The 138,020-nt window shown below is 40.2% G+C and overlaps 2 protein-coding genes across 2 annotated transcripts in view; both read left to right on the top strand.

Moving 5' to 3' along the window:
• The first annotated feature begins 17,176 nt into the window (after nucleotides 1-17,176).
• sipa1l1 (signal-induced proliferation-associated 1 like 1) lies at nucleotides 17,177-99,250 on the top strand. The gene is made up of 26 exons (XM_072450329.1): nucleotides 17,177-17,328; nucleotides 39,682-39,742; nucleotides 60,051-60,132; nucleotides 60,433-61,970; nucleotides 62,750-62,969; nucleotides 63,440-63,570; nucleotides 66,840-67,028; nucleotides 69,450-69,624; nucleotides 71,024-71,127; nucleotides 71,219-71,376; nucleotides 78,962-79,541; nucleotides 81,985-82,083; nucleotides 82,579-82,754; nucleotides 83,459-83,746; nucleotides 85,303-85,452; nucleotides 86,004-86,011; nucleotides 86,660-86,729; nucleotides 88,776-88,998; nucleotides 89,328-89,824; nucleotides 92,316-92,510; nucleotides 93,551-93,722; nucleotides 94,729-94,963; nucleotides 95,652-95,837; nucleotides 95,912-96,023; nucleotides 96,731-96,809; nucleotides 98,138-99,250. Exons 4-26 carry the CDS (start codon nucleotides 60,546-60,548, stop codon nucleotides 98,279-98,281), a joined length of 5,616 nt encoding a protein of 1,871 aa, XP_072306430.1. The 5' UTR covers nucleotides 17,177-17,328; nucleotides 39,682-39,742; nucleotides 60,051-60,132; nucleotides 60,433-60,545; the 3' UTR covers nucleotides 98,282-99,250.
• Nucleotides 99,251-115,415: 16,165 nt separating this feature from the next.
• Nucleotides 115,416-138,020, top strand: part of LOC140360329 (regulator of G-protein signaling 6-like) — a 91,910-nt gene continuing 69,305 nt past the window's right edge. The window contains exons 1-2 of the mRNA XM_072445545.1: nucleotides 115,416-115,499; nucleotides 122,167-122,484. Coding sequence (XP_072301646.1) covers nucleotides 122,251-122,484 — 234 coding nt within the window. The 5' untranslated portion in view covers nucleotides 115,416-115,499; nucleotides 122,167-122,250. The remainder of the gene's footprint in view (nucleotides 115,500-122,166; nucleotides 122,485-138,020) is intronic.

Raw genomic sequence — 138,020 nt, 5'->3', positions numbered from 1 at the left:
TCCACTGTTGCAGATGTCGTCACCTCAATGATGTCCTCCATTTATTGTCCTGAATTATCTTTCTTGAAGGTAGATTGACCCTTAAAACCTTTTCATCAGTCTTCCAGCCATCAGTAACTACCAATACTTATAAGATTTGCTGTTTAATATTGATATAATACTAGTTTTAATATGTTGCTTCTCTACACAGTCATGAAGTGAAGGAAACGGTTCAAATATATTTTTCATTTTTAATAACATTAACCCCCGGATCGAATCGAAATCGAATCGGAAATCAGATCGAAATCGGAGCGAATCGGATGGAATCTGAGCAAATCGGGAAAAAAACGATTTTGAAACCTAAAAATCGGAATCGAAACCCAGCTCTAGTCTTACAATAATATTGTGAACTGTCACAAAAATATATATTGAATTCAATACACTTCTTTGCTTAAATGCTTTGTTGGGGAGGGAGAATGGTGCTGCCCAGTGGTCGAGTGGTTAAGGCACAACACACATATGCCACTCTCCTAGTGCAGCCGGTCGCAGCGTTGTGAATTCGACGATTTACTGCATGTCCTCCCCTCTCTCATTCCTCATTTCCCCATGTCCTCTCCTGTCTAATAAAGCCAACGGGCCACAAAATCTAAAAAAAAAAAAGAAGAGAATGAGAGTGAAAAGTTACAAATGTAACTCTGGTTCTATGAGTCCAAGCTGTGCATTAGTGCTGAGTGATTGCGCCAAGGGGATTGAAGTAGGGATTGAAATAGAACTACATAGACCATGCGCCTTTGTCGTTATTTCAGGGGTTACAAGTGTTGAGCTGACATACTTGGCAAAACAAAGCTACAGCACTTATATAGCGCAGTTATTCTTGTGTTTTTTGTGTTTATTCTTGTGTTTATTGATGCATTGATGTCACTCACATTAAGATACACTATATATTTCCAGGACTGACTGCATCATGCATTGGCAAAAATGTTAAAATGTGATGCAGAGGTGCATAGGCGTAGAAAAGTGATTTAAGTGCAGAAAAAGCTGACAATAAACTGAATTACTACTGTATTTTGTGAACTGCTGAGATCAACCTTGTGAATAAAAAGTATAATTCAGGTGAAATCAAGATTTTGTTAAGAAACAAGAACATGGGAATGCCTATTTCCATTATCGCAAAGCAAGGCTAAGAATCCGAGAGGGCTGTGTTGCATTTTATAATATCAAGCCAGCCAATTCATTGAAATGGAGTGTGTGGGAGGCAGTGTATGTGCTGTTATACACAGAGCTTTGAATTAGAAAAGCGCAAAGGGAGAGAAGAGGAAAGGGAGCAGAGCGAGGGTTACTGTCAAGGTTACCGATAAAGCACATCAAAGTGTTTTATTTAAGATAAAATTTTGTGGATGTCTTCACACAGATTAAACGAGGGAAAGAGGATGACAACATGTCTTTTAAATGCGTTTAAATCCTTGGGTTTGGTAGCAAGTTCAACAAACTCAGGTTGATGAAGGCTGTTTTGACATTGCGAAACTAAACTGACTAAACTTTCAATGCTTTTTAAAATATATCTAATTTGCTATGTTCAATAGGTTCAGTAGTTACGTCGGAAAGTACACGTTGAAAGCGATGTAGGAAGTGTGTAGGCTGCAGTTCAAATTAATTTGAACCATAAAAACCACTGAGCTGGAAACAAGAATTTGGTGCATCTCAGTGGCCATAATTGCAAAAGAGTTGTTCTGCTGTTTATTGAAATCGTCACTATTGTGCTTACAATTATACTCTACTAAAATATGATTTCAGTTTTTTCTTAGGTTCTGAAATGAATAATTTCTTGTTAGGAATAAAACAAATCTTCTGGGGTCAGTCGGTGCCACCTGCTTCGAAGTAGGCTGTTTGATATGGTAATTACCTTTACTTGTGGAGTTAACAGCAGGAAATGGGCAAATGTGGTTAGGTGACTGGTTGTTGCTCCAGATTCTTACCTCAGCAATGAAGGATTAGTCTTTAGTTCATGCAAAGGGACATTTGGAGCTAAGAAAACATATTTTTACAACCATAGGAGGGCAGATCATAATATCAACAACACTTTGAGATTTTTTTGGAAAGTACAAGACAAACAATAGAAAATAGAAGATAAACACGTTGCAAAAATGTTATTCACCCTTACGCCCAGCCCTATCTCTTATCCGATAATGCATGCATAAATGGTGGATCCTCCTGTAACTGCAAAAGGTAAGCAAGTGACGTAATCATAGTATGCTGCTTAATGTGCATAAGACAGGTTTTCATGTTTTTCTCGTTATTTGTTTGGTGGGATAATCAGTAGTCAGCAGGTAACAGTTGTGGAATTGCCTTCATGTAGTATTTCTACATTCATGTGGTCCTTGAACTCTGGAAATTATTCCACGTTTGAAAAATTAACATGAAAATTTGCTCAAGTTGAAGAACAAAGTAGCTGATTTGTTAAGTAATCTTGAAATTCATACGGGAAACGATTTGCCCAAGATGGACCTACACTATTGTTTAATTACTGATGCAATAGCTGTCTGCTAGCTGTCTAAAGAAAAAATGGTACAATATTTAAAAAAAACGTTTAGGTTTTGATAAGGTTAACAAATCTGAGCAATACAATTACTATTTTATTGCCTCGATTTGTTTGATTTACATATTTAATTAAAACTGCATGAATCTGTGGCATGTGGAACTACTTGTTTCACATGGCGCTTGTTTCCGCTTGGTGCCTTCAGCAGCAGAAACACAATGAAGGAGAAAGCGGCCTGTTATAAACGGCGGAAAAATCTGTTTTTAAACTGAAGTGGGGTTTTGTTATGTGTAGAGCATTGAGGACTACGACGAAGATGACGAGGGGCGAAGACACAGAGGCTAAAGTGAACGGCACACGAAGATGTTTATTATCTTAAATGTATTCATTGTATTACTGTTCAGATTTAATCTGGCCTGTTTACAATACTGTCTGGTAATTAGACATTTAGATTCTAACAGAAAACTTTATGCAATGTTTTCTTTCTTTTCTTGCGGTGTCAATTTAATTTGAAAGGAATAATAGAGGATTTCTGGCACCAGATCTGAGTCTCATTTCCTAGTACTTAGACATGTCAATCATTCCCTTAGTGCTACTGCACACCTGCAGGCTCGTTCCCGGGATCACAGCACGTTTCCCTTGCTGTGCATGCATGGTTGATATGCCGGTGCGTGTTTAGCGAGTACCTTCAGTGAACAGTACAAAATGACTTCAGAGAAAGACTGTGTTCGAGCTCAGAAGAGACGGAAATCTGCAGAGACGAGAGATGTGATGCGATCCGTCGCGCTAATAAGCAAACACACTTGTAGCAGCGAGGCTGTTGTGTGCTTCCGCACCAGGTTTGATGGTAGGCGGCGTCTTGGAGGGTGGGAGTGGATGTGCAAAAAAAATAACTAACAGTCTCTTGAGTTTATTTTTTATTTAAGAACATAGCATTTACATTGGACGAAACCAGATGCAATGTTTTAAGTGTATGTAGCACAATATGCTAATTTTCAACACCTGTCCATTGGGCAAATTTAGAGTTGCCAATTTACCAAACACATGCATGTCTTTGGATGGTGGGAGGAAGCCGGAGAGAACCCACAGTAACACGGGGAGGACATGCAGACTCCACCCAGAGAGATCACGTGATGTTGGTCTGGTCCGGGAATCGAACCCATGATCTCCTTCTTGGGAGGCAAGAGCACTAACCGCCTTTGCCACATTTCAAGAAAATGCATTGACATTATATATGAAATGTTAAAACATCATGGGGTAATTACTGAAACAATCAATAGCTGCAGACCTAGTTAACTAAATGCTGTAAAAAAGCATACTCGTATTTCATTATAGCGACATCAAAATCCAGACCTTTTGCGGAAAATAAAAGCACATACAAACTTCAGATACTGGACTTCTCATCTTCCCGTAGCATTGTCACATTGGCTGCCCATGGCCTACCAGGAACTACCAGGAAAGGGATATTTTGGCCATGTCACCTGGGCCCAAAATCTCCGCGCCCATAAATGGAATATCGGTGGCAAGAGGATGAGTGCGAGACGGTGGACATGATGGAGCGATGACTGGACCAAAGGATTTGTTGAAGGGCACAGCCTCGAACAGGCCATGGAGTCTGTGCAGGAAGCTGATGGATACATCCATGATAGTCGACCCTCAGGAACTGTATCAGGCAAGCTTTATGAGAGACCATTCACCCCTCTATTAGAAGATGTCAGGCTGTGATTTACATTGGGCCAGTAGGCACCTAATGTTTATATTTTATAATGAGATCAGCCTCTGACCATTTGTCCATTATGTCTAGATCCCTGGCTTGAGCAAGTTGAATACTTGTGGTTGCAATGGGAGCTACTTTAATCTGAGTAATATCCAGTCCCTCCATTTCGTACCCGATTTGATTATTGTTATAATTTCTGACTCTTGATGACCACAATGAGTCATGCCGTTACCATGGTAATTTGGCCTGGTTAATAGTGAATTGACCTTGTTTAAATGACCACCCGAGGTCAACCTTGGCATTCCCCAGTCATAGTCAGACTCCTGCTCCTGCTATTGTGATCATTTTTCAAAACAACAAGAGCTGAATGGGATGGTGTATATGTTGGTATTATGGGTGTACTATACAAAGTAGACCTTTTGATTATTTCTGTCGGCCCATCAATTTGTTGTTTCGAGATTAGGCTCATTTAAAAAGTTTGTCATATTTGTAATGTAGTGGTACATTAGTGATGTGCGATCATTACAAGCCAGTAAAATATAAAATAACTGTGGCAAAACTAAATTAAATTGTTTTAAAATATATCCAAATAAGCTAGTTTCCCCTCCAAATCTGCCTTTTGAAGCTTGGCTGGAAGTCACAGTGTCCTTTAGTCCTCCCTGCTGGACATGCTTGCCCTTCAATGGTCGCCTCTCTGCCGTGTGCTTTTACAACCTGAGCGGACAGCAGCTTGTTTTAGAGTTCTGCGTTGCGCATATGTACTGAGGACAATGCAGCCTCAAATCACGCTGAATAAACTTATGTTGCAATCTTGGATGCTTGCAGATTGTGGCTGCTCATATGCCGAGGAGACACAAATCAACAGGTAGTTTGTGTAATGAAGAATATAGATAGAATAGCATTGAACTGACACTGTTTGGTCCATTCAGCACATGATCTAAAGTATGTTCGTTTAGCTCAATAAGAAGAGTGTCAGCTGCGTGGGAAACCTGGATTCAAGACCCACATTTTGGTGATTAATTTTTAATTGTCTGCATGTTTGCGTGTACAGACTACTGATTTGAAGTTCAGTGTTTTTTTAATTGCAAACGTTATTGACTAATATTGATGACCAATCCAAGTCTGCTTGCCCATCCATAAAAGTCACTGTGGTAGATAAATAGTAGTCATTACCAGTAACAGAAGAAAAAGGTCAATTAAACCTCAAAACCCTGCATAAGTCCTGGTAAATTCCCTGGACTAATGCAGGGAAGATATTGTTGTGACTAGCCAGAAAATTGTAAGTGCCACTGCTTGTTTTTTTGGTTACGAGCTTGATATGAAAGCATAAACGGATTGTTGACTCGAGAATATGAATAAAACACTTACAGAAAAATATTTTTGCTGACTTTTTTTTCACACGCCAGAGTCACATGACCCACGGTGAAGATAAATTAGTAAACCGAGTGTGCAGGACTATGTAGTGTTTATAATTGTACTTGGTTAAAGGTGATTCCACAACTGTTACCTAGCAACCATACTGAAAACAAGAGCCAAAATTAAATTACACAATGGTTATGATTTGAGAAACAATAATTCCATAAAGCACCTTTATTTTGTTGAATGGCTGTTTTAAACTGGCTTAAAAGTGTGTCAGTTAAGTGTAAATTTTCGCATATTGACTATAGGGATTCTGTTTCAGAACTCTGCACTAAACTCTAAGTCATTAAGTAAATTATTTTTCGTCTGTTACAGGGTTAAATCGGTCAAGATGGGAAGGGCTCAGCAGCCATAGTGGGCATGTTTTTTTTAGTTTTTTTTTAACCAGTTGGACAGTGCAGGATAGAAACCTGTATGTTTGCCGAGTACAATAAACTCTGCTTGTAATGCATCTTTGTTATATTTGATTATTTTACTGCTTAGAGCCTAACCCTGGACAAGGCCTCAGTGGCCTTTTTAATTTATTTTGTTTAAGTTGGTTTAAATTTGTTCTCTGGACACATCACAATGACTGGTACATAGAATTTAAACTTAATATTTCAACAGTTTGGAATAAAACGGACCCAAAATTTGGATTCCCAGGGGAATTATGGTGCTGAAGGGCAATATATCTAAGACACTTTACTGAATAATTCACATGGTTGTTCAGGTTTAAGCATTTGTGTACTTCACTTAACATAAAGTTGTTTTATTTTGGGGGCTGTTGTATTAATGTCAGATTAATATAGTGTATTTAAAAAAAAAAAAAAAATCTCTAGTCTTTACTTTTGCATTATTCATTCAATCGATACTCTGGGCTTCTGTAGCTACAGCTGCCCTGAGGTGAACTGGGTTAGACATTCAGCAGCATTATCTGAAAACCGCAAATCACTCCTTTAAAGGCGGTATGGACGATTTTTCGGCGATTTGAGAACGCAGGTGCGCACTTCCCCGTGCGGACTGATACAACACACACGTGCGTTTGTTTATTAGCGCGACGGATCACATCGCATCTCTCGTCTCCCGTAGATTTCAGTCCACTTCTGCGTCAGCTCGAACTGTCTTTGTCCGTCTTCATTTTGCCCCGTACACTGAGGGAACTATATTATGATAGATCCATGTGCTTAGGCACGCGGAAACGTGGGGACGAGCCTGACGCGGCTGCAGGTGAGCGGTAGGTGCGTTTTATGATTTATACGTGGCAGGACAAATGATTTATCCACGCCACGAGGAAATATGATAAAAAATTTGCTGAAAAAAATCTTCCATACCACCTTTTAAGCACCACATTCATACACAGGCAAGATGGGTGAAGTGTGTTGCCCAGGGACACAACTGTAGTACGCACTTGTCCGAGCTGGAAGTAATTCTGTGTAATATGAAGATTATTGGTTGATTAGTTCAGTTATTCCCAACTTTTTCTTTTTTTTAAATGAATGAATGGCATGTTAATATCTTTAAAGTATTTTATAATCATTACTGTTCTACAACATCTATAATTAATCAGAAAATAATTAATTTTTTCTTCTAAGACCATAGCATTACAGGTACGAGAAGGACGTTTAAAGGTCCCCAGTGTATCCACAGATAAGATATGTGTCAGGTTGGGAATCACAGGATTAGTAGATTTGTATGCACAGTGGTAGTCATGCAACATCTTCACTGTCTATGCTCATTATGTGTGATCGTTAATGGAATTATTAATATGCAACATACAAACCTTTCAATATGGCATTTGTGAACCGTTTCTCCAGAACAACCTCATCAAATGCTTTAAAAGTGCCTGCTCTCCCTCTGAGATGTGCCTTTGTCCCGTGTAGCAGCCCTGCCCGTCCTTCTGTCATTGCTCCCATCTTCCACACCTCCCACGACTCTTCCGCTCTTCTCTCAGTTCTGACGGAGTTGCCTCTCTCCCTTCGTCCAGCTTCCTCTGCTCCGCCAAATCGAACACCAGGACTCCGACTGTCTCATCATTCCCGACCTGAGCGCGTCACTGCTTCAAAACTTTCTTGCCTTTTTTGTCATTTTGTTGCAATTTGTAACTCTCTATACAGCAAGTTATAAAACCCTTATATGTCGCACAGTTGCAAATACTTAATGCCTCTTGCCAGCAATTGGTAAACAATCTACTAAAATGTGTGTTTGGATTCTGTATATTCTCATTTTGGCTGAAAGATGCCTTAAAATGCAACTGAAATCAAATTTTGAGGTTTAGTAGTTATTTTGATGTCTTTAAGAAAAAAAATCACAAAACATTTCTCAAATCATTCCCTACTTTTTTTATCCTGCAAGAGTAAAATGTAGGGGTAAAAAGTTTTTATTCAGATCCGGTTCTACCCCCCAAAATTAAACAATTTTAACATTTCCAACAACAATGTAGCATTACCGTCTAGCCAAATGAATCCTAGTTTTAGGCCTAAGTTGAAAAACCCTCTTACAAGGACACGTTAAATGTCTGAGAACAGGTGGTAATTGCGACGGCGCACTGACTGCAGCGGCGCTGCCAGTGAGACAAGAAAGCAGCGGGCTAATTAGCACCGCCTAAGAATGGACATAATTAATTTACACTATAAGGCCAGGCAAGTTTATTTGTAGAGCCCAATTCGTACACAAGGCAATTCAAAGTGCTTCATACAACAGGAAAAACGTATTAAAATCACATGACGGAAATCACAAAACGGTTTAAGACATAAAAGAGATGAGTGCAAATATATTCATTTCAGTCATATGCGCAGCTAAACAAAACGAGTTTAAGCCTAGATTTGAACATTGTCAGAGTAGAGGCCCGTCTACATGTCTTAAAGGCGTAATGGACGATGTTTTTGCCGATTTGAGAACTCAATCGGAAGTGCGCATGCGCACTCCCCCGTGCGGAGGCACACAAAAGCCTCACGGCTACACGTGCGTTTGTTAGCGCGACAGATTTCATCGTATCTCTCGTCTCTGTAGATTTCCGTCTCTCTGCGTCCAAATTTGTGCTGGACACCCGAGTTGGACAGCTGTACATTTGAAGGCAGACGCCCTAGGCCTAGACGCGAGTTCAGGACGCATGTCCAAAAAAACAACAACTCACCAGCAGACGCACGTCTGAGATGTCGGCGCACATGCACGGTGGAGGAGTAGTTGTGTTCACCGGTGATGCTGTCCTCTTGGTCCGATGACAGATCAGTTTGAGAGAGTGGCTTTGGTGTATTTTCTTTGCGAAGTCCAAAAAACTGAGGCGATTGGCTCCGGGAGTTTAGTAAATATCATAATTTGATCCAAAAGCTGCGTCTGGATGATTTTTTACTGGTGCAGGGTTTATTTTGGTCCCTCCGGATAGTGAAATGCGTTGGTACATCACTAGAGCGTAAACTCTGATTGGTTGCTGCTCCGTGCCGGCCACTAAAAACTTCAGTTCTGAAAAAGTTCGGGACGCTTTGACGCTGCGTTCTGAATGCCCCTTTATGTGAACATCCAACATTTTGGAACCAGACAGCAAGTGTGAATAACTGTGCAGAGGATTAGGAATAGGAATGTTAATTATAATGAATAAAGTATTATATTGAAAGACTGGTAGAAGGATAGGGATATAACCTGGCTCACGCCACATGAATTCTTGTAATATTGAGAGTATCCATCTTGTCAGGCTCTCACTTTTCTGTTTGAGCCCGGCCTCTGTGTGTTGGACCAATCACAGCGCAGTATTGTAGTTCGGGGCGGAAGTCAAAAGGACAAACCTGGCGACGCCGACAGACGTGCTTTAATCTATTTGAGCAGTTTTAAGGAATATTTTGTATTATAAAAACCTACACATAGAAGCACTTTGTATTTAAGGACCGAGAAGACGTCTGTGCATTTCTCTGACTGGATTTATCAACAGTTTGATTTCTCGCCTTGTTCTCTGTTGTTGTGACGCTATGATCACTATTCATCATAACGTTATGCCTTTTCCTGACTGCTCTCAGTGAGAGCCTGTCCAGACTCATTTCAGAGTGATAAACATCAATCTGGCAGAGCCAGGATAATAGGGATAAACTGGTGCTAATATTGTAAATATAGAGGCATCACTAAGTGGATGCTGATAATGCAATTGATATTTTCATTTTGAGTACCTCCAAAATAAGTGTATCCTATAATTAAACCCTTTCAGAGATTAAGAGATTAAAGTGATATATAACCTCAAACCAGGTGATGGTTTGGTGAGGAGATTGTAATTTGATGCTCTCATCTCTAAATGACAAGAGAATGAAGAGTCGCCGCACAGATACACAGCGTGCTCAGCTGACTGCCAGGACGTGGCTGTGGTAAGGTTTTAATGTTGATTTTCAGAACCCATCTCTCACTTTCGCACAGACACATGATGCATTTCATGACATATGACACAATAATCGCGATGCATCGTGGCGTGTGAATCATTACACCTCTAGTCACAACAAAGGCTGGCTCTTTGGACTTTCTACTGGCACTTTATAATGCAATTGTGTCCAAGGATATGTTCACCCTGCAGAGTATGATGCCCTAATCATATTTTTAAAAATGTAGTCATTCACAAAAAAATCTGATTTGCGCTGTTCACACTGATACATCTGATACAGGTCACATAGGGTCACAAAAATCAGATTTGACCTGCAGCCTAAGACAGTACCTCACGATACAATACGTATCCCTATACAGGGTCCACGATACGATACGAATCTCGTTCCAGCAAACTTGACAATACTCGTCCTGATTCATGATAAAACTGGTGTTAAAAGTTTACTAAAATTATGTTTTGGTTAAGTAGAATAACATTCACAGTGTGAATTTTCATGTTCACACTCTTCTCAATATCAGAATATAACTGTCCTATGGTAAAGTCACATTTTCAGCTCCTAAGATTCAAACTTGATGCTGCAGTCTGTAGGTTCAGAAGTGTAGAATGTGACAATTTATAATGACTTGATGTTGTATAGTATCATCTCTGTATCGATATGTTGCCAAGAACTTTGTCACGATATAGCATGACATCGATAAATTGAGCACAGCCCTAATACACAGAGGGTTCTTCTCTTCACTTGGGCTCGATCGATGTATCTGTTGGTTGAGAGATATTTGCTCAAATCTGGTCAATGTGATTAATGCTCCAATATTTAGCGCAGCATCAATATTTTTCTATGCAAGAGTTTGTGTCTCAGACGCTGTAGTCTGAGAGTGACGTTCCTGTTTGTGTGCGCTCAGACTGTTCAATGGCTCTGACTGAGGCTGCACAGGATTTAAATAAACCCGGGAATAAAAGAAAACCAGTGGTTAATGTGAGTTGGCGCTTACAACATTGCCTATTTTTTATTTTTCTGTTTTACATTTTTATCCCTATTATATATCTTCTTATAATATTTATTGTTTTTCACTAGAAAATCTCAGGAGAAACGGGTAGAAACCACTATGTAACCTCTCTATGAAATGAACATGGAACACAACACGAAACTTGTTTGTGCATGAGACGTGAGGACAGCGGAGAAATCTGTGGATATTTGTGCTGCAAACAAGTGATTCACTTTACGTTCCTCATTGTGTATTATTCGTGTCATTGAAGCCAGAGTAAGTAAGAGGACATTTACAGCAAGTGGATTATATAAAAGAAAACCCTCTTATTGTTTTGTATGTCACACGTTGTACATTGGGACATTTTTCAACTGCCTTTTAACACCCCAGCACCACTAGCAGTTTTACAGTACATCAGTCCTACATGGTTATTGCAGCCCAAGTAGTGCCCTATCAAAAATCTACCTTGATTACAAACTTCCAGCCGATGGCCAATATACAAAAAACTTCATAAATTGATGGTTCTCTAGAATTTGCGTGCCACATACTAATTCTCATGGCACTCACACATATTAATTAGGGAATTCACTTCGAAAATGCAGCAAACGTGTTGCAAACCTTAATAAACCCAATTTAGTGGTGCACTTATATGGGCACTTTACCGATGTTATGGGAAAAGCTTGGACCATTTTTTTTAACAAAGAAATATTGCTGTAAACTAAAGGAATTGTTTTTTTTATTCTAAAAATAAGGATCAAATCCATATGAAAATGTATAAATCTAGTTGGAATACATAATACCCCTGGCTTGTGGACATTTTCTCAAACTAGACCTCGGTGAAAGTTCATTAGTGACCTCTGCTTTAAGGACGTGCAGCAAACTGACAGCGCTGCAGCCACATGGAGCACACGTGTGCTATTCACTCGGCCACCGTGCAGCACCCCTGATCATTTTTGGGATGTCCTCCTCCAGTGCCCCCTCCGCAATGACACTGCACTAACAGTCCAAGAACTATAAATCTTATCCTCACACATGTACGGGAACCTATCCCAAACTCCCACATACTGCTCGTCCATCTGTTTCCAAGTAGACTACTCTCTTACACTCCTCTCCCGATGAGTCAAGGGTAGCTCTGCTGTCAGCCGCCATGACGGTTTCAAGGCCAATATTGCCCTGGGTTAATGTGGAAATAACTCTTTAGCTGAGTTATCTACACAATCATGGTGAAATTTTACTTAGCTGTCTGATTGGATTCCAAAGTAAAACATTGGTTCACGTGACTTTAAATGGACTTTGCTCCAACTAGTGGAACGTACAATTATTAAAATAGTTAAAAAAATATAATGATACTGAAAAAAATAAAGGACAAAGTTGGAACTTTCCTGAGTTTTAGAATCGTTAAATTTAGGTAAAACACCACTTGACATATATTATATATTAGACACATTATATAGTGTGTGTTGAAAATCACATTATTTTGTACTATATAAAGAAGGAGCGTCTTTAGTAATATTTGTGATCATCATTGTGGTCTTTCAGCCAAAAATGATAACTTGAAATGGGGATTAAACCAAAACAAAGTATTTGCATAATATTTGTGATTTTATTTGGAACAAAATATGTATGGACGTCTGCTCCACTCATGCCATACTTCTATACTAGGTCATGTTCTCAGTCAGCATACTTATCAAGCGTAACTTTTTAAGATGTGTTGTCAAAACAGTGAGCTGTTAATAATGCATAAGAGATTGTGGGGCCATTACCCAACATGCTGTAGTCACTCACAGTTGCTCATTGCCCTGACAAAGGCTAATCTCCAACACGGCAGGAACACCCCACAGGATGTCATTAGACTTGACTTCATTTTGTACAGTTGTTTAATGGGGCTTCGCGTTTGAAACGTAAGACTATTCTTATTCTATTCTAAGGTCTAGTTCTGTCCTGTTTTGTGTTTGTGTGTGTTTTAGGGGATACCTGTTCAAATTTATATTAATTAAAACAATTGTTTTGCATTGATTTGACTTTTGAAAACCATCATTTGTGGAGTACTATTATTTTATTGAGTAAACATTGGGCCACTTTTGCCACTTGCTGTGTCTGCAGGAAACCCTTGCAGACACAAGGAGAACATGCACACTTTGCACAGAAAAGACCCGACCTGGCCCAGGAGTCTCTTACAGTGAGACCAGTAGCCACTGTGCTGCAAACCTGCTGATTGCTGATTTACCAAAGCTCATTCGATTCACAGCCATGTTATTTTCTAGATGCTGCCTACTGCCTAGGAACACCTGAAGAGCTGCAATTTTGAACATTTTGCACGTCCTCAAACGTCACTGTTATGGCTTTAGCAAATATGTTTTATTTTTGCTCTACATTCCAAACGCGTATGGACATGCACAGAGGCTTCTATTCGTCCTACATTGTTCTGTTTGTTATTTGGTCCTTATGTGGTCTCCTGCGTAGCAACAGAGCTGTACATGTGCTGACCGCTGGGGATAATGGAGATCACAGCTCAACAGTGGAAGCTCAATCTAAAAGGTGACTAAACAAGCCACAATACAAATAAGTGCATCTCAATGTTGTTTTCTTGGCTGTTTTCCAGCAAATTTATTCTTAAAACTGGACCTGGACAAAATCAAATCAAATCAAATCAATTTATTTTTGTAAGGCCCAAAATCACAACAACAGTTGCCTCTGAGGGCCACAGGGAGAAATGAATCAACAATGTCTGTGGTGGCGATGAAGTCAGACAATGTCTGTGGTGGCGATGGAGTCAGACAATGTCTGTGGTGGCGATGAAGTCAGACAATGTCTGTGGTGGCGAGGGACGATGTCCCAGGGTCCTCTGTCCTTAGACTCTCCTTCTCGGCCAGGAAAAACTACAAAAAAAAACCTCTTTGGGAAAAAAGCGTAGAAACCTGGAGGAGTTCCAGTGAAGGAGAGATCCGACTCTCACAGACGGACAGACGGACACGAGGAGACTGGAGCTGGACCCACTCTTCAGGCAGATGAGGGACTGACTGAGGCGAACTGGACCCACTCTTCAGGCAGATGAGGGACCGTCGGAGTCGAGCAGGACCCACTCTTCAGGCAGATGAGGGACCGTCGGAGGCGAACTGGACCCACTCCTCAGGCAGATGAGGGACCGTGGGAGGCGAGCTGGACCCACTCTTCAGGTAGATGAGGCACCGTCGGAGGCGAGCTGGACCCACTCTTCAGGCAGATGAGGGACCGACTGAGGCGAACTGGAGCCACTCTTCAGGCAGATGAGGGACCGTCCACATGGGGCAGGGACCACTTCACCAGGAGAGGGACATCTGGGTCCACAGGTCCTCAGGAGTGAGAGAAAGAAAAAGAAGGCGGTGAACAGTTTGCAAAATGCTCTGTAAACCTGTCTATTACAAAGCACAACAAAGGGAAATTCTATTTATCACTTCTTGGTCATTATACCCAATTGTCTTTTTGAAGCAGCCACAGTTTGATCCTGTAATGCTGAACAACATTTATTGCTTTGATAGTCGTTAAGTGCACATCTGGAGGTCGCCACACAGGAGCAGTTATCCACAAGGTTACAGAGGACACAGTACACACAGGCATGAAGAAAGTGGAAAAGATTATGGATTTTAAAGCATTTTTACTTAAGGACACTTCAGGACATTCAGATTTCACCTCCTCTGCTGTGTTTTAGAGACCATCTGTATCCAAAGTCCAGTTTTTCAATTCCAATCCTAAACAGACAGACAGACTGCTTTTGAGGAATAACATGGGAGAGTTGCTTTTTATAAGAACTATTTAACATATTTAATGGAATGCAACACTTTTTTTTTGTTTTGTTTTGAAGAAGGTAAAATGTGCTAGTTTTTAAGTAGGGTTCTGCAGTTAATGAAAAACGAATGATTATAACATAATGGTTTGAATTATTGCCCCATTTGATTTTTAACCTTGCAACGAGCTGGCCCCTGTCCAGGGTGTTCCCCGCCTAAGGCCCAAAGTCACTGGGATAGGTTCCAGTCACCCGCAACCCATAATGGGAACAAGAGGTAGAAAATTAATTTATGAATTTAAAAATAATATAAATGGAATTAAATTCTGCTCCGTCCAACAAAATCTGGACCAAACACTGGTTTAATGTATCTACATTAGCTAGACGTAAATCACAAAACACTACTATAATGTTTTCTGCCTCTATTCCTCTCCTATCCAAAATCATTCTCCGTATTTGAACAGCCCTTTAAGTTTGGAACATTGTCATACTAGGCCTCTCTAACGGCTTCATGACGAGACAGACCATGATTTCACCAATAGCTTATGCAAACAGCTGTAAGAGTTGTGTGTGTAGGAAGTCTCAATTGTTACCCATTGTCTCCTACTGGCAAACAGTGATGTTTTGTTTTCAAGAGTTCAGAAGCTGAAACAAACAATTTAGTAGAACAAAAAACCTGAGCTTTGTGGACACTTTAAATGGGCACAAAAGGGAAAAAGAGACGACATACAATGCCTTTTGACGGACTACAAATTGCCTTGTATTGTTTTGAAGTAATAACTGCAGTGTGAACAAATTGGAAAGATTTTTTTATACGAGTGAGCATAGACTTTGTGATACATTTTGATCAAATGAAATCATCTCAATTTGCTGCAAAATTTGGAGCATGTTAATTTGAAACAGTAGTTTGTATTGTCAATACATTTAGCTGTTGTGTTTTAAGGGCGCTTGCTTTTCCCCACTTTTATCATTCACAATGAAATGTTATAGTTTGCCCAATTACTAGAGCCATAATTACATCGCAATAAACATTTGATTAACTGCTGAGACCTATTGAGACCTTTTCTGGATATTTGCAAATATTATTATTACTACAAAATTCAGCAGCCCATGTCCTGATCAAGACCAGATGGCCCACATTATACAGGTTTTAAAATCAAAGCATTTTAAATATCTTAATTGTCTTGGACTTTATCTGTTTGAGCTGCTTTTTATCCGACAAACCCTCACGGCCCCTGCGCTCCCCTGGCAGAGGGCTCCTAGTCATCCGCAAAGTCAAGACACACACTCATGGCTTTACTGTCCGATGGCCACAGAACCTTCATGATTTTAAGAGCAGGCGCAAGACCCACTTTATTAGTTTAGCTTTGAATTAATATTTTAATTTAGAATCAGAATCAGAAAAACGTATTGCCATTGTCATTGAACAAAGTTCGCAAACATAGGAAATTGTTTCGGTGCAACATAAAACAATAAATAATAAAATGACAATAGCAACATCTATAAAATCAAATAAGGCATGCATAAATTAAGAATTTACTAATAAAATCAAGTTAAGAAAACTAATAATAATAATTTATACACATTTACACAAAATATTACAGATGGTCAGAAATAATGCAGAAAGTGAACAGTTAATTTAATTAATGTCTTTGTCGAGAGACTTGTACATGTGTTTGTCTCCAGTAGATTAGACTGCTGTAACGGCCGCTCACTGGCCTCTCCAAACGAGCTGTAAAACAGCTGCAGTTCATCCAGAACGCTGCTGCTCGGGTCCTGACTAGAACCAGGAAGTTTATCACATTAGTGTTTTTAATTAATGTTAAAAACACATACATTAATGTTCAAATCTAAGCTAAAAACTGTTTTGTTTAGCTGTGCTAAACAAAACCGACTGAAATGATTTTCTTTATGTATTTCATTTTTTTTGATGGATTTTAATGCATTCTTTCCTGTGTGAAGCACTTAGCGTTGCCTTGTGTACCAATTGTGCTCTGCAAATAAGCTTGCCTTGCTTTCTCAACTGGTTCATCTGTATTCAGCCTATTGTCTATACATTTAGTGTGTGTGACTGTTACCTCTGGGGTCAGTCAGTTGTGGGGGGGTTGTATGGGAGGGTATTTGTGATTGTTTTTAATAGTCTGTAAAGCACTTTGTTATAAACTTTTATTTTAAAAGTGTTATAAATCAAGTTTGATTTTTTTTTTTGTATTTCTTTTCTTGAGGTTATGGTTTCTAAATGGTTCATAAACATAAGTGCTTTCTGTCTATATCTCAGTCACTATAAGGGTGTTGCTGCCTTAGGCCCATAGTAGCACCAATAAGCTTCAAAAGCAAGATAAATATTTCTCTAAAACTAATTTACACTATGCCCTATAGTATCCATCCTGAAACGCAAACGTTGCATTACAGTATCCATCTCTCTTGTCTCTACAGGGGACCAGCCTTGCCAACAGTTCCAGCCCAAAGGAGAACCAGGAAACGGGATTAAAGGGACATCCTGGTCATTGTTCTACTCTGCAGGAGAAAGCCCCTGTTCTGATCCCTGGAAGCCCACTTTGCCACCCATCACTAAACTGCCATCTACCTTCAGTAAGCCTTATTCACTTGTTTATTATGTGCCTGTCCCAAAAAAAGCTGCCACTTGGATTGAAATAGGCAAATATAGTCGATATGGTGTGTTAAGAATTGCTGCAACACACCAACTGATGCAGTCAGTGGCTTTTAAATTCTAAAACAACCATGTGAAAAGACAAATCCTTTTTATTTCTGTGGTAACTTTTCATTTGATCAGGCAGTGTGTCTATATTTATTGATATGCTCTGCAAAGAAATAAATGGTTGCAATAGTAAACATAAACATGCATTGAATTGAGTCATTCAGTTGAGAAATTATAGATATATTTACCTTTCAATACTTGGATTATTTGTTTTTACTCTTAAATATGTGACAAACGATCTATTGATACCTTTCGCGTGCCGTAATTACCATTAGCCGGGCGTGTGAAACTAACTGAAGGCACTGCTCTGTCTGATGCTCTATTACTCAAATTAGACTTTAATCTGAGCTTTGTTTTAACACAATATGACCATTAAAGCACACATATATTATGTGAAGCGACAACGGGTGACCTGACTTGTGCTGTTTAAAAAACCCTAATTCAACTAACATTAAAACATAAATGAAAGCTGTGGGCTACTAAGGATCAGAATCTTTATTGGCCACACAAACAATTTGGCAGGATTTGCTTTCGTACAGCATTTAAAAAGGAGCTCACATCAACTGTGTCCTCACAAACAGAACAGAAAAACAAAGTAATAAATAGGATTCTGTTCACATTTAAACTTAAATTGACAAAAAGACTAAAAGAGGCCTAAGAACTGACAACTTACGAAAGCCAATTTTAGAGCATGTTTGTATGGATCTAAACTAGTTAGCAGTTTTTAATGCAGAATTTGACTGGATATTTAGTTTTTGTAGAGGAAATTATGGCACTTAAAAAATTGCAGCCCTTGTGATTTGCTGAGATTTTGCGTCAAATTGCGATTGCTATGCCGATTAATCTTGTAGCCCTTGTGTGCATTTGTAACTGTTCGTGATATTCATTAATTTTATTTATACAGGGAAAAGCTAATGAGAAAAGTTCTTTTTCATGGGTTCCCTGTTAAAACACAACACAAAATAAACAACAAACAAACATAGGACACTAAAACACAAATAAAACCAATAAAATTAACCAATACATAAAACTGGGGGTAGTCCAGAGGTTTTAACACTGTTGCTGTAGAATGCGTATATATAATGTTACCATAATCTAGAACTGAAAGAAATGTAGCCTGGATCTACAATTAAGAGGAAAACATGTTTTATTTCTAAAGAAGAATGACAATCTGGCTTTAAGATTATTGGTCAGCTCTTATGTGTTTGTTGAAGGAGAGTTTCTCATCGATCCAGATGCCCAAGTATTTGTAATGGGTACTTGTTCAATCATATTACCATCAAGCAGAAGAATAGATATATTTTTTGGGTAAATATCACTGCAAAGTATCCGTGGTTGAGTTTCCACCCATATAAAATGACCACATTTCCAAAATTTGCATTAGAAAAGCTCAAAACAAATGTGTGTTTCGCTTTGTTTCCGTCAAAGTATTTGAGGGCGAAACTGGGTGTTGGTTACTGTATTTTCCGGACTATAAGTCGCACCGGAGTTTAAGTTGCACCAGCCAAAAAATGCATAATAGAGAAGAAAAAAAACATGTATAAGTCGCACTGGAGTATGAAATGCGGTTGCAAGTGTGAAAATAACAAATGATATCGCATATAAGTCGCTCCGGAGTATAAGTATAAGTTGCACCCTGGCCAAAACTATTAAAAAAGGTGCGACTTATAGTCCGGAAAATACGGTACTTCTTTCTTCTGTGTTGTGACGTCCTTGGCTTTGCTACATATACACTTTGTTATTCAGTCGATTGCAGATACAATTTTTGTCTCATCCAAAATGTTGCTATAATGATACTATAGATGGCACCAAGCAAAAGGTTGCTGCCTCTGCCAAAGTACGACTGATGTTGAAAAGGTTCTAAGGTAAATGTGATGTGGACTTTTCTCTTCTTTGTTCATGTATTAAGTCATGAACACTGGGAGAAGAGGATGATTTGAAGTGTGCTTCAATCATCAGTCTCCGCCCTTTTCCTGTCTGAAGTTGTGCACTTTGGGTTGCTACGCTCCATTGAATCTCAACAAACCAGAGATAATCTTGTGGTAAAATTGTGAAGTAAAATATTGCATCGGTGGTTAGATTAAAGTACTGGAACCCAGCAAGGGCTCAGTGCCTCAAACAGAAGTTCATAAAAGAGGATGTGGTGGTGTCTGTGGTTGGATTTGACAATGAAATCGGATACAATTTTCCATCACACACTGAAGTGGATATTTAATATAAATTATGGTAGAAATGTTGGTGATATGACATGATGATATGATGAAACCAAATATGCAGCAAGTAAAATGCAAAACATACAAAAATATTATCTACTGATATGGGCAGTTGGAGAAATATTGGCTATTGGCCAAAACATTTAGCTGATGTGGCCGATATTCCACCTAGCATGTTGTACAAAATTGTATGCATGCCCTTTTTGATGTATTTTGCTACTATTATTCATTGTATTATTTGTTGTATGTTGCTCCTTAATGCAAAATAAAGTTCTTAGTTTGTGAATTCTGTTCACTGACAATGACAATAAATCCCTCTCTGAATCTGATTCCTTGTTTTAAAGCTTACACTCTCTAAAACATATTGTTCAGGCCAGCACCCCCAAAACAACTCTGCAACTGATTTTTGGCTCCCTTCTGCTAATTGAGATTGCTGTCTGTAATAATTTAAAGTTGCATAATATTAAAAAAAAATATGCTTGCTTGTGGATTTATTAGTTAATTTACCTAATTTCACACAAAAAAAAATCCACCTTCCAATTCATCTCACAACCCCCAGCTCATGCCTCCCGACCCCCACTGTAGGAACCACTGCTCTAGAATACAATTTAATCCAATTAATATTCATATCGGTGCCCTAAAATGTAGCGCAACATCAATATTTATCTATGGAGTAGTTTCTGTGTGTTTCTGATGCCGCAGTGCACCTGAATGCAGCTACATAGTGCTCCTGTTTGCATCAGTTGGCTCTGCTCGTTCATGGCTCTGACTGAGGCAGAACTGGATTTAAATGCGCTGAGCTAAGATACCGAGTCAAGAATAAAAGTTAAATTCAGCACAGATCACCCCAGTAACAAAATGGGGATAATTTTTTTTTTTTTTTACTGAAAGTGTGTGGTGAAGACAGTATATTGTAGCCATTGAATGCACACACACTGCTGCTGTCGCCATAGATCATATCCTTACTACGGACGCTTGGAGTCAGGCCCCCAGAAATCTGTATTGGTCCGGCCTAAATTAGCAGCACAATTTACATGTTGCTGCTATAAACAAATTATATGCAGTTTATCCTAACAAGGTAGCGCAAATTTGGCTAAAAGAAGTTTAAAATAAAACCCAGTCTTCTAAGTCTCAGTCTGCCTCTAAATCTGACACAAATTCCCTTCGAGCTGATGAACCAAAAGAATTGTCCATTGTGGAAGGTCACCCAGAATACCCCAAACTACCCGCCTAAGGTTCTAACATGATTTTATATCTCCGGTAAACACACATTTGTCTCTGTGTTAAATTAAGCTGTCCTCATGCCACTTGGCTTCTGCGTCTCTGGTCTGCTTCTTTGTGCCAACGTCAAAATAGATGTTGTATGTTTCTTATAAAACAAATTGCTTGTGTTTCAAAAGAAGGTTGTGCATAGAGCCTGAGCCGGCAAACACAAAAATACAGCTGAAGCTAACGGAACAACAAGAAGCTTTATCGCTTACGCCTACTTGGCTACTAAAATGAACTAGACATGTTAAGATTTGAGTTCAGGTTGACTCTTTACCTCTTTACCATTGCAATATGGTGTGAAGTCCGGGTGGAGATCTTATAACATGGCCACAGGTATGACTTTAAAATTAGAATGATAAAGTTTACAATTTCAGCACTATTTTCAATCATTTCTTTCCACTGGACTGACTTGAAAATGACTTAAATTTCTCTTAAATGTGCACATATGTAACTTTTTTTGTTGAGGGGTCTGCCACGTCTCCACAGATCTGGCATGTCTGCATACCACAGTACTCAATAGAGATAAGCATGTGGCAGACGGTTACATAGTGCACTTTTAATTAACTTCAGATTGTGACTGCCCAGCTCCACATCTGGAATCTGCACCAGAAAATGACATGTCAAGATCCAGTCTCTACCTCGTGTGTTTGCTCAGAGTCAAGTTTCCATTGGTTCTAATAGACTTGAGGTTCATGGCCCCTGGATGCCATATGTTCGGTTGAAATATAGGTTTCGCACAATGCACAGTTTATGCTGGAATGTTAGACACAGAAATGGGTGATGTCATCTTCTGGAATCATTACTAAACATGACCTAAACAAAGGGCACGTTTGCCTTTTCCCGACATGTAGTTTTCATCCCATTTAGCCGTGTATTTGACTAGGTATTGACCCCGACTTGGACTTGTTAATGGTTGTTTGGACAAGCGGCGCTGGAAGGGTTCAGCTGTACACGACCTTCGCTGGTAGAATCTAACCTCAACAATCCTTTGAAGTGACTTAACAACGCCAAAAGCAAACATTTCCTTTTTGAGTGGAAATGTGGTCAGTGCCTCTCCTGCCACATTGCAAGGAGGTTGTACATTCAATCCCCGAGCCGTGCAATTTCAAAAGTAATTCAGAAAAAAAAAAGTTTCCCGATTCCCACAATGAAATGAATGCACGTGTGCTGTCCACTCAACCACCAAGTGGGATTGACCACAATTTTAATTAACAAGATAAGCTCTGCTCTCTTTTCTTCCATGCGCCCCGTTCTGTGAAGAAATACTCCTATATAATGTTATCTAGCTTTTGTCAAAACATTGCTTTAATTTTTTGTTTGACTGAATGAATTGAGTGAATGAAATTGGTGTGATATACTGCACCATCTCCCTGATCTGTAAAGGTAGCACTAGCATATGTTCTTCCCTGTGTTTTGAGCTACGTGCTACTTGCTAATCACACACTTGTAGCGAGCTGTGGTATTTTGCACAATGACCACAGGCTAATTTATAACGATGTTCTTAGTCCAAAAAGATTCGTGGTAAAGCATTTTTGGAAAACCACAATAAAACACAAAATAGCCCGACTATATTTTGCAATTTAGAAGATTCTGGTTTTCGTAAAGCCAGTCTTCCAAGGTCTAACTGTCATTTGTCAGTTTCAGTGTGTGTGTATAAGTGGTGCACCGATGGACATTTTGGACCGATACCGATTTGTTGGAAAAGCTTTGGCCGATAACCGAAATTGGGCTTATATTTTCTCAATATTCTTGTTATTTTAAACGCTTGTATTTTTATTTTTTCATCAAAGAAATATACTGGCTATTAAGTACTTTTTATTCTATAAGGATCAAATCTATTTTAAAATGCGTAAAACCTGTTAGAACACATAATAACCCTCTTTGGGGGGATAAAAGGAAACATTTTGATATGGCATATGTAGCACTGGTTAGATTTAGTTATTTAGTTTATTAGAGTAAAATCAGCCTTCACACTTTTCCATTCTGTGAATTTCCTGTTTTATTTACTAAAGTCTGTGGTTCATCCTCATGTTGCTCCCCCTGTAGCAGCAGCAGTGACAGTCTCTCCTCCTCAGACTCTGTCTCTCGGCACACACTCATTTTCCTCCTTCTTAAAACCTCTCACACTAAAGTTACTTACAGTAAACAAGTCTAAACTGATCGTTTAGGAGGAAAACTAGTCAAACATTACAACCAGATGGGACTGGACTTGATTTTTAAAGTTTATTTATAACTGATAAAAATGGCTTTCTATATTTTTACTGCTTCAAACCGCGCGGCCTGTCTGAAAGAGGATTGGCTGTGCTGAGCATAGGGGATTTGAAATGATAAAGTACAATTAATAGCAGAGCCCTCTACACTTCCCATCATTGTATAAAGTTTAGTGCATTACTGCTATTGATTAATTCAAGCTCTATTAAAGCTGTTGTTCTTGCCTGTTTGATCTGTCATTGATTGTGCAGGGCTCGGGTGTGACTGTAGAGGGACACCACAGGCTGTACCTGTGAACAGCGAGTCTCAGGGCTACCGCAGCGCTACACTGCTTCCATACCAGCTCTAATAAGCCAATGTTTCCTAGCAACCACAGCTCTTCCACTTTTGGAAGAACTGCTTAGTAACAAAAACGAGTATCTGAGAAGTAGCCACATACTGGCATTCCACTGTAGGTTTTAGGAGTGAGAGTTATGACAATATTCAGGAAAGAATGTGTACTTTGTATAATGGGTGTGCGTGATTTCTGCTCACTGCTACTAACTCTCTGACTGGTGTCCAAGATGTAGCTCGCCATTTGTTTTTTTGCCATTTGTTTAATGTCTAGCCATGACCGAAGTATCAATAGAATCTGAAAAGTTTGATTGCCTTGGAAAAGTGCTTTGGCAATACGGTGCAACTCCTCACTGGAATAATGAAGATGAACAAATTGACAAGTTTTTCTGCAATAATAATGCCAAATCCTGCTATTCTATGGATCAGTAATGTAACATCCCTTTACGTTATTTTCCTGTTAAAAAAAAATATATTTCTGTATTTGTTTATCACTTACTGTATCCCAGCATTATGAAGCACCGGAAGTAAATTCCTAATTAACGGACCACACTGTAAAGCTTTACAGTTTATAAGAGTAAAACCAGCCTTCAGACAGTAGACTGTATTTGCAATATGACCTATATTTCAAATAAGTGTTACTTTTATTATTTCTCTTTTTATTGAATGTAAACTCCGAATGATTTAATATTTATATTGTTTGTAAATTATCTGAGGCAGGTTCTCCTAACATGCTCTTAGCCCTTCTCCTTGTCCCCTCTCCATGTTGCTGCTCCGTGCTGCTGATCGCCATTGTTCTTGCTGATCTCCATTGTTGTTGTTGTGCTGAGGGTTGTGAGTGGATAGAGCACTTACGTAAGGCTACCCACGTCTACCCAGCTGTGGTGTGTGGTTCGGCCCAGGAGGGTGAGAGGGGTGCTCATGCTCCCTACAAATGCACTTGGCTGGGTCAGGGAACACACAGACTCAAATGTGCAAAAATATGAACCATTTATTCAAGGCTTTTTCCAACAATATGTAGTTCATTCTGTTCTGGTTCATTTACCACATTTTTGATGACAATACAATTTATTTTCCTTATGGATATTCAATGTTTGTCTTACTGTTGTGGCTGAACGCTGATATTTTCCCATATCTTTATCAAGAGGGGGGCATATAACGACGATGGGCGATATGACGACGAAGCAAATCACGGTCTCATTCCTGTAACGAGCGGCTGCTTTTGTCATAACGTGATTCAGTATTTCTATATTTAATGCAGCCGTCGGCTCCACTACAAACAGTTTATCCCACACACTTCTCTAATTGGTCAGCCACTGTAAGGCTTTGAGTGAGTGACGGGTGGATTTGACTAATCACAGAAAAGGGTTTCAGAAGAAGCAGATAAGAAGCAGGAAATGGCAGTAAATAAAGTGTGCATGAATTGTGATCAAATCGAAATCACGATCTGCCTCCAAGAAAATCGTGGTGATATTTTTTTGCCGCATCACCCACCCCAAGGACTTATACAATATTGAGCTTTTAACCATAGTGCAGTTCCGTCATCATTAGCTGAGTAGTATTTATTAGTATTTTTGAAATCCTGTATTGCCCTGTGCTCGTGGTTAGGTTGTCACTGCTCTGTATTTATTTGCAATTATTTAAACATGTAGGGTCAAAAATGATATGCAGTCATTTTTTTAACAATAAAGACCCAAAAATGTATATCCGCAACTTAATTTGTGAATTGTTTTGATGTATATAGTTGCCTATAATGACAAAAATGTATCTATTATCTTAGTTTAATAGTAACTTATCTGGTTGAAGCATAATATTCATTCTTTAAAATCTATTGCAAAGCCCATTCATTGAAGTGAAGCTCTTGTAAAGTTCACCAATTTACACAATTTTTAGGATATAATATATTTTTGCACCATTTATCATGATTTTGTAAACATATGGCAACATCTTTAATTTTATCTGATGCACTGCGGACAATATATTGGCACTGATAGATTGTCAACCCCTAATTTATGTTCTATATAATCTTTTCTGGAAGGATCAGACATTGACCCACAACCCACAAATCTCTCCACACAAATATTGCATTGCCAAGCCAGCTTGTGTTGGTGTTACCATGGCAGTTGTGTAAGAAAGCTCAGAGTGTAGCGCTAATACAGGGTTGCCATTATCGTAATTTGCATCTTTTTCTTCAAAGTGTTTCATCTGCTGGGTCTTGTCCTCCTTTTTATCATCAACGTGTTACAAAAGCTTTTATAGTCTCTTCTAAAAGTGTTAATTGTTGTAGAATAATTGTAGGAAGCTTCATATCATATAATTAATGAACTAATCTTCTATTCTTGGCACTCAAACCATTATCCGTCCAGTTCTAGTGTCACTTCTGTTCACACTGTTGCCTGTACTGGAATCAGCTGGTGTTTGAGGGGCTTCTTTTTTGCCTTAGGCTTTATTCGACAGGACATTACGGCATGAAATGGGGATGAGACTGAGGAAGGACATTGCAGCAAATTGTAGAGAGCCGGAATTGAACTGGCAGCGCTGCAGGTTGGCCACATGGAGCGCACATGTGCCACTTGACCACAGAGCGACGTGAAGTAAAATGAATCTACATTTTTGTACTCCTTTGGGACAATCTTTGTTTGTAGCATAGGATTATCATGTAGTCGTATATTAGACCTTAGCAGTGGAATAGTCCTGTTATATTCCTGCTGACACTTGACACTATGATAAAACCCAGTGTTTAATACATTACCATTCCTCAAGTTTGGGACCAGATTTATGAAATCAATCCCTAATAAAGATATATTAGAAAACTGCCAGATATAAAGCACTTTACATTCTGGTTTAATTTTTTGGACATTGAATTAAAATGGCTTAATTTTGCTTCTAAAATGGTTATTAATGTTTTGATTAGTTTTAGTTGCCATTATAGTTTGATCTGAATAATTATAATCCTCTATATACCAAAGAATCTTGACATTCATGTTAATTAATTTTGGTGCCCACATATTTTCGGCTCACAAGCTACTTTTATATTCAACAAAGCCAGAAGATCTACCCATAGATCTAGATTATTGTATAATTTAGTATTATATTTATTGTCAGTATTAAACATTTTTTTTATTTTTGTTTAACCATAATTAGGCTATATAAACACAATGTAGGCCTTCATTAATAGCCCAGAGACAATCTGCTATTTAACAAGACCATTTAATACAGCTGAGTATTTCGAAAATAAAATATTATGGCCACAACGACGCTAAATGATAGAAGGTTGAGCTTAACCAGAACTTCCCCTCTCCTCCTTCCTTTGCGTTACACAGCTCGCGCTTGCTTTGGCGCTTTTCGGCGGGATCTCACTGCCTATGAGATTGACCGGTAGATCGCGATCGAGGTATTGGGCAATCTAAATGAGGATCACAGTACCCAGATGAATACAACTATGAATGCAACTGATTTGTTTTCTACAATGGATCACTCCTGGACAAATGAGGGACATCTATGATACAAAATGTTGCATCTAAGATTGGATTTGCACTCGTGCTTCATGCAAGAGGGCTTTGGGTTCCATTCACAGACTCACTGATTACGTCCTCTCAAATAGCTTTCACTACATCTCTGTCTAATAACCAATTTCACAGTATAGCAGATATTGTTTCTGGCCTCATTCAAACTGCTTTAAAAATTCAAATTTTTTGCCATAACGTACTGGCAGAATGAAAAGCAGCAGTCTCTTTGTCAGGAGTGATTGATTGAAGATGTTCAGTGTGGTGTGTCTGAAAAGAACAGCAGAACTCTCTCCATGCTCTGGCTCCCTTCGTCTAAGTACAGAAATACAGTGTCTACAGAGTCTCAAAATATCTTTGAAAAAAAAAACATCAGATAGGATAAGTTGTTGGGCAAACTGGTGCGCACACATTTTAAAACATATATGCCGTTTATGTGTATATAATATTTTTTTTAAAGACACAGTGACTTTTGTTAAAATGATAGTGGTGTGTATTGTTATATCCTTATTCAGTGCTTCTGTTTGATGCAGTTCTGCTGACACACAAGGACTTTTACACACCCCTCCTCCTCTTGGTCAGTCTCAGTCATGCTGAGTCTGAGTGATGGGACCATTATCCAATCGAAGTTATTGAGAATTCTCTAAGCAACCGGCAGCTTTATCTCCAAAGATATCAAGTGTCATTGTGTGAGCATTAAAGTTGTGATCTATTCTAGAGTCTAGGCGTTATGAATATCCTGGTATAGTTTTATTCCACCCATCGTAGTGTAATATTAATCTAATAGTTTAATATTTATCTCTAGAATAAATCACAACTCTCTCGCACCTTCATCCTTCTGTTTCTGCTCCTCCGCACATTTCTCCACATTTGATTCCAACAATCACCTTCCTCAGCCTCTCCTTCTCTTTCACTCCACTAGTAGTTCACGAGAGAAGAATACTGTTTTCCATAACAAACGCACCATTCTTCATGGCACTGTCAGTGCCTTAACCGGGTATAATAAGTGCTGCCTCGTTCATTTAACAAAGACACATTATGTTAAAGTGAACTTAACATTTAACAAGTGTTTCATTTTTAGCCATCAGGTTCGCTAAACAATAACTTGCAGACACGTGAAATTGGAATAGAAACAGTGGTAGGAAATGCACATTTACGAAATAAACTCAAAAAAGAATAATAAACCAAACTTGCAGAGTAATCTTGCAAAAGGGTATAATGAGAGGTCTAAATAGTTTTTGTCAATATTGTCCACTCCTTTATAAAAGCCTGATTCAAAGTGAAAATGGCATGGAGGGGGTAGTTAAATCCTCTGCAGATCAACCCTTGTGCTTAAATGTTTTGTATTTTCAGGAAACGTTTCAGATGTCATCGTCAGGGGCAACGCCTGACCCTTGCTTTAGTCGCCCTGCAGGTCTGAAGCCTCTAAAGCTTAGCCCTGGCCTTTTCCTTGCTTCACTTGTCTTCGTGATGCCCCTTTGGGAGGCTCTGGTCCCACATCTGTCAAACTGTCACTGAGCCGGTGTCTCCTGCCCGCCCTTCTGCCCCCGCTGTCCATACAACCGCCCCGACCCACAATCCCCTGCTCTGTGTTCTCACGCCTGCTAAACATGCACTTGTGGAGCTTGATGTCACCAAATTGCTGCCTGCATTTTACAGGTCATACTTTAGATTACAAGGAGCTTAAATATATTTAGTTTCGATAATGAAGCTGCATCTGTCTTTTGGCTTCATTGCACTTCCCCTGGCAGCGACACAGAGACACAATCAGGAGCTATTTTGTGAATTTTGCCACAGCTTTGATTTGAACTTTGTAGTACTTGCTATTTTCAAATATTGATATTGACATCACCAAATATTGGTTATTGGCCACAAAAGTAAATAATATATTTCTGCTTTTGTACCTTCTACCAGAGGCTGTATTCCTGTAGCAAAACCTGATGTGTTTTCTTTGGGGAAAATAGGCATTTAAGAATCCACATATTCAGGTCCGTGATTACCTTAATAGAAATACATTTAATAAATAAAATTTATTGCTGCTCAGCTGACAGGCACCATCAAATCTATCAAGGTGAATTAATGTTGTCATGTTTATCTCCTCATCTACAGTATAATGCATAAACTAAAGCTGTTTTGTCAGATCTTTATGGGTGTGAGAAAAGTGAAAGAAGCCCTAGAGTCTCTGATGCTGCAAATGCATGTTTATGTCTCCTGGTGTAAATATTAAAGATGTTGACTCACAGCGACGCCTTTTGTCATTACCAATCCTGCTACCTTGAAATGTTTGTAATGAGGACTATGGAGTCCTACATTGTTACACTGCGAGGCAAACGCTACATCACCTAATTGCAAATAATAACTTTGCCTCAGGGCAGCGGCCAATACAGTACCAGTCAGATACCTCGTAATTTGGATAAAATACTCACCCTTAGAGTACAGGGCTAAAGATACAAGATAAACAAAGCCCGCTGTTGTCAGGCAATCTCTGAGCAGTCTCTGTGGTTCAGCTGACCAAAACTCTGCCTCTAAAGTAGCAAAATTAAGTGATTTCAGCTCAATCTATATTGGAAAAAAAAGAATCAAACCTAAATGTAAAGTTCCAAAGCTCCAAACCGCATGCTTTTATTTACAGAGGATTCTTAAATTAAAAAGACCAAACCTGCATGGACTATTAGAAATGACTAATCAAATTGTAATCAAATTCAAGATTCAATCGATCTAAACTTTACCTTCATTCAGAAAGTTTGAACTCATAAAGTGTGTTATATACTAGAGGAATTATGCTCTATTAGACTAGAATTAAAGTGAATAAAGGATTGAACTGTTAGGTTGTAAAATTGTGATGATTCCGCTCAATAATTGTGAGACCAAAACAATAGGGCTGGGCGATATAACAATACAAATTGGACTCTACTGACAGTCTCTGCTATTTTGGTGAGATCAACATATCTTCAATCAACTCAAAGAGATATACTTTTTGCCACGCAATCCTCCTATTGGTCATTTGCAGGTGGATTACTACCTGACAACCCTACGCTGGGTTTACCTGCAGAACTAGCCACAACACTGTAAACTCCTGTGACTAACTAAGGGTTCCAGATTACATTGCTATAGGTTCTATACATTACTTATTGAGTGTCTGCTTATGATGTTATAAAGCAGACACTATTATGTTCTTGTATTTTAGGATTGTAGGATTTTTGACGCGTTTCCACTCCTTAAAGGTGCAATGGACGATTTTTCGGTGGTTTGAGAACGCAGGCTGAAGTGCGCATGCGCACCCCCCCGTGCGGACTGATACAACACACACGTGCGTTTGTTTATTAGCGCGACAGATCGCATCACATCTCTCGTCTCCCGTAGATTTCCGTCTTCTTCTGAGCCAACTCGAACTGTCTTTCTCCGTCTTCATTTTGTCCCGTACACTGAGGGAACTATATTATGATAGATCCATCCGCTTAGACACGCGGAAACGTGCTGCTCATGAGCCACAAGAGGCTGCAGGTGCGTTTTATGATTGATATGTGGCAGGACTACGGCAGTCCACGCCACGAGGAAATAAGACATTCAACCTTTAACACTTTCACCGATTTCAACAAGTTATACCTCTTTACGATTGCTTTCACCGCGTCTTAGGGGGGCTATTGCTTTTGACATTTTTACATACTGTACTTTTTTTCAGTATTTGCAAAAGTAAATTGCTAATGCTAACGCTAATGCTATGTGCTATGGCGTCAGGCCACATGTTCCCCCACCCCTGCGTTGCTTTAAGTGCCAGCGCTTTGGGCATATTGCAGTGGTCTGCAGAGGGAAACAAAGATGTGGTAAATGTGCTGGAGATCACGAGTATGGGAAGTGTGACGAAGGAGCAAAACTGAAGAACATAGCTCTGCCTACAGGGGATGCAGGTTTAGCAAAAGAGCTGCTGAGGTGCAGAAAATTAAGGTCTCAAGGTATATCCTATGAAGTCAAAGTGTCAAGTAACTAGGTAAAAGTAAATACAGAGAGAGGAACCAGCGCTGCTCACAGCCAGAGCGAAGTGAGGGAAGCCAGCGGGTGGAGGTTCCAAGCGTGGAGGTGTTCCAAGCGTGGAGGTGTTCCAAGCGTGGAGGTGTTCCAAGCGTGGAGGTGTTCCAAGCGTGGAGGTGTTCCAAGCGTGGAGGTGTTCCAAGCGTGGAGGTGTTCCAAGCGTGGAGGTGTTCCAAGCGTGGAGGTGTTCCAAGCGTGGAGGTGTTCCAAGCGTGGAGGTGTTCCAAGCGTGGAGGTTCCAAGCTTAATAAGAATACCTTGGTTGTGGATAGAGAGGATTTTGTTCTCTTTATGGTAGATGTTGTAAACTGTGCTGCTCAAACTCAAAAGAGAACTGAAAGGATCAGGATCATTGCTAAAGCTGCAGGAAGATTCCTTGGAACAAAAGAGCTTGAATGGGTAGAAATAGAAAACAGGCTAAAGGTGCTAAATGGGAGTCAGAGTGACGGTCTACTTTTAGGGAATCCGTGATCAGAGTGAAGAACTAGAGGTGGGGGTGGTCTCCTGTCCTGGCCCAGTCTAGTAGATGCACAGCTGCCAAGCAACGACATCGGTGGAAATATCAAAGCCTAAAGAATAAAGCCTAAAGAATAAAGCTGTACGGCGGAAGCACCGAACATCAAAGGAGAGGAAGATGAAGAGTCAGCCGGAATTAAGCCGGCCGGACTCTGAAAAATGAACAGCTCATTTTGGTTATAATCTGACCTCAGCTGTTGGTGTGCAGTGATGTGCCCTCAGTAACAAATCCAGTTGATGAACAAGTGAATTCTGTCAGATTTGAGCACAGAACTTTTCCATGGATGGATCAAGGCCAATCATGTTTACATGAGGAGGTTCCAGTGAAAGCTGTGAGTAATCGTACAAAGAATCAGACTGAATCTGTCTGTGAAGCACAGCTTGTGTTACTTTGCACTAGTCTGAATCAACCTAATGAACATCTAACAGAAAACGTGGTTCCTGAAAATTGTGTAAGACTACTAACAAGAATAAAGTCTTTCCTACACACATGTAGTACTTTTACGCAAGAATGCAGACACTCGCAATGGCTTCAGCCATTGCACATTATCTAGTTGTAGATTTAAAAGATGGTAATTGTAAAAATAGGAAAACACTCTCCTACACCAAGTAATTGCCCAAAACATTTCATGATCCGTCTTTAAAGTTGGCCTGTTGAAATTCCTTAAAGTAATTTAGGCTGAAGTTTTTGGAGTTTGCAGGTTATCCCATGACTACCACCGCCTCTGCTGCCCTTTATAGTCCATCGCACGTACAAAACCGAGGGCACCCAAAGAGGTGAGCGCCATGTTTTTGCTGTCCAGCTTTTGTGGTGTGCAGTTTTATGAGCTCTGTGGTCAGGGATGTGCTACAGGAGATTTATAGCTTTCATTATTGAGGTTATACCACACCGTTAGATCTCTGTAGAATTCCCCGCCAACACCGGACCAGCACAAAAACGGATTACTGCCAGAGTCGTATCTTTGTAAACGAAGGTGTTAGTCTTTAGAGTCTGCTAACATATTGTTTTTGAATTTTTTAAAGTAGATTGTAATTTATTTTTCTTTCATGTGATATTGTTATTTAAAGAAATTGGTACGGTATCGGTTTGACAATTACTCTTGACCAAAGAAGAGATAAACATTTAGACTTTAAAATTGAGAAACAAGTTAGTTTAGAGTTAATTTTAATTTAACTATAACTATTCTACTATTTTTTTAGATGGCACTGAACATTAATTTGTTGCTTCACAATTACATATGCCACACTTGACCCACCGAGCCGACCACCACCAATCACACACCCCACATTCATGCAGGACAGGGTCATCCCTTATCCATTTCACTCTGCATCGTGTCTTATTGTCTTTGCCCCTCGCTGTACTGCAGACTCTTCCATTTGAAGCATGATTATCTGTTGAAGCACGACAGTTTTCAGTTACTTTGAAAAGGTTCAGCCCACCGACTTCCTTAAAATGCTTTCAGAGGAGTGTGAATCCTGACGGTTATTTTGGAGACTCACAAAGACACAGACCGAGTGCAGCGCTCCTGGCTCGGCGCTAGCTCAATCTGATATATTTGATGCTTTTTCCGGCAAAGTCTGGAGCTGGGGAACTCTTTCAGCTTTTCCCGATGAACTTTTGAACCTGAAACTTCATTCTCACTCCCTTTCTCTCTCCTTTTTTTTTTCAATTTCTGTCACTCCTCCGCTCTCCCTCTCCTCTCGTTCATTCATTCTGTCATTTTCCTCACTCTTTCCTTACCCACGGTTTCCTTTTCTCTCCCTTCCTCTGTCTCTTTCTCTCTCGCTCTCTCACAGATATGCTTACTTTCTCCTCTAAATCTACCTCTTCTTTGTCCGTCTGTGACACACATTTGGTCTTGGGCCCTTTGAATACTCAGATGTTCCCCTTTCCCCCCCTCACTCCCCCTTCTCTCACACACCTCTCCCTCACCTCTCTCCCTCCATTGGCTCATTTTTTCCTCATGGTGATTTACAGACTTTGGACATGCTCCTCGTCCAACACATTTTTCTAATTCTTTTCTCGATTCCGCACACAGATGATTCCCACGTCCATATTTCTACTTTGTGATATAACTTTATTTCTATTGCAGCTGTGACAGTGTTATTAACTCAACATTTTCTCATATTGAAAAACTTTTTTAAAGTGAGCTACATAGCATTTATCCATCCATCCATCCATCCATTTTCTACCGCTTGTTCCCTTTCGGGGTCGCGGGTGACTGGAGCTTATCCCAGTGACTTCGGGCCTTAGGCGGGGTACACCCTGGACAGTGGCCAACACAGAGACATGGACATTACAGACGGTTCACGCTCACATTCATTCACTAGGGCCAATTTAGAGTCACCAATTTCTGCCTAACACATGCATGTCTTTGGACGGTGGGAGGAAGCCGGAGAACCCGGAGAGAACCCACGGTAACACGGGGAGAACATGCAGACTCCACCCAGAGAGATCATGTGATGTTGGTCTGGTCCGGGAATCGAACCCACGATCTCCTTTTTGGGAGGCAAGAGCGCTAACCGCCTTTGCCACCGTGCACCCCAATGCGTGCGCCTTTGCCATGCGTGCACGCATTTATCTTTCATTTAATATATTATAGAGAGCATTCACGTGACGTCACACGGCCGCCCCCCACGCTCCCCCAGGCTCCTCCAGGGTCTTGGCCGTCATCAGTGCGTGTCCCCCTATACAAGCCCATTCTATACCGGAGTTTTTCTGCTTCGATTTACGACGAAACACGGTTCAAAGAGGCCCAAAACTTCATTAATGATATCGCACGCTTTACTATAATCACAATGGTGAAGGTTTATGTGGCAGTTGAGTGCAGCAACCGGGAAGCTCATCCAAGGAGTTTGTGGACTCTGAAAGCTCTGGGGGCTCCATAATGTATGTTTTGAGATCACTTTCCGCGCTCTATCAGTGCAAAGGAACGCAACAAGGGGCGGCAACGTATGACAAGGGGGCGGCAACGTATGCGTATCACGTGGTTTTGTGACGTTGGTGAATGCTCTCTATAGGTGTTTTTGTTGCCAACAAATTAATCACGATAATATATTAAAAAACAATAGTATTTTTTATTCATCTGTAGACTCATTCAGACGGCCAATAACTTAAACATTTTACCCTGACCTACAAAACTGTACTGTCTTTATTCCCACTGATTACATTCCCACTGCCATGTTACTCATCCACACAGCAGCTTCAGAGTCCTTGTCGTAAGCCCTCTCTTGGCCAGTCCGATCCCTGCAAATATCTTGGCCTGACAAAACCCACCATTTAACATGGGCCTAATCCACGTGGTGCTCCTCAGACAGATTTTATACAGGGGCCATGCCAGGACTTGGATGCATTCCTGTATTTCTGAAGGCTTGAGTGTGGGAGAGGAAAACTAAAGCTTGCACTCCAGATGCAAGAATGTTTCAAAGCAGGACAACACAGATTCAGACCATAAAGATGGATTTAGGATGGCACACAATGTAAGGATTGGTGGCAAAGGGACAAGAAACTTACATGGAAAATGTGTGTGTTTTATGCTTTTTTTTATTGGAAATGTCTTTATGAAAGGTATTCAGGTGTAACATTTAGAGCCTGGCCTAAACAAACTCAAGGTCTCATACAGAGAATCTAAGACTGCTCATCCTGCCCTCCACCACACCTGAGCCAAGTCAAACAAACTTGTGCAAAGCAGGTTATTTTATTTTATTTATTTTATTTATTTTATTTATTTTATTTATTTTATTTATTTTATTTATTTTATTTATTTTATTTATTTTATTTATTATGTATTATGTATTTTATTTAATTCATTTATTTCATTTATTTTATTATTTATTTATTTGTTTTTAGTCTAAAATATTATTATTATCATTATTATTATTTTGTTAGACTTCAATGCCACAATGAGAATAAAAATATTCTGTATTAGACAACAGAGTGTAATTGCAACACAAAACAAGAAATTGTACTTTCTAAAGCAAAATTTTACCCCGACGTCAACTTTAAAACGGTCCTGATCTACAACAGAACTAGGCTATTACACTATTCACCTGATTCTGCCTCGCACACTTCTGGCTCTTTTTGCTCTTCTGGTCGAGCCGGAACTCCTTTCACTAAGCAGTGAACGAGGGAAGTCTCCCCGCTAAAATATGCTATAAAGTAGATTGATTTGTATAAAATGTTCATGTGACCAACAAGTCAACACTGCACTGATTCGCTGTGCACCCTAAAAACAACTTTTTAGTCCGTGTAGAACTTATTGACTGTTCAGATCGACAGCCCTGTGTTAACTCGTACAACTGGAAGAAGGATGGCAATGAGATGGGGATGCCTCAGGGCAAGTTCTGTAATAAGTTGGATTCATATAAAAAGGTCTTATGTCCTTTTTTATGTTTAGTACACTATGTTTTCAGTATCAATATTAGTTTGGATAATAGATTTAGGGGTTTATTAGATTGTTGATACTTCATTAGTCATGTTTCTGTCTGTCTCATCCTTGAACACCACTCCTCATGATCAGTGACCACAGTCCAACCCCCGAGACCCTTCTCTAGATCTTGAGCCAGAATAAGGAGCATAGACACCTTGCAGGGGAAATGTTCTGATGTGCATTATTATGGGGGCCATCGACATTTGCTGGTACGGCTGATTGGGCTTAGACTAACTTGAGCTGTAACTGTTATGACATTATGTTGTTTTTATTCCATTGCTGCAAGCTTTTCTCTTCTCAGTCTAGCTGTAAAGTATCAAAGCACAGCGTGGTCCAGTTACATAAGGAGTACAAAAGGTGGCTATTCTTACTATTATTCTATTCTGAGCAGAATGATCCATGGATTGAAGCTAGAGTGGTGTGTATGGCAAATTGTTTTCTTAGTTCCTTTAGTTTGGTTCTTTTAGTTTAGTTATTTTAGTATAGTAGCATGTCACATTATAGCACATGTGTAACCGCAAGAGATCAAAAATAATGATGGTGAGACTTTCTGAAGCAAAAATTATTTAATCTATACCGTCAAAAAGTCAAGTTAAACGTATATTGCTGTGTAGTTTGCCGTTTGTCATTACAAAAGCTTGATTTCATAAAGTGTATAAAGAATTTGGAAGTGGGTTGTCATGGTGTCAATTGGAAAAAAAGATGATTGATTATTCTTCCGACAATCGCAATACTAAAATTGTATATTGTGACTTAATTAAACACAGATGGAATAGCTTAGATATCATGTCCACTGTCAATGTTTTAGCAACTCTACCTACTAAACAAATACACTGATCTATTGTACATTATTTGGCTCATGAGCTACTCTTTGAAAGGAAATGCTATCAAAAATACTTGAATTAATAAAACAGACAAAAACACCATAGGCCCAGTGGACTGAACTTGAACATTTTATGCAAATTCAGTCCAGCTTGGTCCTGTATAATATGCCATTTTCTCAATAGAAGATGTATACGCGTATCATATTAAGCTTTTATGGTCAAACTGTTTTCATACAAGGAACTTTCAAATCTGGAACACATTCTAAACATCTCATCTCAAATTTCGAGTGCAATCTTGGCTTTGTTCTGTTTTTTACTTGTCATTAATTATCGGTTGCTGACAGTGGAAATGATACTCTTGTGCCTCCTCCCAGTCGGGCCAAACATCTGGACTCTGTCTGTTTTATGTCCTGCAACCGGAGCCCTTTCTTGGCCTGAGTGCACTGTACCCCCAGCACCACAGCAGGATTTGTATTGTTCCTCCTAAAATATGCTAAAATGTACATTATCCATATGTTACTGCTAATAAAGCAAAACTAGCCCCACGTGTCAGTCTTCCGTAGCCTTATGCTTGGGTCCTGACTTCTTCGCTGCAGTGAAAGTAATGGGTATTGAGCGCGTGCCTAACTGTGCTTATGCTGTAGTTTGCTCCCAGACACTTTCCAGTAGATTAACATGGACGCCCCATTAGCAAGCCTCATTAGACCCGATGACGGTAAGCTACAACAGAGGTCCAAGGTCCAAGTAATGATGTACGCCAACTGACACATACTTAAACAAATGAAGAGTTGTCCTAGCAATGATGGGACGGCTGGAAACTGACATATTTCACAGAAAAACATAAACCCTTAACCAAGCATTGAATAAGACATTGATGCAAAACGTTGTATTTTAGGTGATATTTTTAATTTTGTTAAAATTGAATTAGAATATACAGCAGCTTTTCTCTCTTTAACAGTTAAGATGTCTTTAATATTGGACCTAGGAAAAAGTACACTGCAAATAAGGACTGTCTAGGGCTGAATTTGTAATAAAACAAATTGTCTGCTTTGTTCCATTATCACCGTTATTGCTTTCAAATTGGGGATGCACTGTGGGTGAACTTCCCCTTTCAGCCACTGCTTCCTGTTGTAGTGAATCTGAGAATCTGATTACCGGTACAATACAGCTCCACAACTCATTCGAATCCAGTCAATTTAGATGAATTTGCCCATGCAAACAGATGGATCCTCACTAGCTCCAGTCTCTCACACAGCAGGCAGAGCTGGCAGCTGCTCCACACCCTTTCCCTCCAGAAAGTCCATCCAGTCTGCGCAAAGAGGAAATAACGTGTAATTTAGTTTGCGATTTTTGTTTGGAGCTGTTGCCGACTGGTTAGTGCTCAACAAAATCGATTTATATCTGTCGTGCCCTTGTTGTTGTTTTGTTAATGAAGAGAAAGGTGTTTATAAAATAAAAAAGAGCTTAAGACTTCCTATAAGTGATCTGTTCTTCTGGATCTACCTCTGTATCTACCTGCGTTGCACCAATGAAATTTCCCCATGTGGGACAATAAAGGAATATCTTATCTTATCTTAAATCATTAAGCCACCAATTTTTTCTTTAAGATATTTTTGTGACATCTGCAAAATGTTGGTTCCTCAGATAGAAGTTTTTGGAACCAATCAGCCGCTGATCATTATCCGCTGATCATGGCTAAAATAACAAGATTGTGATCGGCAACATCAGGCAACTTCCACGCTAGTAAGCATCTACTTTGCTTCAGTTTAGATAACGAGTTATAGCTTTGCTTGTACATCCACTATGTGCTGCTGCCTGACGTGGACTTGAACTGAACTTGTAGAAGTTTTACAATTACAATACAATTACCATAATTTTCTGGCTATACAGCGCTCCTGAATAAAAGCCACTCCAACAAAATTTACAAAGAAAAAAATAAATTGTACATGAATTGTACAACCTGTCAATAAGCCGAAGGTGCCTAAGTTGTAACATGAGATATTTACACATAAATATACGGGGTGTGGTGCCCGGTTGTCTTTTGAACAGTCTCCCAGTGGATCTAATTGGACTTATTTCTCATTTTGCATGCATTGCTCCCTCGCCGCTCAGGTAGTGCATCCGCGTCTTTTTGGCGTGCTCACGACCCCCTCCTTTGACCATCCAAAACCACACGTGCTTGTATCTTTGTGTGTGAACAGGGCCAATCCTGCATGTATTGCGTCAAGAGTCTGAAGCACAACGAGAAAACAACTATAGCTGACAAAAATGTAACCTGCTTAAGTAGGGCACTTGGTGATGTGTAGGCTACTAAAACACAACTCCCTCAATAGCTCTGGGGCAACCTGTATTTAAGCCTTTGATGTGACTTCCTGCGTGTTTCGGTCAAACCCACTGATTATCGGCTCATGTAAAGTTAAGTTTCATTCATAAGTCACATGGCCTTTTTATGGCGTTTTGCAGGTGTGGAGAGGATGTGACGTGATGTCACGTAGGCAGATTCCAGCTGCAGGTGGAGTCTATAAAGCACACATTTCATGATGGAGAGTGCACCGAGGGCTTTATAAATCTGGAGTTTGGGTGGCGTAAGTGTCTAGAGGCCACTTGGAGTACAGTCAGAGAAAGGTCTGTGTAAACCATCATAGATGAGGCCACAGACCTGAAACTTGTCTTTGTTGCGTTGTCTGCTTGACTCTATAAATGCCATACTGTGGAGCATTCCAGGCAAAGCAATAACATCCCCATGGAAACAAACAGGTGGCAGACCCTCGACCAAAAGAGTTACATATTTCACCTTTAAATCTTTGACTTTTGTAGTGAACTATGAAAATCTGGTACCACCAGATTGTATTTGAGGATGTTGTTCTCATGAGCCTAACTTTTTCTCTTTTCCAGGTTTTACCATTGGAGGCTGTATCTGCAAATGATTGACTTGGACAAGATGGCAAGTTTACCAGTGAGTATTCTATCAAGTCTGCCTATTTTGTTATACATTTACCAGTAACTTATTTTCAAATCTTTTTATTTTTGGCCTACTTACAGTTTTCTATTTTGGTATACTCTCTAAAGCACAGACATCTCACTCTTGACACTGTTATTGTTGTGTAACATTTACGATCATTAAAGAGGCATTATGTCGGATTATGGAATTTTCAACCTCTACACTTTTGACTATGGAAACCACTCTCATGGTCCTGCATCTGGTCAAAGGCCGGTGCACGGGCGACTCGAGTGTTAAACCAATTCGCCTTCAATCGGAGCTTCTATTTTTTTGTTCACCGTCTGTGGGAGCTTGAGACTTAACGTTTGTGTTTAGGTTATTTAATATGGGGCAGTGCATAATAATGTGTTTATCCAACATGTGAATGTGCCGGAGTTAGCCATGCAGGCTAATTTTAATCTGTAGTCTCAATAATGGATGCAGTTGTCTGCAGGATCCATCTTTATATATACATACATATACATACTATGTCTATGAGTACAGGTTTTCGGGGGCTCCTGCAGTGCATCAAGCTATGGCAGGTGCAAGCATGGTGGCAATGTTTAACTGACTAATGATAATAATCATGGTCAATATTATTATCTGGACCATACAGACTCAAAATTATATTTTTTTACAACAAAGAAAGCAGCATCATCAAATCAAAATGTCACAATATGATAAACAGTTTCTGATTTTCATCAATGATGGACTTTATTTGTAAATATTCTTTATCTATTTGGTTGATAATACATTTTAAAAAAGAGAAGAAATAATCAGTTTAATCCAAATCGGTTTAATCTAAATTGCCTTCACTTCGGTGTCTCTTTCAAACCCCACTACACCCCTTCATCCCTGCTGCTGTCGGCTGCTCACAAGCTGATGTGAAACTTGAAGCGGGTGCTAAAAATGAGCCTTAATCTGCACATAAGAGTGGTGTGTAGGCGGTCCTCATCGGGCTTGAAACGGCATGTTGTGTTCCAATAAATGCTTCCCTCTCGCTCTCTGTATCGCTCTCTCTCTCGCGCCGTCTCTTTCTCTTTCTGTATATCTCACCACCTCCTCTAGCCAGCTCCGTCGCTCTCCGCACTCCCACACAGCGCATAGACACTCACTTTGTTGGAGAGCCCTATAAGCACCAGAATGAGACGAGAAGATGGAGAGGAGGAATGATGGATAGCAGAGGGATGGAAAACAGACTTACAGACGCAATTGAAAATTATCATACGGAGAGAGTGATATACTTTCACAATTTAAAAACCGCTGAAGGACATAGTTGAATAGGGCTGTCAAAAACTAAAGAGAAAAAGGGATGCATTGATGCAAAGAGATTGAGGCATGTTTCAGTAATTCTCTATCGCCTTTCATTTGAGGCTTAAGTCTCAGAAATGTCGGTTTTCACCTACCTTTTATGTTTGCCAACTGCTCACTTCGAGTCTTTTCAAAAATAAACAACAAAAAATGAAAATCTGTTGGTTTGCTATGATGAAATGCCGCTATGAAGAGGCGGGGTCTATCAGCTCTGCAGTCAAGTAAAAGGTCCCATTTCTATTATTAAGTTGTTCTGGATCAATATTGTGTTTTACAATGAATAAAACATGTAAAATGCTGATCTACTTGTGTTATGGTTCAATTTGTAGTAAACTGGACAAAACAAGCTTGATGTGTCTTTATTGCTTCCCCGCCAGGAAACATTTGCCCTCGGCTTTTGACTCTGGGACGACCTGTAGAGAGCAGTGGGCGCCAGATCTCGAGCGTTCAGGACTACCTTAGCTGAAGGAGTCTGCATGTTTTACCTTGATTGGTGAAACGAGAGTACCCACCCAGGCACGGGGGTAAGAGACGATAAGGGTTTATGCTGAAAGGACCACACTAGACCCTCTCACAAACTGCAGTAGACTTCCCCCCCCCCCCCCCCATTTTACATTCAATCTGTGCAAAATAATGACGCGCTTGGCCACATTTCTTGTGCTTTCTAAACTTCCTTCTAAAAAAGACGTCCTGCAGACTCACTGCAGGTGCTCAGGTTGTATTATAATGGAAGGTTCTCACGGTGTGACCCACTCCCAGCTGGACGGCTTTCATCCATCTGCCTGGACTGAGGTAGAAACATACAGTGACCTATACTAATGCTGGGACTCTTGACAAATGTGAGCTCCTAAGGCTGTTCTTATGGTTGTAACACTTACAGATTAAGTGTTGCATAAGTCTGCATATCTTTGAACCACAGCATATTGTCTGTCTAGGCGTGTAAACATTCAGACATGTCATGATTCAATTCATCACAATTCTTTCACTAAATTATTATAATCAACATTAACATTATGGCATCTTTGGTTATAAAAATATACTGAAAAATGTACAATGAACAGTGCCAAACATACAGATATTTTAAAATTAGGTGTATTACTTTTTGGAGCCTTGAGTGACATTAAATGATCTTCGTAACAATGGTCAGTTATTTATTTTTTTTACTTAAAATTATATTTTCAACTTAATAATCTTTATTTATTAACCAACGTTATCTTGACATCCCTAGCTAGATCTAAGATTCAGAGTCTTTAAAACCGCAGTGGACAGTTCAATTGACTCCCACCTCTTCTCCTCCCACATCCTCTCACCTGAAGTACCGGCTCAGTCCATCTGCCTCGTCATTCTTACATACCACAAACTAGCATGTCGCTCTCCTGGCCCTCCGCGTTCACACCATGGCCTCATTAGACCTGTTCTGTGACCCACCTCAGTCAGCAATGTCCTTTCTCACCGTGTAATTGGCCACTCCTGCCAGGTTTAAAGTCCAGTGCCAATTATGATTCATTTTCTTTTTCTAAGAAGTGCTCAATGTTGGTGTTAAGTCGGTGGGGTTAATGAATGGCAATCTCGTGATGTTTCAGAGTCAAAAGTTCCAAGTTATTGTGAATATTTTTAACACATCAAATTATTAACCTCTGGGGTCAAAAAGATATTGTTTAGTTGATTCACTTTAGTCTCTTTACATCAGCAATTAATTAAATAAATAATGTTGAGGTCATGCATGTTGCCACAGAAACTCATGAACTAGAACATTTGATGTCCTATCCCTTCAGTCTAAGATAAGAATAAACTTCTACATGTGTTTTATGTGAGGCCAGTGTTGGTTTACTTTGTGTTCTGTGCGCTACAGTTTCACACGGCTTTACTTTTTGATACTTTACTTTTTTATTTTTAATATGTTGTTATGGGTAGGCAATGTGGTTAAGAAAAAAGAAAGATCACATTGGCTTTCTGTAGAGTCCATGGACATTTAACAAGAAATACTTTCAATCACTGCCATTCAAAGCAGTCTAAATTGAGTTACTCCATTGTTTTTTTTCATGCTCCTTTCCTTCAAAGAGACCATCTTAAGCTTTTCAGGTTGTTTTGTTCTGCAAATCCAAGATTTGAGTTAGACATTACTCAAAACTTTTTATTTTCAAGTTTCTGTAGCTTACAAAGAACATCCTTCAACAAATTAATTGGCCTCCAAATTATGAATGGTTTGAATTGCATATGCTTGAAGTGCATATTTGATCAAGCTCACATACTCATTGAAATTAAGCTTAAAAGACAAATTATAACTGCATTTTTATTACAGATTTTGTAGCAAAAAGATGATGCACACTTTTTCGTATGCACCGTTTATAGCTCTTTTCATTTGTCGCCCGTCTTGAGTGAGCTATGGGCCACGGCGTCTCAATTCTCTGCTTGTAGACTCATTGCAGAATAATTACGCTGCTCGTAATGAGTTATACATTAGACTGCTGTTTTGGAATCAAGGAATAGAGGACAGGAAGAAAGAGAATTGCGACCATGCGGACATAGACTTCCTCAGGGGAAACAGGAAGTGGCTGAGATCTGTTTCCTGACTGCACATGATTGGCTGAAACTCTGTGGAAAAGGCGTGGGACGCACATACAAGAAAACAGGATTTCCTCACTCACTGATCTGTGGGTCACTTGCAAGACTCAGTTTTGCTGCATGTATTTTTTGGTTTTGGATGTTATCTGCTGTCAATATGTTTTGGACTTTTCAGCTTATATTTTTATGCTTTTCGAGGAAATGGCATTGTTTTATTGCAGATCAAGATGTTGAATCTAGTGTAAATGGCATTTCAGCTCATAATAATTGTCACAATAATTACTATATTGACTTTGATATGTGAAAATATGCACAATGACATTTTGAGACCGAAGAGGTGCGTGTTTTGCTGCTCAAGTGATTGCTTTCACAGAGCAAAGGCACAGCCACAGCTTGCTGTGACAACGGCGAGGCAGCAGTGAACTAACATTTGTCACCCAAGCGCCATCCCGTCCGGACCCAAGCCGAAGACTCTGATATTAATCTTTGGACTTGATCGCGGGACATTCACCAGTTTCGCACATTAAGCGGGAGATCAGGAGTGTGCTCTGTCTGACTAAATAAGAACTAAACCGGTGTGCAGACTGAGGAGACGACAGGACGTGCTCGTGTGTTTTAAGCATGCTACATGCAGCTGTCTGTGTGCTGCAGCTTTTCCTCCTCTGCATAAAGATGGAAAGGGTTTTTGCATGCAAAGCGACACTCACATTACTGTAGTTTGAAGTGTGAAGTTTTGGCCAGATGAGTGTCACACAGTCCAGCCTTATATACTCATGTACTATATGTACTTCAAATGTTATCATGAAAAAAATATGGATTATAATATAAAGGCTTGAGGAAGATTTGAAACTGTTTTTTAAAGCTCTTTTAGATACATGTAGAGATTATTGCGTAGAATTTTTACATTATTTATAAAACGCTGTGTTTAACATTATTTTTTTTGAGATATTCGCAGGCAGTATATTGCCTGTTTTAAAAAGATAAAATCATTCTTTCTATTGTTGCACATTGGCACAGTGGGTTTTTAGAGGGCTTGTGATCGAACTATAAAAGTCTGAAATGACTAGATGGTCCCGATTGGGCTGTACTGCTGTCAAGACAGTCAGTAGATACACCATACAGCCTGACCAGCCTACATACATATTTAAGGTGTGCTTTGCGTTTTCATTAGATTTGTTTTGTTCATGTACAAGAAAATGCCGAATTAAGATTAAGTTTCTGTTTTTGTGTTATTGCCCTTCCCTTTGCAGAATGTAAACACAGGTGCTCGTTCATTTGGCGATGCACATCCTTTTGTCATGGAAGCGTTCACCAGCTGTGGCCCTCGAGTTTTGACAAGAAGTCCCCTTGCACACTTAACCAATTTGTTCCACTTATTACATTCACAAATAACATAACATTATTTCAAAACTCTGATTTTTTTTTCTTCAACCTGACAAATGATCGTCAGCCCCTTGAAACTAATTGTGATGCATTCACCTGGATTAGTTGTTACCCATGCCAAGACTTTTCTCTGATGTGCACCGCTTGTTGTTCATAAACTACAGTTGTGGAGTTGTAAGGCAAAACAGAGTATGTAAATAAGACCAAAAGGAGTCTCCAGGTCACAACTAACTAATCATAATTCTTTTAGCCGTAATTAGTAATTAAAGCCATCTACTGCTTCATAAAGTCCACACCTTAACGTGGTTGGATGACTTTACTTGTCACTCATTCATAGGGTTTTATGTTTGCAGCTATAATGGCAACAAAAAAACGCTATCAAAGTTTAATTGCTAATGCCAACTTATTAGATGCTCCTCAATGTCTCATATCCCCAGTTTTGATAATTGGTTCTTTGCCATGGATGAAGACTGATCTAAGATAAGATAAGATAAGCCTTTATTTGTCCACACATGGTGGAATTTCGGTGTTGCAACACAAGTAGATACAGAAGAAAGGAACAGATAACACTTTTAATAGAAAAAAAAAACTCTTATAAACAAAACTCCAATGTACAGAACCTGGTAAAGTAAACACTCTGACTCGTTCTCTGGAGAAGAGAGACAAACATGACAAGAGCATTCTCTGTGTTACCTGTGCATGTAGCAACTGCCAGTTTTATCCAGCCATTCACACATTGTTCACCCAAACAATTTTTTATGCACAGTTGCTACTCTAGACTCACTGAGCACTCCTGCGATTCATTATTTTGACTCAAATCCATCGTACTAATATTTACCCTCACTGTTTTCCATGCTGCTCAGCTGTTGCTCCTCTAAACTACTGAGAGCTGCTTTCTCTCTTCACTGCAGTGCTGTTGTTGCCCACGCAAAAACTAACGCCATTTTGGAAAATCCTGCGCTTCTCCCTGATGGATGTCATCTTATCCCTGGCTTTCCTTTCCTCCATTCATGCCGCTTATGGAGTAACCCGCTAATGTGTGGTTATAAAAGTACATTGTAATACAGCAGACGGGATGTTGGATAAATGTACAGTGACTCATTATATGCAGAGTTGTCAGTCAATAGCATTACTCATCTTGGACACATTGGTAACTTTGAGCTGCAGTATTTTATGTGCGGTTATAGGATATTTATAGGATATGATATGTAGGTCATTTTTTGTACTAATGGTGTGTATTGAAAACTCTGCTCCAAGTGTTTCTTTCATACGTGGAAGTGCGTGTGTGCTCGTCTGTGTATGTTGGTTTACGTTGTGAGGACAAAAATCTGTCTCATCGTGGGGACAAACCTCAGGTCCCTACGATGTAAATATCTTATTAGATTAACACATGTTCAAATATGTTTTACCGTATTTAGATTGAGGTCATGCTTTAGGTTAATAGTAGGCAATAGTGACTATGGTTAAGGTTAGGATCAGTCTCCAGTGAAATGTCTCAGAGAAGAATCGTCATTTATAATTAAGCTCCATTCCAGATGCAGTAAATCAAATGATGTGGTGGTTTGGCAACTGTTTCTTAATATTTGTGCTTTTTTTATTTTTATTGAGTACTTGATGTTTATTCACCATTTCACAGACTGTGTACACTTTGAAAATATCCCTAGTTGTACCAATTTAAAGAACTGTCATGAAAACAAGGTGCAAACGGATGATGCCCTGGCATAAGGATGGAGGCCTGAAGGTCCTAGACCACATGGCTCAGATTGAACTGTTCACTTCTTTCTCATTCTTAATATGAATCATAATAGACAAACAACCTCCTGGGTCATCACATCACATCAACTGCTTCCACATTGTTCTCATCTTAAAAAAGTTTAAGAGGATCATTTTTCTTTACAAGTCAACACACTGCGTAGAGTAAAGCGCATTTTCCTGAACAAGAGGAATAATAAAGATATATATATTTTTTTCTTTTCTGTATTATCTGACTTTTTTGCTCTTGTGTGCATAAGGCTATCAATGTCTATCTTCCACACATACAAGTTTGCATTCATGCTCCTTGTTTCTTTGTTTTGTGTTGCGTTTTGATCCATTTTGCAGCATGTCTCTTCCGTCTGCATGCCCTCTCCTCTCTATCTCTCCGCACTGCTCCAGCCCCTGGGCCTCTATGTTAATTACAGCTCTCTTCTCTCTCTTCTCTCTCTCTTTCTCGCTCTCTCGCTCTCTGATTCACTCTTCTATTTCCGTCGCCCGTTTTGCTGCGACGCTAGTGGGGTACCCGCAGTCTCCAGCGCCAGCATCGGTTGAAGTGAGGGAATGGGGGCGTTCACTGCGATGCCCGGCTCAACAACAAATGGCTGTTTCACGTCATCTGATTGGCACAGATTAGAGGGGGTTTAAAGCTTGCACTGCGGAGGTGGCACTTGCAGTGGAAAGATCAGACTGGGTTATAGAAGCGCTTGACTGCACTGTGGTTGTTTTATGTCATGAAAAAAGACAATGCTTAGGCCCTGTTCTCTGCAAACAACAAATGCTTTTTTTTTCCTAGGAAAGTTGTTCTTTGGTCTTTTTCTTGACTTCTTCTGAATGTTCAAAAAATAAATATATACCTAATATTATATCAAAGCTAGTATCAAAACTAGATACACAATCTAACAAGTATCGGTTCTGAAAAATAAAAATCCTGAAGAGAAAACGTTACCTTACCTGAATCATTTTTGCTGGGTTATGATCTGTATCGGAACTAATATAAGACACCCTGTTAACATTATGGAAACACATTTTAGCACGTTCTGGTGCCGTGTGCACAGATGGGCATCCTTGTGTTCCAACCTGATGTTCATTTTGAACAAACTGTAACTAGATGTCCAAAAACTTCTTCCCTCCCTATCACCTCTCTCCATGTGTCACTGTCATTGTTAACGTAGAATAACTGAGTGTCCGGTCAGAGCACTCTCCAGGGAAGGCCGGGTATTTGCAGTTTGAAAGATCTGTCCCTGACCTGAAGGCGCTGGTACGTGTGGCGGCTGAGCTGTGGGGCTATAAGCACCAACACACCAGCCCGCTGCCTCACCCAATTTAAACAGGTATTGTATAAAGAATCTTTTCCTTGAAACAGAGTTTCAAAAGTGTAACTTTTCTGGTGTTCCATGGAAATAACTGTTCCACTGTATGGCATTAAGCTATCAGTCTACATGGAGACAAGCAGGTGCGGCAGTGTTGCCGGGTCAGATCTGTGGCGAGGCGACCATAAGAATGTTTTTTTAATTGAATGCAAATTTGACACGTTTAATGGCATTCATATTCGTCAAATCCAGTCAATTTATTTTGTATTGCCCAAAATCCCTTCAAGGCAACTGCTGTTGTGATTAGTATGACATGAATGAGTGACATGGTGTTCGTAGCTGCATGTTCTTAACTTTGGCACGACTCTCATTTGAGAATAAATTCGGCTTCTTAAGAGCGTGTCAAAAGTCTGGAGCAGAGTTCTCTCAGCATCTTCTTAGAAAACAATCTTGAATGATCTGTATTGTCACTGTAGTGTACAAGCTGTATATATGGTTACTGATTCTATTGTTTACTTATTTCTCCTAAGAAAAAGTGAGGGTTGAAAAGTACATATATTTCTACAGTAAATGTCAGCATGTCCCGCATTGATGGAAACAATTGTCACTGACATTTCACACTGAGCCAAGTTTTCATATAGATCTGGTTCACCTCTGCGCCGGCTTCTTGGTCCTCATGAATAAAGGTTGTGGCACTTCAGGAGGTGGGTGGACAGTGGAGTGCAAACATGGATTGCTTTTATATAGTCATAAGGGCTACATGGATGCATGTGGCACTGTATTGTTAAATAGTTGTTGACATTTTCTCTTCTGGTACTGTTGAATTGACCAGAATAGATCCTCTCCATGTTCTAGAAATGTATATCATGAGAGTGACAATTATTAATACTAAAACATATCCAAAATGTGAAATGGCTGCTACACTTTATTAACAAATATAAAAATCTAAAACGTAAAAGTAATTTAGTTTGTACCTGACATCTAAAAAATAAAAGAAAAAAAACACATAAACCGTAGTAGTAAAACCAAATGTACAACAGGTACATAGCATATGCTCACATTAGGGATGCGTACCGGTACGACGGACCGGTCCGGACTTGTAAAAACGTTTCGGTCTGCGGGCGTGGCCGCGTGTTAACGGGGCGGGGTCAGCGTGGTCTTGTCTGGGTCTTTGGTCTGGGTGTAAATATGAATGAAATAGCTTGTTGTGGTGCAATGTATTTGGCATTAAGTAAATACAAAGTAAAGTCAAAGTAATATTGCTTAATTGCTGCAATCATTAATTGGAGTTTATATTTTGGAGTATTGTAGTAATAGTATTTTGTATTTGTATTCTACAGTTGTTAAATATGGTCTGGTGTTTAATGCTGCTAATGTGATGTATTATCTTGATGTGTTGCGTAAAATATTTTCATATTCTACTTTTGATACTGCTAAGTTGATGCTTTATAGTGGTTCTAGTTGACTTTCATGCTAGTTTTTGTAACAGTTATTACTTAAAGATGGAATGGACAATTTTTTTCAGCAAATTTTTTATCATATTTCCTCGTGGCATGGATAAATCATTTGTCCTGCCACGTATCAATCATAAAACGCACCTACCGCTCACCTGCAGCCGCGTGCGGTTCGTCCCCACGTTTCCGCGTGCCTAAGCGCATGGATCTATCATAATATAGCTCCCTCAGTGTACGGGGCAAAATGAAGATGGAGAAAGACAGTTCGAGCTGACGCAGAAGTGGACCGAAATAAGATAAGATATTCCTTTATTGTCCCACATGGGGAAATTTCATTGGTGCAACGCAGGTAGATGCAGAGGTAGATACAGAAGAACAGATCACTTATAGGAAGTCTGAAAAACACTTTCAGTAGAAGATCTCCTATAAATAAATAAAAACTCCCATAGACAAATGAATAAATAAATACATAAATACCATTGCATGTGATCACGACAGCAATTGCACATGAATATATGTCACGACAGCACATAGATTGCACATGAATTTCACAGTAATTGCACATGAATTCCAACAGCAATTGCACATATGACAGAATTGCACATGGTTAGGTCAGTATTGCGAGTGTTCAGTACTAACAGTTTTTGTTATAAAGTCTGACAGCAGCAGGAAGGAAAGACCTACGGAACCTTTCCTTCACACATCGAGGGTGGATCAGTCTCTCACTGAAGCTGCTCTCCAGAGCGGACAGAGTGTCCTGCAGGGGGTGACACTCATGGTCCAGCATAGATGTGAATCTAGCCAGGACCCTCCTGTCCCCCACCTCCTGCACCGAGTCCAGAGCACAGCCCAGGACGGAGCTGGACTTCTTGATGACTCTGTCCAGCCTCTTCCTCTCCCTCTCTGTGATGCTGCTGCTCCAGCAGGCCACACCGTACAGGAGGGCTGATGCCACCACAGAGTCGTAGAAGGTCTTCAGGAGTGGCCCTGTCACTCCAAAAGACCTGAGTCTCCTCAGGAGGTAGAGCCGACTCTGGCTCTTCCTGTACAGTGCGTCTGTGTTATGAGTCCAGTCCAGTTTGTGGTTCAGATGAACACCCAGGTACTTGTATGAGTCCACTCTCTCAATGTCCCGTCCCTGGATGTTCACTGGTGAGGGGGCAGTGGGGTGGCGTCTGCGGAAATCCACCACCATCTCCTCGGTCTTTCCCGCGTTGATGAGGAGGTGGTTCCGCTGACACCAGTCCACAAAGTCCTGCGCCAGTCCTCTGTACTCCGTGTCATCGTCGTCCGTGATGAGTCCGATGATGGCAGAGTCGTCAGAGAACTTCTGCAGGACACAGCTGTCCGTGTCATGTCTGAAGTCTGCAGTGTTAAGGGTGAAGAGAAAGGGCGCGAGGACAGTGCCCTGGGGCGCCCCCACACTGCAGGTCCGAGTGTCAGACAGTCCCGGGCTCTCACAAACTGGGGTCGGTCTGTGAGGTAGTCCAGGATCCACTCTGCCAGGTCATACTCCACACCAGCAGTCTCCAGCTTGTCCCTCAGGAGCAGTGGCTGGATGGTGTTGAAGGCGCTGGAAAGATCGAAGAACAGAATCCTCACAGAGCTGCCAGGCTTCTCCAGGTGAGAGAAATCTACGGGAGACGAGAGATGTGATGCGCTCCGTTGCGCTAATAAACAAACGCACGTGTGTGTTGTATCAGTCCACACGGGGGAGTGCGCATGCGCACTTCCGCCTGCGTTCTCAAATCGCCGAAAAATCGTCCATTGCGCCTTCAATTATTTACACTGGTGTATTGTCTGTTTGAAGGTTTTTACCTGACTTTTGATGCCACTGGATCTGTAACATTAAAGAGTGGAAATGTGTCTAAAGGCAAAACATTGTATCAGATGAAACGGCTGCTTTGACCCTTGACTCAGACTGACTCTGTCAACAATACTCAACATGCTCTTGTTACTCAAGTAAAACACATGAATGTGTGTTAACTGTTAAGCTATAGTTTAGCAGCTAGCTAGTAGCTTGTGATTTTTAAGTTGTCATTTCTGTTAAAAACAGTGAATAAAGCAGACAAGTTGAGTTTATTTCAGTCTGCAGTTAAGCCTTGTGTTTAACTGTTTATGTGATAGTCGTCCTTGTTCATGTGTCTTCAACTTAATTGAGCCAAGTAGCTTGTGTTACGCTGTTATAACATTATGCAAATATGGCATGGTTCAGGTCCGGGCTCATTAGGTCCGGACCTAAACCTCTGGATTTGAATCTGGACCTGAACCTGAATGTGGGTTTAGGTCTGCATCCCTAGCTCACATACTGCTTTTCTCTGCTTAAATATGCTGTTCCTGAGTCCGTGTGTTGAGGAAATAAATTGTTGTGGACAAGTTGAAGTGTCTCTCCCTAATATTTTCAGTTTCTATTTTACAGCATAAAGTTAATTCAAACAAAACCATGTGACTACAACCTGAGGTGGTTGTCTACTAAAATGTTGCAAACAGCAGAAACTTGTCAAAACATTTATTTTAATTTGTATTCATAGTGTAGCGCAGTTAATAAAATTCTTCCTGTGAGTCATGTTTATTTTTGAGCAACGCACTCGGCGCTCATCCTGTTCTTTCCTCCTTCACTTTTGTCTGTGCGGCACAAACACGGGGAAACTTTATCCCCTGTGACTGCACTGGACAGTGGGAAGCGCCTCTTGTTTGTTTAGCGAGATCTCCCGTAATCTTGTCTAGGGCTGGGTATCGCGATACGATACGTATCCCGATACTTGCATATTTCAATACAATTCTCTCATTACGATACGTATCAAGATGTTTATCCACAAAGCACTTATTAATAAATCCCTTTATGCTCTAATAATTTCATACATCCAACCAACTGATCCAAATAGAAATATAAGGAACACATTCTAGTAAAGTATTGCATGTATCTTGCCAAATAATTGGCCTGGTCTGAACATGCTGCAGCAGCATCTTCTGCACAGATCAGCTTCTGATCAGGTCCACAGCTCCTTCTCACCTCGACCCAGAGGAGCGCAGCACAGACTGCGGATCAAAAGTACTATTCCACCTCGTTTAAAGCCTACAGACTTTAATTAAAAAAAATATCGATACTGTGACTCAATATCGATATACGTATCTATACGGAGTCCGTGACGATATATCGCCGTATTGATATTTTGAACACAACCCTAATCTTGTCCCAGTCCGGGCTCACTTTTCTGATTCTCGTTTGTGTTACAACAGTTATCCAGTAGGAGGCTCGTACATACTGTATTTGCTTACCGGTTGTTGAATCCAAGTTGCGTCCTTTTTTTTTGGACTGGCTTCGCAGAAAGATAATGGCATCAGTGAGAATGCCATAGTTGGATGCAAAATTTGTTGTATGCATTGTTTTCAAATATGTTAAGCTGATTTTGCAACTATTCTCACTGATAATGTCCAGTTTGCCAACAGTTTAGTTCTGGGAGTAAACCTGTTATCATACTCTGTTCACAGCAGTCCCTACTTTCCCAAAAGCTGCATGTCCATGAATAATAGATCCTCTGAGTCCACTCTATGGACTGTTCTCGGTGAGGCCTGTGTGACCCAGATACCACTGTCCACGGAACTCCTGACGCTGGCTCCACTCTGTCACACTCTCAGGATATGGGGTGTTCACAGGCTTAATCAAGCTAAATACTTCAGGTATGTTTTTGACTGTTAAAAGCTCAAAAAAGTAAATTTAGCATAATTTGTGTCTGAATTATTATCACCGTTTCATTAAAAGTCTTCACTCGGCTATTGGAAGATTCTCAAAACTGAAGTGTAGATATTGGGACTGAAAAAGCTTAATTGGTTCAATTGTCAAGGCTTTGGGAGAGCAAAGTCACAATGGTTTACTTTTACATTCCAACTTGGAACAAAATAATTATCATAATACAAGTGAGTATAATGTATTCAGTCTGGTTCATGTGTCTGAGATGCTTTCTGTGACTCAGCCCTTTAATGAAAGTGGGAAGCACACTGCGAGCAAAAGACAGAAAATACAGTTGAGTGGGTAGAAGTGTAGTAAAATCACATTCTTTGGTCCAGCTATGCTTTAAATTATAAAAAGTGTTTTGAACACGGGTGGATTTAAATTAAGGCTGTGCAATTAATCAAATTTAAAGTAAGATTCAATCATTTCTAAATTCTAAAAGATGCTATTCTTGGGTTTTGTAATAGATGGGTCTACTGCTCTTGTGTCAGTGAAAGTATTTGATTCTGAGCAGAGTTCAAACTTTAGAGGAAGAATGTTGATTTTTTTAAGCAATAATACAGATCCACATCAAAAATTAATTTTGCATAGCAAACTGGCATTAACCAAACCAGTAGAAATGTATACTAACCCTTTTTGATAAAAGTTAGAACATCGTCAACTCAAAAAACATATCCAGGTGACTTTAATGATGACATTTATGACAAACATTTTGTAATATGCTGTTTGTCCAGAAAAAATGAGGGGTTGCATTTGAGCCAAACTATAACCTAAAGCTCTGTTGGTATTTACCAGATTTCTAAACGGAAGTCTAAGTAGTTACAATTTAGGTAATTCTCCAGGCACTTAAACCTAAATTAAAGTTCTACAAATGAATGACAAAAGCCTTACCCATTCTGACAGTCCACTAATAGTCCTGTTATTTATAGCTGAGTTTGTTGCTTTTATCTGCAGTGAGCGCTGGAGACAGGAGAGGACACACTGCTGTCAGATTTAGCAATTTCACACCTGAAGCAGGTAAAAACACTCGAGACATAGTGAGGAGCGCCCAAACACACACCACAGACCCCCTCCTCTCTCTCCACGCCCCCTCTCCCTCTGTCTCTCCCCCATCGCACGGCTCTTTGGAGAGAGGAAGAGACCATTTATATTTCCACACAATTACCATTTCACTTTGAGAGGACGCAAGCTGTAACACATCACTTCCTCTTATCTCCCCTGTGACGAGCTCAGTTCATTGTGATTTGAATACATGATCTTTACGGGGATTATTATGTCACAAGTTCATCACATGCAAGATTTTCTGGTTCACTTTTAAGTCGAAATGAGATTCTAGTCATGATTTACAGTATTGCGACGTCATTCCCTGTGTAGCAACTCTCCATTCACAATAAACATCTATTTTTGTCCCCCATGGTGTAAATGGCTGTGATCACACTGTGCTCTGCCTGAACATGACCAACCTTTCAATGAAGTCATGAATGGTGTCACCTGCACTGAAAATAAGACGATGTTAACAACAGGATGCTAACAAAAAACAATTTTCACTTCAATTTAAGCGTTGAATTGGTCCATACTCTGGATTAGGGTGTGTGTTATTGACAAAAAAAATGTTATGTCTTTGGAGTATTTCAAAAAGAAAAGTCAGTCCATCAGTAATGTGTTAGAACATGTCTTTAAAGGAGCTGAGGTATTGGACAAATGTGAAAATGCTCATTACCTACAGTAAGTGCAGAAATAACCCCTAACCCTTGTGAGTTTACAGCATTCAGGGTTTAATGTTTTTTGAAACATGTTCACAATAGCCTGTCTCCTTTTTAAATTATGTTTCCATTACAATACGGTAATTCTAACCGGCTTACGTTGATTTATAGCCCATTATACACTGCCTGTCCAAAAAGGTCCACCAATAGCTTTGATTACAGCACTGGCATTGTCACAATAAGCTTGTGCATTGTTAAACGATTTATATTATTCAAGTGTTGCTGTATTGATCACCTGTTGATCTTGTATTGATGATGTGAGAGAATGACCACTGCACAAAGTCTTCTCCAGCTCAAACACTCTCACTGGGGTTCAGATCTGGAGTACATTCGTTTCTGCTTCTCCTTTAAAAGTTTTCGCTGCTTGATGCCAATGATTTGACTCTTCTCAAACACATGCCATCTTTTCTATGACCACAGGATTTTTCTTTCCACACTGTTATTTCTGAAATGAGAATCCACTCACTACATCAGTTGGGTTTAAATACATCTGAAAGATAATCACCTGCAGCAGTTCTCAAGTAGGAGGCTCATACTATATTTGCTTAATTGGATCAAAGTGGCAAATTATTCCTGAGTCCTTTCTTGTTTATGTTATGGCCCTAGTCAGGAAATGAAATATGAATAAATAACAGTAATGTCTAAAAAACGACAACAAATGATAATGTAGTGTCAATAGGGGGTGGGCATTATTTGATATTCAGGAGTACAATACATCAGCAATGTGCTAATATAATACATTAATGCCTGTTACACTGTCAACACTGAATGAACAAAACAAAAAATACCACAATAGGGCAGCCTATACTCTTTGTACGATTATGCTAGACATTTCTGTCTCTTTTTGAGGCAATCTTTAACAGTTTTAATTATAGATTATATAATCTATTTTTTTTTAGCATATTTCTGGGGGGAAAAAAACTCTTGCACAGTTTTGATATATCTCTCTTCTCGGTGTCAACAAGCCTCATCTTAGTGCAATTGAGAAAAGCAATTTGTATAAAATATCATGGCTTTGTTTTGTGTGCCTGTTTGCCATTGGGACACTGATGTGGACTTTAGAGTACAAGACGGGACTTGTCAGGTTTGTCTTGTTTTACAGGTGTGGGATGTTTCACTTGATGTCTGTCTCCGTAATATTGTATTCTTTTTGCAACAAGAAGAGACTCTTATAAGACCGTAAGCTCATATCTCTTGAACTGTCTGCGCCCTCTAATACCAAGTCATCTGCGTCTCTCGTGGCTTTGTCACAGATGCTGTTCTGACATTCTGCACATCTCTGTAATTTGGATGACTCATGGGCCATTGAGGCTGATTTAAAAGTCACACTGTGCCCATACCGTCCACCTGTGCAGCAGCCTCTATGGCAACAGCGAGACTGGAATAACAGCTCGTTCAAGGCCAGTGAAGCAATAGAGTCGCATGTGTAGATTAAGTCTTGTGTCAAGATTGAACGAGTTTGGAAATGTACAGAGTAGAGCCTGCACAGTACATGGCAACGTGTTTTATATTATATTATATCAAACACCAGGTTTCAGGCTTTACAGTTGTGTTTCTGTTTTTGTCCTTGTTTAGTCTGTTTTTATTATGACGCAATGTGATCAGCTAATGAAGTGTTACGGCAGTTTCCTGTAAACAATGATCAAGTAAAGGGTAACCAGGCAATAACTTGAAGCAGAAACAGAGTTTGGTCTCTCTCAAAAGGTGGAAGTTTATTCACGTGCACAGTGGATAAACACCCTCTCTCTCCCTAAGACAAGTTCGTTCTGTCCCTACCTAACTTTACAATTACAAAGTACACCTTTTATATGTGGTAACAAACATAACATAATCACAACCCAAATCAGCTCAAAAAGAGAGACCAGACTATCACGTCTGTGACGGTTCCAGCTCTCTCTTCAGAGGTTTTATCAAAGACCATTTCCACACCGAATCAGGTCCTGACGCATAAATTGATGATTAAGAGGCGCCGGACAGTAGATATTCAGTATAATCAGGACCCCATATTCTTATCCCATTTGCACACAGGAGAACAACACATATATTAATTCCGTGACATGTCATGGCCTAAAACAACATCAGAATGACATGACATGACCCATTTTCTCCCATTACAGAAGGCGTTTGCAATTATTTTTAATTTAAAGGTGCTTAACATTATCCATCTAGAACTTACTTCATAATGGGGGTTTGTATTGCATCTTTACTATGAGCAGGGTCCCCTCTCCACAGATCCGACCTGTAACTATACCTGGTTGTCTCCATCAAAGATATTTAGAATATTGTGCAACATTCCAGGCAAAGCAATAATGTATCCATGGAGACAAGCAGGTGGTGGACCCTCCTTCAGAATATCACGCCTTTAACTGAATGTGTCAAATATTGCAATCATCTAGTTAGCGCAATATTAAACATTTATTGAATATCTTAACATTTGATATCTGAAAATGGAAGGAGGAATGGTGTATAGGTGAAACATTTGAGTGAAACATCTGCAGGAAATACATGCCGTTGGTTAGATGACGGGATCTTTGTTAATAATGAGAGAACAAATTGTTATTGCAGCCATTTCTTTTCCAGAACAGCTTGCAACCTTCCAGTAATTCAGAAGGTTGGATAATCATATAATAATAATCATTCCAAATTGGTTAGTTTGAGAACGTTTATTAGTACCGTAAAATCTAAATTAAATGATAAAATAACTGCTTCATGGCAACACATTTTTTCCTATCATATACTGCCTTGTTACTAATTACTTCCTCTTTACTGAATATTTATCTTTGATCTTTATTTGTCCAATATTTGATAACATGATGTCAAAAACAGCTCTGTTGGCGAAGTCTAGCCTTTACCTGCTCTTTTTGTCTCACTTCTCACTGTTGCTAATAGGTCCCTCTGCTTCCGCCCCAGTGAGTGCTCCCATGCCCTGCTCTGCGTGCTCTGCTGTGGTGTTGCTCTGGACTGTATTTACTGCAGGATTTGGCCTCATTTAGACTGGGCTAAAGGTTATCTGCGCTGGAATTGGTCTGCCCGGCGACTCGGGAGCCTGCTGTGTTTCAGTCATTTGTACAAGCCACTTTCCCCACCAGTCCACTAACAACATCTGTGGAGAGGAAATGGCGCTCGGTGTTGTGATAATATTTGGATCGTCTTTGGGTAAATTAACTAACAATATTCAATTGGAATATTACATTATTGTAGAAGTTACAAATGATCAGTAATCATTTTATTTTTATAGATTTATGAAGGAAAGGACTTGCTCAAAAATACTAAAAAATAATCTTACAAACGCGAGTAAAAAAAAAAGCAAGTGGAATTGTTATAAGATATGATTAATAATATTTATATTATGTGACTGTAAAACATGCTGCGTTATGAATTAATTAAATGTAACACAGGGTTAGGTTGGTAGTTCAATCTCAGCTCAAACTAGTGATTCTTTTTCTCTTTTTTTTTCAAACTTAAAAAAAAAAAGAAGAAAAAAGATCTTGGCCCGCAGGCTTTACTAGACAGGACAGACAAGTGAGAAATGGGGGATGAAAGGGAAGGAAGGACATGCAGCAATTTGTGTGAGTCGGGATCCGAACCCATGACACCGCAGCCGGTCGCACAACTGCGCCCCAACCACTCCACCACCGGACAACACTGGAGGCCTGTTTCATGGTTTTGTTTTCCATCAGCCTGTCACACTGTAGTAAATGGCCTGGCTCCTGTTTTTTAAGCTTTTAGTTGATATTGAGTTATGTAAATGGAATTGACAGATTTTTTTCCGTGTTGTTATTCACATAGTCTGGTTTGAACACTTGCCATCCACAAACGTCATAATCTCTATATCAAAACAAATGTGGCAAATGAAAACCTCCTTCGGACACAGATCACCCACAAACACCTGGCTGTAGCGCTGTGCGCCTGGAGAAAAACAAAGCACTGACGAGATGTATCTAAAAGCCTTCTCCGAACACTTCATGAATAAATAATACAGCCTTGAAGCATAGCCATAGTGATGATGCTACCATAAGTGTTCTGTGCATCTCCCGGCCACCTTTAGAAAACAACATTGCAAGTATGTCGTCTAACAAAACTGTTGGATCTGCAAAATTTGTTGATTTCTTAATCAAGGCATTTACCTGTGTAAAGTGCATCTCTATTCCATTTACCTTTAGTGCACCTCTAATCCATTATTTCATTCTGCCATGGATTGCCTGCTTCATTAACAACACTTAACTATTATCTCATCAGTAAAACTAGGGCTGCATAGTGTATATTGCAATTGAAATGAAATTGCAATTTGAGTTGAGGTTATCAAATTGTTAAATGCCATTACGTCCCTACAAAGAACAAATATTGATAAACAAATATTTCTTATTGAAAAATCTCATTGTACTAGTTCTGAAATGAATGAGATTCTTGAATATTCTTGTGTTTTAGTTGTATCTGTCTCCTCTCAAATGTGAATGTGCAGTCTGAACAGAATTCTTCTCTGTAAATGTATTTCAAATCTAATCACAATGTTACCAATTGTATTCTTCTCATGGTTTATGTTGACTGTTTTTGTTATTCATTTTTATAAAGGTCTGCACTTATTTTATTTTGTCTTTCTTTTTTATTGTGTTGTGTCTGCGTGTGTCTGTCTGCAATACATGGACAAAGACACATTTCCCTCTGGAACAATGTCACTTTTGTGGCATGAAACCAAATGGATTATGCCTGTATTTGAGGTCCAAGTATAGGACATGTTTCTGATGCCTTCATAGCACATAGTCATAGTTTTAATAGTGACAGTTCATCTAACCTGGGGATTTTAAAAGCATCTCTTCTCTCCCACTCTTGCTCGTTCAATCTCATCTCCATGGAGATGTGAGCGTGGTCTGAATGAAGGTTGAGCTGCTACCGATTATCTCACCACTGGGCTTTTCTTTTGAAATCATGCAGCCCTCTAACCATTGTAACATCAAAGTGACATTCCTTTTGTTTAAGTGCTAAAAGGGCTTTATTTTCTATATTTTTCAGATGCAGTGTTGAGATGATCAGCTTTACAACTCTGACAAGCAACGACTCAAGTTGATCATAAGTCCCTCAAAGTCTGGTTAAGGTGAATTATTGTTTGTAATTATAGAGAAATGTGGAACGTGGACTGCTTCTTTCTAAATATCCTACAATTAGAATAAGGGTGTGAGATATTTACAATAGAGATAACATTCAATTCATTTTTGTAAAACCCCAAATCACAGCAGCTGTGGCCTGAAAGAGCAACAGCGAAATATAGAAGCAGCATAAACTATGTTCATAAGAAATAAGCAAATGGATAAATGTCCCAGTATCCGCAGATAGCATGCGTGTGATAGTATATGCATTGATAACCCAATTTGTATTTTGCTTTTGTGTTTTGCAGCTCCAAATGAGGGCACCCCATCACTGCATGTTGTGGGAAATATGATGACCTTATTTTGAAACCCTCCACCCTCGCCCTTTGTCCCTCCTTGGTCCCCCTCCTGTCCCACCACCATGACTAGCCTCAAGCGCTCCCAGACGGAGCGCTCGGTCGGGGGCTCAGTGCCGGCCTCCGATGAGTTTTACACACGACGCTTGCGCCTGCCCAACGGCGGAGCTCCCCCACCCCGCAGCGAGAGCGCCCACATTACCTCGTCCAACACTGGGACCAACCCTGGAGTACCTAAAATGGGGGTACGGGCTCGGGTCGCTGACTGGCCGCCCAGAAAAGACGGAGGGACCGGAGGAGTTTGGCATATCACAGTAGAAACCGATTCTCCGAGTTCAACCACAACTTCTTCCTCTGGTTCTGGTAGTGGGGATCGAGAGAGGATTCTGGGAGTAGAGCGGAGCGAGCGATCGGAGAGAGGAGGCGGCAGTGGGGGCAGTAGTGGTAGCGGAGGTGGTGGTAGTAGTGGTGGTGGTGGTAGTGTATCAGCAGTTACAGCACATACTAACTTATCAGCCAAGTTAGGGCATCTAATCAGCCCACAAGACTCCTCCATGCTACGCAACATCCAAAACACGCTCAAGAACAAGATGCAAAGCAAGGGCAAAGACAACCGCTTCCTGTCTCCGGATGGCTACCAGGGCTCACCCCGGAAGGGCATGCGGCGGATCCGACAGCGCAGCAACAGCGACATCACCATAAGCGAGTTGGACGGGGATAACGAAGGCTGGTCATTTTCAGGCTGGACTTCGATGCATCGCGAATATGGAAGCACGTCGTCCATAGACAAACATGGGGTGTCCGGAGAGAGCTTTTTCGACATGCTCAAAGGGTATCAGTCCGCGGAGGCACCCGATCAAAGAAGTCAAGCGCCAGAAAGACTCGCGGAGTTGCTAACAGTGGCACCAATCAAGCAAGCTGCTCTAGATCTACCCGATGGACCACTGATCAAAGGAAGTCCGGCAAGTCGACTGAAAGATAGGGAAAAACAGTTGAAAAGAAGGTCTAAATCGGAGGCGGGGAGTGAGTCTATATTTCGTAAACTGCGTAGTGTTAAAGTGGAAGGCGACACGTCCAGAGCAGGATCAGATGTCGAGGATGGCGGCAAAGCGGACGAGAACGCGCCTGCGCCCAAACCGTGGGCGTGCCAGAAAGGGTTCGCCCATTTCGATGTCCAGTCTTTGCTCTTCGACCTAAACGAAGCCATACAAAGCCGGCAGTGCGGGTCCAAACGCAAAAACACCACCACGGGGGCGTCGGCCGCTGCTGCTGCATCCGCCACTTCCTCCCTCTCGTCCAATCAGAGCGGAGCATACGGGTCCCCATGTGGGTCGCAGGAAGAGCTCAGTATGAAGGAGGGAACAGGACACGGAATTAACCCAGCATTGGACCCGGGAGACGACAAGAGCAACGAGCAGGTCCTGAGCTGCCCCTGTTTTCGGAATGAGATCGGGGGAGAAGGAGAGAGGAATATTGCACCTGCCAAGCAGGTAACTACTGCATTAACTACTGTCTGTACTAACAACATATGGCTTTGGTTTTGACTCTGTGATATTTCTTATTATGAGCTCTTCGGGTTTATAGAGAAATTAAATTGCAAATATTGCTCTTTAGTTACTTTGTTAAAAGACTGCTCAGTCACCACTAATGGGAAGATTAAATTAATTTACAGCATATGGTCATGTCTTTGGGCATGACACTTCACCCAAGTATGCTGTATGACTTATAATTATATACATAACTCTTATTTTAGTTCAAGAAAGTACCATATACGCCATGCATTGCACAGTTTGAATACAAAAAATGCTATTGCTTATGCCTTTTAATGAACATTTTATTGGATGAGAACCATATTGTGTCTACCTATTTTGCACAATTAGGCATGTTTTTGGATGAGCACCAAGTGGAAGCAACAGCCTGTAACTATCCCAGACTTGAACAGCCAGTTGATTCTGTCATGGTGCCACATTACAGGAAGGGACTGGACTGATCCACATATTTGTGGTTAATGGTCTGGCAGCTGTGACCGTAGTTGTAGATTATCAGCAACAAGTTTGACTTATAAGCCATTATTATTACTATTACTACCATTACTACCATTACTACCATTACTACTATTACTGGTAGTAGAAATAGTATTTGTATTGTCCTGTTGTACTTTGTTCTCAATAATTTAGGTTCCCATTCACAAACAAGCTCATTTGTTAATATTTCATATGGACATAAAGTGAAATACTGTACTAGTTTTACACCTGTGTCCTCTCAGCAGGGCAGCATTGGCAGTGGGGGCAGTGGCAGCAGTTCTTCAGGCAGCACTGAGGAGGGACCCCTGGACTCCACACTCTCCTCCAACTTCACCAATGCTGGCGTGGCTGTGCTGGAGGCCCCTAAGGACGGGCCCGGCCTGCACACGGACCGCTCCAAGAGATACATCGTGGAGCATGTGGACCAGGGAGCATACTACTACAGGAAGTACTTTTATCTTCGAGGTGAGCAGAGTGACATGTTTTGAAGTTGACATTCTGGTGTAATATTGAATTGATATATACATTAAACTGAATAGCAAGGTACTTATAATACTTGTAAGGTAACTGTAGTAAATATACTCGCTTTCAGCATTGTTACCATTTGTTTTGAGTGTTAAGTCAAAGTGCGTAAGACAGGTTTTTATGATTTGGTCATTTGGACTTTATTTGGTGTATTTATACCTGCTGATTGAATGCCATTCACCGGGATAAGCCAGCAACAATGAATGTTAATAATTGTCACTAATCGATGAAACGTGTGCTTACCACTTTTTGCACAATAAATGAAAAAAGATGCTTTATACCAACGATAAACCTGTTATTGAATCAAAATGGCACATGGATAATATTGATCTGGTCAAACTAATCTATTCAAAAAGGTCAAAGGAAACATTTTAACAGTAGTTTTTTGATCTTATTTTTCTTCTTTCTAGAGCACTGGAACTACCTGGGTGTGGATGAGAACTTGGGGCCGGTGGCAGTGAGTCTTCGCAGAGAGAAGTTGGATGAGCACAAGGACCACGGGCAGCAGTACAACTACAGGGTCATCTTCAGGACCAGCGAGGTACTCCTCCATCCCCAATGAGCTACTCTTATGCTATTATATAAGGCAGACATTTGTGTTGATCTCGTGGGAGTTCACAATGTGTCAATACAGAGTGCACGCTGTACTGACTGATGCTACAGTGAGCTGTGAGGAGTTGGGTCTGTGTGGGAGGGAAACCTTTACCACAGGCTCTGCTCCTGGCTCAGCTGATTATAAAAACTGTTCATGTAAAGATATTCTTTGAGGTGCTTAAAGAACTAAAAGGGTGTCTACACAAAAGGCGGTCTTTGCTGAAGCGATCTCATGGATTCAAGCTTTCTGTGTGCGTGTCACGAAAAATGTTGAAAAGATTTCAGTCAATTATAATAAATTGAGAGAGAAATTGGACTAAATGCTTGTTAAATTACTGTAATAAATTCACATTAGCTCCTCTGAACCAGAGAAAAGGATCATGATCTACATATGTAGTTCTCCATGTACTTGTACTACTTGCAGTTAGCTGCAACAAAAAATGGGTTTCAAGGCACATGGCCCTACCATTCAACATGACTTTATCTGATATAACAGTTTAACACTGTATAGTAGGGGTGTAACTAATGTGATTCTTAAATGTCAACAGACGGTGGTCAACAGCATGTTAGTGTTTCCAACAAGTAAATATGGCTAAACCAAATCAAACTGCTGTGAAGAAGCTCACACATGAAATATGATAAGCACAGGCCACATGCATCAGCATCAGCTCACCTCATATGAAGATGTGGCCTGAATGTTTGTAAAATATAAGAGAGCCTGTATTAAGCCCTATACGAAATTAAACCACATACCATAAACTAATTTAAGCTACAGTTGTGCAATTTACAAATTATTTACAATAACAATAATTAAAAGACAACATTTGTTTGCGGTCTTTTCTCACCAATGATGACACAAACATTTTAATTATTTTAAGAATTGTGACAGAATCAAAGTCCTGAATGTTGAATGGAGCTGTGTCGTGACTCCCCTACTGTAAAGCCACTCATAAGCAGATCTTTTTCCTCATCTCCATTAGCAGTAATCTTGGAGTCAGTGGGCAGGTCTAAAATAGTGCCTTGAGTATTTGAGTGGATAAGCCGAGAAAATGAAGCACACCGTTCGTGATGGTCCGTAAAGATGACGCACAACCTGCCGTCTCTACTTTTAACGGCTATTTTGAGAGATGGCCAAACAGATCTATAGCATTATATTATATTATGGTTATTAAAGGGTACTGCCACAGCTAGCTAATACTTTATTATGTACTGTGTCTTCAGAGTTGTCCGAGATGTCAGTGGGATCTGCAGTAAATTTATCCGAGTTCTAGTACGGTCCGGGTTATATTTTACATATATTTTTACAATAAGGTAGTTGATAACAACAGAATTGGATCACATTTCATATTTGGCTGCACCAAAATAAAACTGAAGGAATTTAGGCCTGTGTTCCTAACTCCACCAACATGCACAATATAAGTATAAGAAATGCACTTTTAGGTGAAATTTTAAATGGCACTCTACCACTCACAAATGTCATCGGTCTATTAGCTGCTGGACAATATTGAGGTCACGATATATTTGTCTTAATTATTAATCATGCATTTTAACCCCGTCAGTGGCATCTTCAGCATCTTCTGTGTTACTTGTTTTGTGTGCAAGCAGAAGCAAGAGTACTTTGATAAGTCTATTCTATGGCTTGAACATAATTGGGACTTTCATAATTGATATTGAGCCCATTCTGCTGCTAATTACACCAAGAGCCACTGGAGAGGTGACTCAAACACCAAACTAACGCAAATATGTTATGCCTCATAATCCTTTACATTTGAAGATGGAAAACAATTATTTTGAGTGTGTAGTTAGTTCACTTTCTTCAATTTATAAAAAAAAAAACAATACAAATGGAATCAAATAGTAGATCCACAAGGAAAATAACTTTGACACTGTTTCTCCTGCTGTCTGAACGTGCTCGTGCCGCTCAGCTTCTGCAGTCAGAAATGCACAGTTATGCTAACCTCGACACAAAGCTGATAAACAAAAGCAAACATTTACTTTCAAACATTGTTTTATAAAATGGAAATATAATAACAATGTCTGATAATAAATGAACTTAAATGGACCTGCATTTTGGCTGATTTGAGTGCTTTGCTAGTTTTCGTAGCTTGAGTCATTACCGTTATATACTGGCAATTGTTTTTCTGACTGGAACATACTCAACATACAGCATGGTCCGAGTTCCGAATTAAAAAACAAAAAAAAATCCAAACAATAATAGGTCAAAAATATTTGTAATATATCAAAAAAACTATCTTTTGCATATGTAAATGTAGTGCATAAAGTATTGGTTCTCAAACTTTTCAGCTCTGGGGCACCCCATATTTACTTTTCATAAGCCAAGGCGCCCCTATGTTTTATTTATGCTCCCCTTTTACGGTTTATCAAATTATAAAGCAGGCATGAAGGTTATTTTGAATTGCATGATGAATAAACTTGCCCAGCTCTTTTTAAATATATTTAAATTTTAAGTTGTAAATTACATTTCCAGATTTTCAAAGCAATTGCCTCAATTCACTAGTTTAGAATTTTGCCAACCAAGCAATTTTTTAATTTGGCGAAGATTTAAAAATATATTGGCATTAATAACCTAAAGACAGTATTTGTTTTGCTAAATGCTGATAAAACTGTAAAGCAGAAAGACTGGTCTGATCTGCTCCAAACAGGACTGTGTCTGTCCTCCTCTTTCAGGACTATCATAGTTGTGGGAAGCAGGATTTGTTTCTACTTCTGTTTATATTTCAAAACAAATACAACCCTAACATTCATTTAAAACCTTGCAAGTTGCTGTTGCTTGATCGCGATTATCCGCGCAGCGTGGACTTATTAATTAAAGCTCCCTCTGAGATTAAGAATACAGTGGGGCGTATTTCCGTGGTTTCTGGGTTGTTTTACGTTAAATGAAAGTATAAAAAAAAGCCTGGCATAAAGGACAATGGTAACATAAAAATGTAATATATATAGAATAACCATAATTTAATATGCATCATTATTAATCTGACATTCCTCTTAGAACAGCTAATGAGTTACTTAACTATTAACGATTGATTAATCAACAAAGTCAAGAAAAAGGTTTTTTGCAAATAGGATGTTAATGATTCACTGAGTTTGCACAGGGCTCACAATAGAAAGATGTTTGTACCTATGTACCATATGTTTTGTGTATTTGTATTGTCTTGCTAAGTAAAAAAACATTTTAACATGTTTTCTTTCTCTTAGTTGAATACCTTGCGAGGTTCTATCCTGGAAGACGCAATCCCCTCTACGTCCAAGCATGGTCTGGCTCGAGGGCTCCCCCTAAAGGAAGTTTTGGAGTATCTGGTGCCAGAACTCAACGCGCACTGCCTTCGCCTGGCTTTGAACACACCCAAGGTCACCGATCAGCTCATGAAGCTGGACGAACAGGGGGTAAGGTCTACACAGCCACATATAAGCACATGTAAGGTCTGACTCCAAACTAATTAGCTATTTGGAAATTAAAAGGGAAAAGTCTGGCTTTATTTTTTTAATTGTATTGTTTTTGTTCAAGTTTTCACTGATCGCACTGGATAGTACTTTTTCCTTTGCTTTTCACATTTGAAAGTTTGGATTGGGGGGTCTTGTGGCCTGACAACAACGGAGAAAAAGAAAGCTTGTCAAAATGACAGATTGACAGCAGGGTTATTATCGACATGAAACTAATAAGAGGTGACTTGAATGCAGTTTAAGTGCTGCATGAGGAGAGTTAAGAGTAGTATCTCCCAGAGCACATCCTGGTTTATGTGGACTGTTGAAATGGAGCACTTTCGTCTGTTCATTAGATGCAAACGACATTATAACAAGGTTGAAAATCAAAATGAGGATTTTAGCAAACTTGCTCTATCCAGATATTAATTGTTTTTTTAAATAAAATATTATTGTTAACATATCAAACCCTGTGGTCACATATTCCTTGTCATTATTTATGACCACTCCTCCACAAATATGAAGTTGTTGTATTTTGTAAAATGAGGGGGAGTGATTAAAAGCTCTGACCTATTCTCCATGATCTGTCTCTGTATGAGTTGGACTTGTGTTTTTCTAACAAGCACGTCTTATAACAGGACGAGATGAAAATGTTCTGTCTCAGGTTTCAGGTCAAATTCATTAAAAGTACATTTTTGTTTAACTTTCCCATCAAACAACCTGTGTCACCATCTCTTCTCGACTCGGACTATAATAAAACCTTATGTTCCTGATGTCATCATTCAGAGCTGAACTCTGAAGGTCAACATGCTAGCTCTGGAAAACTGTAACATAGTGATTACTGCAGAACGACCTAAGTGCCCATTCTTAAAATGCCAACAGGAGTCTTGTATAAAATGTCAACATCCTCTCCAGCTACTCCGGCTACAAGAATATTCACAGACATTGGAATAAATTCTTTCTACGCTCTTTGTCTCTACACTCTGAGTAGGACGACTGTTCTTCCAACAACTGGACCAACAAAGATGGGGACAAATCAGCATTTGATCTGAATGAGACGGTTCTTGTGGGACTAAACTCTGCCCACAATAACATTGTACAAATAGCTGCAAATTTACCAAGATTGCACTAAAGTTACAATAACAAAAATGACTGTGAACAGTAGAAAATGCTATAAACTACAAAGTTTAGACAAAAAACTAACAAAATATAATCATGTTGAAAATGTATAGATGCATTGAGATTATTTAAGTGCATTTGCAGTTTCCTCTTGTGTATTTGCTAATTTCTGCCATTTCTAGAGTTGTAGTCAACCAAAGCATGCCTTTGGCCTTTGGCAATGACTAGTAGACAAAAAAAAAAAAAATTCTTTACTAGTCTGCATGTAGGCAAAAAAAAAGGTTCTTCCAAAAACAAATAGTACTAGGCCAATTATCTTTTGATACCAATATGTAAGTTAAGAAACCAAACACTAACACACGCGTTATTCTCATTGTTTATCATTTTCAACACAATAACCAGATATTTGTGGAAAAATATCTTGCTATTACATTATGCAATATTTAAATATTATGCAACTTTAATTTGAGTACATCTGCCATTGCGAATTCACATTACATATATTTGAGAAGAAAGGAGCCTAAATAATACGTTTTTGTTTAGTCCTGCCATCGCACTCTGTTGCACTTGAACATTATAGGCATAAAACATTTAGCAGTTTAACATGTAGAGAACACGTGTGTGTGGTCATCACTCTCCCTGATCTCTGTGCGAGCTGATTTACCTGTGTCTGCCTCCTCCACGTCTGGCTCTGCTCCTGCTGCACTGAGAGCGAGCGAGTGGGAGAGAGAGAAGGAAGGAAAGACGTAAACTCCCAGTTCATGTAAAATTATTCTTAGTTTAACAAATGAATCTGCCGACTACAACTGTCTCATTGCTCGGGTGCAGATTCTACATGTTGTCACCAAATGCTTCTTCACACTGACTCAAACTGTTGTCCAAATTGAGCTACATTCATTTAAGTATGCAACGCGAGACGTATCAAGTAGCAAGGCGAGTGGTGCGGGGAAGGTCAGAGATCGCCAAATTGTGGGACCCGCGGGTTGGAACAAACCCCGACCCATGCATTAACGTTACTACTCACCACGAGTGACGCAGCATTAATAGATGACGTAATGTAAGAAAAGTAGGCATTAAAACACTACTCACTGAACTAATATATACTGAAATATATAGAATACAACCTTTGAATGGGAAAGTCCCTCAATCTTGGCCTAGTTGACCAATGACAATTTTGGTCGAGAAAGACGTCACCGACTAATTAGCCAACTAAGCGACCAAAAGCTGTCCCGTACTAACTGCCCTGTCCTGTTGTGCTTTGTGCAGCTGAGCTTCCAGAGGAAAGTGGGGGTCATGTACTGCATGGCAGGGCAGAGCGGAGAGGAGGAGATGTACAACAACGAGTCGTCTGGGCCTGCGCTGGAGGAGTTCTTGCACCTGCTCGGAGAGAGGGTCCGCCTGAAGGGATTCACCAAGTACAGAGCACAGCTGGACACCAAGAGTATGTACCGTACTCCATCTTGTACTATCACTGTTTAAGGCCAATGGACACAGGGATGCTCTGCCGTGTGCCAGATTAGGCACATTATGTTCTAGGAGTGTTGTGAGAACTTGACGCGCGTCACATGACACGCCCGTGTGCGTGTGCCCTTACACTTATCAATGGAACATGTGTGGAATGTAAAGATGTTAAACAGCTCCTATTGAGCTGCTCACACACCGCAAAGTGGCACATTTGGCTGAACTTGGATGGTACTTTGGCTTTAGCTGACGTCAGTGTTTGAAGTTATCCCACAGTAACAAGCCTTTTGTTTTTTTCCACTAGTTCAGACTGGTTTAAAAGTGTTGAAGTGCAGCTCTGTCCTCGTTTATTTTAACTTGTGTGCGTAATGCAAATCTATGCCCACACTCGAATCAAATGGCACTGTCGTTAGCGCTCCCTGAGGAACTGGTGTAATGAATTGCTGTAATTGAGCTGGGTTAAGTATGGCCTTTGAAACACCTTGTGACTGCTTTGTTGCCTGAACAGAAGCATCAATAGCCGGCTGCAGCGGAGGAGGAGGCTGTTAGGAGGCTGTGCAGTGGCTCTTCAGAAATACAGCATCTCATCACATGCTTGCAATTAGAGTTTATCATTAGAGGAAATGGATTGTATTTTGAACAATACTTTAAAGAGGTCATTGTATATTGTACACACTTTTTTGTGGTACATTAACAAAAGATTATTTATATTTTCATCACCGCATATTGTGTTTTCTTTTTACCATTTGTTTACTGCTGCTCATATTTATAAGTACAGTATGGAAGAGTTTGGGTTTGTTTGCTGTAGGCTTAAAATATCAGTGGCAAGTGTTCTTATATTATACTATTATATTTTATGTAATTATCTATTGTGATAGGCACTAATACATTATTAGTACAACCGAAAGACAAATCAAACTTAAATGTGATTACAAATTGCATGGCAATTATTTAACTAATTACAGAACACCAATGCCCTCTTCAGAGATCACAATATCTCGTCTCCATAGAAACTCCAAGAGTGAACAAACTTATTTCAAAATGGACAAATTTGTTGCGATTAGTTAACCAGTTAAAATTAAACTTGTAACATGAACATGATTTCAACAAGCAGGAAACCCAGGCTTTGTGAATTACTCCATAAAATAATGTCCTTAAACTGTTTTTACTCTGAGATTTCTTAGTTGTTCATTGTGCTATGAATCTGTTTGATGCTCCTGATACTTGTAGCTCCTGAAAATGTAATTAGCGGTAGAATTAAGGGGCATAATGAATTATTATGAAATTGTAAACTTAAATGAAGCAATACGCTCCCAATTTAACATAGATATGGTTCTGAAAAAATACATCTAGAAAATCTAAAATCTTCTCTCCCACAGCCGATTCAACTGGGACCCACTCCATGTACACGACCTACAAGGACTATGAAATTATGTTCCACGTGTCAACTATGCTCCCCTACACCCCCAATAACAAACAGCAGGTACCACTGTTACTGATGCCATATGATTTTGTCTCTGATGAACAATGCACTCATATTAATCTGCCTTTTCTTTCATCTTATGGCTTTGCAGTTACTGAGGAAGCGCCACATCGGGAACGACATAGTGACCATAGTGTTCCAGGAACCAGGCGCTCTTCCTTTCACGCCCAAAAACATTCGCTCGCACTTTCAACACGTCTTTGTTGTGGTCCGGGTCCACAGCCCCTGCTCGGAAAACACCTCCTACAGGTAAGACGCGGTACAGCGCCTCAACCCGGGAGACTGGGACACCGCAATGTTTAGTTTATGAATAGATAAAAGTTGGTGCTGAGATCTTGGGAGGTTTGAGATCATGATATTACTACAAGAAGGTCCTGGGTTTACGTACAATAGGCTCCGCAGTACGTCATTACTTTTCATGTCTCCTTTGAGGCCGTCAGTCAGAACGTTGCAGAGCTATTTTAGAGGAATAATGCATTTCAACAAATTCAACATGCTAAAGTTGTTACATCAAGGAAGAGCAATGACATCTCCAACAAGGAAGGAACAGAGCGGACCCCCCGCCGGAAAGGTTACAATCTGGCAAAAAGCTGATTTCTGTAAAAACTAACTTCTAAAATGTAGCTTTATTACTCTCTAAAACTTACCTGGCAAATCAAAGTAGTTGCACAATTATATAACCCTCATTCTTTTTTTTTTATTGCAGTTCAACTAAAACAATATTGTTCCCTCAAGAGTCCATCTCTCACATCCTCTGTGCGTTCTCACTTTTGGCATTCGAGTAGCTTCATGGCGTTGAAAGCCTCTCTTGCTGCTTACAAATGATTACCACATTGTCACACAAACAAATGCCAGCCTACGAACGTAACTAATAACGATCAGTGGTATCGGTGGTTTATTCCTCCTTGTGCTTGTTAGCTGCTTAACTGTCAAGAGTGTTGGCTTGTCCATTACCGGAGGCTTTACTCGCCTTCTGGGTAAACTGTGCGAGGTCCATAATTATGCCCCTCGAGGCTTCATTACGGGCCATCAATGCACAAACTATTTACTCGGCATAGGGTTTAAATAAGGGCATTAGCTGTTATGAGTTGTGAGTGCTAATAGGTAGTCTTGGTTTTTATGGGTGTGGTTTGTTCGCAACCAATGTTTCTCAAACTCTGGTACGAGGGCTTCTTTTGGTGGAACCTGGGATCATCTGCCGTTCTACGATGTTTGACTTAAAATCAATTGCTGTCCCATTTTTAGTGTAGAACGCCATGTAGAACTGAATCTATCCATAGCTTTCAGTTGAGAATCTAGGGCCGTTGCCATAGTAATTTAAAACTAAAGGCCACACATTTTTAATTGACAGAAGTCCTCAAATGGTTGCATATAACAGAAAGGTTGAAACAGCTGAATACCTAATTAAATGAAAACAATAAAGCGATTTTATAGCTTTTAACTAAAACAGTTGCTTAAAGTTGCATGTTTTTGTAATCTTGTATTGGTGTGCATTTGTTTTCACCTACTCCTTATCTCCGCCCACTGCATTGCACAAATTCAGACTTTGAATCGTGGGGTTAAAAAAGGTGAGTTCTGCAGTTTTGAAGACGTTCATAATCTTTTATTAACTATTATTATTAAATCCTTTTAGATCAACATTGTCCAACAAACAAAATGTAAAATAATGAGATGTGTATGCTATAGAAAATGATCATATGTTTTCTGTAAGTAATCTTTTAGTCCTATTTGAAGCTTAATTTAGCTCAAATTTAGACCTGGCTTGGTCCCGTTCTCGACCTAGTTGGTCTGGTGGTACTGGGACTGTTCAGGTACATTTTTATTACTTTGCCATTATTATTTATTGAGGAGATAAGACGACGGCACGGCAGATTAAACGTTTACCCATCCGCCAGTGTTGTTGGTCCACATTTCATCTAAAGACATACCGGTACTGCCATTGTGTCCTTGGGCAATTGGGAGTTTGACTGGTTAAAATCCTGCTAAATCTCTGCTTGTGACAGTTTGTTTTGGCAACCGCAATTGGAAAAAGGGATGTACTGTACGACTGCTGGTGTATTTATTGATAAAATAGAGTAATGGCTAAAGATGTGGTGCAATGTGGCATAATTCATAGATCCTATTTATTGTGAAACTTGAATAATGCAAATGTTTCTTTGTGTGACCTCACTTTGGCACTGCAGCAGGTATTGACGTTCTCTATTCTTTCTCTCGGCTTGGGCCTTGGTGGGCAGTAGGGCGCAGATACTGGAAGAGCTCCACTGCCCACACACTAGTTATTTATAAGACCTTAAATCAACCCAAGCCACGGGAACGCGCTCTCCGTACCGCAGTACTTTTATTTCCCTCGTTAACTGGATACTAGAAGGGCTTAAAGATTGTACTATCAAATACTACATGCTTAAATCTATGAATGGAGGAGGACGACTCACTAAAGATGGCAATTTATCGTTCCTGTGAAAGGCGGACAGAGTCCTCATTTTGCTTATATTACTACTTTAGTCATAAGTGTTACTCCAACTTACCCAGGAATTATTGGTTCTGATTATAATTGTCAGTAAAAATAGCTAATAATAGCTGTATGATTTTGAGTCCTTGTTTGTTCCTGGTTTGAGCCCAGTTTAGTTCAGATGTTGACTTAATTCACAATGCACATCTGGTGTGTGAATGGGTGACTGGTTCCTTGATGTAAAGCGCTTTGAGTGCCTTGACGGTAGAAAAGCGCTATATAAATGTGACCATTTAACATGGAGACACTAGATTTAAAGCTTGGCTACATGACAACAAAACTAGATTATATGTGTATGAAATGCAAATAGTCTAAAATAAAAACTAAATGACTACACATTTGTTTTAATAGTTTAATTATTTACATTAAATCTTTCAAATAAAGCTATAAAGTCGTATTTCTGTACTTTTATAGTTATTTTATAGGACCATCACTCTTTGTGTGACCTCAACATAGACATTTTTACACCGGTTCTGATGGATTGTCATACCATTGTCTGGATGTCGTCAACAGGACATTCCAAAAAAAGTATCTGTAAAAGTTCAGTGAATGTTGAGAAAGACTCTTGGATAAGGCTGAGCAAAATAATATGTCTGCCTTAACCCGACCGACCCGCTATGAAACTAGCCGACTGAAAAATAAATATCAGCATTTTGCTGAATAAAAATCTAAATCTTTTATTCAATTATTTCGCCGACTCACCGACCGGTCTGTCCTGAACCACCGTGTCAAATATTTGTATCACGCTTGTTAACTTGACTTTCATTTCAAAGGACTGATAACGCACCACGCAACACATGGGTGTCATCATTTTCAGTCCTCCACATGTGTCTAACAAAATAGGGCGTGCGCTAAAGTCGTCATATTGCCTTTATCTAGTTGGTTTAACCTTGTCGGCGCCACTGGCATGGCCAGAGTAATGCCAGGCTCAGGGTGTGAAATTTGACTTGCGCAAATGCATTCTGGGATTTAAACACGCCCAGTAGCGTCATCACAACAAACATGGCGGCGCCCGTGTCCCCCGCATGTTCCCCCCGCTCGCCTTAGCTACCAAAACAAAGGATAGCGGCGTACAAAAGGTCGATTTGAAATATCTTAAAATCGTCAGATTTTGTCTCCCGATCGGGTTGTTAGAGGCGTTTTCCGTCATTGACTGAAGCCCGACCCCTGGTGGTCACTCCGACTCAAAAAATGACAAAATTTGGATCTTTTTTTTTTTTTGCCTTCAAAGTGAAAAAAATAAGAATTTGCCTACCGACCGAGCCAGATGAAAAATGTTGACTCGGGTTACAGCAAACAGACAATTTATTTGGGGTAGCCTAATTGCAAAATACATGACTACCTAATGACTACTTAATCTTCACAAATCTATGGGTTCTAAATAGATATTGGTTGTACTGTCGTCATTACTACTGCACTTTGCTGTTGCTGGAAACAGTTATTTTTGATCAAATGTTCTTGTTAAAATCCTCATACCTTTCATTGCTCTTTTGAGTCACTGATGGTGTGTCTGACTCATGGTGTTGGAGATTGGTACAAGTGCTTTTAGTGGCGGCTTGTAATGTATTGAGTGATGTTTCAGCGCTGAAAAGAGAAGAGGGATAAAAAGGTCACATTTTATCCAAATCATTCATTTGTTCTCCGCACTCACTTTAGACGGTCCTCTCTAACACGGCCGCATGATTCATTTTGTGTCCGTAGATTAGTGTTTGCATTGTACTGCTGCTGCTGCGGGTACATCGTGTGCTTTTTATAGTCTTACTGTAAATGAGCACCATGTTGTCTAGTTTGACGGAGCAGTTAACTGATATTTATTTAATGCCTTCTTTAGCAGTTAAGGATGGGAAAGACGTGCCACAAAATCTCACAAGAATAAATTGGCCCAAGTTTGTGCATGTGTGGAAAATGATCTGTTATTAGGCCCGAGCGCCACAAGCTGGCGAGAGGCCTATTAATCTCGTAAGGCCGTGCAAAGCACGGCTGCGAAAGTGCGCACGTAGTGCGCACAAAATCGAGCGCGAAGCGCTCGCCCACTTCCAAACACTCACTAACGCACTCCTTCACTCACGCACGCCCCGTGCATACTAATTAGTAGTAGGAAAATGGAACATTACCGTTGTAAACGGGCGAGGCCCGTGCAAAAGTGCGCACTAAACGAGCACTTTACATTGGGATGATATAAAGCACTCATTTGCGCTAAGTAGCTCACGAATACGTTCCCCATCTCTTGCATGTTCCGTGCACATAAGCATGTAATGCAAAAAATGAACATTATTACCGTGTAGAGGGCCAAAAACACCCACTCAAAATTAACGAAAGTACCCGTCAGTGACCAGGGACCCACACCATGAGGTAGGAAAGCGCGAGCGCTTTCCGAAAATGTATAGTTTATGATATTTGAAAAATGGGAAACATTGTTTTCGCATCGGAATATTATTCTTTCTTCTTTCTTTCTTTCTTCTCGAGACCAACCCCCCTATTTTTCACCCAGTGAACATTGACGAAAAGTCACAAAAATTTGCACACCTCTAAAAATCGTGCTTCTCTACATTCTGATCGTGCCTCTCTACATTCTGGCTATTTCCCTTTTCTAAAATAAAAAAAGTTGGCGCGTCAGCGCCCCCAAATGTACCAAAAATGCATTGAGAGATAGGAAATGACCCAAAAAAAATCTGATCGTAGAATCATGAAATTTGGCGCAGAGGTAGATGGTGACAAGAGAAGTAAAAAATATTATAACGGTAACGCCGTCCGCCCAACCAAATGTCGGCCATATTGTTTCAAAAATGGCTAAGCATGACTCGGGAGTTTTTCCAAACGTCGTACTTTTACGAACTCCTCCCAGGGCGTTGGCCCTTAAAAGCTGAAATTTGGTGAAAATGCTACTGAGGAGTGGGACATCAAAAGTTATTCAAATTACATTGATACCTGTACATGCAAACAGTAGCTAGAATTTCAGAAATCTCCCAAATTTAACATTTCTGCCGTTTGCGCAGATAAAGTCCGAATTGCGTCAAATTAGAATCAGTTGTTAAACTCTTTGCCCTAAACGTACTTGAAGTGAAATAAATTAATTTGGCACCACAGCGCCCCCTACAGATTTTATATGGAGCTTAAATGTTTAGTTTTGCGAAATTTTATGAAATTTGACACACAACTCAATTTTGGCATCAAAAAAGTCAATGAGACCCATGTCATAATTGTTATGGCTTTGCTGTAGCGATGACCAAAACCTCCCATGTTATTCCAATGGGGAAATCGCCAGAACATGTTTACACTTTATACTTTCACCAACTCCTCCCCCTCAGGGCGTTTGCCCTATTAACCTGAAATTTGGTGAGACTCATTTTCAGGGGTGGACCATCAAAAGTTATCCACATTTTTATTCAAAGAGTCACGGTGTCTGTGCGGCAAAGCCGCACATTTTGCCAAGAATTCAAAATAAAATTGCTTTTTGATGGTAAAACAAAGGGGAGAAGATGTGACAGCGTCACAGATTCAGCAGTAGATGTAATAAAAGGACAATTGGGGCGCGTTAGCGCCCCCTCCTCTTGCGGCGTGGCGGCGGCGTGGTGAGGGCCGATCATTGCTGCTTGCAATGTATTTACTTTTGTCCAAGAAGCTGTAGTTATAAAAGACAACGTTCTTCAAGGACAGCAAGAATATTAAAAAAATAAATGTGAACTGAACTATCAACAGAGTATTATCAGGATTTTCCCCAACCATAACAAGATATCCATTTTTAACAATATTACGCTCCACTATTTCTAGCCCTATGCATCATTTTGTTCCTTTTCAAATGCATAATGTAAAATAAATAAATAATGCAATTTAACTCCACAAGTGATTCTTTGGTCTGTGATGTACGTGTTTAGAGAGCTGTGGGTGCCATATTGACTGGAGTTGCTTATTAAAAATGTGACTAATTTGGCTGTCAGCATGTATACTGGGACGTGCCAGCGGGGAGCGTGTGGGACGAGTATGCCCCTTTTTAGCTCTCCTCCTGTCAACCAGCAATTTTCACCTGTAATAGAGTTCATTAGAACACCACAGGCGACTCATGGGGCTCCTGTGTTTACATTCAGGATTTAGGTGTTCGCATGCATCGGGCTATTTTGGATTTTAGACATAGATCATACAAGGTCATGGATTGACTATGAATATCGCTCTCTATTTTGTTTATGGAGATCAAATTATTGTGCAGTGGTTTGGTAGTGTTTCTGCCAGATGCCCTTCCTGTGACTTGTGACTCTGGTAAGTGAACAGTGTGTGGTTGGGTTTGAATTAACTACTCCCTGCATCACCACCATTCCTTTTTTTTACTTATTTTTTTAAGATTTTACAACTTTACAAATCTCTTATTGTTTTTATGCAGTTAATTTCCCCAAACATGACATAATTTACATGATTGTATTTGCTGTAAATTGAGAACATGCTCTTGAGTACCTCTGCTTTGGCATCTTATGTTTCATGTTTTAATTTAAAGCAAATCAAAGATGTATAAGACTCTCCAGTTATCTTTTTAATGAGGGAAAAGAATGTTAAAATCTCAAATGTCAATTTGTATTCCTTTAATGCACTAGGCATATAACTCACAATTTATACTGATTTAACAGTATTTAAATGCATTTCAATACAGATCCTTGTATTGTACCTTTTTATTTAAACCATTTACAGGATCTTTCCCACACTGAGATTCCCTATGTATTGGATTCTTGGACCGGCATTCCCCTCTCTCTCCTCTGCTTCCTCTGCTTCCTCTTCCCTCTGCTCTATGGAGTTCCTCACATACCAGACGCATAACATTGGTCTACTCAGAGTTTAGTCAGAGGGAGTGACCTTAACAGTTGGATACCTTCAAATAGATTCTGAAATTATTTAGTAAAGAGCATTTTATTTTAAGTAACTGTCCAGTCCTTTTTGTGGCTTTAGAACACTTTTACAACATAAGAGTATTTGATGGAATTGGGTTTCGTTGGTTATAGTTGGTGTTTTTGTATCATGAATGAAATAATAAAAATACTACCATAATATGTATAAAAATGTACAATATATGCAGTAGGGCTGGGTGTTTCCTTGTACCTCGCAATACTCTAATACTCTAAGCTTGAACATCCCTTAAAACTGATGTTAAAAGTTTACTAAAATGATTATTTGCTTGTGTAATATAACTTGCCAAGTAATATATGAACAATAGTGCAAAACCAAGCGACACCAACAAATTGAAACATGAAACAAATGTAGTTTTTGTATGACACAAATACATTTTAATCTTGTGAACTTTATATTCTCATGTACTTGATTTCCTTTCTGTTTCTTCCCCAGTGTGGCAGTGACCCGCTCCAAAGACATGCCGTCTTTTGGCCCGCCCATCCCCGAAAACGTCACTTTCCCCAAGTCCTCTGTGTTCCGGGACTTCCTGTTGGCGAAGGTCGTCAACGCCGAAAACGCAGCGCACAAATCCAACAAGTTCTGCGCCATGGCCACCCGCACCAGGCAGGAGTACCTACGTGACCTAGCCGAGCGCCACACCACGAGCACCCCGATCGACCCCTCGGGCAAGTTCCCATTCATCTCACTGGCTCATAAGAAGAAGGAGAAGACCAAACCGTATCAAGGAGCAGAGCTGAGGAGCTTGGGGGCAGTGACTTGGCAGGTTCATGTAGAAGACCTCAGCACAGGAGGAGAACTGGACTCGCTCCTGGCCGTATCCAATGATTTTATTATAGTGCTGGACCAAGAGGCAAAGGAGGTGGCGTTTAACTGTGCGGCAAAGGATGTAATTGGTTGGACACTGAGTAACCCCGCCTCCCTGAAGATATTTTACGAGAGAGGAGAGTGTCTGTCCCTGCGCAGTGTCACTAACAACACCGAGGATTTCAAGGAAGTTATCAAGCGACTTGAGGTTAGCACTCAAACTATATTATTAAAATAATACTAAATCATGACATTAAGAGATAAAGTGAAGAACAGGAAATCTCCATCATGCCAAATATTATGGTACTACTTCAACATAGTCCAAATCTGTTGTGTTTCTGAGTCTGAGGAAATGGCCACATATGTTTTTAGATGGTCTAAAATCTCAAGAATATATACAAAATATAATAAACAAATGCAAATATTCTAGAGCTTGTGATCCATACCACCACCAGACTGATGTATGTTGTACCATCAGAGCTTTTCGACTTCCGCTCAAACTAAAACGCTGCGCTGAGATTGGTCAGGCCCACAGCAGCCGGGCTCAAACCGAACAAAGAGTTTGTGAAACGAATACTGTGAGGATTTTAGTTTTTTCTGACTTTTTGTATTAAAATGATACGCAGATTCGCATACTAACTTGGACAGAAACTTTTTAAATGGTTCTGAATTATAAGACACAGTGTTATATAATACATCTTTAACAACATTATCAGGTGACTCAATACTCAATCAGAGCTCTTTCTCCTTTTTTCTGTATTCGCTAAATGGCTTTTCAATGGGATAATAACTTAATGCATACGTAATGGAGGCATTCTTCAACCAAACTCGGTGAAGTTCATTTACCTTGCTCTTTTCCTCCTGCTGCAGTTATTGTCTGCGAGCTGGTCTCATCACTCATTCACATACTCGAGAGTTTTCAGAGTTTTTATTTTTTTGTGTGTGGAGGACATGCTCACATACACCTACACACGCCGGGCGGAAGGCTGCTAGCTTTTTCTTTTTCCTTAGCTGTTTCCATGGCAGCGACTTAGAAGGGAAAAAAAGGTGTTTTCTTATGTAATGATTTCTACTTTAAAACATTTCCCTGGCGTGCCTCTTCAAAGCGTCAGTCTGTATATGCTATATGCCTCCAAGATGATTCTGTTATGTTTATGTAACCTTGATGGCCCACATACATTCAAATGAGGCCTGCATGAGAGGAGCAACACACACTAGTCACAACTGTTTGATAATACTGTATTCACACAGATTTCTTTGACGTACTGGAGGTTTTCTGGTTGAAGGTTGGGTCTCCATCTGCTCGTCGTCATTGACACGTTACAGCTTTGTCTGGAAGTTTCCACAGTAAAGAACTAAGCTTGTGTATCTTGCTTTTTTGATTACTGATGGAGACGAGCAGATGGCGGAACAGTCACAATCTTTAAATCGGGAAGTACTAATACATGCGTTTCAATTAAAGTGCACATGGCAGGTTAGACCACACATTTAGCGTACTGAACATGGTTATGTTTATGATTTTACTTGCATACTTCTCTATTTTATAAGAATGATTTATTCACTAAAGACGGTGTACAGAGGAAGCCTTGGTTTGATCTGTTTGAAGAGACAAATTGTTCCACGTTAGAATCAGAAGAATCTGGATTAAACTGAACTAAATTAGGATGTGGGTCTGGTTGGACAAGGGCAGTAGATGTGGCAGAGGAAATTCCAATATAACGTAAACTTCAAGTACAGTACACAATGTTATGATTTGACAAAATATTCCCCATAACACCTTTACTCAGTTTTTTTCAGAATATTCTGGCCGTACCTGTGAATTGTCACTGTATTTTCAATGGGACGTTTCTTATTTCTTCTAACCCTAACCCGATATTGATAAAGTTTTAGAACTCTGCGCTTCTGCCTAAACTATGATACGAGTGTGGTATTTACTGCTATTTAACTAAACATTATTATTATTACAATTTGCACTCAGCAGTTTGATTAAACAAATTAGAATTTCTCAATTTGACCAATTAATCAGAAATTCTTATAAGATATAAATATTTTAATTTAAATGTCATGGATAAAGTAATCTTTTTCTCCCATCAAACTGCCTTATGACTGTCCGTTCTTTTATTAAGCGTGCAATTATACAAGAACTACAACAAGGCTAACTGAGAAAATCAAATAGTTTCTCTAGTTTTTGGATTTTCTTAACGAATGTTTTGGCTCAGCAAAAACTCTATTTCAATTATTTTTATTGATTATATCTAACTAAGCTGGCGTGTCCAAATACATTGGAGCAAAATGTGTTTTTCTGATCATTATCTTCAATCATTCCGAGGAGCCGGTTGCCAATGACAGCGGTTCTGTGGCCTTGGGCTGTTGTGAACTTTTCTCTGTAGTGTTTTCTTGTTTGTACTTTATCCTCGCTGCTGTGTGTTGTGAAGGCCACAACAACATAGCAATTCAAATCAAGTGCCAAACTGCAGCCAAGGTGATGGTGTCCTTTTGGATTTTCAGTTTTTACAATTTGCTCAAAAGAAAAAAGGTTCAAAACAAATTCTTATGTTTTTCCTTGTTGAATCTCTCCACTGATTAATAAACATGCTATCTTATATTGTTTCCAGTTGAATTGATGTTCATTTTGCCTTTTCCTCGCGCAGTATTTGACAAAGGGATGCGAGACGACAGAGATGACACTGCGGAGGAATGGCCTGGGACAACTCGGGTTCCATGTGAACTATGAAGGCATCGTTGCAGAGGTAACTGCTGTATATGAGTGCTAGTAACGTGGTCAAGTACATTTAAATTATGACCAAATATACACTTCTGACGCTGTTGGTAATGGTCATAAAATGTTGTATAATATATATTTTTTACTATATTGCAATAGGTGGCCAAACTCAAATAATTGACTGAGGCGGAGTGATTTTTACACCGCATTGTAACTAATTAGAACTTAATAACTTGACAAAAAATAGAAATATGAGGACGATATACTATCCAAACCACACAAAAATTGCCCCATCATCATTCAGAAATGTTGCTATACGATTTGAAAACTGGTGACTGGAGGCTTCTATTATTGTCTATTCTTTTTTATATTATATCTTGTTATAAATCATATTTTCACCTTTTTATAGTGCAGTTATCAATAACAAAAATTATATTCTGATTATTCCATGTGATGGAAGTTTTGATCTGGCACAACTCCCCAGTCGTCATCTTTTCCCTATTAAACTGTGTGTGTTTTGCAGGTGGAGCCGTACGGTTATGCGTGGCAGGCTGGTCTCAGACAAGGCAGCCGGTTGGTGGAGATCTGTAAGGTCTCCGTGGCCACGCTGACCCACGAGCAGATGATCGACCTGCTCCGGACGTCTGTGGCTGTCCGCGTTGTCATCATCCCGCCACACGATGACGCCACTCCGCGCAGGTCGGTGCTTATTTAGACCGCTCAATCTGCCGTGCTGAATCACAACACGGTATAAGGCAGAGTAGTCGGCGCTCTTGTTTCTCCATCGCCAGCTGCTGTGCTTCCAAACGGAGTCTGTCCTTTTCCTTTTGGGGTTTGACTTCCTGTGCCGTCCAGATGTAAAGCATGTGTCTGAGAGCTATTGCTGACAAAAGTGTTTTCAGCGAACCTCAGGAAGAATAGCCATTGTCTTTGTTTATTAGGATCTCCATTGTCCATTCCAAACTTAATAAATCCCCAGATAGTTTAAAAGGACTGCAATCTGTGACGAGCGTCCGTGGTTCACCAAAAGGTCTTCAGTTCAATCTGAGCTCCATAAGCCGTGCATCCTGTCGTGTCCTTGGACAAGACACTTTATCCTGTTGTCTATATATGAATGTAGTGTGGGAGTGAATGAATTTGGCTGGTGCAGATTTGTTTCCATCAGGCTAGAGATACTTCATACCACCATCGTGAGGAATAATGAATAGTCACTACAGTCTTGTGCTTGCTACGCTTGTAAAACCCAATACACTTGCAAGACATGATGCCCAAACATGTGTTTAAACAAAGATCTTCAAATGAATTATACAAAATAACCCCTAGTAAATGACCGTAACAAAGCGTAGTTGCTTGGACAGGTTGCAACAGTTTCAAAGTAAGACCGATATCACTCCCTTCTACAGGGGCTGCTCAGAGCTCTGCCGGTTGCCCATGAGCGAATACAAAAGCAGCAGTAGCGACAGCGGATCCTTCGAGTACAAGTTCCCCTTCCGCAGCAACAACAACAAGTGGCAGCGGACGTCCAGCAGCCCCCAGCAGTCCCTCACCGCCTCCCCCCAGCCCCACACTCCAAATCGAGCCATTAGTCTGGGCAGCTCCGTGGGTAAGACCCTGTCAGCGGAGAGGCTGGAGAGGGGAGCAGCGATCCCACGCAGTGTCAGCAGTGATGGACGGCCCCTGGACTCCAAGAGGTAATGGTTAGAGGACAGTGTTACACAAGCATCCTGGAATAAAGGGGGAAATGGATTTAAACCATGCTTCAACAATACTGGGTGTTGCTTTAAGATGTATATGATAAAATGGATGGAAATGATGCCAGGTAGAGTAAAGGTACAGTAACATTTATGTAGACACATTTATGTATCACTCACTCCACCCAAGCATGTTGGATTATTATTATTCATAGATTTAAACATTACAAAATTCATCATGTTACATTGTGAACCTTGCAGAGTGCTGAATTTATTGGCACTCAAATGTATTTTTCACCATTGTAAATGTTGTTACATACATTTTTCAGCAGTATCAGATTTGCCCATGCCTGGGGCTAATCCGCTATGTGGTAGCTAACCATCGCAAGCTCTATCATTTCATTTAAAACCCTTTAAACTAAACACACCAGTGTAGAAAAAGCTTCAGTTGTAGTCATCTGGACTCAGTTAGAAAAATTAGACAATCCGACTCTCATCCAAGAGTCATTGTCAATAAAAGAATTTAGGTCGAGAACTCAGATATTTGTACTATTCTGTGGTAAGTCCAGCCCATTGGGTGGAGCCTTCCTGAAGTGGAAAGAGTTGTTTGTTTCAACAGAAACTCCCCCCCTTGTATCTACCGAGCTAGCCTATTCAGACTTTTAATGTGCTATTAGTATCCTCTTTGTCTTTGTGAGACCCTGGCTCACCCACCCTGAGTACCTGATTAGCATCTAAATGTCCTGGTCCTGGTCCTCTACCTCTCCAGGGGTTCAGTATACCATTATAGATACCAGGAAGATTGAATCTTAGCCCTCCATTCCTGTTTAAAGAAGGTCTTTCTTTTTTAACAAAAATAGCTTCCTCCAAACCATCTTTTCTCCCTGTTTAAAATCTTCACCTCACCGTCTTCAAACGAGGGGGGGAGTTTCTGTTGAAACAAACAACTCTTTCCACTTCAGGAAGGCTCCGCCCAATGGGCTGGACTTACCACAGAATAGTATAAATATCTGAGTTCTCGACCTAAATTCTTTTATTGACATTGACTCTTGGATGAGAGTCAAAACGTCTAATTTTTCTAACAGAGTCCAGATGACTACAACTGAAGCTTTTTCTACGATGGAACACGCCTGGACGAATGAGGGATTACACCTACATAAACACACCAGTAAAAACATTTAGTTGACATAAACATGGTTTTGGACTGAACTAATAAGTTATGGACATTAGTTACCAAACAGCCCCACTTGTGCCTATAAACTCTTAATATTAGAATAGTTCAAATGGGGAGAATTTACTTCCAAAACCGTGGCAGATTTTGAAGTGGGCAGGACTATTGAGCTCTATCGAGGTGCTATTACTGCCCGTATCGCCTCAAAGGCCCCCTGCAAAGTGCTCAAATGTAATCAGAGGCTTCTCCAGACGGTGAGAACCTGAGCTGTTCGGTTTAATCGATGGCATTTCCTCCTGAAGCAAAAACTTTCCTCTGCTGTCAATTATCGTGGAGTTAGCCCTTCTGGTTGGTACCTGACTGCTGTCCCTGTGTTCTCTTCCAGGATGTCCCCAGGCAGTGAGAGCTACAGCCTGGCCTCCTCCCTCGCTCTGGGCCGCTCCCCACACAACCGCAGCTCCCCCAGCAACCTGTCCTGCTCCAGCGAGGCCTCGGGAAGCTCCGCACACTGGAGGCAGAAGTCCATGCCCGAGCAGTGAGTACAGGCCACTGGATCGATGCCAACAACATTATCTGCTGCATTTATTCATAGCAGCACTCGGGTTTTGGTCTGCACTTTCAAGAAGAGTGATTTATAGGTGTCTTTAATTGGCAAGATAGCTCAGGTTGGACACATCAGACATGGGGTTTCAGTATATTGGGTGAAGCAAGAACGATTGAGAGAAGTATGTTAGAACGAGTAACATAACAGCGGTCTATAAGTTGAATGTAGAAAGATCTGCACGTGCTTTTAAAATGTTTTTAAATGATGGTTTAGCCCAGTTAATCAAATACATTTTTAACTTTTATTGCGTTTATTGAAGAATAATACCTTCAACATTGATCAACTAGACAAAAACTTCCTTTTGTACTTTTCTTAACGAGCCAACATAGTCACACCAGCATTTGAGAATGGAGAGTTCAAACTGCATAAACTAAAATGATTTTCCTGGTCAAGCTGTTCAGTACACAAACGTTAGCTGTTAATATTTGTAGACAAAGTATTCTTAACTAACCAAATGTTTTTCTTTTTGTTCTTTCTTTCAGGTTTACAGGTAACAATTACTCTCCATTGCCCTCAGTGAGACCGGTAGTAAGGAAGATACAGTATGTGTCCACCCCTGATTGGTAAAGAGCCGAGGGCGTGGGTGTTAAGGAGGATCACCAGGCTCCTCAGTATACGCCTGTGAGGGGGAAATACACTTTTTGGGATGACACTACAAAAGACTGGAGCTGCGTTAGTTGTGCGTATGGTGACAGATTCTGCAGCAGTGGATTTCATCATAATGCTGCACCGCTGGCACAGCCTCCCCAACACGAGGAGGACTCTCTCAAGTATTGAGTTTTTTACTTCATATTTGAAGTTTTAGCATCATGTCAACACTAGTGTACTTTTTACCAAATGTATCTAATTGGATTCACTTTGTATCTTTCCTATAGAGGCCATTTTAACTACCGTATCATAAAAGCCAAGGCAGTGACTTACTAAATGACTTTGGATTCTTGTGAGACTCGAGATTTGCGTACAGAATTTCTATTATAAACTTCAAATCCCTTTAATTCCATTTTCTTTTTACGGCTTAGGTCTAATTACAAGTCCCCATCCGCACATGATGAAGGGACTTTTCTTCATTTCTATAGTTTGCTCTGACTTCCACCACAAAATCAACATGCCCCACTCGCGTCCCCCTTTGTCCCAGCAGGATGTGTCTTTGCTGGGCAGTCGTGCAGCCAACTTCCACTCACCCTGTTCCTGTCCGCTCTGATCACAGGGTCAGAGCTTTTTGTGGTTGCTTTTAATTGGTTGGTTTTGGAACAATGCGCCTTCAGTACTGGAGTCCAGCACTGTTCGATTTGACTGCTCTGTGGTTGTACTGTCCACTTCCTGCTCCTCCCAGTTTGACCCTTTGACCTCTGAGTGTTGATGACCGTTTAAGTCCAGGAAATACACAGGGCATTTAAAGGGCAGGGTCATTCCATTCATTCATTGTGCATCTTTTCCCAAAATGAATGAGTCATAAATGGTCTCGTAATGATTTCTACATCTACGTGATACGTATCGCAGTATTGAAGGGAGGTTTTCTGTGTTACTTTATACTCTGGCAGGCCATTTGTGCAATCTTTATAGTCCGTGTAATACCTCATTTGTCAAGGAGTGATCCATTGTAGAAAAAGATTCAATTGCCGTCGTCTTGACATTGTTTTAGAAAAACAAGACATTTCAACTTTCATCCAAGAGTCATTCTGAATCTGTGGCTCTAGTCTGAGAACTGCTATTTATCCATCTCAGATTTGTCCACCGGGCAGAACCGCTATTATCAGAATGTTCCATCATGTGAGGACTAAATGCTTCTTTTATAATAATTTATGCTCTGCTGCACTGAAACTAACCCAAGAATTATGTTCTTTCTAAGTAGTTCCTTCTTGTTTTACTTTGGTATTGCTTTTTTGGTTTAGATTTAGAACAGGCCCCTCTCCAGATGTCGATCTAGGTTTGGTCAGGTTATAGGTTGTTAATCATTTTTAACCTCCAAATCAACTCTATAGAACAAATTATTTAATTATCTTTAAGAGAATTGTTAGTCTCAATTATATTGCTAGTCTCGATTATTTATTTGCCTGGAATGTTCCACAATATGGCATTCAACTTGTCTTGTGCATTTATTACACTGCAGGTGTTTTTGTTGCTCTTTACAACTAGTGTTTCAAACTCTATTTTTTTTTTTTAATTAAAATTTAATTTAAAGACTCTATACAAATTTCTATACCACAATGATGACTAAAACCCACTCAGAAAAATTACATTCTACTATAAACACTATGTAAAATAATAGTAGTTTCTTTGCGGTTCTGATATGTTAATTTCTGATTAAGCTCAAGACAATTCTAGTTTTAAACCATTCTAAAACCAGGAAATACCAACGTTTGTAGTGATATTTTCAGGATTGATACTTTTGACAACCCTACACAGGATTATCAGGATGAAACATTAACATTCCAGCACTTTCTTTTTACATTTAATATTTATCAAGAAGTCACAGTCTACCTTCATTTCATTCTTGTAAACATCCACATGAATAATCGTCTCTAATTAGCGGGAACAGCCTTTTGAGCCTTAGTGCTGAGAAAACCAAGTCACAAGTCATGCAAATATGGGGATTCCCAGCACATGATTTGTTATTTCTCCTTAGCAGATGTTACACTCATCCTCTTTGCACTGAGGACAATCTCTGCCGACTCTCTCGCTCCCTCCATCTTGCATAACGTGTAGACAATTACACAACAGTACGTTTTTGGAGTTTTGCTTTGGGACATGCGCGCACACATGCTCCCGCTGTCATCCTCTCGCACTGCACAACTCGCCCAGAACAAACACTGGTGATGAGCCAGAAGGGACCGACTAGGAACACGCGCTCGTTTGATGTGGAAGTCGTTTGATGGCAAATGATGCAGGTTTTTGTTTCATGGTGGCCATTAGAGGAGAGCAGAAAGACTGAGTGTGATGTAGCTTCCCGTGATAGCAGCAGTGTGATGAAGTATTGAATCAAACAGGTAGAGGTGGGAAAGGTGGTCAAAAATGAACTAAAATGAAAGAAGTAGTGCTAGTATTTGGTGATAAAACAACTCAAATATAGCGTACTCTGGCAATAATTGTCTGAAGTAAAACGTTTAACTAGGCAAAACTCATAAATAACTTATTACAGAATCAAAATAATTTCACTTCAAGCTCAATCAAGTTGAATACATGTCCTTGGGTGGACTATTTTGAGTATTATACTTCTAATAATTTATCTAAAGTTTATTAAATGTGACTACCAGTGGAGGAGGGTGGGCTCAGTGCTGCAGAATTGCTCTTCTGAGTCAGATGGATGTCATTCATTTGGGCTGCAGGCTTTTGGTGCATATTTATGTCACTAATAAACGTTCTCTGTTTATTAATGCAGATTCCCCATCCACTAAATCTGGCCAAGGATTCTCTGGGGGTCCACGCATTCAGAGGCAGGAGCAGGTTATCCACCTCTCACCCAAGAAGAGCAGCCAGGTCGGGAATCGGTTCCTCCACAACAATAACATAACATAATAATCTCTCAGCAGTAAAATCATCTGTCGTCCTGATCACTGGTTGTACAGTGGTAAAACAACATTCTATAGGCTTGTAATGTTTAAATTAGATGGGACACTGTTTAAATTAATAAGGTAGTGCTAAAGAATATGTGGTGTGGAACAGTGTTACTAATACGTAACACTTTTTATTTTCCTTGTTTCTCATCAAAATACCACACTCGATACACTGTCCGATGTAGTGAAAAATATGAAAAATTAAGTTAACATTTTCTTTACATTTTTTTATATTTGTATCCCTCTTGACAGTCCGACAGCCCCTATTCCGGACACTCCAGCAGTAACACGCTCTCCAGCACCGCCTCGAGCGGGGGCCACAGCGACAGTGACAAGTGGTACGAGCTGGGGCCCGGCGGCGGGTCCAGCAGTGAACCGGGTGAACCCGAGCCCAACGGCCTGGGAGGAGGGGGCTACCTGCAGGGCTCCTCTGCAGACAGCGGCATTGACACCAGCTCCTTCGCACCCACGCACCACACCCACCCGCCACACTCGCACCACGGCAGCACCACCTCCCTGCTCGCCCCCAGCGGAGGCAGGGACGGCAGGGACGGCAGGGACAGGGAGAGGACCGCGTCTCCCTGGCACAGTCCCACCGAGGGGGGCCGGAGGATGCTGGAGAGGTCCGCTGCCACCGCCGAGTCTCCGGGACCCCCAGCGGAGAGCAGAGAGGGCCGCACCCCACCCACACACCTGCTGGTCCGAGACGCCAGCACCTACAGCCTGAGCGACCTCGGATCTCACTCCAGGTTGGGTTTTTGTGTCACTGTTGTTAAAGGGTTTATTTCTGATTCTGGTGCTTGGTATTTGGCCTTAAAGGTGCCATAACATGCTTTTTTTCATGTTTCGTAGTCTCTATCCTAAGTGTATAATTGATAATAATAAGGGTTGTGCAACACCCTTAACATAATAGTTAAGAAATATCACCCAGACCTTGGACCCCCTCACCAACCCGGAAATGCAAACGGCTTGGTTTGATATTCGCCCCCACCCTTGAGAAGAGCGATCTGGCTCCCCCGCCCAACCCGTGACGTAGTCTCAGAGCGCGTGTGTGCCCCGCCCACCCGTGACGTAGTGTGTCCCCCACAGCTGTCTGCTCCGCGCTGTGCCGCTCTGCGCGAGTGAGTGAGAAACAATAGAACTTCAGATCAACACTACTTTGAGACTAAATAAATCTGGTGGGAGGGGGGGAGAGGAGGGTGAGGGGGGATGATGACGCGTGCCTGTGGTTATGACGCGGTCTTGTAGACACCCCCCGTCAGTTTGGAGATTCGAGGAAAGGAGATAGTCTGTAATATAGCTAAACACTGCGGGAATCAATCAAAAAAAACACTCTGGGTACATATATGAAGCACAAATAGCAATGTAAGAAGGTTAAAAGCTCTGAAAAGTCGATTTTGCATGTAATGGGACCTTTAAAAATAGTCAAAATCCATAATACCAATATTACTACGTAGCACCAGAAAATCAAATGCATACATTATAAAATCTTTGGACTACCACGAAGAATACTTTCTATTAGATTTACGGAAAAATCAATCAACAACTGTAGTGTTCCTGTAGTAACTTGCTCAAATTCTTCTTTTTATTTTTTTTTTAATTATTTTTAAGTATTTTTGGCCCGTTGGCTTTATTAGAAAGGACAGCCCTGCATGAAATGGGAATGAGAGAAAAGGGAGGACATGCAGTCAATTAAATACATATTTGGAGCTTGGATTTTAACTCCCGATACTGCGGCCTGCTGCACATGTGCGGCCACACTAACCACTCAACCACCGGGTAGCACTCTTCTTTTACTTTTCAAATGTTTTTGTCTTGACACTTGGAAAATGGAAAATATCCTTCCATGAGTTACTTCGTATTGCACTGTTACAACCTATTTCTAAGGGAAAAATAAAACTTGTGATGCAAGACGGATCAACTTGATGTTATGACATATTTTAACAATTTAAGACAAAGGACATGGGGTTTCTTTTTGGCTTTCTTTTTCCAATTTACTAAAACATGTTTTTTTGGACCAAGTTTGACGTTGAAACAACTTTCACAATACATCAGATATACGCTTACATACTTCTCATATACATTTACCTGAGCTCTGCGGTCTGCCGCATGCTTCCTCTTTTCATTACTCTAATCTTTATTGCTTATAAGGTCCGCTTCACTCAATTAGATCCTCAAAGAAAATAACTAGCCATTTGAACCCGCTTTTATCTTTCCACATTAGACAGGAAATGCAGGCCCCGTGTCCCAGGCCCTGTAATGTCATGTATAATGTAGTGTAATGTCATGTCCAGAGCAGCTGACGTCACGTTCTCTGACCAGGACATCACTCACACAGACGGAGGGCGCGGTCGTGACCGGGGCATGATGTGGTTTAGGTCCAATTGCACTTTTGCACTGTCAAATTACCTCGATATTGCCCTGGAAAATTAAAGCGTTATGTTACTGCGCTACTTTGTTATAAAAGTAATGCGTTAGAGTACTCTTGCGTTACCAATAATTAACATTATTTAACCTTTATCATTTGCCGACAATCCCTTTGCGTTGCTGAACACAGTAACATGAAAACATCACTAAAACACTCACATTTTATTTTATATTTTAATGGGGATTGTCTGCAAACGATATAGGTTGAGCAATAGTGTTAATGATTGGTAACGCAGCAGTACTCTTAACGCGTTCCCCCCAACTCTGTTTATTTATAGGAGCAGTAGTTATTGATGTAAAATACAACAAATACAGTAAATATGCCAGATTTTGTCAAAAGTAATGCTTTCTATCCAAGCAAGTAACAAAGTGTCCATGTGGAATTAATATTGTGATATCTTTATATAAATGTATTTTTATTCCCTTATTCAGTAACTCAAAAGCCTGTAATTTAAAGCCCTATTTCTAGTAATAAATGTAGTAAATATTCTTTCAAAATTGTAGTGTTTCTGGCTCACCAACTGCACAATTCTGATTGCAATTCTGATCACCAATAAATCATCTAGTTAAATTATGATCTACAGCTTGATTGTGAGTTTGATTGTTTTTTTTTCAATTCTATTGCTGTCGCCAATCTGTATCCTCCTGACGCATATTACATGATTCATTATTTGAGTTATTTCATTCATAAACACAATCAAATCTCTTGAATCAAATCTTTAGATCAATATTCACTAAATGACCGTAATGTTCTTAATTCCTTAATTTCTTTAGACTGTAAATGATAATCTTCCCTCTTCTTCCTGTCCACAGCTCCAGGCACTCGGCTCACAGCTCGCCCAGAGACGAGTCGTCCTCGTCCTCGTCCTCGTCTCCCTCTCAGTCTTCCGTGTCGCCGGCCGGACCCAAGAGCTTCTACCCCAGACAGGGAGCTCAGTCCAAGTACCTGATCGGCTGGAGGAAGCCCGGATCGACCATCAACTCTGTGGACTTTGGAGACACGCGCAAGTAAGGACCCAGTTCAGTGCTGCACAAGGTTTTAAGTGACGGCTTAGACGCACAAACTTTTCACTGAAACGCAGCTGACATCATTAAGTGTAAGAATATACTATAGAGCTTGTCTAGTTTTCTATAGTTTTGTGGAAGTTTATCATTTTACTTCCTGGTTTGGACATAAGCAGCAGATGCGAATGAACATAAAGGTAATTTCATAAATATTTCAACCTGGAGAGGCTCGAATAAAGATGATGTGTGTCGGAAGTAATTCATGAAATACAACATATATTATATAATTCTTGGCGCTTAGGAGGTTCAGAGCAGAATATGATGGGAATCTATCATGGGAGCCTAGACACTGATGGTGGTGAAAATAAAAACCTGAAAGACAGACTGTAAATATGACTCTGGGGTGCTGAATGCAGAGGCGGAGGGTTGAGATCAGCTCTGTTTATCGAGCAGAGCGTTATAGATGAAGGTGGCACAGGTGAGGCAGCAGAGGTCATCTTTCAGGCTGAAACTTCAATATATATCAATATATAATATGCACTTTAAAATATAAGGATGTTATTTTTTGTTTTTAGATGTAATATAAAATACAAATGCTATAAATCCCTTTAAATGTACTACTTGTTTCTACTAGTTATATTACTACTGCCAGTATTAACTGTAGCATAGCAACTGTTTTCCATTTCATTACTATTGCCACGCTGAGGCATTAATGGTGGTTTAGTTCGTCTCATGTTGCATTATTGCCCTCTTGTGGTTCAGAAAATTAATACAAACGAATGACACTTATTTACAAAGAAATGGACCTGATTCATGCTTCTATAATCTTTCTGTTGTCATGGTATGTTTTGTTGTATACACATCATAATATATAATTTTATATATATGTATATATCAAATTCCAATATGGGATATACAATTATGTAATACTTTGTGGATTCACACCTGACTTTTAAAACACTTACTCCTCTTTAGGAATTTACTATTGTATGACAATTATGTCAATGTATGACAAGTGTGCTTCCTTCTTTGTGGTGCTCCAGGAAGTCTCCAGGTGAGAGCAGCGTGGACGTGATCCCGACCCCAGCCACACGCCCCTCTCTGCGGGACATGCACTCTCCTCTGCCCCACGCCAAGTCCACCCTGGAGGAGGACGTGAAGAGGCACAGCGCTGCAGACAGTCCGCCGCCGCCTCCGCGCAGGCACAAGGAGAAGGTAACCACAAAGCACACAATATTTTAGAGTATGAGTATGATAAACGGTCACTTTTCAGCTGATATTCGTTAACAATTAGCTACTACTTTAGTACTCTGTATTAGTTAGCACAGTAGTTTGAAGACATAAGTTTAGACTTCTGAACTGGAAAATATGTTAATAGTAATTGTGTAGTAATTACAAGCTGTCTTTAATTTTTTTTTAATTTATATACTGCTGCTGCTGCTGCTGCTGCTGCTGCTGCTGCTGCTGCTGCTGCTGCTGCTGCTGCTGCTGCTGCTGCTGCTCGTACTACTGCTAGTACTACTACTACTGCTGCTAGTACTACTACTACTGCTGCTAGTACTACTACTACTGCTGCTAGTACTACTACTACTGCTGCTAGTACTACTACTACTACTAGTACTACTACTAGTACTACTACTAGTACTACTAATAGTACTAGTACTAGTACTAGTACTAGTACTACTACTAGTAGTAGTACTAGTACTAGTAATAATGAATCATGTAATATGCGTCAGGAGGATACAGATTGGCGACAGCAATAGAATTGGAAAAAAAAACAACTCACAATCAAGCTGTAGATCATAATTTAACTAGATGATTTATTGGTACTAGTACTAGTAGTAGTACTAGTAGTACTAGTAGTGGTAGTAGTGGTGGTAGTGGTGGTAGTGGTAGTGGTGGTAGTGGTAGTAGTACCTTGTTTGCAGCTGCCATGTGTACTAGTTTCCATAGAGATGCATTAGCCAAAAATATATAAAAGTAAATAAAAGCACAGTGTAAAGATAAAGTACTGTCACTTCTGGTAAAAACATTTACAATTCAGAATACTTTTGAATGAAAGTTTGATGTTAAGCATCTAACTGAAAGTTCTAAGCGATGAAACGAGACAATCCGTCAGTTTCTTCTGATTGATACAGAACTAACCTAATCTCATAGTGCGTCGTAATCATATTCCACAGTCTGAAAACGAGCCGTTCCGTTATGCCCGCTCTTCCTGCAGCACTCTCAGAAGTCTTCTCCGGAGCAGCCCCTGACGCGGCGCCGCTCGCTCCACAGGACTCTGTCTGACGAGAGCATCTACCGGGGCCAGCGCCTGCCCACTCTGTCCGACACTGTGAACGAGCCGACACTGGGCAGTGACGTGCTCTTCAGCTGCTCCACTCTCCCGCGCTCACCCACCACTCGAGGTGTCCCACTGAGGAGGCCCTCCTACAAGCTGGGGGTCAAACTGCACGGTACAGACAAAACAAAACAAGATCCGCACGGTTCATGTTCAGTCACGCCAAGTCTCAGTGTTTGTTGTACTTTTAAAGACGCTTGTACTTGAGGAAATGCAGGCGCAAACTATCAACTAACTTTCTGTGTGGTAACAAATGGTATTGACTTTCATAAGACCATATTTAAGCCTTGAAAAGTATTCTACAAAAAAAGTATACAAGTCAAATATACTGGTATTTGTTGTAGATCTGTTATAATTTTGTCAGATTGTTTCATATTGTATGTTTTATGGTCACGTCAGATGTCTTCACATCAGTACAGTTCTAATATAGCATTAAAATCCATAAAATGTTGCAGGACTATATATTAATGTTTATATATTTATTAAGATTACAGTTGATGTCTTTATAAATATATTTTGAATCCAACACACAATTTGTAAATAATAGTGCTTTATCTCTTTTCTTTTAAGTTTGAATTATGTTCTACAGCTAAAAATAATAATTGTCTCCCCTGCGATGGTGGCATTACATTTTAGTTTAAAAAGTCCTAGATTTCACTTGACTGAAACATGGAACTACGCTAGACCAGAACACGCAATAATAATCAATCCAGAACTATGTTTAAAACAAAAGGCTCAGGAATATTATTTCAAATTAAAGTTTCCCCATTTGAGTGGATGTTTCACTTCTTTCTCGTGTCCAGGAGATCTCTCAGCGTCTGACACTTCTCTGGTGGATTTGGTGGAGCGCCATCGCGGGCCCCTCCCCCCAGATCTGATGCCCCTCCCCTCAGGCCGCGACAGCCCCCTGGAGTGGACCCACCTGGTGGACGTGGCTAGTACCTTTGACAGTGAGAGGGGGCCTCACTATGGTAACACACATAAAAAGCGTATGTTCATGTGCTTGATTGTCTGCAGTTTGCCAGCCTTGAATTGGCCTCTAAACGTTGCTGCTCTTCTGCAGTTCAGAGGAGTTATGTGTTTGGTGATCCAAACCACAGGAGCAGTGGAGCGTCCAGTCCTCAGCAGCCCCACATCGAGCTGCAGCCGGCCCCCCTGTCCCGCCCCGCCTCCAGGTACCTCTGTGTTTCTGAAGGAAGTTCAGACGTTCTACCAAGCTTTTAATAAAACTTTATTGTCGGTGTAATCCCTCATTCGTCCAGGCGTGTTCCATAGTAGAAAAAGCTTCAGTTGTAGTCATCTGGACTCAGTTAGAAAAAATAGACGTTTCGACTCTCATCCAAGAGTCATTGTCAATAAAAGAATTTAGATCGAGAACTCCGATATTAATACTGTTCTGTGGTAAGACCCGCCCATTGGGCGGAGCCTTTCTGAAGTAGAAAGAGTTGTTTGTTTCAACAGAAAGTCCCCCCTTGTATCTACCGAGGTAGCCTAGGCCATTAAAATTCTGAATAGGTTAGCTCGGTAGATACAAGGGGGAGTTTCTGTTGAAACAAACAACTCTTTCTACTTCAGGAAGGCTCCGCCCAATGGGCGGGTCTTACCACAGAACAGTATTAATATCGGAGTTCTCGATCTAAATTCTTTTATTGACAATGACTCTTGGATGAGAGTCGAAACGTCTATTTTTTCTAACTGAGTCCAGATGACTACAACTGAAGCTTTTTCTACTATAAAACTTGATTGTGTTCTTTGTTGGGAGGCTCAAGATTATGTCACGGTGTATTTCATATTGATTGGCAGATGTTAATAGGTTTTTGGGTATTTTGATTGAATTATTGTTATCTCGGATAATACGATTGTCTTTGTATTTGCCTTTCAGTGAGGGCCACATTGGTTTAGAGAGGAAGGTGACCAAACTTGAAGCCATGGTGAAGATGCTCCAGGAGGACTTGAAGAAGGTGAGGAAAGTTATCTAACAACGTATATGATAGAATATAAATCTGGCACAGAAATATGAATTTACTCTCCCTTTCAGCTTAGTTGAAGAGTTTTCATTTTCACTATAACTGTAAGGAGATGAAAAGTAAAATCTATCATTTCAGCGCCCGGCATGGATGAACTAGAACAATACTTGATCACACATTATGTTATGTTGTAAGTATTCTTTTCTCCAAAGCTGTCATATAATGCATAGTAGTGAGCAGAGTTGTGCGTTTCTCTTTTGTGTGCTTTGTGCATCAGATACAATCGTGCTTAAACAGACTTCATTTAGTTTGGCAGCAGCGCCTCTCTAAACATTCATTATCCCTGTTTGGATTTCTCTCTAAAGAAAACTTTTACAGTAAATGTGACTAAAGCAAAATGACTATTAGGTGTGTCCTAACTTACTGACGAGAAGTCTTTTGTGAGGGGTGCGATAATGATGAGATCATACTTTGTAATCACAAGATGTTGAGTTGAGTTATTGCACTAAAAGTGAATGACGTTGTCATGTTTCTCTAGTCGTGCTGCTAATTTATCTTTTAACACTAGAACTCCCAGAGCAGTCATTCAATTAAATTCTATTTATTTTTGTAACGCCCAAAATCACAACAACGGTTTCCTCTGAGGCCTCAGTAAAAAACAAATTAAGCAATGTTGACTACTGCTAGATTCTGAAGTATTTTTACTCTGCTTAGGTAGATTTTTGGTGTTCCTCACTTTGACTTTTACTGTGTCTGTATATATTTAATTTCAATGTTATAATTTTGAGAAAATGTTCAAATTTAAGTGAGATTTGAGAAGTTCTACCTTTATTTCCAGAGAGTCATTTTGACTCCTCCAATGTCATTTTTAAATATAACAGTTTTCCATTGCCAAGGCAACAAACATTCATTTCTATTATTTTTTTTATTTATTCCTTTAAAGAGTTTTTGGCCCGTAGGCTTCATTAGACAGGAAGGTTTAGTGTGAAATGGGTCGACAGATGCAGTAAATTGTCAGAGCCAGGAATCGAACTCATAACACTGTGGCCGGCTGCACATGGAGCCTGGCATATGTGCTGCCACCTTAACCACTCAACCACAGGGCAGCACAACAAACGGTTTATAGCAGTTTGAGTCCCTTCAGAATTGGTTAGAATGGGAGCAGTGAAAATGACTGCTCTGGGAGTTCTAGTAGTTTCAAAACTCTGCGAGTCCTGGTGTTGAACATGTGTCACTCCCCAGTGTCGCCTGCAGAGGGCGCCAGACACTAATGCGCATGCTCAAAGTGAATGTGCTCTTACTTCATGACATGTGTGTTGTAGGAGCGGGAGGAGAAGTTGCGGATGCAGGCTCAGATCAAGCGTCTGTGGGAGGAGAACCAGCGCCTGCAGGAGGAGTCCCAGACCTCTGCAGCCAAACTCAAGAAGTTCACCGAGTGGGTCTTCAACACCATCGACATGAACTGACGCGTCCCGCCAGGAACACTTCAAACGCTCAATGTCAGACAGACCAGACGCCACGTGAAGAAAGTCAATACAATCACGTCATCAAGGATTTTATTGATTTTTTTTTTTGATTTTTTTTTGTCGTCTTGCTCAACATAAAGGGATTTTATGGTCTTTATTACTGAAGATTTAAGTTTGCCAAATTTTGCAAGATTAATCAAGACTTTTTTTTTATTCAACAAGAAAACCAAGTCTCTTTTTCCTCCGTTTTTTTCCCTGAAATCTTAAAATGCAATATTAACACAATCCTACTTTTACTGACTTTCTCAAAACAATTTAAATGTCAGGTTTTACTTTGTTAAATGCTTTGAAAAATCTTAAGAAAAATCTTCAAAGGTACAGCATATTTCTGATTTACTCAACGTCGAAGTAAAGCTACTGCACTAATAGCCTCAGTCCGTAAACGACTTTAACCACTCTTTTTTTGTGGCGAAGGATTTTTTTTCACCACTTCAAGTCGGACGTCTGGATTTGTAAATAATTTCCCATTTCTGCATCTTTCAGAACGTGGTGGAAATACTTAGTTCGGCATCAACAGCACAAGCCAGAGATCCTTATTCAAAAGCCATCGGTGACTCTCGCCATTCAGTGTGTTTTTACCCAGAGTGCTTTGCGTCCATCTCCTCTATACTGTAGGTGTTTTCTTATAAGCAATAGGAAGGACAAGATTGGGACTGTTTTTGCCTTCGCAATTAAAGGAGGAACGAGGGAAGACTGAAAAGTGGAATTTTTAAAACTAAACTTACGTCACTGGAGACGCACAAAACGCCAGTGTCATGAAAACGTACAGAAGAGACAAAATGCCACTAAACGAAAGCAGGATTTTATCGAAAGAAGGACTAAATATCTGTATTGAAGTCGTTTTTACCCAATTTAATTTATTTCCTTGTATTATAATTCAAATAAATAAGTTGTTCTATTGGTACAGTACAGCTCACATCAGTGTTTAGTTTCTCAACTAAATTGTGGATATTATTCAAATGGCTTTCTTTCCTTTCCGGCCTGAATATTATGCTTTTTCTTCTTGAGTATTCCTGTAATGTGGCCTGCTGTTGTGTTGCTTACAGTGCCCTCTAGTGATGACCAGTGCAAAATGTCATGTTATTAATTTCCCCTTTTATCCCCAATCTGCTGTCAGTGTGCGTTCACTTTTTCCTGTCGAAACGAGAGCAGCGGGGGTCACGTGATCAGCCAGGACCAATCAGGAGCCAGCTTTGAATGACAATCGAAGCAGAGTAGTTCTACTGTACACACGCTTTGGTCATAGTTTTTCCTCAGGTCGTTCACAAAGTAATATTTCGTATTCAAAGATGATTTTATTTAGGTTGAAAATACGTTAAGTGGATAAATGTGTCACAGTTTGTAATAAGCCATTGTGTGAATGTACCAGAGTCTATCCAGTCGTGCCTACTGTGATTGTAGTGGTCTTTAACTCGCTGATGGGACGGGGGCGTGCCGTGGAGACAACTATATTCGGGAAAGGGAGAGTGAAATGTCAGTTGAAATGGTCCAATGTGACAAGAAAAGCAGGCCTTGTCTAACGTGACATGACTTTACACGACGCTGTGGACGTGTGATGAGTAATTCATGGTTTCAGCCAAAATAAAGGACCTTGTCACAAAAATAGAAGATGAGATCAAACTTTGGTGGACAGATGAGACCTGTCAAAGGGTAAACGGGTCAAGATGTTGCTAATGAGCAATACATTTTTGACATTCCAAGAAAACTAATATATGGAAAGTGGGAAACCATCAAAACAACATGCACAGTATTGTCGAAACAATAATAGGCCGATACAGAGTTATATTAAACCATTTCTTGGTCAGTCATAATTACATTTATGTGAATTTTTGGACCAGTTTTTACGCCGAGACCAGGGACTTGGCTACAATGCTGCTTATCAACGTGTTAAAATCGATATGGACAAAAAAAAAAGCATTAGTATTGCAACATATTTGAGCTTTTCAGGGCAGGAGCAGTGAAAGGAGGAGAACATATATTATAGATGTGTCTTTCTGTGTGTGCCTTTTGAATGTTATGTTTTCTCTCTCAAAAAAAAACAAACTGCCACTGACCATTCCTGTTTTTGTCCACTGCCAAATACCATGTGTTAATGAGCCTTAAAAGTATATCTATTATATGCCAAACAAAAAAGATTTATTTAGCCAATTTCCACACAAACTTGACAAATTTAACCAAAACATTCAACAAAAATCTTCTAAATTAAGTAAAACTGCACAATCTTATCCATTTTCACTTATCAATTTACACGTATTTTATTGCGAACTTGAAAAACATGCAATCCTGCCCGTCTCCATGGAGATGGATACGCTGAATGCCATACTGTGGAGCATTCCGGGCAAAGCAAGAACTCCACCTTTTGATTGACTTCATCAATCGATTCATTTGTTGAGCTTGTGCCAGTGGAAGTCGTTACAGCGTCAATGACATCATCACATCGTTTAAACCACTGAAAAACGTACATTCCACTAAAGTCAACTTCATGTGAATATCTATGGAAATGCTGCTTTTATTTTTGTTTTTTAAAAGAAAAATTCTATTACAAGATTTTAAAAACATTCCAAAATAAATATAAGAGCAATTTAACGTTGGTGGCACAGATGTTTGACTTGGTTCTGTTTTAAGAATCGCCGGCCGACGCCTATGGAAACTCCCACTATTGAAATGTCTAATTTTTCATGATATTGATAATGATATTTTATGAAGCTACGAAAAGCACACCTCTTTTTAAATGGATCTATATTTCAGCCGTTTGCATTGAACACTGGTCTCCTGTCCATAGCTCTGTCCGAGTGTAAATGATGAGATGTAATGTTTGATATTGTAAATGAAAGTGCTCTAGATTTTGTATTGGAGATGAACCGTGTGACCCGACTGTGCTGTGCAGACGTGGCACGTGTTGGATAAACGTGTACAAAGCCACTCCAACAAGCCACTCGGGAGCATTTTATGTTGTGCTTTTTTAAATGTGCATACAAGACGGTACGTGGGGTGTGGTCAGACTCTATCAAATTGGTCTAAATGAAACCAGATCTTTACCGTTTGTTTTTTAAACTTCAAACTAGTTCATTTTAAACTGTTTGCGGCGCTCAGCATCTTCATGATTCACCGCGATGAGTTTTGTAATGACTTTCAGAGGCCAGAGCGACGTCACGGCAAAGCTAACGATCGCTAGCATGCTAACACATGCTGGTTCATAGAGGATTAACCACTTTATGATGAGATGCAGACGGCACACAGCGGTGTCATTTTGACCCTAAAAGAGCTGCTTTTACAATGCATCTGGAGCAACACGAGCTTAAAGGTTGAATGGACGATCTTCTTTTTGGCATAAATTTGAGTCTTATTTCCTCGTGGCGTGGTCTGCCGATTAGTCCTGCCAGTATCAATCATAAAACGCACCTACCGCTCACCTGCAGCCGCGTGTGGCTCGTCCCACTTTTCCGCGTGTCTAAGCGCATTGATCTATCATAATATAGTTCCCTCAGTGTACGGGGCAAAATGAAGACGGAGAAAGACTGTTCGAGCTGACTCAGAAGTGGACGGAAATCTACGGGAGACGAGAGATGGGATGTGATCCCTCGCTCTAATAAACAAACGCACGTGTGTGTTGTATCGGTCCGCACGGGGGAGTGCGCATGCGCACTTCCGCCTGCGTTCTCAAATCGCCGAAAAATCGTCCATTGCGCCTTTAACTTAATTACATTTGAAAATATATTAAAAAAACAGCCTATTTTAAAGGAGTTATTTTATTTTGATGTTTTTAAACAAAACATTTTACACTTTTTACATACTGTAATTTAAATATGACTTGTTTCCATATTAAACAAATCATTATATAAATCTGTGAAAAACTGAGGCAGCGTGAACACACAAACACAATTCAACATTTAAACAACCACCGACACATTCAAACAAACTGTCTCACTCCATTCTCGACTCATCTCTTCACTCGTAACATTGTTCTTTCCACATGTTCACACTGTGGGAGTGTTGGGCTCCTTCCACAGGTCCAGCACTTATCGCCTTAGACACAGTGGGACAGGGACCTGCCGCTCGCCCCCCGCTGTCCACATCAAGTGTGTGTTTATGTCGGTCCAGACACTGTCCAGTCTGTTCACATCACGTCCACAATAGCAACACAATAACAAAGTTGCACGTTCCAAAATCGGACTCACGGATTGTTGCGTTTAAGTGAAGGACCATTACTTAATTCAAAGATGTAAAACAAAGTATTTGGGACCCTGTGTGATCCCTCCGCTGTGGATCTATCGCCAAAGAAAGCTATGTTAATTCAACCATTTCTGAAATAGATTTCTTTCTAAAACTTTGTCCAGATGATTTCATAACACACAACGTTCTCCTTTAAAGATGCTCATTCTGTAACTTTTCCTGGTGGAATGGATCTGCCTCTGTGTAGGTGCCGTTGTGCTTGGATTGTTCCACAGTACGGCATTAAACGCATCCATTTTGCATTTATCGAAGCTGGTTTTACTGCTCGTGAAAACAAAACGTGCTGTGAGCGGGCGTCGCCTCCTCACAGATCTGACCTGTAACCGGGCCCGGTGGCGTCGCCTCCTTGTCTCCGTGGAGAGGTTTAATGCTGTACTGTGGAACATTTTGGGCAAAGTGATGGCATCTGCAAACGTTACGTAGTGCACCATTTGACAATACTTTAAAGTTTTATCAGTTCATTTAGTTTTTCACATCTCAAAAGCAGGTTGTATTTTCATTTTTCGAGCGATGGTTTCAATCATTTCTGACCACATCTCATTGTTCCTGTGGCTGAAGGATTTGATCCATGTGAACTGTATATTTTTGTTGATTTTAGAGCACAAAGGGACACGTTTGCTGCTCTCCTTAGACGCTTGGACCAATTCATTCTTATGGAAATCTTGTCTGTGTATTTACTCCATACTGTTTAGAGAAAGGTGCTTGTGTTTTTAAAATCTGACCCCATATTCTACACGGACGTGACGTGACGGGTGAGGACACTGTAGTCTTTGTTTTACCAGTGGAACAGAAAGACGTGGGGCGTTCCCCGATGGACAGTGACGTTTGTGGACCACAGGTTTTGCCCGGTCCTGTTTACACCCAGGTCCATTGTCTTTGTAAAGTGTAAAGTTATGAAAACATTTGCGGTGATGACAGTATTTAAGTTTCTGAAATAAATTAATGACATATCTGTGTTTGTGTCATTCTCTTTTGTTGGAAAAAGTATTTTGTGGGGGTATCAAGTAATGACTTCAAAACATTATTCCTTACCAAGTTACATGCCGCACCTTTAAATTAATGATTGGATAATATTAATTCTATAACCTGCAGAAACATGTACATTTTTCAGTTTAAATGTTTGTGAATAAATCCATATTTGAAAAGATTGTTCAAAACTATTCTGGTGCCATCTAGTGGTGTAAACGGGTTTGATGACAGGGAAAGGCAACATTGACAGACAATAGATGCTTCTTGATGTAAAATGTCAATTGTAATATGCATTATGGTTGTAATTTACATAATTTAAGTTTAAAAATCCTGTAGGAGGTATAGGTAAAGGTTGTACTATTTTGCATAACCCAAATCTGCCTCGAGTCCAACCTGTTCTGCCTTTGATCATCTGTTTTAAGCTGTTATTATATTCTAGAGCTTTCATTGACACAGTCATCTGCATATATTAAAAAGTGATATACAACCTATGTATGAATCAAAAGAAGATCACATTTCACATTTTAAAATGTCAACATCAAACAGCAGAGAATCATCAGAGTATGTAAATCAGTTGGATCACTTCCCAGAACAGCAAACAAGCCTTTTCACTGACTCAAAAATAGCTAGTTTTGAATATTTGTTTTTTACAATGAGCTAAAAGGCAAAAACTTGTCAAATGTGTGTAAAGAAACACAGGCACACTCAAAACATATTAATACATAAACATTCCAAATGTCAGTTTAAATTTGTTAGAGGACTTAAGTTACTGTAGAAACACTTGTGCCGGTCCACACTGGTCAGTCACTGGTCACTCACTGGTCACTCACTGGTCACTCACTGGTCACTCACTGGTCACTCACTGGTCAGTCACTGGTCACTCACTGGTCACCTCCACCTTTGACTCTTCTGTTGCGACACTGGACTCAGGTGCTGGTGGTGGAGGCATCTCTTCAACCGTGTCCTCTTGATCCAAAGGAAAACCTCCTCGATTTCCTCAGCAGTGTGCTTCTTTTGCTTCTTTTGCTTCTTTTGCTTCTGATTTCTGTTGTTTGTCTTTTGGGCCATATTTGATTTATTACATTTTATCCCTTTTTTTTGGGCCGTGGATAATAGACCAAACATTCTGGGGTCCATCGACACCTTTCCAGTGTTTCTAAACAGAATAATGATAGTTATGCTGCATTACTTTTATATTAATACTCAACACATCAATCTACAGTCAAAACAATGTCAGTAAAAGCATGTGGTATTGGAAGACTATATTTCCAGTATCAATTTTGAAAGCAATGCTTTGCTTTTTAACAGAAAGTAAAAAATTGCATTGAAAATCACTATTGATCAATGAGGGGAGAAGATTTATATTTTCCGTATGGCCCTGCCCTATTTGAAGGGAACACCAGAGCCTTGTTCCCCGTTACTGAGTGTAACGGCAGTTTTGATGGACAGTTCCATAGCTCAGTGTGTGTCTGAATGTCTCTGACACATATGACTGTCGCAGCAGAAGCATATGCAGTCTTCTGTGTGTTAGACCACTCTGCAGCCCACTCCTGCTCAGCCTCTCAGACCTGACTGAGACCAGTGTGGAGGAGGAGGACTGTGATGGCGCAGCTCTCACCTGTGAAATGCAACTTAGTTTTATTAATATATAGACATCTCTGCTGTGGCTGCACAGACACTGAGTGACAAACACTCTCGGTCATCAGTTTGACTTTCTATGCCCCCCCCATGCATGCACCACAGGTAAAAAACAAGCTCTTGATCTGGACATGGGACCTGGCACGCTGCACTGCTTCAGGATTGGTTTGTCAAATTTAAAAGACAGCTGTAAAACAGACATTAACCTCTCCAACGAGGTCCTAAAGTGAACCATTATCCTACAAAACTGAACCATAACATTATAACTAGGATCTGACCTTTACTATAACTATACAAAGACGTTCTCATCCCTAAAGCTGTGTGAACATAGAGCCACTGCTCCCGTCTCTTTGCCCCAGCAGCAATGAAAAACGGGTCAAATGCAGAGGACAATATTAGGCAAGGCAAGTTTATTTGTGGAGAACAATTCGTACACAAGGCAATTCAAAGTGCTTCACACAACAGGAAAAATGCATTAAAATCACAAAGACATGACAGAAACAGAACCAGAAACAGAACAGTTTAAGACATAAAAGAGAAGAAAATCCTTTCAGTCGTATGCGCAGCTAAACAAAACTGTTTTGAACAGATTTGAACATTGTCAGAGTTGAAGTCTGTCTCACATCTTCAGGAAGAATGTTCCAGATTTTAGCTGCATAAAACTGAAACGCAGATTCCCCATGTTTAGTCCTGACTCTGGCACCAGCAGGAGGCCGGTCCATGTTTAGTCCTGACTCTGGCACCAGCAAGAGGCCGGTCCATGTTTAGTCCTGACTCTGGCACCAGCAGGAGGTCGGTCCATGTTTAGTCCTGACTCTGGGCACCAGCAGGAGGCCGGTCCATGTTTAGTCCTGACTCTGGCACCAGCAGGAGTCCGGTCCATGTTTAGTCCTGACTCTGGCACCAGCAGGAGGCCGGTCCATGTTTAGTCCTGACTCTGGCACCAGCAGGAGGCCGGTCCATGTTTAGTCCTGACTCTGGCACCAGCAGGAGGCCGGTCCATGTTTAGTCCTGACTCTGGCACCAGCAGGAGGCCGGTCCATGTTAAGTTCTGACTCTGGCACCAGCAGGAGGCCGGTCCATGTTTAGTCCTGACTCTGGCACCAGCAGGAGGTCGGTCCATGTTTAGTCCTGACTCTGGCACCAGCAGGAGGCCGCTCCATGTTTAGTCCTGACTCTGGGCACCAGCAGGAGGCCGGTCCATGTTTAGTCCTGACTCTGGGCACCAGCAGGAGGCCGGTCCATGTTTAGTCCTGACTCTGGCACCAGCAGGAGTCCGGTCCATGTTTAGTCCTGACTCTGGCACCAGCAGGAGGCCGGTCCATGTTTAGTCCTGACTCTGGCACCAGCAGGAGGCCGGTCCATGTTTAGTCCTGACTCTGGCACCAGCAGGAGGCCGGTCCATGTTTAGTCCTGACTCTGGGCACTAGCAGGAGGCCGGTCCATGTTTAGTCCTGACTCTGGCACCAGCAGGAGGCCGATCCATGTTTAGTCCTGACTCTGGCACCAGCAGGAGGCCGGTCCCTGAGGTTCTCAGAGTCCGAGATGGTTCATATGGCACTAACATGTCCAAGATGTACTTAAGTGCTAGGCCATGGAGAGACTTGTACACAAGCAGAGCTGCTTTAAAGTCTATTCTCTGAGCCACAGGAGCCAGTGCAGAGACCTGAGAACAGGACTAATGTGATCATACTTCCTGGTTCTAGTCAGGACCCGAGCAGCAGCGTTCTGGATGTACTGCAGCTGTTTTACAGCTCGTTTGGAGAGGCCAGTGAGCAGGCCGTTACAGCAGTCTAATCTACTGGAGACAAACACATGTACAAGTCTCTCCAAGTCTGGTTTAGACACTATATTTTTGATTTTGGCAATGTTTTTTTGATGGTAAAAAGCTGCTGATGCTATTGATTTGACGTTGCGGTTAAAGTTCAAGTCTGAGTCCATTATTACCCCCAGATTTCTAACTTGATCTGTAGGTTTTAGAGTGAGACTCTGGAGGTAACACTTTCTCTTTGTTTCTGTGGCCAAAGACGATTGTCTGAGTTCAGCTGGAGAACGTTGTTTTGCATCCACAAACTGATCTGTTGGATGCAGTGACAGAGTGAATCCACTGGTCCATAGTCACCTGCCGACAGTGAAACATAGATCTGAGTGTCGTCTGCATTAATGTGATAAGACACATTTTCGCTGCGTAGATTTGTATGATTCATCTAAAAATAATGATGGCTAACTGATCTAACTTAGTCCAACCTGCTACTATTGCTAATCCACATTGTTCCCAGAGTCATTCTAGCCCAGGCAAATATTTGGTATTAGTTTTATTGGACGCATTATGGCTGCTCCTCTGGTGTCTGGGCCTCGTCTGGGATTCGTTCTTCCTGTGTGCACATGCTCAATAATTCAACACATCTCCACTCTGTTACTGTCAGTGTGTCAGCCACGTCGCCCATTACAGTGTCAGGCTGGATGACCACTGTTAGCAGTAAGTGCATGTATTGATTGGCCACATAATTGACGTGCATTTGTCTTCCATTTGTGCACTAAACTGGACATGAAACAGAATACTTACAAAGAAAGGAAACGAAGAAAACACTTACAAGCACAATGATTGTCCCTTTTTCAAATGTGACCCATTTACCATATTTTCTTTCTAAGTTTTTCAGTTTTTTACATAACAGAAAAGGAACAGAAACAAGACACAGAGAGAGTGCATATGAAGACATTTACATAGTCCTAAACATGTAGTCAAGCATAGTCTTTGGTTCATCTGTTCAATTTGTCAATTTTCAAATTTATTCTGACTGTAATTTTCATATATCATCCAGTCCTTAATTGTAGGTTCAGTTTATATCATCCATTTCTTCGTGATGGCCTTTTCTTTGTATCCAGAAGTATGCTCTAGACCAAGACTGTCTGACTGCAATCATTGGTGTAAGTGATTCTTATATAGACTATTCTAAACACAGACAAGTGAATCTATTATTTAATTCATTTCATGTAATCTTTATTAAAGACACAAGTGCAGAGTTACATAGCTAAGACAGTTAAAAAACAGAAACTAAAATCTTGCTTAAGTCTTGATTAAGTCTGCTCTAGAGGTCTCTCGTTATTGTTTCCATGGCAGGAGTTTTGAGGCCTAAATAAATGTGTCCATCTACAGACCCCAACAGGGAATGATGACCGAAGGGCAGGACATGAGACAAACTTCTGCTGTGGTGGTGCTGTGGTGGTGCTGGGGTGGTGCTGGGGTGGTGCTGGGGTGGTGCTGGGGCGGTGCTGTGGTGGTGCTGGGGTGGTGCTGGGGTGGTGCTGGGGTGGTGCTGGGGCGGTGCTGTGGTGGTGCTGTGGTGGTGCTGTGGTGGTGCTGGGATGGTGCTGGGGTGGTGCTGGGGTGGTGCTGGGGTGGTGCTGTGGTGGTGCTGTGGTGGTGCTGGGATGGTGCTGGGGTGGTGCTGGGGTGGTGCTGGGGTGGTGCTGTGGTGGTGCTGTGGTGGTGCTGGGGTGGTGCTGGGGTGGTGCTGGGGCGGTGCTGTGGTGGTGCTGGGGTGGTGCTGTGGTGGTGCTGGGGTGGTGCTGGGGTGGTGCTGGGGCGGTGCTGGGGCGGTGCTGTGGTGGTGCTGGGGTGGTGCTGGGGTGGTGCTGGGGTGGTGCTGGGGTGGTGCTGGGGCGGTGCTGTGGTGGTGCTGGGGTGGTGCTGGGGTGGTGCTGGGGTGGTGCTGGGGCGGTGCTGTGGTGGTGCTGTGGTGGTGCTGGGGTGGTGCTGGGGTGGTGCTGTGGCGGTGCTGGGGCGGTGCTGTGGTGGTGCTGGGGTGGAGGAGGGGTGGTGCTGTGGTGGTGCTGGGGTGGTGCTGGGGTGGTGCTGGGGTGGTGCTGGGGCGGTGCTGTGGTGGTGCTGGGGTGGTGCTGGGGTGGTGCTGGGGTGGTGCTGGGGCGGTGCTGTGGTGGTGCTGTGGTGGTGCTGGGGTGGTGCTGGGGTGGTGCTGTGGCGGTGCTGGGGCGGTGCTGTGGTGGTGCTGGGGTGGAGGAGGGGTGGTGCTGTGGTGGTGCTGGGGTGGTGCTGTGGTGGTGCTGGGGCGGTGCTGGGGCGGTGCTGGGGCGGTGCTGTGGTGGTGCTGTGGTGGTGCTGGGGTGGTGCTGGGGTGGTGCTGGGGTGGTGCTGGGGCGGTGCTGTGGCGGTGCTGGGGTGGTGCTGTGGTGGTGCTGGGGTGGAGGAGGGGTGGAGGAGGGCTGCGAACAGAGAAGTGGATGGCTGAGCTTAAAACTAGTTGTCTGAACGTTGACCGACCGAACTGAACCTATTTTAGCTCACGCAGGTGAAGCAGCAGAGAGTTGTCTTCTGGCCTGAAGTGTTGCTATGGCTTCGTGACTGTTTCCTGCCGGTGTAGAATGTTGCTTTTTGCGGTTGAAATGCAAAACTATATAGATTTTGCATTCACATTATTCTGTACAAGTCCCCCACAAAGGCGATTATAGAAGTTAGTGATATCAGCATGTGGCCTGTAGGCATTATTGACAGAGAAGTTCTGTGGAATGGGGGATGAGAGAGAACGGAGGACATGCAGTAAATAGTCGGAGTCAGGAATCAAACTCATTTAGACACTGCTGCACCCGGAGCCCTGGCGTACGTGTGCTATGCCTTAACCACCCGACCACCGGACAGCATGGTCGTATCTTGTCTTTCATAGTGTGGTTGCTTTTGAATGAGGTCAGCACATATTTTTAGTTCTTTCCATCGACTGGGAGGATATATTGGGGTGGTTTCTGTTCCCCTGCTGCGCGCTGACATGCATCGCTCGGCACAGTACAGTACGGAGCAGCTTTCCTCTCCTCAGCGCATGTTGCATCACAGTCTTTGAAGATTCTGGTGCCATCCTAGTTTCCCTCAGCGAATAGTCAGTAGGAGAAATGAGTAATCCCCAAGGCCTGGACAATGAAGGATTTCATATTCAAAGAAGCACAAGCTCAAAGGACATTCAATTGGCGTCTTTTAATTCAAAGTCATGCCGTCTCATTAAATACTGAATGGGTAAATTGCATGTCGCTGTAATGATTGAATAGACTAAATTAAAATATGACGATAATAATACCCACATCGTATGTAAGGTATCATATTTACTGCTACAGTGGGGAAAGGCTCACTGAAAATAAGATTTTTCTTTTATTTAAACTATTAAATAACTGAACGTGGACAAAAGATATGTAGTTATTTGCTCTTTCATTAAATATGCACAGTGTAACCTTTCTTATTATTACTTTGCCTGGAATGCTCCACAATATGGCATTAAACATAAGTATGTCCATGTTTTTTTCAAGATTTATTTTTAAGAATAATAAAAAAAATAATAAATACCAGATATATATGTCTAATGCTGCACAGTGCAACATTCCAGACAAGCAATGATGTTTCCATGGAGACAACCAGGTGGCATTTTTGGCCCGCTTTCACAAACATTAAATAAATAGATAAATAAATAGATAATAAGAAATAAAGTATAAAGTGTGGGATGAAATAGAATGGCTCTTTTCTGTATCTAAACCAATTGACTCTCATCTCACATAAATGCACTGTCTCTCCCCAACATTCTGCTGTTTCAACATTCCCCTCCTCCATATCCAGCGGCAAAACCATCAGCTTCCTCAGCCTCTCCTTCTCCTCATCTTCTTGTGATATATTATTGCCCCAGAGTCTGGACTTTTAAATTGTAACTAAGTTGTGCGCTTTCCCCAGAGTTGTTAGATTCTCCCTTTCCTTCTCCCTAATATCCAAAACCAGGGCAGTTTCTCATCTCTCCTCTGTCATTATTCATGCTGGGCCTTGATTTATTTGCTATCTCAGGACAGAAAAGTGGAACTAACGCGGTCCCTCTTTGAACAGCTGCCACCGTTATGTCACTCTCTAATCCTCTGCATCTCCCTCACACCAAACTAACTTCATGTAATCTTTAACCACATCTTTTAATCTCCTCTCGTCTCATCCTCTAGGCTTTCAGTTTTGCAGCAGATTGTATTTGCAATCCTGGAGTGTTCTGTGTAAATGTGTTGACTCTGAAATCTATATTATTATTAGGCACCGTACCTGTAATATTTACTGATATTGACAATTCAAATTGTGTGAAAATATGTGGTGCTCTGACTTCAGAGGAGCTGTTAGAGACTTGTTCCCTCGACCATCAACATTTCATAGCAGTTAATTATGCAAATAGTGTCTTGCAAAAAAGCTTTTGAGATGGTTTCTCTTCAAATTATTATCATTTTTTTGTCAAAATAGAAGAATTGGCAACACAATCCACACAAAACGTTTTGAATTGTTATTATTAATTGGTTAAATTATTCCTCAACTAAAAAACAAACAAACAAAATCAAAGCAAACACACATTTAGAGTTTGCACAATACATGAAATAACACTGTGACTGACTGGAGTGGGTAATATGAGTGAAGCATTGAAAATAACAGTATGTGCCTCAAACAATTAACCTACAACTCTTTATCAAGCTGTCAAATATATTACTCAAGTAGTAGTAGTAGAAGTAGAAGGTAAATGTGTACTCCTCACCTCTGTCTGTTACAACGTGTAATGTGTTTTATTCTACCGGTAATTGCATTGCTAACGTTGATGACTTAATGGCGTGTTGTTGTGTTTGTATCGATATGCACACATCCTGTGGCCAAAGAAGAGCAAAAGCATCAGGCGTTTTCTGTGGACGTGTGTGTTTCCAGTCTGACCCTGTAACAAAGAGGCAGTTCTCAGAGATGAACATGTCGCTGCTGTGACAGCCTCAGGGCAGCAGGCAAATAACAACAAACAACAGCAAATAATTCTTTCACCTGAGTTTGAAACCAATATCACCACAGGAACAGGGAGGTTCAAAAACATTGAATGAGCATTGGATTTTATTTTAAATAATTTAAAGAACTGTCAGAGTTTGCAGTCTGAATGCTAAGATACATATCATCATTGTATATATTGTGTCATTAGTTTTAGGTATGTTTTTAATTGTTTTACATGAACCTGGAATATGAAAGAGATTGTTTGATTGATATACCGTAATATTATTGTATTCAACCCTAGATCCACAATTAGCCTTAAGTGCGCAATTTTGGTTATAGATGAATGTTTATTCAGGCTTCTCATTTAGAGAATAGACCAAACTGAAGCCACATAAACACAAGAGAGTGGCTTTAGAAACGAGAAAACTGTGCATCAATTGACCTAATGGCAGCATCTAGAGGTTGAACAGAAGGTGTCCCAGGATGTCTCTTGGGGCACCCCACATGTCCCCTGACCTGTGAGACAATAACACATTTCAACAAAGTACTTTCTGTCTTCCAGATAGGACCTTAACCCACCCAGTCCTCTAGTCTCTGTAAGAGGATCCCATGATCGACAGTGTCAAAAGCAGCACTCATATCTAACAGAATTAAGACTGAGGCTTTGCCCGTGTCAGTGTTCAGGCGGAAGTCATTTGTCACCTTGACAAGAGCAGTCTCAGTGCTGTGATGAGGTCTAAAACCTGACTGAAAAACATCAAATGAGTTGTTTATTAAGAGGAAATCTGTGAGCTGTTGGTAAACAACCTTTTCAAGGACTTTGCCCCAAAATGGCAGATTAGAGATGGGCCGGTAATTACTCAGGACTGCGGCATCAAGACTGCTCTTCTTTAGGAGAGGCTTTATGACCGCAGTTTTCAAAGACATTGGGAATGTTCCAGATTGAAGCGACATGTTAACTATGTGAGTGAATGGTGCTAACAAACTGTTCAGCACAGACTTTAGAAATCTGGTGGGTAACACATCGAGGCAGCATGCAGATGAACTCAGACTGGGGATGATCTCATGGACAGTTTTGTCAGTTACAGGTGCAAAGTGAGTTAGCTCTAAGTGTCTTGGTGGTTTTAGGGTTATTTTTTGCATTGTGGGATTTATAGCATTTTTAATGCCCTGAACTTTGTCATTAAAGAATAATGGAAACTCATTACACTTGGATGTGGAAATGAGTTCTAACGGCAGCTGAGCTGGAGGGTTTGTTGAGTTTTTTTTTTAATAAGTTATCTGTTTCTTTATCATTATTATACTTCTGTGCCTAATCTGTTTCTGTACCTAATATGTGTTGCAACAGTGGAATTTCCCCATTGTGAGACTAATACAGGTTATCTTATCTTATCTTAAATATGTTTACTGTGGCAAACAGGACACACGAGTTGTTACTGCAGTTTCCAATTATTTCAGAAAAATATCTTACCCTATTTCTACATAGAATGAGGTTGCACATGTACAATCTCTCTTTGTAAATCTCTTTTTGAACCTGGAGCTTTGCCCTTACCGAATCATCATTTCTCCACAGCGCCCTCTGTTCATTTTAAACAATTTTAGCCTTTATAGGGGCGATGGTGTCCAGAACATTCAAAACACTAGATGTAACAGAGTTCAACAAATCATTTACATTACAACATGAGACATTTTCAAAGTTTATCATTTCCATAAACAGTGCACCTGTGCCATCACTTATGTGTCTCCTCTGAACATTTATGTGTCTCCTCTTATGTGTCTCCTCTGCAGGACCAGCCGGTGGTTTGGGAAAAACAGACAGGTCAAAGAAGACACAGAAATGATCAGACAGAGCAACATCGATCACATTGACATTTGAAATATTTACCCCTTTTGTAATTATGAGATCTAGAGTGTGTCCTCTGCTTTAGCGTTTCTGTCACAAATATTATCAACACGCACATTGAAATCACCTGTAATGACCAAACCATCAAAGTCTGTGCATACGACTGAAAGCATCTCAGTAAAATCATCAATAAAACTTTGTCAGTGCTGGGGAGGCTTGTATGAAACAATGAAGGGAATAGATGGAGACCGTTTTAGCTCCATTTTAAAGGATACATACTCAAATGATGAAAACACCCCAAAAGACAACCTGCGGGTAATTATTTCATCCCTAAAGATTGCACAGACTCCACCCCCTTTTTGTTTTCTCTTGTTTCAGATTCAAACTTAAAGGCGCAATGGACGATTTTTCGGCGATTTGAGAACGCAGGCGGAAGTGCGCATGCGCACTCCCCCGTGTGGACTGATACAACACACACGTGCGTTTGTTTATTAGCGCAACGGAGCGCATCGCATCTCTCGTCTCCTGTCGATTTCAGTCCACTTCTGCGTCAGCTCGAACTGTCTTTCTCTGTCTTTATTTTGCCCCGTACACTGAGGGAACTATATTATGATAGATCCATGCGCTTAGGCACGCGGAAACGTGGGGACGAACCGCACGCGGCTGCAGGTGAGCGGTAGGTGCGTTTTATGATTGATACGTGGCAGGACTAATGATTTATCCACGCCACGAGGAAATATGATAAAAAATTTACTGAAAAAAATCGTCCATACCACCTTTAAAGTTAGGTGGAGCAAAAACAAAGAAAAAAAAAAAAAAGAACAAAATTTCCTGTGTTTTGTCAAGCCATGTTTCATCAAGATTATAAGAAAAAATGCAATTATTAATTAAGAATGATTTTTTACATAAGGATCTGACATTTAGCACAGCAAGTTTCAGACTAGTTTCAGTGGGACTTGGTGTTATATTTTCATACGGAATATGAATCAAATTTCTCAGATTAGGCAGCCTGACTCGCATTTTGTTTTCCCATCTGTATGATGTGACTACAGAAATAGCACTAGGGGAGGCTGTTTCTGCACAATACACAGTACTATGCATGCCTATTTAATATTTAGAACATATAAATATTGCTGAGTCTTTTATTATGGCACCAAATCACCAACGAAACTTTGTTCACTGACAAAGGCCCTAAAGCTTTGTGCTCCACGGTGTTAGAAGCCCAGAATGTTCCTCCACAGTACAGTATGGAAAGGGGTTGACTTCTCTGTTGTACCATTAATAATGTAGCCATATCTGCCTCAAACTGTCCATACCCTACTATTCATTCCACTACATTGCGCTGCTTTTCCGACCCCCTTCATTCTCACACGGTCTATTTTAAGCCCTGCATGGCACTACTTGGTTGCTACTTTGCATGCAGCCCCAGTAGATCGCAGTGTGGTGGTCGTACCTGCCTCACCCTCACTCCCTCTCCTCGCGCTTCTCTTCTCCTCCCGGAGCACAGCCTCTGCGCGCGTCTTTGGCTGCTGTGCCGCTGCTGTGCCGCTGCTGTGCCGCTGCTGTGCCGCTGCTGTGCCGCTGCTGTGCCGCTGCCGTGCCGCTGCCGTGCCGCTGCCGTGCCGCTGCCGCGCTCTGCTGCTCCCGTGGGCTGTGCGGACCGCTCCAGATCCAGGGGCGAATGAGGCGAACAGAGACAATATCATAAGGTAAATGACAATAATATGATATAGGATTGTGAACTGGCGAGAGTTGTGTGGAGCGAATCATCAGCGCGCACGACTAAAGAAGAAGAAGAGGGACATTCGCCGCGGTTTGGGTTGTGTTTTTATGGTCTTTGGTCCAAATCTACGAGCTCTTGGATATCATGAGATCTTTTTTTTTTTTTTTTTTAAACTCAACAAAACAACCAACATTCAGGTTTGATGTTTGATGTTTGTATTTTGCATTGGAATAACCTGGTCTCAGCCCGTCCACGCGGTTTGCCACAGTCCATCCAAAACTTTACTGTCTTTCCCCCCGTGGTTTAGTTTATGTTGTATAAGTGTGGTGGTCCGACAACAACATGGATAGAGATGAGAGCAGTAACACCTCGCTTTGGCGCCTGAGATCCACACAGAGAGAGCGTGAATGTAAGAAGAAGTCGTGGGATGTGGCTCCGGATGCGCTGGACAAGTGGAGTGCAGTTGTTGTTATCAGGACATTTTTGACGACTTCTACCTCTTTTGGGATGACTGGGGACGTGGCTGTGTTGGTTTATCTTCTTGTTTGCACTTGCGTCCATATTCCTCTTTTTTTTTAACCTATTTTAGTCCTGGATGGTTCTTTAAAACCCTATTCAGTGCGGCTTTATTTCCCCTGTCTTGTCCTGGTGTGTGTGTGTGTGTGTGTGTGTGTGTGTGCGCGTGTGCAAATAAGAACCTTAGTTTAATCCTGATTTACTTCATTCTCACCCCCCAGTGCATTTTGGTCCAGTTTGATTGTCGCATTCCCTTCAGATGGGAATGCGACGCTTTTCCTTGGAGGTTTATTGTAAATCCGGTCATCAGGGCTTGTAAACATCAGCCCATGAAGTTGTCTGGTATGTATTTGAGTCATGGTGAGTCAGTGGACCAACAGTAAAAAACATTCCCGACCGCGAGCCATTATCGAGCAGGGAAATGGTCTTTTGCACTGGTGTACTACTCCAAGCATCATCTCTGCATTAGCCCATGGTCTCTTTGAGCTGGGCTACTAATCGAATTTGAATCAAGATCGCGATTCAGTCATTTCAATTTGTAAATCCTCTGTCAGTAAAAGTATGTATTTTGGAGCAAAATTCAGTCTTTGGAGGGGGATTAAAAACAAAAAGTAATTTGGGTATATTAATACAAAATAAAATATGAGGAAATTACAATTTTAATTATTTTTGTCGTATTGTTCAGCCCTTCTGTCTCTGTACTCTAAGGTGTAGATACCCAAAGTGGGAGCTGCGAGGCTCTGAGCTGGGTTAGCTCAAGATGACTCAGAGGAAATGATTTTGAGATATGACGGTTTTAATCTATTTTATAATTGATCGCACTATATTTTATTGAAAGAAGTACAAATAAAAAATCAAACAACTAATATAAAAGCCTGCATTGAAATGTTTTGCCAATTGAAATGATTAACGTCGTCATTTATCTTTGCAGTGAGGGTCCCAGTGTAGTTATTTTGGGGGTCCTTGTATACAGGGACTGTATACAATAATTGAGTGTCTGCGTGATGTCACGCAGGCACTATTATGTTCTTGTATTTCACGTATTTTTAATTATTATATTTTCCATGATTTTCCATTTAGCCAGATCAACTCCTTAACGCTTCAACCTATTTCAATATTATATCTTAATGTTATACCTCATTATGATCGCTTTCACAGTAGTACTTGTGCTATTACTTTTGACATTTGAACAACTTGTACTTTTTGCAGAATTTTCAAAAGTATTAGTACTTTTTCCCTATTTAAATGAATTTGGGCATTATGAGTGTCTGCGGAATTCTTCAGATTTTATCTTTAGGCTTTGTTCTTTAGAATTTTGTGACAGAGCCAGTCGAGCGAGAGAGAGAGAGAGAGTGAGAGAGAGGGGGGGGGGAGAGGGAGAGAGGGAAGGAGAGGGGGGGAGGGAGGGAGGGAGGGAGAGAGAGGGAGACTTTATTCTTTAGGCTTTATTCTTTAGTAGTTTGGGATCTCTGTCAACAACAGGTAAATTTACATCGATACATGGCACACACAAGGGAGATGGGAGGAGAGGGAGAGACACAGACATTTTCTAGTAAACATTATTGTATATACATACGTTACTTACTTACTATAAATGCTTTTCCCACATGATACTACAGCAGTGAAAGCAGAAAATGCATTAAAGCCTAGTTAATAACAGTGTCCAATAGCGATAAAACACTGAAAAGGTCAATAATAAAAAAAAGACAAAGACACAAAAGCAGTAAATTGTGGGAGATTTAATAGATGAATGTAGCTTGACATTTTATTCCTGTGTGCCATTCATCTGTTTTTGTTTCCATCCTTATGTTGTCACAAGATATTGGTCACATGACCAATGCATATGAATAGTGGTCATACCAGGTCTGCCCTGATGAAGACCATGTGGTAAAACTTGGTGTGAATAAGGCAAAATCGAAAGACAGAGTGCCATCTCTTTTATGGGTCTTTTACAAGTTAATGTTGACATGTCTGATTTGCTTTGAACCATGTTTTGAGATATATTTTGAAAAGCTTGTAAGAGGGCAGCTCTCTGGTGAAAGCACTCGAGTGGTAACTCTGACACTGACAATCATGTTAAGTGGAGAAGATGACGAACCATGTTTGATCTTGTATATATCAGACAGAGATATGAGTATTTGACAGTGTTTTAATAAATTAGGAGATTACGTTTATTTAAAATGGTGCATTGGTGATATATTTGTGCTTTTTACCTAGTATCTTTGTTATTTGTTTGTATAATCTCTATTGATTGGTGTGAGTGAAGTCTCCTTGTCTGTGACCATGTAGTTATGTAGTATGTTATTGGGGACATGATCATTGAATGCATAAATACTCTGTCTGACTGGAGTGAGAAGTTAGGTCTAATGAACCAAAAATTATACATTAATGTAACCAGATTGCAAACTTGTACTTTTCCACCGGCAACAACACCATCTGTCTCATTATTTGGTATGTTGGATCTGGAGAGGAATATGGAAACTGTTTTATTCACAGTTTTAAGCAGCACTGATTCAACCAATTTGTTACATTTGCAGCGTATGTAGTGTTTTTGACATATGCATGAATGACTGTATCATCTGAAGGAACATATTTGTGCACACAGAGGGATGCTCATTCATATACAGGGGAGAATAGCAATGGTATAAAACGGAGCCTTGCGGACCTCCTGTGGCCAGAGGGAGGGAGATTGGTAAATATTCATTCTGACAGACCAGCCACACTAAAGTTACATGGTGCTCAAACTAAAGCCTGAAACATTTGTCAGGACAACTGGTCTCATATTTTACAGAAATATGGAGAGGAATACAACACGGTCATTCGCAATAGTAAATCTAGAGGCGTGTCAGTTCATCAGATGTTTGTGCTCATAACTCCGTGAATAAGAGAAGAGATTGACCTGAAATAAAGATTGGCTTAACGCTTATGGGTTGTTGAACCTCTCTCTGGATTCCAGCGCTCTAAACTGATCAGGCTGTGGTCAGGCAATATTTTACTCAAGTGCAGGACTTGTTGTAGCCTAACGTTACTTATTTAGTGCAGATGAATATAATTTCTATATATAATTCCTTTTAGTTTGGATACAGTCCAAATATTGCGCTCCGTAATCCCAAACGATAACAAACGTACAGGGGAGGCGGGACATGCGGCAAATAAACCAATCAGAGCTGCACATGGATTTGAGCTGTGGCAAATCACAGCACTTTTCGCACACTAAATATAGGCACTTGTTAGGTATACTTTTATAAATGATTTTTTTTCCTGCAAGATGTGTCCTCCCAGTTAATATTGAAATCCCCCAAAATAACAGTCTCTTTGTCTCTCTTTAGGTACTCTAGGTAGAGCGCTCTCAAGGTAGTTTTCTCTTAAACCATAAACAGTTCATCCTCAAGCTAAAGATTTCTCTGATAATAATTCAGACGTAACATGTGAGATGGTTTCCTGCACTTCACTGCAGACTGTTATGTCAAATATGAATATGATGTCACTTTATATTATTTATACATTATCAAATCATTTATTTGACTGATTTTGTTAGCGTTGTGTTCATCAGCGGAGGGCTCTGCAGCTTCCTGTGCAGTGGTTTTGTGCAGGTCAGAGTTTGCCTCAGTGTGGAGATGGTGTTACATGTTCTATTTCTATAGGTGGATATGTCATCAAGTAGAGGTGTAATTCAGCAATTCTACAAATCAATAAAATGCTAGAAAACACACAGTATTAAAATAATAAATTGCTTGCTAAAATATAATATGTACAGTACAAATCTATTTACAGATACAAATTTAGGATTTATTTTGTTTTGTTTTTACATTTCACGGTTGTTTTTGGTTTTCCAAGGTATTGCTGATATTACACTTTATATTACAAGTTCTTACTGGATATATTACAAGTATATTACAAGTTCTTACTGGAAAAAGATGGAGTGAAGCCTGTGTCCTCCTCCTTTTCTCCTTTGCATTCACTACTTATTGAACTAGAATGGGTCTAGTACAGTGGAAAAGTATAATATGATTTTTGAGAGTAGTTTCAGTACATTGCCGTATTATTATTGGTTTTGGTCCAAATCTGATAAACTAGTCAAACGTTTTAATTGGGCACTTTAAAACCCGCTTCTGAAGCCTGATTGGCATTAGTAAAAGAACTTCTCTCCACAAGTTGGAATGTATTTGTAAGCTTTTGAATGCTCCGGCAATTCTTTCCCATTTAAAAACTCATAATTGCATTGCCATTTGCTGCCAAAAACTGCTTTCCATTTTGGAATAAGAAGATTAAACAATTCACATGAAGCTAATTGGATGATCTAAAAGCATTTGAAGAGGGCTCGAAATGGGAATATTTTAGAAACACATTTTGAGGTGCAATAAATGCTCAATTATTGTGAAGAGAAAATTATTGGCTGTTAGATTAATTATGCAGGCTACTTTTGGGCATATTTTTGTCTTAAAAATAATACATTTGACTGGCACTTTTAGGAAACACATAACAAACACCATTGCCTTATGATGTATAACTAAGAACAATTTAGATTCAGTTCAGATTCAGAAGTCCAATCAAAGAATCAAATGCATGTACCTTTCATGCGAGGTGCTGGAGGACGAACCACTCTGCCACACTGAATGAACTGTGTTGCCATTTCAACTTGAAACTTTCTTCACTTTGACTCAACTCAAGGCTGGAACTGGCCTTTTTGAAGTTATTGGCAAACACTTATTCCCAATTGGACAGGGATGGTTAACCACTCTGCTACAACGCATCTTAATGCTGCAGGTTTTTAGGGCTGTAGTCCTATTTCTGTTTTGTGAGGAATTTTAAAGGATTTATATTTACAACATCAAAAAATGCATTTTGAGATTTGGGAGTGAATTGTAAGTTTAATCTGATTTTTTACAGATCCACTGTTTAGAAGTTAGTTTTCTGCATACATTTTGTAATTGCGTTCAGATACATGGGGAAATCATACAGATAAATGGTGAAATCTACAGATAAATGGTGAAATCTACAGATAAATGGTGAAATCCTACAGATAAATGGTGAAATCTACAGATAAATGGTGAAATCCTACAGATAAATGGTGAAATCTACAGATAAATGGTGAAATCCTACAGATAAATGGTGAAATCTACAGATAAATGGTGAAATCCTACAGATAAATGGTGAAATCTACAGATAAATGGTGAAATCATACAGATAAATGGTGAAATCTACAGATAAATGGTGAAATCTACAGATAAATGGTGAAATCATACAGATAAATGGTGAAATCTACAGATAAATGGTGAAATCTACAGATAAATGGTGAAATCTACAGATAAATGGTGAAATCATACAGATAAATGGTGAAATCCTACAGATAAATGGTGAAATCTACAGATAAATGGTGAAATCTACAGATAAATGGTGAAATCATACAGATAAATGGTGAAATCCTACAGATAAATGGTGAAATCATACAGATAAATGGTGAAATCCTACAGATAAATGGTGAAATCTACAGATAAATGGTGAAATCATACAGATAAATGGTGAAATCCTACAGATAAATGGTGAAATCTACAGATAAATGGTGAAATCCTACAGATAAATGGTGAAATCTACAGATAAATGGTGAAATCCTACAGATAAATGGTGAAATCCTACAGGTAAATGGTGAAATCCTACAGATACATGGTGAAATCTACAGATAAATGGTGAAATCCTACAGATAAATGGTGAAATCCTACAGGTAAATGGTGAAATCCTACAGATACATGGTGAAATCATACACATACATTGTGAAATCATAGATACTTTGTTGCACCTCACCTAAAAAAGGACTACCATTACTACAGAATGTCCAAACAATCACTAACCCAAAAGTGGAGAGAAATGTGGGTTGACTCAAAATGAAGTTAACACTATAACTGAAGAGTCCGTCTACCACCAGAACAATCGCTTATCCCAATTTTGAGAACCACTTGACTGGACTGATCTGTTTGTAGTTGATCAAGAATGTTTTAGTCGACTATAGCCCTAAAGGTTAAAATGTATTATACGGACCGGCCAACAGGCACTGGAACACAGAGACTGTGGCCCGGGCCCGGTGGTGAGTTTTACCCTCTCATTCATCTCCTCTTCTGTCTCCCTCTTTCCTCCTGCAGCATCTCATCCTGAAGAGGGGGCACGCAAGGACATAAAACAAGATTCTGAACGATAGAAAGACGAGAGGATAGAATCAATTCAAGATGGCTGAAGCGACCCAGCAGCCACCACAACAAAAGGAACCGATGGAGAAGGACGAGGAGGAGAAAGACCAGGACCAGACCAGTACCGTGGGGTCCACAGAGTCCGAGTCCGAGTCCGAGGATGGGTCTAAAGAAGTCCAGACCAAAACCCCGACCCGAGCGTTACTGTCCATGAAGTCTTTTGGTACAATGGATGTGGAGGACGACTCGCCTAACATGATTGTCTACAGAAAGGTGAGCAAAGTGTTGAATCGATTCTTGCTGGTTTAAAATGAGTCTGAAAATTGAAGGTTTTGTTGCCGGTGACCAAATTGTAACACGGGGCCCCACAAATAAACATGTTGTATTTGTTGGTAAAATTGATGAACTATCCTTCTTCATAGCCGTCAAGCAGTTTACTACATACAATATATGAGCGTAAAGTACTAAAATAATTGAGTTATTAATTAAATAGGCATATTTTTGAAGACAACACCTATAAATGAAACTCATCTAGCTCCCATCATGCATTGCTACGTGTCTTGAAGGTCTTGCAACCAGCCACAGTTACCTATAGTTACCAGTATACTTTGCTCGAGAACGTGACCTACGGCATGTCCAGAACAACCATCATCAAGACGCACAAGAGACAGTCGTAAAATAATGAGGTGCCTTCATCAGTTGATGCAAATTACCGCGATGAAAGTATGAGATGCAGAGCAAAGTGTCCCGCGGTTATATTCCTCAAGGTGAGAGTTGAGTGCTTAAAAGGCCAGAGCAGTTACCCATGAATCAGACACTTTAGTCCACGTGGTTTAGTCCTGATCTAGACCTGGTTTAATCCTGTTCGTGTCCAGGCTGAGCTTGTAGATGGCAGAGAGCCGAATGGCAGATATGTGGAAACAGTAGCTTAATGGTGCACGGCTTGTTTCCTTGGAGATGTTATTGCTTGCTAGAATGTTCCAGAATATGGCATTAAACACGTAAATGTCCAGGTTACAGGTCAGATCTGTGGGCAGGTATTTCTGAGCATTAAAATGACTCATAATGATATAAAAGCTGGATAGATGTGTTTAATGCCTTACTGTGGAACATTCCAAGTTTGTTTGCCCTGGATGTTGTTCGTGGTACTGCATCATTTCTATTCAGATAGATATTCCCCCTAAACTGATTAATAAGCTCAATTGACAATTTAATTTACAACTGACAATAACCAAAAACATTTCAATTTGACCATTACAATTTAAGTTTTGTGAATTGACTTGAGCCTGATTAGTATTTCTACATATAATACAGAAACATCACACGTAAACTCTTCTGGCATCAGCGGAAGGCAATGCATTGGTCACTGTCTGTTCGTTTGTTTGTTGTTGTCCTTTTGCCTTTTCTAACCTTCTGGGGGCCTGAGTCACTGCTGGAGGTTCTGAGAGGAAGTCAAGCTGAAGTAAGTCTGTGCTGCTCTGTCAGACTGTCAGCTTTATGGACTCATGCATTCTCCAAACCTTTATAAATACAGCTACACTTTGACAACCAATCCAGGGAACTAGGTTTTTGAAAATAAATATCTTAAATATAGTTTGCAGGTTTAAAAAGTCCTCAGGTGATGAAAACGGATTGGTTTTCTGTCCATCATTTTTATTACTCGCGGTGCAGAAAACCTGTGCGCTCTGTGCCTGAGCTCCCAGGGATCACGCTGTTATGATATGATGCATGATATATGAGGAAATATTATACTGTGGTTACACAGCAGGGCCGCCTGCTTTGGAATGTGACATCTAGTTAGTTTAAAACGTCGATAAATGTCGATTTCCTTGTATTGTTTGGGATATTTTCTCACCCATAGCAATTGTCTTTGTAAGTTTTAGCTCCATTCTTTATTTTATTCTTATTTGTTTAGTTTAAAAAAAAGTCTAATACAGCCCTACAAACCACTTATTTCAATTATAAAAATGTGTGCACCTTTATATTTTACAGTTAGACCTTTTAATGTTTGATGTTCTATATATTTTTTCTTGCTTGAGCCTCTCTTATAGTCAACGTGCTACACATCTAAGTTGCTCCATTGCTATAATATGAGTGGCATTAATAATAGCCTGTTACACATGCTCTATGGGCGATATAAATCTCTTTTTGTGCAACGTTTTATTGCTCTGGTTGAATATATTTGACACAGGCATATTTATTGGATTGTGACACTACTCTAAGGATATCTTATTGTCTCCTGCATGCGGCTCTCATTATGTGGAAAGCAAAATGGAAAATCAATATAATATGTCGTTGTATAACAGAGTGGTGAACAAAGGCCAAGTAGCAGCCTAATTATGGCAGAGGCTGAATTATGGCCACAGTGTAACGAGACAAGACACGGAAATGTGCTCATGTCAAATGCCCTCTCATATAGACAATATTAACCAGCGTGTTGTTGTATGTTACTGCTGCTTTTGATCGATCAATCAATCAATCAATCAATCAATCATCAAAACCAATTAATCAAAAATCATCAATCCAACTTGATTTATAATGCGCTTTTCATACATAGAATGCTTTACAGTGCATTCAAACATTACCAATTTTAAAACCTCTGTGTGTGTGTGTGTGTGTGTGTGTTTGTGTGTGTGTTTGTGTGTGTGTGTTTGTGTGTGTGTGTGTGTGTGTGTGTGCGTGTGTTTGTGTGTGTTTGTGTGTGTGTTTGTGTGTGTGTGTTTGTGTGTGTGTTTGTGTGTGTGTGTGTGCGTGTGTTTGTGTGTGTTTGTGTGTGTGTTTGTGTGTGTGTGTGTGTGTTTGTGTGTGTGTGTGTGCGTGTGTTTGTGTGTGTTTGTGTGTGTGTGCGTGTGTTTGTGTGTGTGTTTGTGTGTGTGTGTTTGTGTGTGTGTGTGTGCGTGTGTTTGTGTGTGTGTGTGTGTTTGTGTGTGTGTGTGTGCGTGTGTTTGTGTGTGTTTATGTGTGTTTGTGTGTGTGTGTGTGTTTGTGTGTGTGTGTGTGTGCGTGTGTGTGCGTGTGTTTGTGTGTGTTTGTGTGTGTGCGTGTGTTTGTGTGTGTTTGTGTGTGCGTGTGTTTGTGTGTGTTTGTGTGTGTGTGTGTGTGTGCGTGTGTTTGTGTGTGTTTGTGTGTGTTTGTGTGTGTGTGCGTGTGTTTGTGTGTGTTTGTGTGTGTGTGTGTTTGTGTGTGTTTGTGTGCGTGTGTGTGTGCGTGTGTGTGTTTGTGTGTATTTTTTTGTACGAGAGAAGCTCTTTTTTATGGGCAACAAAACACACAGGGCAAAATATCAAGATAAAATATCAATAAAACATTCAATAAGAGAACAAATACATAAACAGATACAATATGTAATAAAAATCACTGTGAGCACTGTCTTTGCGGTAATCTAAGATAAGATAAGATAATCTTTAACAAATGTGGCACAAGATTATCCAATTTGAAAAAAGCTCTGTGTTTTGATCCATGTGGAAATGGAGCAAAACTGCTGAAAACCTTTTTTCCCTAATTCTGTGTTGATACAACGTGACTAAAATAAACATGTCTCAGTCGATGAATGCCTGATTTTTCAGCAAAATATTTTAATAATCAGGCAAAATACCAACGAGAGCTTATAATTAACCAGAAACAAAATGCTGTGCTGTTCTTTTCTTGCATCCAATATTCATTTTGACAAGATGAGTATTAGTAACTACTACTCACACATAGTAACTAATACTCACACATAGTAACTACTACTCACACATAGTAACTACTACTACTCACACATATTAACTAATACTCACACACTACATAATGGAAACATTGATGTAAATATTTGTCATTGTAGTTTTGCTGTAATAATGTATAAAATGTGTTTTTGTAGAAGAACTCTAATACTCGATCCTTTATTTTTTTTTTTGACTCAGGCTTGATTACTTATATTTCTCGAGTCTTTACACTGCCGAGCTCTGTGTACAATATCTGCTTTTAAAACATGTTTGAAATGTTGCTTATATATTCAAAGTTTGTTTTAAAGCTATGAGTGAGGACTGATAAATAGTAAGAAAACTTAAATATGAAGATTATCATCAGGATCAAGATCAGGACTAAGTGGAACCAAAAGACATCATTTTATTTCCCACTACCCTGGTCAAATACATATGAAAGCAACATTCAGTAACATTTTTACTTTAAAAAACATAAAGTGACTTCTTTATTTCTGGGCTACAAACAATACTAAGCATGCGCATGAAGGAGTTGAGAGTAGTTAAAGTCAGAAAGTTCACAAAAGGTTTCTGAGGCGCATAAAACAACACAAATGGCACAAAACAAACTGATGAATTATAGGGTTTTAATGATATCACAATAGCTGAAGGCGCAGTTCAATCGCGCTAATGTCGGAGCGGTCGTTCAGTGCACGACAGACAGTAAACACGTGTACGACAGACAGTAAATACGTGTACGACAGACAGTAAATACATGTATGACAGACAGTAAATACGTGTACGACAGACTGTAAACACATGTACGACAGACAGTAAACACATGTACGACAGACAGTAGATACGTGTACAACAGACAGTAAACACATGTACGACAGACAGTAAATACGTGTACAACAGACAGTAAACACATGTACGACAGACAGTAAATACGTGTACAACAGACAGTAAACACATGTACGACAGACAGTAAATACGTGTACGACAGACTGTAAACACATGTACGACAGACAGTAAATACATGCACGACAGACTGTAAACACATGTACGACAGACAGTAAATACGTGTACGACAGACAGTAAATACGTGTACAACAGACAGTAAACACATGTACGACAGACAGTAAATACGTGTACAACAGACAGTAAACACATGTACGACAGACAGTAAACACGTGTACGACAGACAGTAAACACGTGTACGACAGACAGTAAATACGTGTACAACAGACTGTAAATACATGTACGACAGACAGTAAACACGTGTACGACAGACTGCAAACACGTGTACGACAGACAGTAAATACGTGTACAACAGACAGTAAACACGTGTACGACAGACAGTAAATACGTGTACGACAGACAGTAAACACATGTACGACAGACAGTAAATACGTGTACAACAGACAGTAAACACATGTACGACAGACAGTAAACACGTGTACGACAGACAGTAAACACGTGTACGACAGACAGTAAATACGTGTACAACAGACTGTAAATACATGTACGACAGACAGTAAACACGTGTACAACAGACTGTAAACACATGTACGACAGACAGTAAACACGTGTACGACAGACAGTAAATACGTGTACAACAGACAGTAAACACATGTACGACAGACAGTAAATACGTGTACAACAGACAGTAAATACGTGTACAACAGACTGTAAATACATGTACGACAGACAGTAAACACGTGTACGACAGACTGCAAACACGTGTACGACAGACAGTAAATACGTGTACAACAGACAGTAAACACGTGTACGACAGACAGTAAATACGTGTACAACAGACTGTAAATACATGTACGACAGACAGTAAACACGTGTACGACAGACTGCAAACACGTGTACGACAGACAGTAAATACGTGTACAACAGACAGTAAACACGTGTACGACAGACAGTAAATACGTGTACAACAGACAGTAAACACATGTACGACAGACAGTAAACACGTGTACGACAGACAGTAAACACATGTACGACAGACAGTAAACACGTGTACGACAGACAGTAAACACGTGTACGACAGACAGTGTACGACAGACAGTAAACACGTGTACGACAGACAGAAAATACGTGTACGACAGACAGTAAACACGTGTACGACAGACAGTAAATACGTGTACGACAGACAGTAAATACATGTACGACAGACAGTAAACACGTGTACGACAGACAGTAAACCCGTGTACGACAGACTGTAAATACGTGTACGACAGACAGTAAACACGTGTACGACAGACAGTAAATACATGTACGACAGACAGTAAACACCTGTACGACAGACAGTAAATACGTGTACAACAGACAGTAAACACATGTACGACAGACAGTAAACACGTGTACGACAGACAGTAAACACATGTACGACAGACAGTAAACACGTGTACGACAGACAGTAAACACATGTACGACAGACAGTAAACACGTGTACGACAGACAGTAAACACGTGTACGACAGACAGTGTACGACAGACAGTAAACACGTGTACGACAGACAGTAAACCCGTGTACGACAGACTGTAAATACGTGTACGACAGACAGTAAATACGTGTACGACAGACAGTAAATACATGTACGACAGACAGTAAACACGTGTACGACAGACAGTAAACCCGTGTACGACAGACTGTAAATACGTGTACGACAGACAGTAAACACGTGTACGACAGACAGTAAACACGTGTACGACAGACTGTAAACACGTGTACGACAGACAGTAAACACGTGTACAACAGACAGTAAATACATGTACGACAGACAGTAAATACGTGTACGACAGACAGTAAACACGTGTACGACAGACTGTAAATACGTGTACGACACACAGTAAATACATGTACGACAGACAGTAAACACGTGTACGACAGACTGTAAATACGTGTACGACACACAGTAAATACATGTACGACAGACCGTAAACACGTGTACAACAGACAGTAAATACATGTACGACAGACAGTAAATACGTGTACGACAGACAGTAAACACGTGTACGACAGACTGTAAATACGTGTACGACACACAGTAAATACATGTACGACAGACAGTAAACACGTGTACGACAGACTGTAAATACGTGTACGACACACAGTAAATACATGTACGACAGACCGTAAACACATGTACGACAGACAGTAAATACGTGTACGACAGACAGTAAACACGTGTACGACAGACAGTAAACACGTGTACGACAGACAGTAAACACATGTACGACAGACAGTAAACACGTGTACGACAGACAGTAAACACGTGTACGACAGACAGTAAACACGTGTACAACAGACAGTAAATACATGTACGACAGACAGTAAATACGTGTACGACAGACAGTAAACACGTGTACGACAGACTGTAAATACGTGTACGACACACAGTAAATACATGTACGACAGACAGTAAACACGTGTACGACAGACTGTAAATACGTGTACGACACACAGTAAATACATGTACGACAGACCGTAAACACATGTACGACAGACAGTAAATACGTGTACGACAGACAGTAAACACGTGTACGACAGACAGTAAACACGTGTACGACAGACTGCAAACACGTGTACGACAGACAGTAAATACATGTACGACAGACTGTAAATACATGTACGACAGACAGTAAACACATGTACGACAGACAGTAAACCCGTGTACGACAGACAGTGTACGACAGACAGTAAATACGTGTACGACAGACAGTAGATACGTGTACGACAGACTGTAAATACATGTACGACAGACAGTAAATACGTGTACAACAGACTGTAAATACGTGTACGACAGACAGTAAACACGTGTACGACAGACAGTAAACACGTGTACGACAGACAGTAAATACATGCACGACAGACAGTAAATACGTGTACGACAGACAGTAAACACGTGTACGACAGACAGTAAACACGTGTACGACAGACAGTAAATACATGCACGACAGACAGTAAATACGTGTACGACAGACAGTAAATACGTGTACGACAGACAGTAGATACAAACAGAAAGCCCACATGGACACACTCTGATACACACACAGTCACACGCGCCGCCTACTATAGCGTTCAAAAGTACTACTGTTGCCACGAATATCCCGGTAATTGAATAATGGATTGATTAATCTTCACTTCCCTATCAGAGAGTAATTCACATTTTTACTTTCTCATAACAGCGCCTCTCCATCCGTCAGTTTGCGTGACAGTTTCACAATTTCTTCTGAAGGTCAAGTCAATTCAACAATCTTCCGTAAACAGAGCACACTTAGCCGCTCGCTCTACGTTGTCATTCAAGAGCTGTTTCTCTGCTCGCACAAACCAATCAGACCAAACTCATTGAGTCGTTGTTTCCCAGCTGTGTCTGAGGCTCCCAGCATAAGGCCATTCTCACACACTAATATCATCTCTGTGTGTGCGCCGCTGCCTTCCTGCTCCTCAAAGCCGGCCATAATGGATTATCGGGAGAATTGGACAGTGTTTTGAGTAGATATATCAAGTGTCGATGCTGGGGGAAATGCATACTAACACGGGCTGCCTGAGGGGGATTAGCAGCTGCATATTGCACAGTGTGAAATGATTGTCGGGCACACTAACTTCACTTCAATTCAGTTTGCTTTTGTGACTGACTGAGCTAAAACCTGGCTAACTAAAGACTAAAACAGAACTCCATCAGCCCAGGCTATAAGTTTGTCGACAATAGAAAAGACTATGGCAAGGCAAGTTTATTTGTAGAGCACATTTCATACACAAGGCAATTCAAAGTGCTTCACACATCAAGAAAAATCCATTAAAATCATAAAGAAATGACAGAAACAGAAATACAATAAAATTAACTAAATAAAGAATAAAAATTAAAAAACACCAAGCCAAATCCTAATGTATCTGACCACATTGGCAGCATTCCAGACACTCCTTCCCATATTTATTTGACATTGCAGCATGACAGGTGTCTCCGGGATGGACACTTTTAGATTGATTTGTTCCCATATCTGCGCGCTTTCTGCAAACTGCACACGTCTGTGCTGAGCGTATGTTTCTTTTACGACGACTCTCTCGTCAACGCCTCCACCTGATGTGTGGCACTTTGTATCTTTACCGACGGACCAAGTCTCGTCTGCCCCACTATAACATAAAACTACAGACATAACGTCAAACAGATGATAGAGTTTTGTGAAAGCTCTCAGTTTTGGTCTAATCTATAAAAGCAAAAAAGACAGTCTGATCAAGGTAGAATGAAAGAATGTATCTGTTTAGTGCTGAATATAAAGCAGAGACACGTGACTTTATTCTAGTACATTTTATTTCCCCTTAAAAACCTGGATTAAAGAGTGAGATCCGTCTCTAAAATCCGAGTGCGTTCCACAATGCTTCACTTCACCATCTGAACATTCTGGTGATATTAGCCACGTGCCAAAGCCAGAAACAAGTTAGATACTTTCTCCTTTCATGGTTTTAAATCATACCAAAACCTTGACGCCAACACAAAACAGTGCTTAGTACATGTAGTAGGAAGGTTCCCAAACAACCTGAACATAAGTGAAACCCTCAGGTGCGTAATATCTTGGCTCAGATAAGGTCAAAGTGGAACAAAACAAAACGGATAGTTAACGTTTTCAGTTCATCCAGTACAAATTTCCCCTTAAAATAAAAACTACAGTATTTTTTTAGTGTGTTTCGTGTGTAGTTGTGGGATTGTCGGACTCAGGGAAATACAAATAACATACTTATACTGTCTTTCCTCTGTTAAGTAAAGCCTGCTGATCCTATAGTTGGGTGTTTGTCTGTGCTCATCGATGTTGCCTCATCCACTGATTGATTTGCCCGTTCGCGTCGAATGAGCCGGCCATACATTTCCCTGTACTTCACACATTTAATTAGACGATTGTGGAATCACTGCATGGTATGAAGAGAGGCTGAGCTAATAAACTGGACCAACTCAAACAACGGTGCGGTTATATTCACATTGGCTTGTTCTGGATGCAGGTCTTAAGTTGCACTAATTTAAACTGCAATGGACCATATTGTGTTATAGGTGTAATGTTGGTATTTGGGCTGTTTGTGTAGTTTTTTGGCTCATAATTCAAATTATAAAAGTATCCTTTTATTGTGCTTGTTTCCATGGAGATGTTGTTCCTATAATTTTCCACAGTATGGCATAACAGGTAGCTATCTGCACGGAGAAAGATCAGAAGTATGGTTTGAACTTTCTATTTCCATGGAATTATGTGTTATGTTATGTCGTAATGTGCATTAAAACTGTATTTTCAAATCAGTGGCAATTGGTGACGAATGGATATTTTGATATAAGTCAAATCATGTTGACAATTTCCTGCATGAACATTAAAAGAGTGTACCAGTTATATTATGTACATTTTAACATGCCAGTATATATATATAAGTGCACATAATAAATATATATATATATATATATATATATATATATATATATATATATATATATATTTATTATGTGCATATTTCTTCTGATGCTAGTTCTGAACTAGCATCAGGGTCGTACCTCAAATAAAAATAAATCATCTTAACACTTTTTTGTTGTTGCATTGTGGCCTCTCAAAGCAAGAAACGGCCCTGTTACTTCAAAAAGTTCAAATCAATTTCAATTCAATTCATTTTTGTAACACCCAAAATCACAACAGCAGTTGCCTCGGAGGGGATGGTGTATTAGTGGTGTATAGGTGGTGTATTAATGGTGTATTAGTGGTGTATAGGTGGTGTATTAATGGTGTATTAGTGGTGTATAGGTGGTGTATTAATGGTGTATTAGTGGTGTATAGGTGGTGTATTAGTGGTGTATTAGTGGTGTATTGGTGGTGTATTGGTGGTGTATTAATGGTGTATTAGTGGTGTATAGGTGGTGTATTAGTGGTGTATTAGTGGTGTATTGGTGGTGTATTAGTGGTGTATTGGTGGTGTATTGGTGATGTATTAGTGGTGTATTGGTGGTGTATTGGTGGTGTATTAATGGTGTATTAGTGGTGTATAGGTGGTGTATTAGTGGTGTATTAGTGGTGTATTGGTGGTGTATTGGTGATGTATTAGTGGTGTATTGGTGGTGTTTTAGTGGTGTATAGGTGGTGTATTAGTGGTGTATTAGTGGTGTATAGGTGGTGTATAAGTGGTGTATTAATGGTGTATTAGTGGTGTATCGGTGGTGTATAGGTGGTGTATAAGTGGTGTATTAGTGGTGTTTTAGTGGTGTATAGGTTGTGTATTAGTGGTGTATAGGTGGTGTATAAGTGGTGTATAGGTGGTGTATTGGTGGTGTATTAATGGTGTATTAGTGGTGTATTGGTGGTGTATTAGTGGTGTATTAGTGGTGTATAGGTGGTGTATTAGTGGTGTATTAGTGGTGTATTAATGGTGTATAGGTGGTGTATTGGTGGTGTATTAGTGGTGTATTGGTGGTGTATTAATGGTGTATTAATGGTGTATTAGTGGTGTATTAGTGGTGTATAGGTGGTGTATTAATGGTGTATTAATGGTGTATTAGTGGTGTATTGGTGGTGTATTAGTGGTGTATTAGTGGTGTATAAGTGGTGTATTGGTGGTGTATTAATGGTCTATTAATGGTGTATTAGTGGTGTATTAGTGGTGTATAGGTGGTGTATTAATGGTGTATTAATGGTGTATTAGTGGTGTATTGGTGGTGTATTAGTGGTGTATTAGTGGTGTATAAGTGGTGTATTGGTGGTGTATAGGTGGTGTATAGGTGGTGTATAAGTGGTGTATTGGTGGTGTATTAGTGGTGTATTGGTGGTGTATTAGTGGTGTATAGGTGGTGTATTGGTGGTGTATTAATGGTGTATTAATGGTGTATTAGTGGTGTATTGGTGGTGTATTAGTGGTGTATAGGTGGTGTATTGGTGGTGTATTAGTGGTGTATAGGTGGTGTATTAATGGTGTATTAATGGTGTATTAGTGGTGTATAGGTGGTGTATTAATGGTGTATTAATGGTGTATTAGTGGTGTATTGGTGGTGTATTAGTGGTGTATAGGTGGTGTATAGGTGGTGTATTAGTGGTGTATAGGTGGTGTATTAATGGTGTATTAATGGTGTATTAGTGGTGTATAGGTGGTGTATAGGTGGTGTATTAGTGGTGTATAGGTGGTGTATTAATGGTGTATTAATGGTGTATTAGTGGTGTATTAGTGGTGTATTAGTGGTGTATTAGTGGTGTATTAGTGGTGTATAGGTGGTGTATAGGTGGTGTATAGGTGGTGTGAATGTGGATGTGAGGCCGAGGTTGCACCAGGTGAATATCAAAGACAGCAGTGAAGTAGCACATTTACAGTCCATAGGAGAAACACTGATGAGAAGAACACATTAGCAGAGTGACCTTTCTGTCTTGTGTACTCTTGGGCTTTTAGTCTTATCCAGATCACTCCCTCACTTGTATGTTTTACAAAAGCTGTCAAACAGAAGTAGACCCACATGTCAAGGGCAGTTGCGGGCTCAAGAAAAAAAAAGTTAATCAATATGATAAAATAAAATAATCATACATTGATTAATTGTGTTACCGTATTGCCCAGGTCTACTTCTAATGTTTATGATAATGCGGTGGTGGATTACATTCCCAGACTGTTTCTGACTCTCTATACGGTTTCACCCAACTGTCGAAATAATATGATTCCTACCTGAATTGAAATAGCAAATAAAAATGTGAATAAATTGCAATGGATTTTGTATGATCCCTTCAAAGACTCATCATTTACTTAATTTCTCTTGATTGTTTGGACATATGTTCTTTTAAACTTGCTTTTATGGTGACCTGACCTCTGCCGGCACCCGCAAAGCTCAATCTATCAACGCTTCCATTTGTACAAAAGGCTGACGTAGAGTGGGCTTTATAATAAGGCCATGATTATTTGTAGTCACTTCTTTGGGTTTACCAAGAAAGAAGATATTACGTGAAATGATAAAAATGTCTTGACTGGCAGATTTCAAACTTAGTTTGAAAACTAATTCAAAAACCAATTAAATGTAGTCTACTGGTAAATAAAACAAATTCAGTGATATTTTTGCAGTGCAGTGACCATTCACAGGGTTTGTGTGTAAATATGTTACTTAAAGCTGCACTAAGTCACTTTTCTGGTGTAGTTTTTGCCGCCTGCTTGCATTTGTGAATATATCATTGCTTTGAGTTTGTTGTCTTGGCTTAGTTCTGAGTTGAGCCCAGTTGGTGTCTAGTGGAGTTTAATGTAGTTTATTTATACTGATCCTGGATCTGAATGTATCTGCTTCCTGTTATAAGTATATCATCATTTTAAATTCAACGCTCCTAATTTCTCATCAAGCCAACAAAAGCAGGTGATGGACACTTCTTCATTCAATAACTTCCTTTTTCATTTAAAATATGTATTTTGTCACGATAAAACACATCTTTAGTCTATTTATCATGAGACGTCAGCCGGCTTCATAATTTGCTTCTAACTTTCCGAAACCCTATCATTAGTATTCGCACAATTTTTATTGCTAGTATTTGGCAGTCCATAAAAAGTGTTTTGACAGAGTAAAAAAAACCTTTGAAAGTCCACATTTACATTCTGATGTGATTTCTTACTTTTTGCTCTGAAGAGATTTTCCGACCTTGGACCGTGACCAGAATGCCAACACGTCTCCATCATTTATCCCCTCCATACTTGCAGAAACACATCCAAATATTCCATGCAGCATAATGCAGTCGCGGATATATTCATCTGACTTCTTGCTGCCAGCCTGTTTTCCCATTATATTTTGACACCGTTCTGGCACGTAGCTCTGTTTACTGTCTAGATTCAACTGTTGCGTAGCACTTGTCATGCTTCGTGCAGCGGGTCGTGAGCTGGAGGCGGGGCGCTAAGGCCACGCCAGGTCAATCTGCTGCTTCCTGTTCTATGGCAGCGGAGGGCAGCGTTTGGGCGTTAATATCAATAGGTTTATGGAGGAAGATAGACAGATATGACTTTTTTTGTCCCCTTTCAGCTTCAAGACGATAAGCTTTTTAATGATTGAGTGACACGAATATATACCATCAATGTACAACACATGTCACGTGCTAGAATTCCATCTACTTTCCCTTTTTATACATGCAAAAAATATGCTGCATCAAAGGTGTCTGTTTTTATCAACTCACACGGGACTGTCTGGCTTTCCAGCTGCTTTTTACTGGTGGAGAGAGACAGTTATCGATCAAGAAACGCTGTTCAAAATCTCATAAAACGTCATTCATATTCAGTGCAACATTACACGGTAAGCAATACAATTGTTTCAATTTTTGGAAGATTTCTTAGAGTCCATTATTTTTTTTCTTAGCTAGAACCCAGTATGATTGGATTTCTGTAATAAATATTGACCAAATTCATCTGACACACATGTGCTTATTGGACTAATATTAATCCCACAAGTTTTAGTCAAGATGGATCTCACGAGATTATCCAAACGGACTGGATTATTCAGCTTGTTGCCTGAGAGGGGCATCTGTTGATACTTTTATAACGTGAATTAAGAGTGTTATATTTATAATCACAGGTCAACAGTGCTTTGTTAAAACAGCTCTTCTGACGTCTTGTGTACAGTGTAAGACCTGTCGCTGTCCTCTGTTGCTTTACCAACTCTCACAAGAAAAAGTGTTGGATAATTTGATACTGCTTAATAACAGAGTACTCACATACTTCTGTTCAGCTGTTTCCATCGGGTGTAATATCTAAAGTGACCAAAGCAGTCCTCGCTGCGCCTCTCGCTCCTGTCAGACTGTCATGGTTTATCTGCTCAGGCCTGAAGCTGCTGGTTCTATATTCCCTGCTAATATTATCAGTGTCGCCATGTGGAACGGAGCCATGGGCCAAACATATTCAGACGTCTCTCCATCCAGGGACACTTAAGGTTGCATTGTGCAGGATGGAGTTTTGGAAGAACTATGTATTAATAACTGGAGCTACCTGTTGTTGCTGTTTTTTTCTTTTAATTGTGTAGTAAATGGACAGATTGTGGTTCCAAGCTCATTGCCGTTCTACCCCTGGGCAACACGCTTCTTTCATTTATCAAAATATTTAGTAACTGGGAGATTTGAACACAGTTTTAACTATAAAGATAAAGTATAATTTATTTTTGTTTGAAAATTGCTCATGCAGTCTGCACTTTGAAGATCCATTCATTCATTTTGGGCCTCAGAAACTTTGTTGATATATTTATATATACATTTGTTATTTGGACAAATTATTAGGACTTGATCAATAGAAAATAATGCACTATAAGTCTCAATTTGCCTTCCTCACTTGATATGGATTGTTTATATCAGTGTCAATACTAAACCATTATTTCAGAATTGTGGTAAGAAGATGCAGTCAATATACAATAGCTACATAAATCAGTACTACTTCTTGCACTCTAGAGCCTTGGGCAGTCCAAAATAATAGTACGCCGTATTTTTACTGCAAATTTTAACATTTTTACAACTATAACCTAAATAACTAACACATTGCATTACAAGTCTTCTTTTAAGGCGGCTCTGTCAAGGTTATTTTGTTGTTGTTGTTGTTGACGACTGAAAAGGTGCATTTAACGCCACCTAATGTAGGTGTACGTCTTCTGTAGTTGTACGTCTTCAAAGTATGTGTTTTACGCTATACCGTAAAAAGGGGGGATAATGAGAAAAAAGAGACTGCGAAAGAGAGAAAAAAAGAAAGAAAGAAAGAGAGAGGAAGAGAGAGAATGAGAGCCTGTCAAGGTTATGTTAAATGCACCCTGACTGTACTCAGTGTATTAACCACCATTAATTCAATAATTAGTTTGAAATTAGCACTCTAATTATCACTACAAACAAATGCTAATGTTAGCTTTGTTTCATGTGATTGAATACAAGGACAACATTTTGTAATGGCCTTAGTGCTCTCTGAAACTTCTTTTTGTTCCCCGACTTAGCAAAGTCATGCATATTATTAACAGTTTTCTTCTCCCCTTGAGCCCTCTACAGGTCATTATTTATGCCGTGCGAGTCTGAAAGGACAAATGAATTTCACAGCTGGCCAAACGCTTGCAAGTTTCTTCCAATTACACTCCTGGCATAATATAAATAGCATTGCATGTCAACTATTATTAGATTT

The sequence above is a fragment of the Eucyclogobius newberryi genome, unplaced genomic scaffold (genome assembly GCF_026437365.1).
Source record: "Eucyclogobius newberryi isolate DKJ021-1_F unplaced genomic scaffold, fEucNew1.0.hap1 SCAF_1, whole genome shotgun sequence".
In the NCBI taxonomy this organism is placed as follows: domain Eukaryota; kingdom Metazoa; phylum Chordata; class Actinopteri; order Gobiiformes; family Gobiidae; genus Eucyclogobius; species Eucyclogobius newberryi.
Note: the sequence above shows the minus strand (reverse complement) of the source record. Positions and strands in the feature narration are given on the sequence as shown.

What these genes read in the sequence shown, in the direction of transcription:
- sipa1l1 (XM_072450329.1), top strand. Translation starts at nt 60,546, where the DNA reads ATGACTAGCCTCAAGCGCTCCCAGACGGAGCGCTCGGTCGGGGGCTCA. An exon ending in CTGTCCGCTCTGATCACAGG is followed by an intron (nt 86,730 to 88,775) that starts GTCAGAGCTTTT and finishes TGTGACTACCAG; the next exon opens with TGGAGGAGGGTGGGCTCAGT. An exon ending in GCTGGGGGTCAAACTGCACG is followed by an intron (nt 94,964 to 95,651) that starts GTACAGACAAAA and finishes TCTCGTGTCCAG; the next exon opens with GAGATCTCTCAGCGTCTGAC.